Genomic DNA, 114082 nt, shown 5'->3' with positions numbered 1-114082 from the left:
TATATGTAAAGCAGTCATCCCAAACTCATGTCAATAAAATTTTTGTACCTGCATATTGTCCATCTTTCTGTCTTTTAGTTTGTATGTTTGTGTTATCTGTCTAGATTTAGCATATTAGAAGTTTATTTTTTTAATCATTTCCCTTATAGTATATTTAGAAAGTACCATGTCTTTCTATAGTCACTGTTCTATTAAAACTTCAATTTCTTATATGGTGACAGTGGTTGAATATAACTGAATTTGGATGATTACCTGTAGAGGTGGATTTTCTCTTTATCCCCTGATCTCCTGCTTAATATTGGTGCTGAAAAGGGGCATGTTTCTTTCTACAGTAGGTTCTTAGCAGCATGAAGTGCTGTAGGTCAGAGAAATGGGTCTCGGCAATTAGCAGCCCTTACATGCTGAAGCAGCGTGGTGGCAGCTTGTGTGAGAAGCTCACACGTGTATTTCCTGGTGAGGGATGTGAAATTGGAAGCTTCTTGTAGCGATCACGCAAGATGCAACATCAGGATTTGTGATCTGTTGTAAATCAAATTTTTTAAAGAGCTATAAGAAAAGAAAAATCCTGTTGAGGTTCTAAGCTAAATTTGTTCTGCATTGAAGATGTACCATAGGAATGTCAGACCTCATTTAGATCAAGAGTTAGCAGTGTGTTTCGCTGTGGGAAGATCTTAGGCACAGTGTCCTAAAGCTTGTTTTAGATATATTTTAAGACTCTGTATATTGTCTGTGAGAATCAAAAGTCTTCTGTGCTGTACTTTGAGTGAAAAATCTACAGAAGACAGATTAACTTTGATCATCTGTTCATTGTTCGAAAGAAAAGTCTCTATTGCTAAATTTAGCATTGCCTTTCAATCTTCCCATTATCCTTTTGTTTCTGCCTGCTGTCCTAATCTCTCTCCATTTGCATATTTTACCTGGTTGACTTCTCACTTCTATCTGCTGTCATTTGTTTTGTCGTTCTTTCAGTTCAACACAATCTGTGAACTTCGTACATCTTTAATCTCACAGTATTTGGCAGGTCTCCTAATTGAATCTATCTCCTGTTGTATCTGCCAAGCTCTCTCTCGTTAGGCCATAACATCTCTCCTCAAAGGGTGAAAATCACATAACCATAAAATAGTTTGGATGTGAACATACTGGCCTCTCCGTTGCTGTATTGTTTTGATAGTGACAGACTGTGCAGAAGCAGGGCAAGGCTCTGTTCATGAATTGAAAGCTTGGCTAAATCTACCATCTCCTCCTGTGACACTGTAAACAGCACTCCTCATACATCACTCGTTGCAATATTAACTACTCTCATTTTGGGGTAGTAAAGGGCAAAATCCATTTTCTTCATTCCTTCTTGTGTTTCAGGGATAGAGGTTTTAAGAAACGTGCTATCTGTGGTGAACCACAGTTCTCCACAAGACACTCCTCTCCCATCTGTTACCCCTTCCATATCTTAGAGGGGTAAGTTTAGATAAAGAGATACACCCTGTAGGTGGAGTATCTTGGAAATCATAGGGGAAGCTGCTGAGTTTGCACCCATTCCACGGCCCACTCTGCCACCAAAATTTTCATCCTTTCGTCCTTTCGTCCCTGTCCTTTAGTCCGACTGTGCCAGCAGACTCCTCACATATGGCTCAGCTGCTTCAACTAGGGGAACGTGAAAGAAGATCATTCTTAAATACCAGTACCTTGGTAAGTCATAAATTTTTCAGCTCTCCACTTGAAGTCAGCTCTGGAAATAAAAAAATTCAGCATGTCTTCAAGGTTATTTCCTGGTAAGGAATCCGGTATATGTTCCTTAAAAGAATATCCAAGACCATCAGATAATATTATCAGGTATTTGCATCAGTTATTTACTTGTTGAGCATGAGCTCCAAAACAAAAAAGCGTGAAAAGAAACCTGCTCCATCATTCAACAAAGACAGCAACATTCGTCATAAAGAGAAAAATCGAGGGACCAGAATTTCTCTCAGAAGCTTGTCTCTTTCCATAATACAGCTCAAGTGATTTACAAAATAAATCAAAGGCCTCCAGCTTTCCAGTAAAACTGGAGGAAGAGAATAGCTGCGTGCTCTCCCCTGCAGGTAGAAGATACTTGAGAATGGAGCCAATGTGGTGAAAGGGTGAATGGCCCCTCGCTTCGTGCTAACTCTGGCTGCAGTGATGTAGAAGGGGAAGATGTTCAGAGCATATTTAAGAGACATTAGAATTATAAAGTAGGCTGTTATTCAGAAACTTGAAGTCAAAGTGACTATCAAGACCGAACAGGGTGGGTTTGTGCTGGGCTATAGCAAAGGCAGACTCAGCAAAGGTGGCAGTTTGTTTTTGCATACAGTTAAGATACCAGAGAAAAGGACTTTTAAATGCCAAGTTTTTAGAGGGATGGAAGGAAATCCAGAATAGAGGAAATACTTTCCCAGTCTCAGTGTTAGTCTGACCACAGTTTGATGAATATTAGCTCAAAAATGAATTGGGATATGGTCCCATTTCTCAGATATCTAATTCTGCACAGGGTCAGTCCCTGCTTAGGAGAAAACAAAGCACCATAACTGACAGGTCTCGTTTCCGGCATGTTCCTTCCCAGCTGTGGAGGTAAGTGTTGCGCCAAGCTCGCAGGCTAATCGGAGACGGAAGTGGTGATTGTAGGCCCCTGAATACGTCAGAGACATATTGGCATTCATTTTTATACAAGATGTTAAAAAGCTTTTGGGAAAGGAAACTTAGCAAACCCATTCATTAATTAAAGCTTTGGTCACAAGGACAAAAAGGAACCTGTTGAGAAAGAAGAGGAAATAACGGGCAAGAATGTTAGACACATCTTAAATCTCAGGCTGAATTTACAAGGGTTACATTTTGAGATTAAAGTAAATCCTGGTAAATAAAATTAGTGGTAGTACTGTTTTTCCTAAGAATGGGAAATTGTTCTTGGAAAACATGAGGAAAAAAATATAGGAAATGTATTACTGTGTTGTCTTGCATGTTGCTTAATTTTCAAGAATTTTAGGCAGCATTTAATAGTCCTTCACTAGACCATTGTACACAGAGTTATAAATTGCTTTTTTGATGCTGAACAATTAGTATTAAATCATAGCCAAGTAATGGTAGAGCTAAAATACCAGATCCATACCAGGTAAGGGAAAGAAGTGCTACCAGAATGCTTTTTAGATACAGAAAGCAAAGAGTAAATAAAATGGTAATTAAAATGAAACAAATTATAGTTCTGAATTGACCTCTAAAAATAAATGCTAATTCAGAATTAATCCTAATGTGAGGAAATGTTTTAAAAGGTACCTTTTCCAAGAACTGTTACATTTAAACAGAATAACTAAACCCGTTCCTGTAGCAGGGCAGAAATGAAGATGAGGACCCAGGGAGGGAGGGTGGAAACGTGGCGTGCACGCTCCCGTTTGGCAGCTCTGACATGGGGTAACAGGCTGCACCTCGGGGAAACAGGAGAGGTGGAACTTACAGAAAGACTCTGGAAAAAGATCTTTCATGAATAAAATGCTAAAGCTGATTAAGACACCAGTTAAGCAACTGTGAAAGCAAAATTAGTTTTTGGAATAGCAGACTTGTTTGAGCCCAGTTAGATAATAATTCCTGCAGTGTTTGCATTAATTGCTTGCTAATGATGATTATCAAGCTTCATTGTCTAGTTATCTTATATATTAAGTTTTACAAAGATTGACAAACGTGTACAGCTCAACTTTGTTTAGGCTAATCCTGCTTGGCTGTTTCTGTCCCAAGAGGTTCTTAGTGCTGTATCAGCAGTTTGGGCCCCCTTTCCTTTCCCCTGTGCACTTAAGGAGAGCTGCAGATCCTGTGCAAGATAATTTCACTCTTCTAATCTTTTTTGGCTTCTTCCCAGTAGGCTGTAAAAGTAAATCTTCACATGTAGTACTAGACTTGGAGTGGACGTGCTCTTTTCTTCGGCTACATATCTCCCTCCCTCTCCCCTTAAAGCAGTACAGGTATATGTTTTTAATAAGAACGTTTGTGAGGGGCTTGTTCTTTTTTTCATCTGATTGCTTTATCAAATGTATGTCTAGCACATTTTAAAAAAAATCCTCTTTAAATAATGCTCAGCCTGTGTTTATGAAGGTCATTGCTGTTTGTTCTTTTCTTCCAATATACTTGGGCTTTGTGTTTTTTTTTTTTTTTGCTCCTGTGCTCCATTTTCCACCAGAACAGTGTGTGCAACTTCCCAACTTAGCTTCAAGCAAATAGCCCTGGGAGCTGTTGCCCGGCTGATAACAAGTACAAGAATGATTACTCGCGAACGTAGCGTGCTCTTCTTGACCTTTGCTGGGAAGCAGATGGTTTCCTCCTCCTCATTATGGAGGCTGGTACTGAGGTACCTACTGCTCCCGTCTGAGCTCAAAGTAGTTTAAGCAGTATTTTTGGATTGAAAAAAATAGGACATCCTCCTCCTGTCTTTTCAAAGAAAGAAGAAATTCAGCATCTTGCCTAGGGTCTTTGGGAAAAAACAATAGCCAGGAACTAGAAGCTTGTAGAAGAGCAGTGGTCTAAAGCTGCTCAGATGGGAGTGCTGGGCACTGAGTGCTAGTGGGGGGGAGGCAGTTGGTTGATTTTTTTTTTTTCCCTTCACTCAGTTTAAGGGTTGTCCCTGAGTGACTGGCTGTATCAGCAGCTCCCAACTCCTGCTATATCCCCCCTACTTCAGGCACCTGTTGTTCTTTATCTTTTCCTTTCTTAAAACGTCCCTTTGTTTTCTCAGTCCAACCTATCACCTCCCCTATCACTAACTATTTAAAAATGACAAACAAAAATTAATGCCACTATTCGGGCATGCTTTGAAGTGCACGCTGATTTTGATGACACTGTGGTTTTCTTCTGCTCATTCCCTATCCTTTTGTTTATTTAGCTAATAAACTCTCCAGCAGGGTATGTCTGCTCCTCTGCGCAGCATCCTGAAAAGTAAGCGTGCTACTTGGGAATTCCTCCCTGGGCTCCGCCACGCTATGGCTCGCCTGCGATTGCTCCAGCAGTGCCTGCCATTGCTCCAGCAGTGCCTGCCTCCCCGTTGTCCTCAGCTGTACAAACTCAGGGCTGTCTCTGTGAGGAAAGGGATACTTGATGTGAAGTGAAGAGCTCAGGGGTGGGGGAAGGCTGGGATATGACAGTGATGCTCCTCTAATATGCAGTTGGCTTCTGGTTGTTACAGTGTCAAGCAGAGCCCTGGGGCAGAGAGAGGAAGTGGCAGAATTGAGACGCGAGGGGACCCAGGCCTCCCTGTAAGCAGGAGGCATCTCTTAATGAAGATACCTAGCCTATTAGCAAAGGCTAGATGCTAGCAGGGGGCTAGGTGCATAATTAATTGCTATGTTATACCTAAAAGAGTTTATTTTCAAGATTTGCACGTGCAGTTTCAGGGCTGAGGGTGAGTGAGACAGCTGACTTACAACCTCTAAATGCAAAGCACTGGGGCAGCGGTGCTAACCAGCTGCTCGCAGGTCCCTGAAAAGGCTTTTTAGGGCTGCTGCTGAATTTGTACAGCCTGGGCATGAAAGAGCCGCTGAGTGAGCCACGGGCTTGCAGCCGCAGGGCGGGCAGCGCGGGGCGGCGGGGCGCAGCGCGGGGCGGCCGGGCCGGGCAGAGCCGGGCAGGGCCGGCGGCTCCCCCCCCCCCCGCAGCGCCCCCTGGCGCCCGCGCAGGGCCCGGCGCTGCCCGCCGCGGCCTTCCAGTGACCGCGTCCGTAAGAAACAGGATTAAAAAAAGATCAGGTACACGTTTTGCTAGGCAGTAATCACTTAAGTAGAAGTAGCAGAATAACTCTGCTGTGTCTCCAACCCGCACGTATTGTTATGTGTCACATAGGCGGTTTTATTTTTATTTTTTTATTTAAAGAAAAATCAAAGAGGTCTGCATCACTGGAATATTTAGTGCACAAAGACACCATTGGACAATACCTGGCCTAACTCTGGGGCTACCCTTGTTTATGCCAGCTGTATTTATAATGTGACATCAAAGACTAATAGCAAAAAAAATTACAATCCAAATATAAAACTTTTTGTACAAATATATTTTTCTTCATAGTACATAATCACTCTTAAAATACATAATTTTCTTCATGAATATTTGCAACAATATTAAAATAAATAAAATATCCTAGAGAAAGTTCAGTTTCATCATAAAACTGCAAAACAGAAGAGTATAAAATTGATTTCATTATTAAAGTCTACATCGGAGAGGTTTCTTCCTTTCTTTTTTTCAGGCCAGAGTAAAAAGCATGTAAAGGTGCCAGACCTAAATATGCAGAATATTACAGTTCCACTGCTAGGAGCCCTATCTTTTACTAAATGCTGATGTTCGCCTGCACTCCTCTTGCTGTGAACGTGTGCAGGGTCTCCCCAGCTCTAAGAGGAAATTCCATTTCTCCCTTAACTGTGGAGACATGACAGACACTGGCTGGCTTGCAAGCCAATATCCTTTCTCCTTCATCATCACCTGCACACATGGAGCAGCATGCTATTATGAAAGGGCATTTGGCCTTTTCTGCTAGAGTTGAAATTATAGTTGCTCCATCAAAAATAAATAGGAGGAAGTATTCTGTGCGTGTGGCTGATGTTTTCCCTTAATCTGTTTGCAGGAAGTGAAACTAAAGAAGCATTTTACATTTTGATTTTAGTATCTTCCACCCAGTTTGATTATTTTTCTAACATTTCTCCCACTGTCTGGACCTCTCACCCCAGCAAGCACCTTACCAAAAGTTACCTGAAATGATCATGTTGGGCTAAGCAGGTTACTACTTCTGCTTGCCATCTAGTTTGTACCAAATTAGAGCAGCTTTTAAAAGGAAGCCTGGTTTTACCATTAAAAGTGGTAAATCTTCAAAGATACATAATAACTTCCACATAAGTAACCATGGAAGGGAAGTAATTCCCAGACGCATGTGTTGTGAGCTGCAGTGAATACCTTCTGCAAGGTTAAATTTGTGCATGGCTCCAGCAAGTTCAGAAGTGCTGGTCACATCGTCAAGGGGCACTGCTGACAATTCACTCCGAAAAAGAAAGTCCATGTCTCACAGTCTTGTTTCCTGCACTTCTTCCTCCGTCTCCTCCTGCAAGGCAGTGATTTTGGGTCTAGGTTTGCGTTTGCTGGAGTTTCTGCGGTGTATCGGGAATAGCTTAAGGCGATCAGCATGGCTGATAGCTTGCCTGAAGGAACTCTTTTCATTCAACAGCTTCTGAATCGATTCATACTGCCTCACTTTATTGTCCTCGATTACCTAAACAAACATTCACTCCATTAGATGGGTAAAGGTAATGCTGACAGAATTCAACTAATAAACTCAGCTAACAGAGTAGGAAAGAGACAGCACAGAGATCTTCAAAGTCTTATAATGGGAAAAGCACATTTTACAGTTAGAAATTTCTAAATACACCCAGAGCAGCAGATGTCAAAATATCAACATGTGGAGAAGGTGCCTATTGCTCAAGTTACAAAATGCAGTTGGGTTTGTTGTTTTTTTTCTTTGTGACTTGTTTTTTAACTCTCAAATAGTTTGGTCGAAGTCTCCAGGTAGGTAGTATTTCCCTGGCATTGCTAAGACTGCCTTAATAATATAGCAACTATCTTAGGGCAGGATAAGAAAGTGTTAACTACAGGATTATTAAAGTAGGGATATATAACAGGAACAGACAGAAAGGCTGCCAGCAAGGTGCCAGGCCTTCTTTACTTCTTTCTTGCCAAACCGGGAAGAGCTGGCTCTCCTCTGTTTGAAGGAGATGACCCGTTTGCCCTATAGAGCTGTGCCAGACTCCCCCTGTCAGGAAGGAAATAGGTGAAAAATCATATTCCTTAGGTGGCATTGCAATGCCAGCTAATCTCAGGTGGGGGCTCAGGTCTGACAGGAGAGAGCTTTTAGCAGCTCTGCTTCTGCTGGCTGGAGGGTGGAAATCCTCCTGCTTGCATATGCTGTGTTCCTGCTCTGCCAACAGTCATAAATGGTGCAGGATCTGGCATGTAGGCAAAGGCTGGAATTCATTGCCCTTACAGGACTAAGACAGTCAAAAGGATGTATAACTTGCTTATTATCTAGCCCACTTCAGCTTCAGACTGTATTCCTCCTATTGCACAAACGCACACAAAAGATATACATGGAAGAAAACATTACGCTAATAAAATGAAACTCCTCTCTAACGAAAAGTGAAGAAAATACATAGGAAGAAACCTCATTTTTAAGAACAACTACATGACTTTGCAGTTTTCCTTTATTAATAATTCTTATATCACAAAAGAAATACCCCAAGCCCTCAGTGCCTTGTCACTTTGATTAAACTAGAAGAGAATATGCAAGCAGCATTATAAAATAGATCAAAGCTTCTGCCCATCAACTATTTCCTCAGGGATCTCCTCTTCCCCATGTATCCTCCTGTCAATCAAGAACAAGTACCAACGCTTCTGCCCGAGCAGTAGTAAATATTGTGATATGCTGGGATTTTCTGGAGTTCTTGAGTCAATCAGCAAAATAAGGCACCTGTGTCAGGAGTTAGCTAATCTAGTCATCTAAACTGTCCTTCTGGTTAAAAGAGCAACTCTGGCTCTTCCAGAATGTGATTCAGTGCATCTGAAGGTAGATGTCTATGACAGCTCGCATTGAAAGAGCACATCAGAGCCTGTTGCTCTTGTGCAGTCATGGGAGTACAGGTGACCGGGCTGCTCAGCTGAATGAATCACCCCCGTTGTGATCTAGGAGCAGTGGACTTCATTAACCCAGCCTTTGGGAGGGTACGTGCTGTGTTTGCGTGTTCATCAACTGTAGTGAAATACCATTACATTAGATTACAAGGAACACTCACCAAAAATCGCTGACACTCCAGCATTGCTTCTAGCCTGTGTTCTGAGAGTATTACTGTGCAGTCTGCAAATGCATGCTTCAGCGTTTTCCTAATCACCTGGGAAGTTCTGAAAGGCAAATAATTCTTGGCATTTCCACTGCAATGTACATGCTAGTAGAGCTCATAAAGTTAATTATGGTATTTAATACCCTAGCTGCATGTTGTGAAGCTCACATGCATGCATACCCACACATAATATGGTTCTGCAGTGTCTCATCACGCTGCAGTTTCTGCTGTGAAGGTACATATCACCTATAAAACTAAGGCTGTAACTAACCTTATCTGATCCTCCATGCAGAATTACTAAAATACATCTCTTTTAATAAATATGCTACACAACATGGTTGTTCTTTTGACATAATTTACATTCTTGCTTTTCAGCTAGAGATAAGACAGCTCAGATACTGCCAAATAGAAGAGTTAGACCTCAGATGTGAGTTGCTCTCTGTTGAGAATCTCATATAATTCCATTGCTCCAAGAGTTGGATCCTTGAGGAAACTAAATAAATAGTGCAGGTTTCACAGTAAAACGTTTAGATGAGTAACGCTGTGATTGATATCACTGATACAAGAACTATTTGTCTAAGTGTGGATCTGTGAATTAGTAGCATTTAGTAAACTCTATTTCATCATGATTTAAACTAATGAGAAGGGTCTGGTCGTCTTTGGAAATATGCTGCCATTTTCCCCACATCCAATAAATACAAGAGCTCAGGACATATTTGGCATAGTGGAAAATCAGAATTGGAATACAATAACCTAAACAAAATGCCCTAAAAGCCAACTAGAGGCAAACATACTGTCTTCTTAACTGGTCCTTCCTGTGCTTAATCCTTGCCACAGTATTTTTTTCTCAGCAAGAAAATTACATACCAGGCACTCACAGTAGCCCATCCACTTCAGGCTTTTGTTAGCAAAATGAACTGTAAAGACCTTTGGTAACAGGTTGTTCCCTTTCAATGTATTTGCCTTCAAGATTCTTTAAACTTTTTTTGTTCCCTTTATGATTGTGACCACAGGCTCAGTGGTAAAAACCCAGCAAATCTCTTTGTAATTTTCCATTTCCAGAATACATGTTCAGCAATGCTATCTACACAAATTGTGACTGTCTAGGTAATCCAAGTTATTAAACAGTTATGGTCACAGATACCCTTGAAGACTCTGTTTTACCACTGTAGTTCTAGCAGATAGATCATTATCTGACTTATCACTATCTGACAGTATCACTTCTGACTTATTTAGGGCTCTGATCATTTATTTAGCAAGCCATAAGAATCAAGAAATGTCTAGAAAGTAGTCTGCAGTTTTCATTTCATTTTTCTTCAAGCAAGGGAGAGATTAAAATACAAATCTTTCTGTGAGATTCCATCTCTCTAATCTTCAGTTTTTTCATCTCCACAGAAGTAAAATGGCTTGTCTCAGGTGTTTCTTCCACCTCTCAAATGCAGCTGCTATTGCCAGTTGGTTGAGACTATTTTTATTTCAACCTAGCAAGAGATCGTATCCATTTGCACTCTGTGTGTGTGCATATATATATGTGTATATATACACATGTATGTATATATAGGTGATATAAACTGAATGAATTCACAAAGGCTTTCTTTTTAAATCCCTTCTATCTGACTCAGCAAACAGTCAAGCACTGTAGTTACATTTTGGTTGTGCAAAAGTTTCAATCACATGAAGTGAGTCTATTTACAGCTCACTTATAAAGGCCCTTTTTGCTATTGCAATATCACTTCCTTGCACCCTTTTGCAATGACTGTTGAATTCACTTGCTATGATCATCTTGGTCTGAACATAAGCTTTGGGGGATAGAGTCTCTCTGCCCTCTCTGCTTCATGTTTATACAGTGCCCATCATCCTGGGGTAACAGCCATTATGTTACATTTTAATGGTAATGTAATAGTAAGGAATAATGTGTTATAACAGGCACTCAGCAGAGATCAAAGAATACCCCCCCGTGTGAAACCCTATAGACTTGTATGCAGCACTAAGGTTTGGTTCTCTGTTAGTATTTTGTTTATGACAAGCTGACTTGTGACACAGAGCATACACCCACACAGAGAAACAGGACCCAGCGGACTACCCAGGCCTTGAAGCTGGCTGTATATGAACACAAGAGGCTAACTACTACCTGTTCAATCTTTTCCCTGGAACAACTCCGCATGGCTAGACCGGGTAACAGCACCTGTCTGTGCATCTCTCTATGTCTCTCTGCATCTCTCTGTTTCTCTCCACGTCGCTCTGTTCCTCTCACATACTCCTGCCAGAGGAGCTGAGCCAGCGCAGATAGGTTATTGCTCATAGCTCAGTAAGGAATTGCTACTCTTCCGGAAACAGGCTCCAATACCCTACTTCTCGCTAAGCATGCCCTGAGGAGGTACGTTTTATGCATGCCCTTTTATCAAGGTCTGTTCCTGATGCTGAAATCAGGCTAAATGAAGGACCAGACAAATGACAAAAAGTCTCTTTAGGTGGTGCTGCCGTACTGATTTTCTTATTTCATATAGAAGGATAGAACAAATGAATGAAGGAAACATACACAGGGTCCAGGTGAGCACTTGGTTCATCAAGCAGCAAAATTTTAGCTTTACTGAGAACTGATCGGGCAAGGCACATCAGTTGTTTGTGCCCATGACTGAGGACACAACCTCCATCCACAAGAACGAAATCAAGCTGGCCTGGAAATTGCTCAATTACAGACTTCAGCCCAACCTGCAGGAAAGAAAAAGCAAAAGAAAATCTGTGAGATACAGTTACTTCTGACTGTAGGTATGACAACCATTGCCTTCAACTTCCTTGCCTTTTGTTTCTGACAACGAATAGAAAATATAAACTGACAAAAATGAGAATCTCTCCTATAAATTTAATACAAGCCAGTAGCTGGATGATGTGAAAAGCACTGAAATATTTGAATAATACAACAGACTGGCATTTATGTGGGGAAGTTAAGAGTTAATACTTCATTTGTTTGTCACTGACAATGAGTTTGGCATTTAGACCAAAACATTCTGAGTTAGCAGTCTAAAGAAAGCAATATATTTGAAACTTTTTATCCAGCAGTGATGTGCATCATTGGTAACATGAAGGAAGGAGGTTCTGAAAGGAAACCAGGCCTCTTTGGTTACGAGGAGGGTAAAAAGAACCAAAATTCACATGCTACATTACAGCAACAGAGAACCCACGTCACCGCAGCAGTTGTCTCTATGGCTCCAAGACCATTTTCATCTGCTCTTTTTGCTGCCTCAAATGTTCTGTGCACTTTGTTCACACTAATGGCATCACAGGCTTCTCTCTAGCACTGACGATGAAGCACTTCCAGAGGTGCCTGTGAGAGGAATCTGCTTCACTCAATTCCAGAAACTGGAATCCAGCACATGAGAGGTTTTCTGATTGTTTCTTGCAGTGCTCCTTTTGCTCTCATTGGGAAGTGAATGCAATTTGCATTGCTCCAAAATACATTATAAAAAGCAATACGATCCCAATGGTTTATGAAGAGCCCTCCTTGGATTTTTGAATTACTACATGTTATCTGCATTTCATTTTCATCCCAGGGCAAAAAATTTTGAATGCCTCCTTGTGTTTCCTTTTTACATGGAAACCACATTAAACTGTGGTGTCTAGGTACAGGTTTTGCATTTCTGAAGAGTTCAGGCTTTTATTTATAAGCAAATTAAGGTCACTGTTTTGTTCCTTACTCCTCTTTTAAACTTACCTTGTGCCCTTTAGTAAAATTTTGCAAATAATAGCTGGAAAAGGTGCTTTCTTCTTAAAACTATGCATGGTCTATCTGTGTACCTCTAGGGCCCACATGGCTGAGTGTAGGAGTAAAATTTATCTTCAAAAGCTGGCACAAATCTGACATTCAGGTGCTGAAATATTGGGGTACCACAAAAGTGGAATGTCTGACATTTGTTCACACCTTGCTCTCTGCAGCTGACTGCAAGGAAAGTTAAAAAGTGATGCTGCTCTCAGCAGTATCCTCTAAACCCTCAGCAGCTAATGTGGATCAGGGTAAGGTGAAAATCAACTTTCTTTCTGTGCGGGGCTCCCAAAGTTACACTGTCTCATTGTCTCTAATGAGCCAGATTTCAAGCGCATTAACTTTGTAAACAATCAAATCACTCCTACTATAAAGTATTACAGTTCTTTTTCTTTCCTATTTGTTTTGCACTCTCTTATTAAATGAACAACTATGCATTGCAGTTTTCTAAGAGATTTACCAAACTCCTTAATAATAAACACTTCAACATATTTTTCTCCACTGTTATAAATAAGGCTTAGATCTTTAACATCCCAGGCTTGATTCACACCCTGAGGGAAAACAGTCCAGCAAAATGAGAAATAAAACTTGTCTTTTTTCAAGAAAGAGAAGGCTAACCCACATTCAGTTTTTTCCCCAGTCTCTGCAAGTCAAAGCAGCATAGCACTGAGCACTCTGTTGTCTCTGCCAGAACCTGCTGAAAAGCTTCTATCATGTCATTTAACCAAAAATGCCATAGTGCTTTTATTTTACAGTAAATTACTCACAGAGAGTGTCTTTTCCAAGCACAGGGAAGAGATTGTACAAGACCCAGAGAGAGGGCAGAGACAGACTTAACCTCCTGGATGTGAAACAGTAAGTCCTGTACTTTATAAGCATTTTATGATACTTGAGACTTGCTATGAACAAGGAAAATGGCACAAATTCACTGTTGAGTCTGTATTAATTAGGTCATCCGTATTTTGGAAAGAGACATCTGCTTTCTAGGCTATAGCACTTTACTTCCCTTAAATCTCTTTGCCTTTTCTTTGGATTTTGTTTACACCTATTTAATCTTAAACACTACCAGAGCCAATAGGTGGCATCTTACAACCATAATGCATGGATTTTATCTCACATCAAAACAGACTGTAAAAATCTGACCCCAAATTTTGGGGAATTTGAAACAAAATGTTGCTAAAACCCCAACATAAAATTAGAACAAAAAGACCCCTTCAGGTTTATAAGATTTAATATGCCATGATGCTTATTACTCCATCAAAGAGGCATCTGCCTGTGACGCTAATTGTATGTAAGCCTGAATGCAGTGTCAGAGAGCTCCTTCTCAGCTGGCTCTAGCTTGGCCTGAAAATTACAATAGCTGTAAAATACTTTGATGAAAGATTTTTCTAAACTGAATATGAATATTTCCTATTGCAATAACATCAGTCTTCTTTCTAGGACAGGCCAGACACATTTTTCATTTTTTTCTGGCATCCAAAATGTTTACTAGTCGTCTTTTGAAAAATGCCTTACAATGATTTCATATATTTGACAAAGCATTAGAATGACAAAAGATTACAGGACTTTTTTTCTGTATCAACTTCCTCCACTTCTTTTTTTCAGAGTCATCCAGCAGAGCCAAATATAAAACCTCGCCTTTGCTAAATGACTGCATGAAAAACTCAAACTGTGCTGTATGAAAGTTTATCAATGTTCTTTTCTAACTTTGACAAAGGCAACTTTTTATTAGGTAATAAGGAAATGTGGTTTATAGCATAGCATTATCCTTTCTCAGCATTTTATTTCTAAGGCTCTGTATAAATTTAACATAAGACAACCGTTTGACCTACACTGTGCTCTGCTGTAAGTACTTGACTAGAGGAATACAAATAACATCATTGAACAATTTTACCTCCTCTGCAACTTTCCATATTTCTTCATCATTCCATTGCCCATAAGGATCCAAGTTCTTCCGAAAAGACCCAGAAAATATGAACACTTTCTATGAGAAAAAAAACAACAAACAGATATAGATAGATGGACTGATACACATTAAACATTTTGTAAGACACTGCAAATTGTAAAGCATACAGGAAAAAGAATACCCCTCTGCAATACCAGACAGAGCTTAATGCAGATTCAAAAAAACTTTGGAAAACATTGTTCCAAAAAAAGTGATTTAAAAAAAAAACATGTTCAGCTTTTGGCAATTTTCTCACTAAAAATTCAGTCAAACTTACCTGAAAAACATCAAAAATCCCATTTCAGCAGTTTGCAGAACAGAAAGATTTTCTGCATTTCAATTTTGCAGTGATCCTTTAAAAAAATTATTTTTGAATCTTTACTAAATGAAACACATTCAAATGAAAAATGATCACTAACCCAAAATTTGTGTTCCCACAATTGTGTTCTGTGGTAAAAAGAACTTCTGAATATTTGTCCGTATTCAGGGACACTATCGTAAATTTTTTTTAACTGATGAATTTTTTTTCTAATTATTTGCTGTAGTAAAATATACATGAGCATCATTTTGTTACTTTATGTTTCACCATTTTCCAACCCTACCTCAAAAGACGTTCTCTCTATTTCATGTCACTGAGATGTGACATAGCATGAACTGATTCATGAGTGTAGCAGCAGCAATTCATTCACATAAGAGGCTTCCCTGGCTGATGCCACAGTCTGGGCTCTTTCCCTGCTACATCATGTGCCTTCTTTCCGCCAAAGAAGATGAAAAGGATGCACATTTCTCAACATGGAGAGTGCACCCTTCTCCCACTAAAATTTGCCATTGATTTTTGCTTTTTCCACCCATTTAGGCAAGACAGATTTAAAGGAACATCTATTAGAAACACATTTTGTAGCCTGCAAAGCAGTGACTCAGACAAATTTAAATATTTGTTTAATCTCTTTTTACAGGGGGTGGGTGTGTCAGATTCTGGTGAAAATGAGGTTCTTGAAGTGACACTGAGATTGCACAACATTTTTTATGAGAAGAAACTAATATGTTGTCTTCCATGCTGCTAAGTACACCTGCTGATTATAGCAGGGAGAACTTGCTCTCAAAGAATGTAAGTACCTTATTGAGAAATATTACCATTTGCACGTTCTTTCCTTGTACATACAGAACAAATAAAGTTGCGAGGAAATATCTGAGACAATTATTTTATTCTCTTTTGTCTCTTTTGTCTTCCTAAAGAATGTATTTGTTTAGAGAAAAGACAGGTTGAAATCACGGTGATTTACAGCCACTCAATTTCTTGCAGAAATTAAACTGAAGTCTCAGTACTCAAATGTTATTGAAAACAGCAAGGGACTAGCTGTACTAGCAGAAAGAGTTGAGAGAATATACTTAATAATACTTTCCCATAGTTTGGCCAGTCTACACAACTTCCATCTGACATAACCTAGGAACTTGGCATTCTTTCATCAGATTTCAAAGCAATTTATATGCACATTTACATAATTATGATTAGTTATAAGTTTAAATGTGGCAGATTAAAATACATTATATTTAATTAATTCACCTAATTAAGAGATGTAAACCATTGCCAATACCTCCTTTGGTCTAAGAGAGAAGGAAATACCTCATTCAAGAGGTCAGAGGAGAAAAACAAATGCAATATTCTACTGCACAGTCTCTAGAGTCACTTAAATGAGATACCTTCACTGCACTACAAGCAACAGACCAAGTAAGCTGCAGTGGAGGCAGCAGCATACACAGGCAGGAGTGCTTTTAGTACTTTTAGTAGATACTAGCGAAAAAAGTGAGCAGATTCTTTCCTTTATAATCATTATTATTAACAATAACAAATGCTTCAGTGAAGTATAACACATTCCCATGCCTTACTTTGGTTAGTTTAAATGAGTGTGACAACGTATTTGCAACAGGATTAGATTCTTACAAGTAGTGGGTGTGGTAAAAATAATACTACTGTGGAAAGTGTCAGACCTGGTTTTGTTCACACTTTGTGCAACATACATTTAACTAATGGAATAGGTATTTTAATTTCTCAGTGGTAAAGAACAGTTAACTGAACAAACCAGTTTTAAAGAAGATAGGGTTGAATAACATTCCTGATGCAGTGCAGCAGGAAGAGAAATAAAGGGAACTACATTCTTCAGAAACTGCTGTTATTCCTAATAATTGTGCTTTCAAGAAGTAGAGCACTAAAAGCAGGGCATTCCCAAAAGTACACTTTTTTAATAAGGTAAATACTTCATTGTCCTGACTTCTGCTGCTTCTCTACCCATTTGAACACCTCCTCCAGCTCTTTAGAAAATGCATAGGCCTTACTAGAGTAAAAATCATTTTAGTCACACAGGCAGTTCAGAGCCCACTTACAAAGAAACAGGAAAAAGCAGAAATTTCTGTAAGTGCTATAAGTTTAGAATGAAAAAAAATTGAAGTGAAGTCCATGGATTTATGTGTTGCTTATAAATATGGAAGAAGTAGAAGTAAGGAACAAGGTGGAAGAGGAGCTGGACAGCTGCAGAGACTGGCAGTAAACATGGAACCATTTCCTTCTTGGTCACTTGCTCAAATTTGCCCAGGATGGGTATTGGAGGGGATCATATAAGCAAGTAGTTTCTCAGACCTGGCATCCAACTACAAATGTATATGAGCAAAACACTCAGAACTATAAATTCTGTCATGATTATGTTCTGCTCACCCCAAATATTGTAAATCAACCCCTCTCAAGGGCACTAATTCCCTTCAGTGGCTAGACCCTCTACATATCGGTTACAATGTTGAATGCGCCCAGCATGTCTGGAGATAAGCTCTGGAAGTGATTGAAGTGATATGAGGAGGCACCTAGACCCCGATGGACCTAAGCACATGCAGACAGAAGAGTGAAGGGCCAGTTTACAAGAGGCTGCTAAGGAGTGAGAAGATCCTGGCTGGGAGCAGTCGCTGTTGCATTTAAAGACAACCCCTGCAGTTCCTCAAACAGACCTATGAGGCAGGCTGGCTTGCTCTGCTCTTTCTGCAAACCCTTCCTTGTTCACATAGGCCCCAGGGCTGGAGAGAAAATGCAACATCAGCAGAACTATGACACCAGCTACACACAAAGTGAAGTCAGATTAACAGTATTATGACCTCTGTGTTGCCTTCTCCTCTTCATAGATGTTATAGCAACATATCAACAGGAAAGAAAATTGAATAACCATCTGAATGCTTTATTATTAGCTGCAGAGTTAAAGGTTCTGTTTTAATGAGTGTCCTTTAGTGACTACATTGATATTAAAATTACTTACTGTCAAGAATAAGAACATGGGAGCAATGAAGACTTTTTGCAAGTCTTTTGGGACCAGTTCTGTAAGGTTCAAGTTATCCTGAAGATGCAAAAAACACTATCTTTCAAGGATAGTGGGAAGTACAAGTGCTATGTTCCTGGCAACCATGAATCCATTATGCAGGAAACTAGATACTGCCCTAAATGAGCATGTGGAGTTTTTACTGATCTCCACAGGTGCTCTGCATATGTCTGGGGGCATGCAGATGGTCCCAGGTACGGTGATGCTGACTCGTCTTGATCTCCTGCAGGAATTCAGCCTCTGCAAGACCCTCTCTGTGCACTCTCTGAGGAGCTGAGCTTTCCAGCAGGCTGCATTTTACAGCAGCGCCTTGGAATGCTGCATAACAGACATTCCTGTGACCTCTGAAAGTAAACAGTCCTGAAGAAAATGAGAGACAGTGAAATCATGCTAGCTATAGATAGACAGACAGATAGATAGACATAATGAACAAAATGAGATGGCTACTGAAAAATTAAAACTACAAAGATAGAAGTTGAGAAATTTCACTTTTTAATTTTTTTTGTTAGCTGGCATTCCCACAAGCTATATTTATCTTATTCTCTATGCTAAGCTTGCTTTTTAAATCTATATGGAGCATTTACATGTAGAAAATGTTGTGAGATCTGTCAGGATGATTAAATGTCTACAGTAGAATAACACTACCATGCTTGATATACTCAAGAAAACATCTAAAGTCACCCCCTTCCTTTATCCTGACAGTGCAGTAATGCCACTGCAACACCTTACAGGTCTCAGTTTCCTCCTCATTTATTTTAATAGGAAATTGGCCCAACATCTGTTTTCCTCTCAAAGCCAAATTTATGAAGGTTTAATTCCATTAAATATTTCAGGACATCATCTGTATGACCAGTAAGCAAAAGAGTTTCAGTGTGGGTCCTCACTGAGCACCCTGGAAATGTAGTGCTGGCTGAAGAAGCATCAGAAAGGATTGCCCAGAAAAAAAAGGAGTGATGGGCTGTGATTATACTTCAAAAAGCCTGCTCTTGCTGAGTTACTGCTTTATGTTAGAATTACAAACACCCTGTGGAAGCAACGCTGTGGTCAGGGCCTGTGTTTAACCAGTGTTTGATGAGGTATAGGAAGGAACTTCCTTGTGGGTGCTACAGGAAACTTGTTTTATATAATTTACCAGTTCATGCCACTGTAATGCACTGACAGCTGGATTTGATATACTGAATGAAACAGAATTTTGCTATGGCTCTGGCTCAGTGTGATTCCTGAATGCCCCAGCACTGTCTGCATAAAGCAGATTACAATATGCGCTGCTGTTAGAATGCTATTTGTACACAGGCACATAGCACTGAGGTCCCCACCTAGAAAAAACACTTTTTTCTTTTAAATTGCAACATTTAAGGATAAGGGAGAGAAGAACAAGATTGGAAAGTTTTCATGAGGAAGCAGGTCTCAAAAAGAACTACCTCCATTTTCTTTTTGTTACCTAAAGCTCTCTCAAGATTGTGAATATCTATGTGTTGTTATAGGCCAGCCTCCCAGGAAAGTAAAAGCAACTTTTTTTCCCCCCCATTCTGAAGCTGTAGGTGAACAGCAAAGAACAAAAGGCTCTCTTTGTTCTGCCAGGAAAGGCTGGGTGGTATATGTAATTTCTCTTCCCTGAGGGGAAAGTGCTGGTGAAAACTTCATTTCATTCTGAATGTGGGAACTTTTGAGGCATAATGTGCAGTTCTTTGGCAAGGGTTTAGGACAGAAGCTGCAAATGCAAACTGAAGCATGCAAACAGCCTGGCAACTCTGGTGACTTTAAGAGAACAGAGGGCTGGGATTTTTTGGCATTGATCCACGTATCATGGACTTCCAAAATGAACTAAATGTGTAATTTTAACAACAGGTAGCCAACGCATCTCACCAACAGAGAGGCAAGCTACCCTGCTCGTGATAAATCTCTCTCACATTTTACTGTTGGCTGCAGAACCATGTTTTCTATACACCCTTAGTGATTCTATAGCAAGTACTCAGCTAATAGAATTGTTAATCATATTTTTTTCATTGTGACATCGAGGTTACTTCTTGTGAAGCATGTGTGCCTTCACTATCATCTTGTTTTATCCATGTGGCAGATCTTCGCATAACCCTAGAAGATACCTCCTTGGGGTACCCCCTATTTTTGCCTATACAGTACTCATTACAATAACATGCTGACACTTAACTGAAGCTTCTAAGAGCTACTGAAATTCATAAAGCAAATAAATAACAATAGTGATCACAGGGCAGAGGAATGATTGGAATAAACTACCATCTATTTTATCCCAGCACTCTGGGTCCTTGGCTTCTTCCTTCACCTCTTGCCAGTGTGGAAATACAACCTTTGAGCTGCCCATTTTCAGGCTATTGGACTAATAACTTGATCCTCTGGCAGCACAAAAGCAGATTTCTTTTGGTGAGAATTCAGTTCTCTCCTCAGCCCATGCATGCCCAAGGACAGCTGGAGGTAGAAAGCAGAAACACTGCTAGGCAACCACATCACAGAGGAAGAGAGGGCTGAGAGCAAAGGAGTTGGAGACAGAAGGGAGCAAGACCAGAAACAAACTGAAGAGAAAGAGACTTAAGGGGGACTATGGCAGAGACAAGGGAGCCTCTTCTCTATTAGAAAGGGCTTGGCTGTATAACTATACCAGGAAAATTCCCTAATGGAGACATAGCTTATATTGGCAAAAGCATCCTTCAACAAACGGTATAACATACCTGTTCTTCAAACGTCTTTGCCAATATAGATGCAGCTGTATTTGCAATTTGTTGCACAGCTACCTTGGTCTGAAGGGGTGACTTTTTTTCATGCTTGTAACCAACAGAATTATGTTGACAGAACTGATCCAGAAACAATAAACAAATAAAAGTTTACAGGAATAGAAAGACATGAGAGTTGGAGAGAGGAGAGAGAAGGTGATAGATCAGCTATCAAAGGGTAGCTTGCTGAGCAAGCCTTGGATCAGTAGGCAGAGTATGATCAAATCAACTAGACTGTCAGCAGAGCTCAGACAAGAAATGAATCCAGTGAACTCGCTACTGCATTCTTGGCTCCCTTTTCTTGGGGGTGTAACTTGGCTGTAAGGAAAGGGGCTGTTCTAGCAAGGCCACAGTGCTTAAAAATTCCTGCCTTTGAAGGAATTTCAGAGCACAACTGCAGAGCTGCAAAGAGAGGAGAGAGTTGTAGCCTCTGCATACTTACTTTAAATAAATGTTATTCAGGCTACTGAGGGATGTTATTTTGGAAATGAAAGCTATCACAACACAAAACTTTATCATCAGATCGTAAGAAGAAAAATCAAATTTTGAGTCCCACTTGTTTTTGCAAAATCAAAGCCATTGCGTTTCCAGCAAGAGCATTTCAGCATTGTTTTTAACAGCTACAAAACCCAAGAAAATACCATCAGGAACAGCTCAGTCACAGTTAAATCCCACCTCCATTACACTGAAATAGATCAGAATAGAATAGAGTCTTCATTTTAGTGGCTTCACTACAGTTACTCTGGTTTATTGTAAATTCTGCTGATACACAGCAGAATTTAGCCTACATACAGAGTGGAGGGTGAAAATGAAGAAACACCTATGTTCTACTATGACGGTTATGGAGAAGAAAACCACTATCTTGAAAATGAAAACCTGACAGCACTTTTTTCAGTTAAATTGGCTGGCTGTCCAAGAGTGTCTCTAACTATTTTAAAGTGGCTCACTTAGTGAAGAACAGTGCTATACCACATCTATGTTAACTGCAGCTTACCACCTTTCTAAGACAGTGGACTGTTTGGGACCAAACCTGTATGCACAGAAAGCAGCTAGCATCTCCTCTATGTTGGGGATGGGTTGTGAGGAATAACACAGTAAGAGTTTGACAGCTGACAGTGCTGGCCAAAAAGTTGGCCAGCCAGGATGACTGAGGATTAAACCACACTTATCAGCCTCTAGGGCTAGTGGCCACCTCTCAAAAAGGGATAAGGGTGGCACAGACTGCATGTCCTCCTGCCATGTGGCTGGCTGATCTGCAATTGGTGTCTGTCTGCCTCTGACACCGTAAGTATCTTGTCAGTAAAACTGCAGCCTACCATACTTTAATTATTCTGCCCCACTCACAGATTTCTAAGAGTGAATGTAGTTAGGAAAGTATGTATATGTATAGTAACTGCAAACTACACAGTGTATAGCTTTCAAAGAAGGATGTTGGACAATATAACATGTTATTCCTATGTCAGTGTTATTGGAAAGGAATGAAAGCTTTCAGCGACAAAGATACAAAACATGGCATTAAAAATTATGCAGTTCATTCCAAAAGTTTTCATTCCTACTGTTACAATTAGCAATCACTTTTTATTATTACTGCATGCAGCCAATAATGTTAATTTGGGGGACAAATAATCTACCACTGTAACTCATGTAGGAGACTGTTTCAGTGGTTGGGGCATTAGCAGGGGACTCAGAAGTCCCAGGTTCAATTGTTTGCTCCTCCTCAGATTGCATTTCTTGTTCTGGTCATTTAAGAGTATCAGGGTGCCTACACACATGTGAGTATCTGCTTCTTTTTTCTCTGTGTCTCAATTTCCATCTCTAAATGGTGTTACTCCCCAAATATCAGTGCTGCAAGCATAAATAACATGAACTGCTCCCTTAGACATGCACCATGACTGGATAATGAGAGGTGACAGATAAAAAAGTGAGACTTTCAGGTTGCTGATCAGCTAATGATGCAGTAAAATAAGAGAAAAGCAGCAGTTCAGCTACTGGCCTACCAAGGAGAATAGGCAATATATAGAATTTACCTGTTAACCATAAGATGTGATTTAAGGCTTTAGGAAACAGGTTAGAACACCACTGATTGCTTGTCTAGAGGCAGAAGGATAAGCAGGCTATGAATACTTTCATTTGAGCGTGCTGTACCTTCCTATTTCTAGAAGAGTTCTTTCGTATGAAAGTGGCAGAGAAAGTCTCAAAAGGCAGAGTTCAAGGCAAACCATTACATCCATCCATCCCACTCCTTTTTTCACAGAACCTCTACCTTTTGTTTCTGTTTCTCAGCTTTAAACAACTAACTTTAAGCTTATCAGTAACTGTGTGCATATGTATATTCAACGAACTAAAATAAAGGTACACAATCGCCCTTTTGCTGCCAATGCAATATTCTCATTACCTGAGGAATTACTCCAAATGCCTTTCTCCATTGCTGCACACTGACTGTGTTCCATGAGACTCCATCAATCTGGATATCCCCTTCTGTATTCAGCAGTCTTAAAAAGGCAAAGAGTAAAGTGCTTTTCCCTGAACCAGTTCTTCCTAAAAGGCCCACCTGCAATGCAAATTAATAAAAGCAAACACTTACTACTGCTCACATATTAACCACAGACCAAGGCAGCAACACTTAGATCTTAGCAGTGAAGAACTATCCAAATGGATCTCAACAGGATAGTATATGTCATTCATTTGGGAATGATAAGGGTCTACAGCAGGGGCTGAATGAAACATTCGGTCAGACTCTCCTTTGTTTTGTTAGTGTAAATTTTAAGAATTAACTAATAAAAAAATCTTTTACTCTATGTTTTGCTGAAGAACATAAATTTGCTTATATATTATTTTGTATTGATTAGCCTAGCTCTCTGGGCCTTCCCCCCGCTTTTATTTTGCTGTGAAGCCTCCCCCTTCAGCAAAAGCACATCCAGCTGATGATAGAAAAAAAGTAGAAAGAAAAGTAGTGTACTTTAATCACACTACTGAGCTACTCAGTTTCCATCTGATTCAAAACAGAGGGCCTAATTCTGATCAGACAATGAACTTATACTGGGGTAACCTGGGCCTGGGACAGTGATCTAAGAGCACACTGTGCCTTTGTCCACCCCTGGCCAGCAATGCAAATCCACAACCCACCCAGCAAGTGCTGCTGAATTGCAAGTTCTGCCATTCCTTACCTGAAAGGTGGAAACAAACATAATTTGCCATTTTTTAAATGTTGCGTTTCCCTTGTGGGATTGCACCTATCTATCATTCGAACAGGCAACACCTGCAGTAACCACTGGCAAATACTGAGATACACTAATGGTTTTTTCAGTAGCATAATTTTACACAGGTAATGCTGTTCCATTCCAGTTCCATGGGCTGTTTTTGTCAGGGTGACAGTATAAACACAAAAGCGAAGTGTGTGATTCTTCCTGTTGCCTGGAATCCCCCTCTGTAACACTGCCACAGGCCACCGAATGAGAAGAGCAAAAGCCTACATTGTGTTGCACAGACCCCCTCAGGAGATGAGAGCTCTCCTCTCCCATGCTTGTTTAACACTTGCCTTCTTATGGGGAAGAGACAAATCCTCTTCATTAAAACAGTTTGCTCTAATTCTGGAAACATTACCCATGAGTACAGGGTTCATTACTGAAATTGGATCAAATTTCTAAATCATAATCTTTGTAAAAAGAATCTTTGTTTTAATTGCTCTGCCACCCTCTCTGTACTGCACAAAAGTATCTTTCATTTTAATTACCCCATGGCTTCAACAGATTTCCAGGAAGTACATGAATCAGACTGCAGTGGCACCATACCTCCACACTTCAGGAATTACAAGTACCTCTCTTCCAAAGGCAAAGCAATTTCAGGATGGTGCCACAGGAAGTGAGACCCCTGCTTTCAAATTTTGGTGCCCTCAAACTTAGTAGATGAAACACTCAGTTCACGTAAACCAATATAGATCCATTAAATCTGACAGAAACTAGTGCTGTTCAAACTAAGAACTGCCTCTTGGCAAGGGAAGGGAATTGTCACTGAACCTGTATTCTCATCTATGAGAGAAAGTTAAAATTGCCTTCCTCTTCATCCGTAAGGCTTCAGCTCAAGAAATCATGCAAGTCTTTCATTCCACCCACTAAGCATGATACTTCAGCATGAACGTAAAGCCAAGTATTAAAGACGTGTCTAATTGCTATCCTGAAAATAAGCTTTTTCCTGAATGTGACCCCAAACATGCATAAAGATTAATTAAAGATTTGTAAATCTTTTAAAGGATAGAACTGTTTATTATTTATTATATAATAATTTGGTATAGTGTACAGCACTCATCAAACAGGTGAGACAGAACTTCTATTCCTCTGACCGCTGGAGCTACTGATGCATTACCCTTGGCACACTAGTCTGTATTCTTTTGTGCCCTGTTCCACCTGGGTCAGTCTGCCCCTAGGATCTGTGTTCACTAGCAAACTTCCCTCTCCACAGGAGAGGAAGGCAGCCAACTGCATGCACAGGAATAGGACTTGGAGAACTGCTGCATATATATATTTTATCAGTATATTCTGCTACTCACAACCAGGAAAAGTCCTCAGCATGCTTAGTTATCCTAGAAATCTTGAGACTAGCTACAACTAAGCTAGATTTTCATCATTTTTTGTTAGTAGCTGATAGTCCTACAGATGAGTTCTTATTAAAAAGAGACATAAAACATTTCCGTTCGTTGGGGGATTTAGGTAATTACTTTGTTTTATGGCAATTTCATATTTCCATTTACAAAAAACTTAATGAACTCAACCCACCCTTTAGTCAATGAATAGGTTTATAATGACACTTCTAGAGTTAAGCTTAATGGAAGTCAGATCAAACACAACAAAACAGTGTCTCACCCTCTGCCCTGAACTTATTGAAAAGGAAATATTTTCTAATATAGCAGCTCCTCCTTCAATGTATTTGGCTGTAAGGTCCGTCACAGTCATTTGTCCTCCGGATGGCCAGTTCTTCTCTTCTTTAGCATGCTTGTTTTCAATTATAAGGGCATCTGAAAGCTGGTCATCCTTCTGTGGCTTCATGTTTTTCATCTCTTCTGTTGGCATGTCAATGAATTTAAATATTCGGCTGACAGACCGCATCTAAGAATAAAACGAACAGTGTTCTAATTGCACCTAACACTTAGCTATCAAAACAAACAACATCAAATTATTCCTAACTCTTAGCCAGAACAGTAAGTCTCTTTTCTGTGTAAGTTATACTGTGATATAATTTTCAAAGCTAGGATACTTTTTGTATAAAGCTCTTGATTCATTCTGTTGTAGTACTAACATTGGCCAAATGTGTTTAACTGATTCCACTTGCTTCTTTTTTTAAATGGACACAATAGCTCTTTTTACCTTTTCTAATGTATTTTGAAAACTGTAAAAGAACTGCATATGTAAAAACAAAGTATCAACACAAAAAAAAAGTCTTGGAGTCTTCAACTCCCTACTCCTGTAAGGGGTTGCCCAACATGAAAATTGAATTTCCTCGAGTAATGATTAATTTTCAACGATCAGCAGAACGCGTGGAATTTGAAAGCTGAAAAACATTAGCATCAAGTATGGAGGAAAGATCATTAGACATTAACATCAGAGTATTTATGAAAAATTCTCTATTGTTTTGTACCAAAAAGTTAGTAGGAAACTTCATCACAATTAATTTTATATCTGTAATTATACATATTAGTTGAAGTAATCAAGTACTGTCATTCACGGACTTGAGATAGAAGTTGAAATGCACTAGTAGCAGTCTCAGTGAATTATCAAAGGAGCATGGGACTAGAAGAGACCTTCTGGGTCAGTCATATCATATAAACTTTTTTCATAAATGGATTAAGCACCAATTAATGAATAGCTCCTGAATTAATGAATTCATCTCCTTCACTAGAACTTTACTGCTCAGGTGGTTAGAAAACAATTTTTTGGTCTATGTACAAGTTTGTTCTTGGGCCTTTATTAATTTAAAATTTTAAATAGTTCTTTTTCCTAGCTACTTCCCCCATTCACTCATGGAGGGCCATTTTAGTTTTATTCAGCCTTTGTTCTCCAAGACTAGAGAAAACCCAAGTTTAAGCCTTAACATAAGGTCTCTCTTCTCCAAACATCCCTGTTTGAATTAATCATCTTTGTTGTCTGATAAGAATGCATACAGCATTCTGGATGAAGTTTTACAGGGACATTGTACAAAGGCACTGATATTTTCCTATCTCTTTTAGGATAGGAATATCTTGATTAACACTCCTAGGGTCATATATATTTTTCTTCACAGTCTCATCTTGTAGTAATCCTGTGATCAAGCAGTGATCAGCAAAGTTCCCTTCCACTGTGGCCCTTTCTAACTGAGGAGATCCTTACTTACACCAGAAGTTATTCTTAGTGGTTCCTAAGCTTGGTTATTGAATTCTATTTCATATTTATTACTTGAGGTCACCTAATACTTTTCATCTCTCAGTGTCCTTTAGGCTGACGTTGCCCTTCAGCTTTGTGTCTTTGGCAGATTTCTTCAACACAATTTTTTTCTTTGTTGAGAGCATTAAAAAAGACTTAAATGAGCTCAGTCACAAGCCTAATCTTTGTTGAGTAGCCCCCCTAGAGCTTAATACTTACGGTTTAATGCCATTTCTTTTTATCCAACTCATTAACTAGTTTACATTTCTTGTAATAATCCTGATGTCCTTCATTTATATAATTTCTAAAACAGAGCCATAGTCAGTGCTTTGATGAAGACAGATGAGAGCTACATTACTTTTGTCTAGAAAATAAGTTATCAAACAGTTATCAGGTTTGTCTGACACAACCCTAATTTCAGTAAACCTGAGTTTATTCATTCTGTAGGTACTGTCTTTGACTTTTTCTTCAAAATAGTTTCTAAAGACTGTTGCCATCAGACTAAAAAGCTGATAGTGGCATAGATGACTTTTGATTTCCCCTTCTTAACCCAAAGTAACATTTGCTTTTCTTATTTTGTGTGCCACCACTGCCAACTTGGTGGGTTTATTTAAAGTTGCTATTACCAGATTTCCAGTTTCTCTTTCAATTCATTCAGACCTCTGGGATGGGAATTTCTAGTTCCACCCAGTTTGAGTGCATTAGTCTGCATTATTCCAACCCAATTTTACACCTTTACCTGAAGTGCCCAACTGCAAAGCCAAATTACCTTTAAATGAAGACTCTGAATGTGTTAGATGAGCAGACAGTGAGGTGGATTGAAAACTGGCTGAATGGCAGAGCTCAGGGGGTTGTGATCAGTGGTTCTAAATCTAGTTGGAGGCTTGTAGCTAATGGTGTCCCACAAGGGTCAATACTGGCTCCAATCCTGCTCAACTTATTCATCAATGACCTGGATGAAGGGACAGAGTGCATCCTCAGCAAGTTTGCTGATGATACAAAACTGGGAGGAGTGGCCGATACACCAGAGGGCTGTGCTGCCATTCAGAGGGACCTCGACAGGCTGGAGAGGTGGGCAGAGAGAAACCTCAGGAAGTTCAACAAGGGCAAGTGCAGGGTCCTGCACCTAGGGAGGAATAACCCCATGCACCAGTACAGGCTGGGGGCTGAGCTGCTGGAAAGCAGCTCTGCAGAGAAGGACCTGGGAGTCCTGGGGGACGACACATTGACCACGAGCCAGCAATGTGTCCTTGTGGCAAATAAGGCCAATAGTATCCTGGGTTGCATTAGGAAGAGCATTGCCAGCAGGTCAAGGGAGGTGATTCTTCCCCTCTACTCAACCCTGGTGAGGCCACACCTGGAGTGGTGGGTCCAGTTCCAGGGTCCTCAGTATAAGAGAGATAGGGAGCTACTGGAGCGAGTCCAGTGAAGGTCTACTAAGATGATTAGGGGACTGCAGCATCTCTCATATGAGGAAAGGCTGAGAGACCTGGGCCTGTTTAGCCTGGAGAAGAGAAGACTGATGGGGGATTGATGATATCAATGCATATAAATCAAATGCGTATAAAAAGGGAGGATGTAAAGAGGATGGGGCCAGACTCTTTCCAGTGGTGCCCAGTGATAGAACAAGAGGCAACGGGCACAAACTGAAACAGAGGAAGTTCCATCAACATAAGGAAAAACATTTTTACTGTGAGGGTGACTGAGCGCTGGAACAGGTTGCCCAGAGAGGTTGTGGAGTCTCCATCCTTGGAGATATTTAAAAGTCATCTGGGCAGGGTCCTGGGCAACCTGCTCTAGGTGACCCTGCTTGAGCAGAGCAGTTGGACTTGATGATATTTAAAGGTCTCTTCCAACCTCAACTGTTCTCTGATTCTGTCATTCTGTGATTTTAGATGGATTGAGTCACTGGTGATACATGTATCTCTCCATTGACTATACAGGAAGTTTATGGAGACCAGAATCCTAACTAACGGAGGCATTTCAGGAACATGCCTACAGCTAGGCTGTTTTCTGCATTTAATTTCCACCTCAAATATTGTAAATCCTATTTCTGCCTTCCTTTCAACTCCCCAGGTTAAACGCTGTCTTTTTACTGAACACAGAGATCATGTATTTATCTAGAATTTGGGCCATTATTTACCGTCTTTCCATTCCATCCTCAGTGCAAAAGAGCTGTACCTCCTCTGTTTCTCATATTACTTTATAACTGAAGACCCTTGTATTCCCTTCTTTGCAAGTCTAACTGATTTTGGCGATTCTCACTTCTCTTTATGCTTCTTGACCTCCAAAACATAGCTTGTTTTGACTAACCTAATCCACTCTGCGAAGGCTGTCATTTCTAATATCTTTTTGGAGAACGTTATTGATCCTGGTAGACCTAGATTCTCCAAAATTTCCTACTATTTTTTCATAGCTATTCAGGAAACAAATTTCAACAACTCACTGAAAGAAGATGTGAGCTTCCTCTAAATTCAGGTTCCTGAGTGCCTTAGTTCATCTAACTCAATTAACTAGATTTTTTTTTTCCAAAATTTGCCTTTTGAAAACAAAAAGAGTAAATTATAAGATAATGTAAATTCTTATTGGTCAGTGATTATTTAGCAAAACAAACAAACAAACAAACAAACAAATGCCTAGTTATTTCATCCAGGAATATCTGGGCCTTATTGGCATTTGTTCTCCAGTTTATATTCCCAGTATTGTATCTCTCTTTAATGACATTACGGAAATTCCTTTGTACATCTTTGCCCTTGTTAAAATGCTTTTGTTTTCCCTCCGCAAACCAGTTCTACCTGATATATTATCATTCCTTCCAGCTCCTTAATCCAGATTGAAATATTGTTAGGTGGATTTTCCATGCGGAAGCAAATGCATATAATACAAGGGAATACTGGGATACTTGTTTACATCTCTGAGCATCTTGAAACAAAACTGTGGCAGAAGTTTTGAAGAGCATGCTATCACCCAAACCTATTGGTTGCAACTTCCATCTCAACACCGTGCATGGTGGAAAGGCATGGTCATCATTATGTTGATAAATGAATGTCATCTCGTTATGGTTACACAAATAGGAAGACCTGGGATGAGACTGACAACTTTCTTCCTGTCTGACTGCCTTTTATAAACCCCCACAATGAACACTATGCATTTATTTTAACTGGTGTTTGATGCTACATTTTGTTTTCAGAAATCTTGTCTTTTTGGAAGTACCACAGCTTCAGAAATGAAGGTCTTTCTATGCTTTGTCAAGAGCAGTGAGCATTTGTACAAGAAGGGAGCCCCTACAACTGCTCGGGAGATCCTACCTTTACATACTGGCTAAAATCTGCTAGAAAGCCATCTGGCCAAAGGGCCTTGCCTAGTAATAGGTAATTTCATCTCTATTTCCCAGGCACCCCCAACAGACTGATCAGTCACATCACATATGTAGACTTCTTAGACAGCTTAATACTTTAAATCAATTCAGAATGATGTTTTCCTGGCTCTGTAATTTGCATTATGATTTTGATCTGGGCAGAATGCCGCATAAATGTCAGTAACACTTTACAAAGATATCCAATCCTCCTTTTGCAGGAAGAAATCTTCTGTCATTCATAATGACAGGTATAGTGTAAGTGACAGCAAGTTTCTTATCTATTATTCCCATCAATTTACCTGCTATATTCACATTCTCTAACTAATGCTTTAGAATAAAGAAGTATATTTACTACTTCCAGCTAAAAATGTCTAGAGCATAATACACTATTTTTAGCCTTGCCTAACTGTATTTTACAAAGACTTTAATAACATTACCAATTCTTTATTTTACTTCCTCATTTAATATCCCTTAAACTCTTGTTAATGTTGGATGAGAATTTGTAATATAATTATGTAATGTATATTTCCAGAAGTGGAAGAAGTAATTCTTTTACAACTAATCTAATACAATTAATCTCATAAGGCCCCATGTTTTTCTGCTGCAAAGACAACAGTTACTCTCTCCAGACCAGCCTCACATAGTATTCAATGGCAATATTGCAAGACATCTCCTCAAAAACACACTGTAACTGAGAAATGCTATGAGAGATTGGTCCTATGGCTTATGTTGTAAAAAAGCCCTTTGCAGTTAGTCACTGTGAAAACAGGAAATGCAGGAAGACTATATATTTCTATTGAAATTTCACATCTTTTGCTGTTACATTTTGGAAGCACTTATGGGATATATACTCTTCTTCCAAATTGCAAAAATGTAATATTTAGTTCAGGTGAAACTTATACAGAAATTTCTGCTCTTTCCCATACTGCTTTGCAAGCAAAAAAGGGAGTGTTCTACCAGATTTTTATTGATTCTGCTCCCTTCCAGATGACCAACACCTCTTTACAAGAATTGTTATTCTGATACAGATTTTATTCTCAACTATTTAGGGTAGTTAAAATTTGGAAATTAAATGTTCTCAGGTTTTCTGCTGACAGTAGTAGAAGATATATTAAGATAATTTCCTAGTTAAAAAATATTAATTGAATAAGTTAAAGGAGAAATAGCAAGGAAAAATAAAAGCATGAAGACCAACTGTAACAGCACCATTATTTTTCACAACCTTAATATTTTTCTTTGGTCCTCTCTCCACATATATTACTTTAATCCTTCAGCATCATTGATGTACAGGGTGGGGCACTGTCAGGTTTTGCAAGTGTGTTTTTAATCTCTCTTATGGGGATTCTTTTTATATCTCCTTACATAAGTAATCTTGGCAACTGTGAAAGCGTGGCAATTTCTTGTTCCCTGATAAAAGGAATTGTCCTTCCCAATTTAAGCACTGCTACTGAAGGATACACATCAGTGAAGGAGGAGGTTATAAAGCATTAAAACAGTCCACTGGGACTAGTGCAATGCTTATCTGTGAAGGCAGCACTTACTGGAAAACTTATTTTCTATTTCCTTATGGAAGAAAAGAATTAAAAATATTACAAGACTGCCTGGGGGAATGAGAAAAAGACTGAAAACCAGCTAAAGGGGTAGTAGCATAAATGATCAAAGTGAGAAGATAAATCTAGCCTAACTGATAGCTTTAAATAAAACAATGGATAGCTGTCAGAGTGACCACATACATTAAAAAAAATAGCAAAGCAGATAAAGCATCAACACTGTAGAGAACGAAATGCCAGAACCATTATGGGGTATTTAAAAAGACAATGGGGATTTTTCAGTTAAAGCCAAATAAAGTTCAACAGAATTTGCTTCAGAGAGAAGAAAATCTGTGTATGTAGAAACTAAAATCCTACCTGGAAACCCTCAGATTGCTTCAGTGAGTATGCTAGCATCACAGAAGGCTCGAGAAGGAGACAGGAATAAATCAAGTTTGCCACCTGACTATTTGTTTGGCCAGTATTTTTTCTGGTACATGCTTTCCATCCTCACAAGATCCTGTTTCCTTATTCTCCTATCTTCCTGTCCTTTTGCTTGCACTTATTTCACTAATGTCCCTTATCTTGCATATCTTATAAAACAACTAAGTATGAGCTTAATGTTATATGCCAATTTCAACAGATGTGCCCCTAGCAGTGGGCTTCTTCCACTTGCAGAAGACCCCAGTTCATCTGGCAAGCCAAAAACTGCCACAACTACGTTTGTGAGCAGTTAAATAAAACTAAATAAATATATTTAATTAATTAAATAAATATAAAACAACTAAACTCAGGCACGCCTGTATGCATGGATGTCACACCTGCTCAAGGAAGGGCAAGGGTGATGCCATCTAGAGCAGTGTGTGCATATCTGCGACTCTTGTTGTACCAATTCTAGCCAGTCTGGTCTTATGGGGAGCTTCAAAGTATCCCTTGAGAGAAAACGTGAGTATAATCAAATAGAGTATTTTCAGAGCACTAAGTCAGGCACACATGCAGGCCTTTGCAGGATATCTTGAACCAAATGATTGCAAAAGTCTTTAAAGAGGGAAGTGCTAAATGTAGAGAATACAAAGAGTAGGAAATAATATATTTGCATCACCCAGTGAAGTAGTTTCATTATCCTGAAGCTATGACGCCATTATTATTTGCTTGCGCACAGAAAAAGCTTTTGAATGTCAGGAAAACAATCCTTCCAGGAACATCTATTAGCTTGGCATCTGGGATACCTAAAAATACAAAGGTGGACAGCAATCCACTGCCAAAAGAAGTCCAGAGTATCCATCTATAAACTGATGCACTTCAGAAGACTGTTATTAACAGAGCCAGTGCTCCATTACAGTATTTTGTTTTTAAATAGAGAAAAGTGGTCATAAACTCCTAAGCAATTTGAGACTTTTTTCCCCCAGGGGAAGGGGTGTTACTTCCTAATTGCAACTAATAGATGACATTTTAACACAAATGCATTTTAAGAAAGTGGAAGCTCTTTACTAAAACTCTAGTGCATCAAACACCCTCTGAATGCCGTATTAAGATTTTCAGTTGCCTTTGTGAAACACCTTCAGTTTGTATTAAGAAGTATAATATATGAATATGACTCTCATACAAATGTTTATGTTTAGAATGATCACATTATGACTTGTAAGGCTAAGATGAAGTTCACAAATGAGAGTTGATTGTTGCTGTCACTCTTATGCCTTATCAATGACATACTTTACATCATATCAGTCAAAGAACAGCAGTTCTGCATGTTTTGCAGTTACGACAAACAAGCCCTTTCACAAAGTGCTTGTCCTTCAAGACATGCTGTTCTAGTAAGCAAAGAAAGAATCATCATAAAACAATTGGTGGATAGGGAAAAAATGTGTCCCTGAATGGTAGTCAGTTTTCTGGACTATCACCAGTCATACATGCAAACAAGAGATTAGATATTGCAAGTGGTTAATTCCCAGTTTTGGGGCTCTTAAGGATTTCCTTCAGGATAAGGGTGGTTGAATCACTTATTTTAAAAAAGTATGTTTAGCTGGCAAATATTCCCTCACTGTCACCATCTTCCCCAATTTCTTTTTAAACAACAACTCATTTCAGTAAATCAGGATCTAATAGCCTCTAAGATCTGCTGTAAGAGCTATTTGTTTTCCAGTGTTCATGCTGAAATGGTTGGCTGGAGAAACTAACTTTAATATTCAAAGATGGTATGGCTGGATGTGGAAGATCTACTCATAAAAAATTTTTCTTAGATGTAATTACGGTTTATATGACTCCTGTATTTTGTGATAAGAATGGTGTCCAAAATGAATCCTACAATGCCTGAAGTGTAAGAAAGAAGTAGTTAATATATTTCAAAATAATACATCAAACTTTCTTTCATACACTTAAGCTGAAACATGACGAAAACTGCAAGAAGAAATCTATTCTTTGATAAGTTTCTTGTCTGCTTTTCAAATCCCAACAAACAGATAATGATGAATCAACCTTGTAGAATATTCTGTCTACAGTCAAACTAAATAACTAAATAAACGTATTAAAAAGTATGCTAGTAAAACTTCAGAGCCCTATTTCAGAGGTTATTTTACACAAAACCAGAAAGAGACCCCCATGGAAGTGTAGGAAAGATTTTTAAATCGCTATTGATTTTGCATGGAAGGAGCTCAGACACCTCCATTATGATTTGCTGTGCAAAGCCCCAAAACAGATCAAGAAAGGTCTAGATAAATATGTAACTATAACAAAACAAACCCAAGCCTTTCATAAGTTTTTCCATTGCTGGTACACATGCAATCTGAAATCTCACATGCAGTTAATTGCCTTCCCCTGTTCTAATCCAAGAGAATTTTTGATCACAGAAAAACTCAGTTTGTGCAGCAGCAAAGCCAGCAGGTTGCTGTGAAATGTGTAAGGGGAACTTTTCTGACATGTCTACTTCATATCCAAGTCTGAAAATAACTCATAGAGCACCCATTATCAACAAAATAAGGCAATTCTTCAAAACAAACAGAGCATAGTACAGCACATTTTATGCTTACCAAACTGTCCACATCTATGCTTGAGTTTACTGTCCATTGCAAGGTTCCCATGATGTTCATGGCTAAAGTAAGAATAATGCCAGCCTTGCTTGGTCCATCACCTGCAGAGAGAAAAACACATTCTATTTATACCCAAACAGACATCAGAAAATTAGAATGTATATCTTAAAATATATATTCAAATAAAAGCTTCTCTCCTCTTGCATTTCGTAAGAGAAACATGGACTGTGTGATTATATAAATGATTGAGTTTAATCATCAGTTAAACTCCTGGCTTTGGGACTGGCTTTACTAAAAACCCGATCTTGCTTTGGTGGAGGGACAAATTAAATCTTGGTAACTAAGTTGTGAACAGAATCAAGCCTTTATAATTGTGATTTCAATTTCCTCTGTCCACCACATGTGAATCTATAAAATGACTCCTATATGCCTACCTCATATTGAAAGAATGAAAGGATATCTTCAAATGAAGCACCACGCCTAACAACTTTAAAATTCAAACTAATTGATTCAGTTTACATTTTCACCTCTAGGCCAAATAGAGGACACATTCTTCTTACTGTTCCACAAAGATGCAGATATAAATTCCTTTGCTTTACCTGTTTTCTTTAGCATGCATGGGATTCTCCTGCATCTTTATGAATTCATACAAAACAATATAAGCATTATAAACTACAGCACAGTTGATTTTTTAATATGAATAGTGTTAAATGGAATAGAGAATTTAAACCAAATGCTCTTCTATGATTTCTTTGTTTCTTCTATGGTTTCCTTCAACAAACTTCCACTTATTTTGCTAATTGACACCTCATTATCAGACTAATTATAGAACTAAATAATAAAAGCAAATCTTTCCTCCTGAAAGCTGACTAAGAAAATTGATTTAGTGTTACTCCAAGTACTAATTACCTGTGATAACAAAATTAAAAATGGTGACACCTTTTCACAAATAAAACACCCAGAAAAAAAATATGAGAAACAGCCAATTTTACTTAAAAAACAACAAAAAATGAAACAACCAAAAAAAACCCTTCTAAGCGCACAAAGTAAAAAATGAAAAAGGGCGGAAATATTGTTTTCCTATGAGTTTTATGTTAAAAGCCTCTTGGATAACAAAAGTACTGTAGGTAAATATTTTCAGATAGAGGTATTTGTATGTTTTCTTTCTTTTTTTAAGAGCAGGGAGAGCCCCTTATTAGGAAAATAGAGGATAAAATTTCATACACAATACAATATTTGATGAAATGTACACTTTTATATTAATTATTTTTCAACACTGAAGTATGATCAAATGAGATCTGAATAATGTTAGAACCAAAAACATCATTCAAAAAACCAGCAAATTTTTGTTCATCAATTATCATGGTATTTAAACTCCATCCAGATCCTGCATACAAAATTCTGTGTAAAACTTGGGAGAGGGAGAATAATGCTTAAGAATCAAAATAAAAAAATATACATAACAAAAGCCTACTGAATGTATTAAAACTTATTTATAGCTGAATCTGTTGAATTTTTTCACAGAACTTAATTATTTCAACACCTACAAAGAAAAAGAAGCAGAGAGCTTTTGGAGCGTTCACCTCCTATTCTCTGCTTGTCAAAGGCTGGCTATGCCTGGCCAGCCAGGGGCAGCATAAGGTATACAGCATTTCTCACTTGTGTACTGGGTTTACTAGGACTGGCGAGCCATTTTTTAAGGCTATTTTGAGTTGCAAAACTTCACGTTAGAAAATAGATCAGTGGATTGGGAATTAGAAAACTGGATGACTATTTCTGCTACTGATGTGACTTTAAAAGATAAAACTTTCCATGTCTTACTCAGCCATTTGAAAAATGAGAACAACATCTACTTACTAAAAGCTTTGAGCTACAAAGATGATAATCACCTATTCAAACTTTTCAGTACACTAACACAGTTACATTAATATGGTTTACATACCATAAGCTTACTTTTGCAGCAGTTGCAGTCAAGAGAAGGTAAGTTCTGGCCCCTCAGATATGTTGATATTATTTTCAAATCAATCCCTTCAATTAGTCTTCTACAACATCAGGTATAACAGTGGTATAATTTCTATTTTAATTAATTGGTATTTACTATTATAAGACATACTTAAATTACTGACTCCAATGTATGCTAAATTGTGCAACACTTTATTCTCCTTAGAGGTTTCTGAACCTGAGCTGTTAAACAGAAACAAAACTTCCATTTTAGTATTCCAGTAAAGATAAAGTTAATGTACCTGTAGTTATGATAGAGATGAATGTCACAGCAATAAAAAAAACAACAAAAATAATTTCTATCCTCATCTGGAACCAACGCAGCGTTGACAGGTAGAGGAACCAGTTTGCTGTATGTAGGTTCAGGGCTTTGTGAAATAAGGTTTCAAAATATGGCTGTCGCCCAAAAGCTCGCAGCGTCCACAGTCCTTTTAAGCTTGTAACAAGATGTGTGAATATTGGACTCCGAGCTGTAAAGTATTTAAATCAAAAATATTATAAACATTCATAAACAAATACCTGTGGTATAACACAAAAACACAGCCCTAACCTCCAACTCACAGCAGTATAATTATTGTCACTGGTTTAATTTATGCACGCTGTTGGAGTACATTACTGAAATAATCCTAGCACAGGATATACAATAACAGTGTTTGCTTGAATGGGCTGAAATTCCACTCAGCATAATGACAGTAGCTGATCACTTTAATTCTTCATAGTTAGCATGTTACTTGTGGAAACTCCTTGTCTGCTTAAGATGTGACAAGAAGAAGAACGTTCCTCCCCAACCAGAATGAATTCCTAAAATTCTGAGAACTCCACTGAGCAAAGTTTTTTATCACAAACAGAGTACTTTAGTGCTCTGGACTCCAGTGTACTGACAGAGTAATTTTAAGCAGATCTTGCACTACATTAAAAGTGGTAAGCCAATGCTGGATCCCCGTGAACATCAAAGAAATTCAGATTTAGATCTGAAGAACTTCAGAATTATGCTCTAAGTAAAAGAGAAGATGATCATCAGTGTTTAAGATTCATGACTGATTGGCTGAGGATCTGCCAGTTTATTGAAAAGCCAGACCACAGCGGCTGATCTGCAAAACCATACTTCAAATTCAATTGGATTTTCCATTTTATTTGGAATATGTTAGTTTTTCAAAAGGTGTAGAGGAAGGAAATTTACTCAAATAACTTATTCTGAAATGAGAATTCATTGTAATCAAAGCAGAAACTGATAGCTATTCTAAATTTTTCACATAAAGAAACAAATTTGTGGGGCACATACCAAGTCTGACCACAATTTTTCAAGTTTATTCTCAAGAAAACTGTATGTCAGGACTTTATTTGTTTTCAGCTGCAGTGGTGATAATGCCCAACTTTAAATAGGTCTTTTCCATTGCACTTTGGCAGCAGACCACTCAGTATTGGCTGGATCAGTAATAGCATTGATTTTTAAGAGATATGTGTGTTCTGCTCTCAGAGACAATGGGCATTTTGCAAGAGAAAAGGCAAAGAAGAGGTGAAAGGGTGAATCACTTCTCGATTGATTTGTTCTGTATTTAGAAGTCTACCAATTTTGCTGCTCATACCTTCAGATTCCAGTTGTTTCAGTTGCTGAGAAGTGTGGAGGAAGTATGCCCTTAACACAATAAAGGCTCCTATCACAGGCACTGATGCCAGGAAGATGTAGGGTTGTAATATTGAGACTACTGTTATAGCGCCAATCACAATGAGTATTAACTGTAGAATGAAAGAAAAATACTATTGATATAGTAAACTTGTCATTTTATAGATTAGAGATTGGTGATGAATCTCTTTCCCGTGGCAACTATGTATTGTTTAAAAGAACATAAAGTCCTAACCTAACTAGGATTTGCAGCTGAGAACAAACCTCCATGGGAAGATCACAAATAACTGAGACCAGATCCATAACTTACAGGAATGGCTGCCATCTTTTCTAATAGGAGGAAGAAAAGTTTTCTATAGTACAACGAGTATTACAAGCTTCTAAATTATGAAAAAAATGGCAGCTATGCACTCACTTTCCAGTTAAAATTGTATGAAAGATGCTTGCCATCTCTGTAGCCACCTCCCAAACCTAGTGGTGCTGTCCTTGTCTTGTTTGGGATGAGGTGCACTAGCTAGCCTGAAACTAGGTGCCAGTCTCCTGCAGATTCTGGGCCAATCAGTAGATCATTCTGAGGGTCAGAAAAAATGGGAAATTGTACATCATCAGTTGTTCAAGGGACTATAACCTACAAATGAGGCTAGCACTCCTAGTAGGTGTTCACTGCTCAGATGACAGGAGATAAGTCCTGAGAGGACTTGTGGTAGGAGAAATTTTTAGGAGAAAAAAGATGTTTTATAGTCACAGAAGATGATACAAAACCATTCAAGGTTTAATCTATTTACACCTGCCGGAGACTACAGCCATTGCCATAAGACTTCATCCTCAGTAGCTACAGACAGATTTAGACAAATCAGGCCTTGCTCTTCTCCAGAAGTGCTTTAAGCACTTAGGCTGTTTCTGTCTCATACTTAAATCTGACGAACATCAAATAGATCAGTGTATGCAGAATAGGAAAACTCTGCTTTGTACCAGAGTGTTACCTTTCACACTAAACAACCACTTCAAAATGAAAATTTATCAGCTGAAAGCAACTGCAAATGGACAATTGGGGAGAACCTTGCAATTGGTGCTTTTACTATTACTTTTACATGATTTCAGGGAAAGATTTATATCCAATATTCCAAGTCCAATGTCTTTCACAAACACATAACTATGTTCCAGGTTCCTATCTTTTGTTTTCATTAGAAGTCTAATCAACTCAATGGCAGCACAAAGTTTATGAAAAAATCTGCTGTAACAGCTGAGCCAGTTAAAGATTTCTTTCATTGTTTTTTCCATTTTTTTAAAAGAAGGCTGACACACTTGGGTTATAATTGTGCAGGCTGTATAGCACTGGTCTGTAGCAACATAGGTGTGGATTTGTGTTTGCTCATTATTTCAAACTGCAGAATTTAGTACCTCTTGTATCTGTAACTGTTAAGAAGAGAATGAACTATTCAAAAGATATTTAGCCAAATTATACAGCTCTCAGGTTACTTGAGCTCATACAGCCACACAGTGACTGGTTTAATTCCTGTTTCCATCATTTACTCAAATTTTGCAAAGGCCACCGTGATGCCATATTGTTCTCACTACTGCTCCAACACAGTTATTTCAATAAAAAGTTGAATGTGAGATTTGTGTTCTCTGGCAAACTCTGAACACAAAATAAGTGTAAAGTCAAATGGAAGATGACATTTACTTTAAAAAGGCAGAAACAAAAATCAACACACAAGCAGGCTACATTGGTATACATTCAGGGAATGCCAGCAGAGACATAATGCAGCCCAATTAAGAACCACAGTGATGCACTGTGGTGACCCTGGGTCAGACCAGGAATGAAAGTAGTATCAAAGAAAAACGGGGAGACAAATTCTAGAGCTTCCTGTGTGCCTCCCTTTTGGAAAAGGCAGCCCATGGTAGCTCCAGCAATTCAGCAAGGATTCAGGGTGGTGATGACTACAGCAGCTGCTCTGGTTAACCAGTGGTGGTTTATCAGTCATGGAAAACTCAGTCACAACCACAGGTATAAATGTCCAGTGACTTCACAAAGACCTTTTAGGTGGGACTGCATTTAACGCTAGGGGCTAGCAATACATGCTAGCAGTATCTCACATGATGGATTTCCAAAAAATGTTGATCCCACTGTCAGCACTGGTAGAAGACGGAGGGATTTAAAAACTAGTTGCAATGCTAAGTAATCATTAGCAGGCTGCAATTCATATCCAAGATGTATAGAAGCAGGTCAGATGGTTGTCATAAAACACTGCAGATGCTATCTATTGCCACTGATGTGAGGGTTAAGACCTTTTCTTCTTTTATGGGCAACTGGGTATATCTCCAGTGACTGGAAAATAACCCTGGCTTCTTTCATCGTGGGACCTCATTAATGCTGGATGAAAAGCCCTGCTCTGTAAAAGAGAAGGCCCTATGGTATGTCTACTACCCATGAAAGCCCTAAGGAAAAATGTTTCATGATATCCACAGCTGAAATAGTGAAGGAGGCAGTGTCCCTATACATAAGGTAGTCAGCTGAGTCATCTATCAGCTGATCCGCATAGAAGAGTGAAAGAGAACTAACTCAAATTTTGTGTCAAATTCTTGGGGAAATGTCAGAAGTCATTTGCATATCACAAAGACAAACCTGCTATTTCTTCTCCAGCAAGGCTTGGCAGTTAGCAACCATAAACTGAAGGCTAGCAGAGACCAAGTCTCCCTCCCCAGTAGATTTGGATTTGGGCATCCCAGTACTTTTAGAAGTTAGCATTTTTTGTAGATTTCTGCACCTGGGGATGAATAACCTCATGCACCAGTACAGGCTGGGGGCCAACCCACTGAAAAGCAGCTTTGCAGAGAAGGACCTGGTGGTCCTGGTGGACGACAAGTTGAACATGAGCCAGCAACGCACCCTTGTGATGAAGGTGGCCAACAGCCTCCTGGGCCGTATCAGGGGTAGTGTCATCAACAGGGAGGTGATCCTTCCCCTCTCCTCAGCACCGGTGAGAACACATCTGGAGTGCTGTGCCCAGGCCTGGGCTCATCAGGACAAGGGAGACAGGGACATACCGGAGCAAGTCCAGTGAAGGGCCATGAAGGTGACTAAGGGCTTGGAGCATCTGACCTATGCGGAGAGGCTGTGAGAGCTGGGACGGTTTAGCCTGGAAGAGAGAAGGCTGAGGAGGATCTTATCAATGTTTAGAAATTCCTGAGGGGGGGGAGGCTAAAGAAGATGGAGTCAGACTCTTCCCAGTGATGCCAAGTGAAAGTACAAGAGGCAACGGGCCCAAACTGAAATACAAGAAATTCTATTTTAACGTAAGAAAAACATTTTTACTGTGAGGGTAGTGAAACACTGGAACAGGCTGCCCAGAGAGGTTGTGGAGTCTTCATCCTTGGAGATATTCAAAACCCAAGTGGACATGGTGCTGAGCAACCTCCTTTAGTTGACCCTGCTTTGAGCAAGGGGGTTGGAAAAGTCCCAGGTCCTGAGTACAGAGGTCCCTTCCAATCTCAACCATTCTGTGATTCTGTGATAATCAGCACAGGAGGAGAAAGCTGTATGTTTAACTTCTCTGTATCTTTCAGATGAAGATACACTTGTTTATTGGCAGTGTCCGTGGAAGTCTGAAGCTGCCAAACAAGTCTGAATATATAGTGAATTGGGAGAAATGACTTATGGGGGCATGACTGGTGAAAAGTGTTCAAGACAATGGGAAGGTTCAGTGCTCTTCTCCAGAAGAACTTGGAAAGATTGTGCAGCTTATCATGTATTTTGAATATATTCAACAAAAGATAAGAAGGAAATGAAGGGCGATGCTAGCAGATGAGGAATGGAAGAGGTTAAGGAGGTAAATTCATGAAAGTGATGAAAGCAATCAATGGATAGCATGAAAAAATACTCATCTTGAGCCAAGATAACTGAAAGAAACTAAGAAATGCTCTTTATATCTTTGAAGTTGAGTGTGGGTAGCAGCAGGGTGTATTTGTGCTGTATAGGTTTTCAGGCCAAAAATGTTTCCGAGCCTGAGTATTTAAAGGGTTTTGCACAAACAGTGGAGGTAGACATATGGGCAAGTACTCACAAAAGAATCAATGAAGTTGACTAACAAGATAGACAGCCATGTAAACAGATACATAGATTTCTAAAAGAAAGAGAATGTTGGGATGTAATTCCAGTTGTTAATTCTTTTAATTAATACAATTTCTTTCCCATGATGTATGACTAAAACTTTATAGTGCTATAAGACAGCAAAATCTAAAACTTTTATTTTACAAACCTGAACAAAGTCAAATATTGTAAGCGGAAGTAAGTCATCCATTATTGCTGTATCTTTTGAGAATCTGTTAAGTATACCACCTACAGATTAAGAAACAAACAAAAAAATGTAAAGCAAATATTTTAGCACAAGTAACTCCTACATTTGTTAGCTTTAGCAAAAAATACAGCTTTTTCTGAACACAAGATATTAAGGATAAATACAGCATTTGTTCTAGTACAAGCAATTCAGTTACAGTTTAATGGAGCTACAGTTTCATTCATCATGAAGAAATTTGGCTCTATAACTTCTGCTTCAGCTTTGAAATCTCACAAAAACTCCAGGAAAATATAATAAAAACAAAGAAACATAATTAAACAGGAGAGAAACAGAGGCATGAGGCATAAGGTCTGTATCCTTTATGCAGCAGGCTCTGTTGATACCCCAATAATTTGCACATCTGCATATGTATGTTTGTACACCAGTTTCTTAACTTCTATGCAAAGTTATTGTATTAATCATCAAATAACAACAGAATTAAGGATATAATGGGGAAATCAAGGAAAACACCCTATGGTGTATTTTCATTACCAGTGTCTCCTGCAATCTAGTATGCACTGGTAAATGGGGTATGGGATAGAAATTTCATACACAGTGGGAAATGGAACTTGTATCACTAGTTATACAAGGAACTCTGTATCAACTTCAAAGTCAAATATGAATACGAGTACCATTATTCACACTGACATTTTATGCCACTTCAGTAGGACTTCCCATGAAATAAGGCACTGTTTATCATTCATATCTCTGTCACTCACCATGTAGCTGACTATATCTTTTCTATTACAGTTTTAGATAAATTCTATTCACTAAAACCTTCTCTGGTTTTATTGCCTGAAACAATTAATAATTTTCTCTTTCTACTCCAAAGTAGAAAGTGGTATTTCAAAAATCAAGGCTGACAACTGAAATATGTCATACTTAAAGTGCAATCAAAGCTCATTAAAAGATTCACAAATTACTTTATGTAGCAAACTTTTAACATTCAAATTGACTGAAAAGTGAAATGGAAAACAATGGTATCCTTTAACAGAATGAAAATTGTTTAATTAAAATAAAACCCATACATGAGTCAATCAGTTCCCTTCTCAGTTACCTGCTTTCAAAGAGTTGAACGTTGACATAGGTGCATGAAGAACTGCGTGCAACATCTTCTGATGAAGAGTTTTAGACACTGTTATAAGTGTATGCACAAGGGGCAAACCTCTGAAGATTCCCATGGCAAGCAGGGTATCTGCCACTCCCACATAAATATAAAAGATATAGTAGGTGCTAGTGTCAGTGACGATCACAGGAGGTTTGTCAGAAGTAGAGTTTTCTGATTGTGTTGTATTTGCTTCTGAAGTTGAACTGTGTGATGGAAGTTAAAAATAAATATATTACCTGAAACTGTGAGTTTGTTTCTGTCATTTTCTCTCTAAACAAATAGTACTGCAATATTTATTTGTCATAAAACTACATTAATAATGAGTTATATATTTTTCCAATCATTTATTAAATATTGCCCTGCATTTATGAAGTGTAAATTATGAATTATCCCATGTGCCAATAAGGCAAAGTTACTCTCTGTGTGTTCAGGTGCCAAGGCAATATATAGCCAAAAACCCTCTTAGATAGTTTTCCCCAAACTACTGTGTTGAAAAAAAGTGAATTATTAAGCAAGTAAAATGCTTCAGATGCAATATAAAAAACAAAGTAAGATCTATTCTAAGGGACAGTAACATAAATCCCCCCAAATTTGCATCACTGTGCTTCCTATGCTCATATCTACAGACTTAGTGTTGTGGGACTAGAACAAGGATCACAAGCATTACCCAAGAAGGCCACACTGCTTCTCAGTATGGTTTAATCTTCATCTGCTTGATCCTGTGACTTCTGGGAATTTTTCATAGGTGAACAGAGGAAACTATACAATGGGGTCTTACAGAAACTGTTCACCTAAAATGTTCCTAAGCAAATGTCTCACCTTTCATCTATGAAAGCCAGTGGTGAACTGCAATGTATTCAGAAATATCAGGTCCACACACCTCTAGAGCGAGCTGACTCAGGATGTGTCTCGTGTGCATTGGTATGTACTCAACAATATGGCACAAATCGTTTGACTGTTAGCACTTAAACAAGTATCAGTTTAAGATGATCACCTACATCAGGTATTCAGATCATTCTCTATGAACCATTTCACTGAATATAAGCTAGTGCCTATCCATATAGACTTCTGGCAGAACTTATTTAAATATTTATAGCAAAAATCAACAAAAAGGAATCCCCAATCCCACAATAAAATAACACCAATACTTACTTTTTAACAAAGAATAACCCAACAAGAGAAGCAGCTACCTATGAACAGAGAACACAGAGTTAATTTTTTTTCTTGTCACATTATGTTCTTTTACTCACTTTTCTTCTTTCTCTGACTTAGTAACTGTTTGTGGAGAAAGCATTATAAATGGATGGAAGCCAAACTTCCCTGAAGCAAAATCCTTCCACGCAAACCATTTAGTGCATCCCACCAGGAAAGCTACATTTAGACTTTTATTACAATTAGGCTCTGAAGTGCCTAAATATTCTTTTGTTTTTTTCTGTACTATTAACAAAGACTTGCTAATGCATTTTCAATTACAAGGCATATTCACTGTATATTTTAACATACTTTAAGTTTTAAATATCAATAGTTCTTGGTAACTCTAAAACAGCAAGTCTATTTCTCAGTATCTTCAAAGGCAGCTATTCAGATATGAATATCAAACATTTAACATTATTATTCTTGCATTGCTGTTCTTGCTAACTGATAACTACATTTGAGACATCTACTTATCTGATCTTACTTGGCTCCTTGTTTTGTGTAATTCTCCACATAATCGATTTTCATATTTTTTAATGTGGATATTTTTAATGCTTTTTACTGGGAGATGTTTCAATGCCCAGCAGATGCTTCTACACCACCTCTTCTTGTCTGTCCAGTGAGTCTTACAGTAAATAATTCAAGATTGATTGTTGTGCCCTTTCAGCATTTGCAAGGATCAAGTTTCCCTCACAATAATCTTTCTGTGTCTCCCAACAGAATTCTGTTCTGACCTTGACTTCTCACAGCAGAGGACCATTTTTTTCAGCTGGGAAGATGAAGGTAGACTATTCTGAGATAGGATAAATTCATAAAGCCTTTCTACATGTTTTCATTCATAACTGTTCTTCCAGTTCAGCAACCCTAGGCTTTGCATACTGCATCTAAGGAACATAGTTTTGAGCTGCTTAAGCCAGGTACATGCATACACCACTAGTAGAGGTGTGCCCTACTTATGGTGATCTGTGCAGACTCAGCTTGGGACCTAGGATATAAGGCAATTCATTCTAAATCTAAAATAGCATCTTTAGTATCTTCCGTAATAGTCCCATTCACCTCTGAAGAGTATCAAAACTCTACTTGCAGCTTTACTTGTCCCTGCTCTCTCAGGTTAATACATTAACATCCATCATTAGCCTCTCTTCATTATCTAAGGTCAGAAGGGCACAGAGTGTTAGCATAGGCCACATACTCACTTTGTCTGGGATTTCATCTCCTGCACAGAGGTTTACTAGAGGCTACATGGTCTATGCTATAACTGAATAACTTCCAGCCCATGAATAACTTCCAGCCCATTCATTTATTAACGGGCTTTTGCTTAAGCAGTAGGTACTGTGGAGAGTTTAATTTAAATGGATATATTCTTTGTTCTAAGTTTTGTTCTTCAGTTACAAGATGAGGCTTTTTAATTATTTAAACGAGTTTCAATCTAATTTAAAGTCAAAAATCTTTAATACATTTTAGAAATGTGCATTGAATATGAGGGGAAAAACCTGATGTATCTCTAAGGTAAAATTCCTTTTCACCTATGGCTCACCTTTAGCTTTGCTGTTGTAGGTTTTCTACAGCCATTTTCCATTACCATGAAAATAAAACTTACGTGATAACAACAGCTATACATTTAAATGCCCTGGAAGTGGTTTAAAATTCTGGGGTCTCAAATTAGATCCAAGCTCTATTCCTGGGCCAGAAGAACTAATTTAAGTCTGCCTCAACATAATCTTAGTGTAAATTTGGAATGTCATCAGTCATAGCTTTCTGCAGGTTTGGAGATACTAGAAGTTGAATGCCACCAGAAGGCTGTTAAAAATCCTTAACTCTCACTGACACGATCATCCAGAAACTATCCCTAATCCATTTCTAATGAATTCTCTATTCCTTCAATTCATGTTGAAAAATGTCAAGAGAAATCGGTACTAAATTTTATAAGTTGACATCTGACTATAGTCCCATTCACCTCCCAGTCTGCTGTCTGAAACATGTTCCATCTCTCAGAAAAAAATCTGATTTAGGATATTAATTATAAAAGAGGCCACTATAAGATTATATAGATATGTTAAAACTCTTTCCTAAATTGAGAGAGTAGATGAAAAAGCAGGCGACTTCTGTTACAAGAACAGTCAGGCTTGCATGATCAGGCAGATGTTCTTCAGCACATTTCTGACAGCCCTTTCCACTGTACTTAAAAAAAGTCTTCTCTACATGTTGCAATAACATCCCATACTTCTTTAAATGCTACCACAGGCAGCTCTCTGCCTAATTCCCCTCTATTCTATCACTAGGAGCAAAGTTAATAATGCAGTCAATTGAAATCAATTCTCCAGGATTTATATCTGTGCTTTTCAACAATTTTCTAGTAGTTATTAATCTCCCAAGCCTTTGCAAAGATATCTTTTAATGGAAAATGGAAGATAATTTACCTGTAAGCTAGAGACCTGTGTAGGGACATCGTTCTTATTTATGGTACCATACAGCAGAAAATACTTGAGGTAATCTGAGACAGTGGGTCTTCTGTTGCCATGCACTAATCACTCACTATCTTTGGTAAGCAATGTTCAGTTAGACAATATTAGACAATAGAAAATTAATATCCCAATATCATTTAAGAGCAGTTACCAGCCAGCAATACATACATGAGCAAATGTCTTGATGCTATATGCATTTATACTTTTATCACAAACAACATAATAAAATGACATTAGGAGCAGATTTTCTTACCTCAATTAAGAAGATAGCTAAACACAAAATTAGTACAAAAATCAAGTTTTTGTGGATAGTAATGTATCGGAAATAGGTATTCCATGTAGTAACAGTACCCATGCTTTCAGTATCATCTGTAAAACATTCCTGCCAAAGAATTGATACCAACATAGTTAGAATTGCAGTAATGTCTATATATGAGAATTTTTGACACTTGAACACTGTCATTCCTTCTGCTAACTCATTCCAAACAGTAGAACCACAGCATTCAGATTGGTTGATAATGGCTGGAGAGGAAGATAATGATTAGTTGAGTCGTCTTTGTTGTAAGGACACTGTTTAGGGATGATTTGAGATTTTCAGACAGCTCTGGATGTAACAATCAAAATTTGTCCAACATTACTAGTGTTCAATACTGTTTAATTATGAGCTATTTTCTTTCAATGAGGATTAATAATGTGTTGTTAGAGTTAATTCATAAATACTTAGAGGGATTTTTATTCTACTGAGATCAATAAAGGAAAAGAAAATATGGGGAGTGCTTTAGCAAATTTTGGATTTAAATATTTGTTCTACACATCTCCTTTTCATGTAGAAAACTATATTAGAAAGTATTACCATTCTGTGAAAATCAACTGTCAATTTTGAAAATGAAAGTAGTTCATCGTGTCCAGTTCACAATTGTAAGAAAGAGGAAGTTTGGTCCAGTTCTTGGTATAAAATTCAACCTCAGTTGTGTAATTTCCAGCATATCCATAAAGAAGAGTAAAATCCACAAAACAGAGTAAAATACAGCTTACTTCTCTGCTCATTGTCTGTATCAGGACATAAAAGTTATGTAGTGCTTTCCTTTTTAAGTAAGATCTGATAAATTTGTCAAATCTGATTAAATTCCAGTCAACTGCAATATTGAGTTTTAAGAACTGTGCCAGATTTTAAAATGTATTTTAATTTATTCTGTGAGTTTTAACATTTCAAATGTCTATTTTATATAATTATTTTAAAATAGCATACTTTCATGTTATAGCTTCATATTTCATTTTACCATAAGTAATCTTAAAAGGAGATTAAAGTGTGGGAGATCAAATTACTCTGTATTGAAGCCTCTACAGATAGCATTCAAAAATTATAAAAGATCAGACAAAATAAAATTTTGAGGATTTGATACAATGATTTCAAGATGGTATCTGAGTTAAAAAAGAATATTCCACAGATATTCCAAAACGATATTCCACAGAGAAATACTGCACTAGGAATGACAGAAACAGGTAGAAAAATACATAAGGAGTATATTGCACAAAACTATCCCCATATCAAAAAACAAGATCAATGTAAATCAGCACACACCTTCAAATCCTCTTCATTAATTTCATCAGTAATGTCCAAGACACTGTCTTGAGACAAGCGCCTGGAGTAGATATCTATCTCGCAAGACAGGTTTGTCTGAGGCACCACAGACATTTTCCGAACTGCCGTACTTCCCTTTTTGTAAAAGTTTTGTCCCTGGTTCACAGAGGTGCCTGTCATCAGGTTTAACACAGATTGCCTCCTCCGACCTTGCAGCATATGGTCAGCATTTAGCACATTACTCCGAGGTAGAACCATATCTCCTTGTTCTGAATCAGGTACCAGTGACAGCCTCCTTTCCGGCAGGTCGATGTGACCCTCCTCTACTCCATTGACCTGTGTTCCATTCTTTTGCACTATTGAGAATTTTCTGCCTGCATTAAGTGGGTTAATAATTATGGAGTTCTTTCTTTTGTCATTAAAATCTGATGTCTGTTTAAAAGACTGCTGCTTTGCTTCATTTCGTGATCCCACTCCTTCTCCTTCAATGGAAAATCGTCGGAGAGTTTCAGTTAGAATTGAATTTCTTCTCTCTGCACTGAACTGATCAAAAGCATCAAATCCCATCAGCTTTGAGCTAAAGTCTGGCCGTTGACCCTGAAGTTCAGCAAATGTTCCATAGAAATAGCAGCTCCCCTCATGTAAGATTAATATTTTGTCAGCAATCTTTAAATGTTCCAGCTTTGAAGTAACCAAGATTCTAGTTTTATTTGCCATCAACTTGCAAACACAGCTATAAAAAAAGAAAGTTATTTACATGTTAAAAAATAATTTTTTCTCTTCATAATTAGATATTGCTTTTATCACTTCCACTTTCAAACCATTTGCTTATACACATCCCCATGTGAGCACTCTTAGCTGGTCCCCCAAAATACAAAGAAGTGGCAAAGCTGAGATGTGTGAAGGGTGAGTACTTTAGCGCATGAGCCAATAAAACAGGAGGAAAATAAGGAATAATTTTCGGGTCAAACTAAAAAGCACAGTTCAACATGAAAGTGAAGTATTTCTTTTCTTCTTAGGCTTATTTAGATCTTTTATTACCAAATCCAAAAGTATGAGCCCAATTTCAAAACTTCAGGTATGTTGTGGCCGAGAAGTTCATGGATAGCAGTGTGTGTCCTTACTGTTTTGAGCTACACCAACAGGAAGTCTATCTGTTTGGCCAATCTGCTGTCAATCTCCTGGTCAGTGGGCACTTTTAGATGACCAGTCTCTTAGCGAATATAAAAACAAGACAAAATATAGCTTTTTGTAAACATTTATACTTACAAAGCAGATAAACACTTTAAAATGAAAGTTCTGGTACACAGACACACCAGATATGAAGCCATGCACTCTGGGATTAACAGATCATAGCAAGTTCAACACATTGTGACTGAGAAGGGAGCAGTAATGTTCACACCTGGCCCAGGTCTGTTTCTTACAATAGGCTATACTGTCCTACTGCTAACATAAGATGCTCACTCATAAGAATTTCCAAAAATAAGCATCCCAGAAAGGTACCATTTTGATCACTTCAGTATTTTTGCACTATTATTAAATTCTGCACTAATTAGAGTCGGATTTTCATTTTGCACCCATGTTTTACATTGTGCCACTTGATGGAATTCTTAAATATAGTCTCTCAAAACATACAGTACCTTTCAAATATTTCTTTTTCTGTAAAAATGTCTAAATATCCAAAAGGAGAATCCAGGAGATACAAATCAGCATCTTTGTACACTGCTCTGAAAAGAGAAAATGGATATGAAATTAACTCTCAGCACTCTTGTAATTTTACATAAATATAATTGAAAATGCATGCCTTTACCATTTTGTATAAAAAATTTGTAATTCATAGACTTTTCTACAGTGTTAATATGGAGGTGGAGTTCAACATTAAATGTGATTGTAAGATACCTTTCAAGAATGCCTTTCCTTGCTGTAGACTCTGTTACATACTGACTCAGTTTTTCATTACTTTCTATGTAATCAAAGGAAGCTATACAGCTGCCTTTCATATAGGTTACTTTAATGATCTGTTTGAGGCCTGAATCTGACAGTCCCTTTGGATGTACAATGACCACTTATTACCTAAATGGGAATTTGTTACCTACTGTAATGTCTACTGATGTCTGTGGGAATATTTCAGATTCATAAATGAATGCCTGAAAGGACTTAGGTCTCAGGTTCAGGACTTAGTTTTAAAAGTACTTTGAAATAACTTGTAAGCAAAGACAGGTGTGTTAGCAAGCCACAACCTTGCAAACATTAACTTGAATGGCACTATACCATATTTCAAGTTCAGGACATGAAAAACTATTTGTAGCATGAGGAGCTTAAGCTATATGTGCCTGGACAAGGCTCAGTGAGACCTAAATCTGTGATTAAGAGGTTTTTTTTTAAATCTATTTCAACAGAAGCTCAAAAAGGTCCCTTGCCTTCCTCTGTGAATATGAAAATCATGATGTGATATGAATCAGGGTATAATTAGTAAAGAAAATCTGGACAGATATATTTTGGTACTTTTTAAGGTATTTTTTAAATGAGTTTTAAAACCATTATGCTGAACAATGTGAAAATATTTAACCACTGGAAGAAAAACTCTCAATAATAGTATATTATGTTAATAAACTAAGTAACCTTACTGAAAAATCCTCTGTCATGATTGATTTCACTGACCATACATTATGATGTAGTGGCTGCACAATAACAAAAAGTTCATACTGTTCTTGGCATTTTCAGCAGTTAAAAAGTTTGCAGTTTGTTTCCTGGAATAATGGTAGCACTCAGCTTATTGCTGTAATTGGGATGTTGGACTTCAGCTATTTGTGACTGACCTTAGGGTACTGGGCCAGTGAGCTAACTCAAACCCAGGGCATGCACTGTTTTTTTTCACATGCCCTTATTTCTACCTGTTGCAGCTGCAGGCATTGATAGTGTTCTGTAAGAAGGCTGAACTCAGGCAATCAACATCTGTTTTTTCAAGAGGGAGGGTTGGAGGCACTTCTAGAAGGGATTCTGATTTCATATGACTTTGCCACAAAGTAGACCAGACACATGTCAGATCAGGCAAATAACATTCAGCTTGTCACCAGTGCAGGAAAGTACAACCCAGGGCTGTAATCCCAGGTTTTCTTCTCTAGCTTTCTTGGAGCCTCATCTGCAACCCACATCTGAGTACATGCACACCTTGATGTAAGGTGAGCTTAGACTGGAGCCCAAACAAAATGCAAAGATGCAGCTACAGCCTTTCGGACATTCAGTTCTTTTGAACATAATAATTAAATAGCTAACAATAAATAAATAGTATCAATTCTATGACACACTTAAATGAGTAGTGACTATCTCAAAGGTGACAGACAAGATTATTCGTAGAATCTGGGAAATAGTTCATTAAAATATAGGATTTTAAATGAAAATCTAAGTGGGTTTTGTTGGTTTTTTTTTCTCTGAAAGCTGAATCTTCTTCTCCCCTCCTCTCCTGCCTTATCCCATAAAAGAGAACCAGCCATACCCCTTCTCCTTCTCACAAATCCACTAAAGGGATCCACATTGAAGGCCTCTCTATTTTAATGAATCCATCTTTTATCTTACCCTCACACAGGCATGCACATCTTTCATGAGATGCATCGTAACATAATTCTACCTTGCATTTCTGACCATGGGAATCAACACAATTTACACTTTGCAGAGAAAAAAAAAGGGGCCATTTACACATCAGAGTTATCATTACTGGATTACTGATGACAGCTAAGTGATCCAGCCAAAACACACGGCTAATTTCTAGCAAAACACCTTCTACTTCTATAGATCTTCAAAATTAGACACTAACTTTGGAAGGCCAAATAGAGACGGCTATCCCTCCATTATTCATAAGTACTGACTAACCATTGCTTTCCAATTATTCTTTGTACATCAAAAAATGTCCAAAATTAGTAGCAACATGAATCCCCAATTGTCATCTTGCACTAAGAAGGGAAAGATTCATCTAAGCTAAGCAGAAGATGATGCTTCTGACATCAAACTTTTAAAATTCAGTGAATAAATATACAGATGTATCACAAACAAAATTGCAGAGCAAAATTCATATTTCTGATAGCAAAATGAAGTTCCTCATAAACCTAGGAGATATTCATTTAGTGCAATTTGGTCCACATGCATTTATGGGCTTAGTCATGGTACTTCCCTTATATATGAAATGCTAAAATAGTTAGATGGTAAAATACCTTGCTAGTGAGATTCGTGCTCGTTGGCCTCCACTCAGGGTGATTCCACCTTCCCCCAGCACTGTATAATCCTTGTCTGGGAACTTTGAAATGTCCTGTTAACAGATTTTTTAAGAATCAGATATGCATTTTTCATATTCAAGGAACACAAGCTACACACTAAATGGAAGCAAGAGTATACAGGCAGGTTAGATGGCAGTTGTAAAAAAAGAAATGAAACACCCACACAGGATTGTTTCTTTCACCTGTTTACATAATCAGAAATGGTGATTAAAGAAAACATATCATTCTTCTACCTCATAGAGCAACCAAGAGCTGCAAGACTTCAAGAACAAATATTTGTCTTAATTACTAGACCTCTAAAAGCAAAGAACGTACCTTCATATAATACCAATTCAAGGTGTATTTTATGTCAAGTAACAATGACAAATGTGCTTGCCACTAAAGTTAGGTAAAGCAGGAAGCAAACTCTGGATCTGAACACCTCAAATCCCAGAGAAATTTATAGTTCAGCAGCTGCATTAAAAAAGGCTGGCACAAATTTCCTAGTTGGGAATGCCAGGAATACTAAAGCTTAGGATGCAACTGGTTTAGGATCCAAGTCCTACAGCTTGGGCTATAAGTTAGTTATAACTTGAGAATATGCTGGCAATGAAACTTTAGCCAGTGATAAAAACAGCAACTACCGTTTTACTCCTGTGTGAGGGTTCTGCTTGGCACAGAGCAAGAGAAGCTAGCACAGATCTCACTGGCAGAGGAGGTGAGGAGTTTTCTTGACTAGGAGTATTTAGGACAGAAACTGAGGATTCACAAAAACCAAAATATTTCATGGAAGCAGAGACATGAAGAAGGGCTTGTGTGTCTGTAACCTGTCTAATTTTTCCACTTACATGGTTGATCTAATAAGAACATTAACTCTGCCTACCAGCCTTATCTTGCATATGTCCGTAAGTCATTACAGTAGCAACCACGACCACTGTGGCAGTGTTAGTTTCAGGGGACTTCTCCCAGAAACACAGGCTGGACCATCTCAGGTTCCTGGCAGTTTGCTCCCTGGGTTCCAGGGAGCCTAAGCTTCCAGGAGCTACAACTCCAAGGCAGTTATGCCATGTGTGGAGTGGGAAGCCCCAAGTCTCTCAGAAGCCCCCAGCATCTGTGTTCCCAGCTCTGCAGAAAAGGACTGTCATTCTCACTACCTATGCATCCACTCCAAGCCACTGCCAAAAAACGGATTCCCCAGAAGTCAAGGAAGCTGACTGAGGAATCTGATATCAGACAAAGTGGCTCCAGTGTTCTCATGCTTTACAAAATGTTTCCCTACAGTACAATTCCTGGAGAAAAAAAAGTGGTATGACATAGGAAAATCTTTCAGGAAGTGAGCTTCTGGGGCCAGGTTTTATGAAGGTAGCCTATTTCTGGGGTCTCTCTTCCCCCAGGCATCCAAGGGGCATTAGGAGGGAACTTAGCTGTTTACATGCACTGTGCTGCAAGTTCGGTAATGCTGCTTCTGGGAAGTTATTAGTCCATCACTCTGCACATGCATAGTAAACACACTTCATACAGTTCATCTACCTACACATGGCTGATCGGTTTGTATGATAGGCATAGACACGCCACAAATGACCTACCACTTCCACTGGAAGAAGCTGTGTGACTTGCCCAGCTGGAAAGTTTTTCATCTCTAGGAATTTCTGCAGTTTAGAGTCAGAATCATGACTGAGGCAGTAAAGTAAAGTAAAGAAAGCCCACTAGGTTCATGGTTTGTTATCTTTCCTTGAGTAAAAGCCTGAAAGATATGTGAAGCATTTTTCAAGCATTTACTATGTCTGAAATCAGAAAGCTGGTGCCTGTCACTTTCCAAGAAAGACAAGTTTAAATTCTTCTGGAGGTTAACCAAATCTTTATCTAGTCAGAAAACTAACTTGACTTTTCCTATCAAGACAAAGGTAGAGAGGAAGTGGAGTAAAAGACAAAAAGAAAAATATGAAGGGGAAAGATTAAGTCTCACTACAGCACTGTTCTGGAAATCTATCATCTTGTCTGATGTAATCAGCTAATACAGGACTCCTGTTTTCAGCAGTGGTATCGACATGAGAATAATCGATTCCAGCTCATGCATATGTAGTCCACGTCATTCCCAGAGAAGTGCTCAGACTCAAAACTCAGACTTGGATGTCAAGCTCCCCAGATTTCCAGGGATTCTAAGTTGAGCTGTTCTCTAGAAGTTAACATTTCATATGAAAGTCATCTATAATATGATTTTCATCACCTCAGCTGTGATTTTGACTGCTAGTCATTCCCTGTTGGGCAGTCTTTGGCAATCCAAGCCTCTGAGGTATTGCAGAGTAAAAAAATAAATAAAAAACTTGCCAGAAAAATATTTCCTTCTTACTCCCTTGTAAATTGCCCTGACCTCAGGAACAGAATGAACAATACTGCTCAGCCCTGGATCAGTGACAGATTAAAGGTCCAGCAACTCAGGGACTAGAAATTGACTGCTTGATTCATCAGGAAATGGGAGATTCTCCCAACTCTTTAATTTGATAATAGCATTCCCTTCCTGACTTAGAAGATTCTGACCTTAAAATCAAGATGCTTTTATGTATTGAAAAGCTATTGCAGGTGACTTAAATTCTTCTCATGTTAACTAGTTATTTTCCTCTTGTAGAAGTAGACCTACACAGACAAACTCTGGTTACTAACAAAACAGCTCAGTTGTTTGCAGAAAGAGGGATGTGAAAAACAGTGGCAATAACATTTTTAGAGCAAGATTTTCCTAACATGACAAAATTGTTTTCTATAGGCCATGAAATATTTAGAGAGAACAAAGCACATTTGAGATGACCTGCTCAGATCACTTGTGGTTTCACTATGCATAGAGGAGTAATGTTACTCATCTGTAACTTTGACATTTACCTGGTATCTTCACCTGGACACTAGGATTTGTGCTGTTACGTACCTAGATATCTGAGTTGATTTCAACTGTTTCACATTTCTACTAGTACTGCTGTCTGTAGTGCTGCTGTAATGGTGCCATTCCTGGTTCCTGATTCTACTACTTCTTCCAAAAAATCCAGGTGAAGAACGACTGCGCCTACCGTATCTTCTCTTGTAAACAAGGTGAAATCCGAGCCCTACTGAAATTAATTCCAGAACTCCCATTGTTCTAAATGGTGGTGGGATATCATCAGATATATTTCTTTGCAGGTGTGTCAACATGGAATTTTAATCATACTTTTAATGAGTTCCCCTTCTGGTCTCCTCTACCCTTCACCTCAGGATAATATATGGCATGCAACAGACAAAGAACTTCAGGCTGTAATTATAATAAGTAAAAAATGTTTAGAAATTTCTTTCAAAGGCGTAAACAGAGTGAAGAAGTCCAATAGACACACAATGCTATTTGCTGGAACATGCATTACCTATTGTAAAAAGTACATGTGGCTGGTCCAAATACATCCTTGCTGTCATTTTATGAAGGAAGTGAAATCAAGCCAGGGACAAACTTAACGTAATGATGCTGAACAGCATAAAACCAGCATATTAATGAAGTATCCACTAGATTTTCTTTAACATATCTATTTCTAAATGCTTAAATTGAGAAACCTATGGTTAAGTAATCAATGAAGAAAACCTCCACAGTTCCCATCAACATTATTTACATTTGTGGGTGCTTCTAATATCAGGAGCTGACAAATCTCATGTTGCACACCTAAGGAGAAGGCACTGCTCTTAATATGTGTTTGCATTTTTAACCTTGTAAATGTTATCTTCAACTACCCCAGCCGCAAAGGGACAGCCCTTATAGTATCTTTGGGCTTGGTATAAAAATATAGAAGAATATGGCTGAGATGGTTTCAGGTGCTATCTCTTTTCAGAGTAAATGAGAAATATGTTCTCACAAAAACAGATGGAAACCTAAGAATGGACTTCACACTCCAGGTCTTTTCTATAGAGTTTCTTTGTCATCAAGATCATTTGATAGATTTACATGCCTTCATGCTAAGAAAAAGCTTTAGCAACAATTAAAAGAACAAAACTTGGCAGAAAATAGTTTCTAAGAAATACGCCTTTCAACAGAATAATTGCTACTGATCTACAAGTTTTGTGTATCTTGCTTCTGCTAGAGGCTGTCAGGAGTTCTAATGACAGAACATAGATATTTTACTTATAGGACTCCTCTTTCTTCCCTAAAGACGTCCTTAATGTCTTGGATTTCCATCTCCCTTCTTCTGCCTTCCTTCCAAAAAAAGACAGAACAGTCCTGAAGCTAATGGAACACAGCAGCAGTCTTGGAACTCTCCATTTAATCTTCACTAACCCTTTTCTCTGGCCTATTTCACTTCCTTTTTTCATACAATCCCAATTTTTTACTATCTGTATCCCCCTCCTTTTCTTTTTTGTCATTAATATTCCCCATGTTAATTTCCACAACTCCCAGAAAATCCTCCACTCACATTGCTTCTTCCATCTCACTTACAAAAATACTCCCTTTCTTCCCCTCTTCTGCTTTCCCTCTGTGTTCACAAGAACTCTGAACACAGTCTTTGCAACTCCCTTTCTGTAGTGTAGACCATTTGTAATAAATTAGAAGAAAAATACTAAAGGGTTTTTGTATAAAATGTCAGGTAAAGCTGAATGTAAGTTAAGCAGAAAGAGTAGCAAAGGTTTCAAGCAGGAGCTGGAATGCTATTTCACCCAATTTACTATTTTTTTCTCTTTAGTTATAAGAGGAACATTTACTCTTTTATCTGTTTTCTCATTCACATGATTATTTCGGTACTTCTCAGGAACCATATTCAACTCTAATATCTCAAAGAAATAGAAATGGAACTTAAACACACTTCCAGCTTTCAATTCAGTGATTAAAAATGGTAGAAGTCTTCAGAAAATGGGTTTGAAATGACAGTGCCTCTTTTGGGCAGAAAGTCCACATAATACACCAAGTCTCTCACTACACCCATTGCATCACAGAGATGTGGGTCCAAAAGCTGGCTGCCTTTATATATTTTTCATCTTGCAGTGGTATGATCTAATGGCACAAGCAGACTCCTCTAACTGAAATTCCTGTCAATGGTCCAAAAGTACTGGCAGATCAACTGTGAAACTGCTTACACAGCGGGTTCTCTGGGGAAGAACCTGCTGGGTTGAAGGTAAACAGGCTAGCACAGTTTCCTTAAAGCAGGGGATCATCTCACTTTGAGAAAAAAACACTGACTCAAAGGACCAAATACACTGACTTCAAAAAGTTTATCTGCAATCAAATAAATAGGTTTAATGGTGCCACTCTGCAATATTCTACGCTGCTATCTTTTAGTTAAAAACTTGTTGCACTCGATAGAGTTTTCCTCACCCCCTTCCCTGTGTTAGATACAGGGTTCTGAACAGATTATCTTGGATGTTGTCCTATCTTCTCTGTTACTTCTGGAATCATATTTAATTTCCTTACCCTGTGTTTAACCTGCCCACGTTCAGCATACCAACTACTTCATGTTTCAAAAATTTGTTCCACGGGAATAGTTTGCCATAGAGAAAGCGAATTTTGCCAGCATCTGTGTGAGTTTTAGGTGAGTCTGAAATTCTGTTCAAGGTCACAAACCCTTGTGAAAACAAAGCTTATAATTTTGGATAATGAATCCTTTATAAATGGTTCATCTGGAATCTAACAAAAGCCTCAGCTTCAGAGGAGAGTTACCTAAATAAGAAGATAAAATTTCAAAAAGTAATTTCTGATTTTGAAATACTTTAAAGAAATCTGGTTTTTTGGCTTCTGGCCCAGGAAAATGAGGTCTCTAGTATGTTCAAGCTGATTATCCAAAAGCCAAGATATGCAAAATTACTGAAAATTCTTCATTTTTTAAATTTTAACAGAAAATTTCACTAGTAGGTATGAAACTGAAAAAGACTTAATTTTAAAGCTTTATAACCTCAAAATTTGCAGTGTATTTCAGATTTGTTTCATTTTAAAGATAATTTCTATTCTGCCAATTAGGACAAATTGAAATTTATGCTTTCAGCAAAACCAGCAAGGAATAATTTCTAGTGCACTTAATGGGGTGGAAATAAACAATATTTCTCACTTAAAAGAATATAAAATGAACAGGTTTTTTTAGATTTTGAACATACCAGAATAGCTCCTCCAAAATATTTTGTATCAAGTCCACAACTTCTGTCTGAACTAGAACAGGTATGTTACAACATTTCATAGTCTTAATTTAAAAATATCAAGTGTTTTAAAATTAGAAGAAATTCTTGGAATTCTTTCAAATATCACTTTTCTTGGAAGTTTGTACCAATAGTTAATTAACTATTCTCAGTGTTTAAAAATGAATGCCTTATTTCTACTCTGGCATTTTTTTGTTTTTTGTTTTTGTTTTTTTTTGGCTACCTACCTACCAATTACTGTTTTATCCTACTAGTTAAAGGCTTGACCACTTTCAGAAATCTGTCTCGTGCAGAGACTAAAGAATGGAACTCATCTCACCTAACATCTGCAGTGAAGACATCTAGGTTAGAACAACTTACCTGTCTCTCTAAAAAGTCAGTGGAAAGGACTAGGAAATTTATTTAAACTATTTTAGATGCTCGCATTAGGATGAGATGAACTCCATCTTGACATGCCTACTGCTCTCGCTGACTATAAAGGGAGTCTAGGCAACTTGCTCCTGTATCTACACTGTGGACATCTACATGATTAGGTAGCCAAGGTACCTCTTAATATCTTGTAGAGGATTACTTACTATAAAGCACTCTGTTTCAGACTTTAATTCTTCTAGTTCCTCTCTTCCAAACACTTTCCAATGTGTCAATATCCCTTGTAAACAATAGACACAAAACCAACACAGAGTGTTCAACTCACAGTCCGACTAAAGCTGCCATACCGCCTCTCAACTCTAATTGATTTAGTTTAATATTTGTACACTTGTAATCAGCTCCAGATGTGATATTCTGTGCAAACTAAGAAGACATCTGCTGAAAAAAATGTATCAGCACAGATAAAAGGGGCTGGAGAAGTACAGTGGGACGCATTCCACTGTTAAGTAAGGATATGTGCTTCAGTCTCAGGACATCCTTGACACTGCAGGTTACTAGTCATCTGGGGATGAATGCCAACCGTTGTGAGGAGATGCCAAACACGCAGTAAAATGAACCAGAGCTTGACATGTTTGGTTGTCTCTCTAGTTATTCTCTTATACTGTTAGCTGAAAACTGAATCTCCTGCATTTGCTATGAAACTGGCTCAAAAAAGACAGGCTCTGGCCACAGATTTCTTCTGTACTACTATAAGATTCAACTTTGCATGGAAACACTTCCTCTGTTAAACATGATCTTCATTGGCAGCTGACAGCTCTCAAATCAGAATATGTTTAAGAGGGGTAGCCTCTTATGTTCTAAAAAGGTAGTTTGTCATTCTGTGTTTATGGCATCCTAGGTAACCATTGAAGGATTGACTGAACTGACTAGGTGGAAAAATATCTACCTTATCTTTCAAAAAGGTAAAAACAGAAGTCATAGCAGTATGGTTTCAAAACTAAAGAATTATTACACCCCTTTGAAAGGCATACAGTGCTTGTTTCTTTATTAACAAGAATATTATGGGCCTATCCCTGCAGTCTTGACTGGAGGAACACATTCTCTTAGGCTGATTTTGTTCAACACTAACAACATTTAAACTTGAAGATTCCTATTTCAACTGTTAAAAGGCTTTACCTTTTTAACTTAGCATATGCTGAAAACAAACAAAACCCACACCCTGTGTATAGTAGGCTATTAATACTACAATCTAAAACTCTGAAAAGCCATGTTCCTTCCACATTTTTCATTATGTCAGTAAAAAGGATTTTGCCATCCTAATGAGATACTCCTATAAATTCCCATTATATTCCAGTTATCCCACAGTCATGACATTTATGCAACCTGTTAATCTCTGGGAAAGTTGCACTTGTGGAATTTGAATTTAGTAACAAGTTTTTGTAAACATATAAACTCATTCAGTGCACATCTCCGGTCACTTTGGCTATTCAGCAATGAGAGTAAAGAGCAGTGAAGTATGCAGGACAGTTTTTCAGTGTTAGATTTGTTCTTGCTTAATTGGGCCTTAATTTGAAGTGCTAGGGAAAAGTTCACCTTCTCTTGTGAAGTGTTTTTTATTGCTGATGAAAAGCGCCCAACAAAAAGGATGGAACACCTTGTCAAAAAGAAGGTAGCACAAGCTGAGGCAGCACTGATTCACCTTATCTTACTTTTTGAGTGCTTTTAAGCTTGCCTGTAGCCACTGCCTTTAAGGAGAAAAGAGATATTTCAGAATCTACCAATTACATTTTGGCTTCTCCCTATGTTAGCATTGCAATCTGCAATGTCAAAGTTGACAGATTTGTGATTTGTGGTAGCAGGTGCCCACTAAGAATTAAACCCATCCAAACAATTTATTTCAAAAAGGCTACTGAATAAATGACAAATTGTAATGACTACTGATCTGTGCTGGACCAGTTTGATACAGAAGTTGAAAGTCAGTACTTCCACATTGGTAAACTGGGATTTTTATTTTAAAAGAGCTGTTAAATTAGGTACTCACACTACTTGCTTGCTAAAAAAATCACTATTTCTTGAGGAAAGGAAGAAGAGCGGCAGTGGAGAAGGAAGAAGCAGCCCTTCTCCTGTGCCCCTCTGTAGAATTTTTTTTCCTGTGATGTCTCACAGAAAGTATCATGCAATTAAAATATATTGGCATTCCCTTGAGTTCAGCATCTCACAAGGATAAGGACAAGGTTTACACACCACTTGCCTCTCACTTCAGCCATACTCTGTATGGACTGGGCTTTCAGAAATATTTTTTCAGCAAGGCTGACAAGAACATTTTGGTAGCTCTTACCTTTAGTCCCCTCATCTCAACTCCAAAGCAGTCCTTCTGCTGTTCTATCACCTTCCACTGCTCTTTACTTAATCTCCATCCATTTCCAGACTCCAGAAAGGAGAAACACATCGTAAAACATGATTTTACCTCCCCTAATGCGCTACTTACCCTCAAAGGAAAAATATAATCATTATAATCAAGTTCTGAATCATTTTACACATATGAAGCTGGCTACCATAAAGATAAGCTGTATAAGGCAGAAGGCACAAAAGAAAAAAATAGCTTAGGCATGCTCTTACTGATGCATACAGAGATGCATATGAGATTCTTTCTTATGCTTCTTCAGTATTACATATATGCATAATGTCATCCCTAAATTATGACAAGCAGTGTCATAATGCCATAGTGCTTAGACCTGCCGAGTTTCCTTCACTGAACCTACAACACACAACTGTCTTTCTTTGTTCATCCTTTCAACAGCTTGGACCTCATACATTTGTACAGCATTGTACTGTGGTGTCCCTTGCCCTCCATATCCTCACATGCCAGAAAAGGCTACAGAGCAGAGCTGTGAGGGCCAAGGACCAGAAAAGAAACCTATGGCAATGTATTGCTGCAACGTGTGCGCTCTCAGGTGGGACTACACTCAAAGGAGCACCACTAAAACACACGCTTTCCACATGCAGACTGACACTACAGGATCTACTGTATGACATGATTCTCTGCATCAGGAACATTATCAGTCACACAGTCATGTGATGGCTCATGTGTGCATGAGAAGGAAGGATACTTGAAAGACCTAAATACACTAACAGAGCCTGGAAGAACCCAGCACAGACTGAGATCCTCATGTGTTCTGCGCTACACAAACACAGTTCATCAAACCACCCTGGCAGTGTATTCATGAGGCATGTGGTTCTCCAGTATATAATCATTTTCTTTAATCTTTGTCTTCTGGTTTCCAGTATGACATCATGAGCAGGTGTATTGGCACAACAGAAGGATAAGTGAATTGCTGCAAGATGGCAAGAATAAAAAACTGAGGGCAGAAATTTCTTAAGCTGAATATACATGTCAAGAAACCAGGTCATATAACTACCTAAATTCTTCAAACTAAATAACATCTAGACTAAATGTCTAGACTAAATATTTTAATGTTCTAGATTGCTATAACCTTATGTGAGCTCATTAAATAAATAAATAAAGGCAAATCCTTTTGTTCCCCATACTTGTATTACTGTCCAGTAAAGTTAATTGGGAATATTCAAAATTAATCACAGCAGAAAACATCTTTTCAATCTTCCTTTTGATGGTTCCATACATAGATAGAATAAAATGTAAAACAGCAAGAATATTTTTTAGAAAAATAACAAAATTTCCTCCATCCAAGAAACCCCACCCCAAACAAAATATTTTAGGTAACGGGTTCCACAACTAGATTGCCCTTCTTTGGGAGTACAGAATCAAAATCTAATGAATAAAACATTCCAATCTCTGAATAAAGATTTCCTGATTTCCTACACAATGAACATTTTATTCTTGGAAAGCTAGAAATATGAAAAACTACATTAAATATTTCCTTGCACTTTCCATCTTTCATAATCACTTTGAGATAAATTTACCTGAAGCATTTAATGACTTTAAAGAGGTTGTAAATGATAACTGCTTGGGAAGTAGACTATGCACCTATCAAAAAAGTTAGGGAAAAAAATGTAGCACTGGCCTTTCTTAACATTCTCATGCATTGAATGATTGAAGTTAAGCTTACTTAACATTATTTTCACATCTGCATAGACCTAAAACAAAGTACAGAGCACCTAGTATGATGTCCCCCAGCCTCAGTTTCCCATTCTGCTCTTGGATAAGAACAGGCTATTCACTGTGTTCCAGGAAGCCCCAAATCTATGTATACAGTATGATGTGACCATCACAGGGGAAAAAGACACTGAATTTAGCAGTTGCTCTTAATACCTTCTCTGGGCTAGATCCTCAGTATGTTTCTGCTATAGAGTGATGATAGAGATGGAAAAGCAACAAGACCATTTCAGAAGGATGTTGCATTTTGGAGTAGGAACACGTCCAATTGCTCACTGGGTCAAACAAAGGAGATGGCTTCATCTTCCCAAGACAGCGTTTGAGACCACAGAGCTTGAAAGAAAATCTCATTTAGCCATATATATACCCAGATGTCTATTTTAACTGACTTTCAGCATATGTGCAGTAAAGAAATAAATTTTCTTTCATCACCAATTCTTTGTCCACCTTGAAGAGCCCATGTACAAACTAGACAATGACTGCTCCTACATTCAGGTGGACTATGTAACTAGTTAAGAAAAGAAGAGAAAGAAGAGAAGAGGGCAGAGTGAACACTCTCAAGCAAAAATTCTCTGGCATCTTTCCTTTATGAAGGACAAGAACACACACAACCCCAGCAAAGCACTAACCCTTCTTCTCACAATAAACCCCTAAAAAATACACACTAGGGAATAAGCAGGGAATCAATATCTGATAACCATCATTAAACCTGCTATACTAAGTCTTATTTGGTAACCAAGATATGAAAACTAGGAGACTAGAAAGCAGAATAATAAAGTAATGCATTTGGCTTCATTCCAGATCATTCTGCCTTCTCTTCAGGCCAGCCTGATTTATTCAGCTTCAGTCCAGAAGCAAAATATCCTTATAAACATCATACTCAGTCTGAAATAAGGAGCCCTGCTAGGAGGTGAAGCATATTATTCAGCGCAGAGCTGCATTAACACAGATCAAAGCTGGTGTGATGGAGCCTACATGGAGAACAAAGGAGCTCCAGCCTACTGACATAGAGACGTCCCCATCACTAATCACTTTCTGCTCTAGGGGTTCCATGCTTGGGGCCTGGGATGAGAAGCCTCTTTAGGCAAAGAGAGTTTCAAACTGATGCAATGAGTTAGTTGTTGGAGCTTAGGCATTAGCTACAGCTTTTAAGACAGGGGTTAGGGACTACTCTTCAGAGAACACAGAATAAGTTCATTCTCTCATCTTCAGAAGCTTTCAAAGAAAATTCCCTGCAAACCACAATCCAAACACAATCTGAAAAGGCCATAAACATATAAAAAACTATTACTTTATCGCTTAACTATATCCTGCTCTGAGATAAAATACAGTAACCTCAACTTATTTTTAAACAGACTGGCTATTGTTTTCTTGCTTGACTGGAACTAAAAGAAAATATGTGTCACTGTGTGGCCTAAAGAAAGATCCTATTCAGCAAAGTTAAATATTTATTGTTTTGATCTGCACCTTACAGATAAAATGCCTGATCTTACAGCACAGCAATAGGGGTGAAAAGATCTGAAATGCTGGATCCTTTTGTATCTTGCAATGTGAAAAGATATCTTTTCCTACACCACCCTCTGGTAACATCAAGCAAACACACAGACATTTCCACTTCATTATACTAATCATGGACTAGACATTACACGAACATTGATCCTGCAATAATTTTGCAAAAATTTTCATTGTGCACACAAAAAATTACTTCAATCAAGATTTTCCTTTAAATAATTCAGGCCTCTGGCACAAAGAGTTTTATTTTTCACTGGAGCAATTTTGAATTTGAGGGGTAAAAGAAAGTACAGAAACAGGAAAAGTAGCATTATTCATGGAGAAAAAACGTTGAAAAAAAAAAGATGTGAAAAATTTTGCAGAAAAAAAATTTTTACATTTTTTTTTTAACATTAATATGTTTACCCAGGTTATTAACCAGCAACAAAGACTGAGAAGGCAGATGACGTATAATATTTGAGCCAGCTTATTTAGCTCTGGTTGTGTAAATTACCAGAACTGGAACGAACCATCAGTATATTTTTAAAGGGGCTGGCAATGAACTGACTTGGAATTTTACAAAATCTTGATGCCAGGTTGGGTTCGTTAAATCTGAAAAATGTCTTGCTTACTTAAACCCTGCTCCCTGACTTTCTTTGGGGTTTTTCACTTGGGTTGAGTCACAAGTCTTAAGAGTCCTAGCAGACTGACCTCTTCCAGTTGACAGGCTTTGATGACACTCTTGTATCGGTATTCATCATAGGACACACCAAAAATTATGTTTTCTTTTATTGTTCCAGGCATGATCCAGGAGACTTGAGGTGAAAAGGAAATCCTTCCACTGTGTTTAATTTTACCCTGTGAAGGCTCCAATTCTCCCATTATCAACATCAGAAGAGAAGTCTGAAAATCATTAACAGTTAGTTAATATATCAGAGAATTGTACAACTATAACAAATGCTAAACAAAATGTGAGTCACTCTGCTAAGTCACTTGAAATATAACAGGATGGTACAACTGTGTTGTAAGGATGGTCCCTACAACCCCTGATCTACTGCAAGCAGCAATTAGTAGATATTTTCATGATATATGTGGTTCTGAAAAGGCCTCTGAAGTGAGAAAAACTTCATTCAGTGAATGAGAAAAACTGTGTAAAACGTCTTGTAAACAAGGCATACTGCTCTAAAAGTATATAGTTTTAATTAAGCTTGTAGTAGTTCCACATGGTAAAATGCGAGTATCTGTAAGAGGCAGAGTGAGACACACTGACATAAAGCATTAGTATTTATGGAGAATGTTATTCAGTTTTTAACATTATCGGTGACTATTTTGTTTGTTCTTTGTACAACACAATTCACATTTACAATTTTGCTAGTGTTTATAAGTCCTTTATCTGTATTGCCTTGAAAAGTGCAATTTCTTTTGTGTGTATATAATTACTCACATAATCTACTCAGTGTGATCTGAATTTTCCTCTATAACTGTTAACTTATTTACGTGAATACATGACCTAAGCATATATACGGTTTCCCTTCATAAAAGAATTGATTGCAATTTCAGTACTGACATGTTATAATTTCAAAGTTAATCAGTAGCTTGTAGTAACCTTGTCACACATCACTGGCTACTAGATCAAAGAATACAGTTGAGAAATACAAGGAAAAATATGTTACAGAGGCATTCCAATGGTGTTCTTATCACTAATAAACAGTCAACAAAGCTGGGACGTAGCAGTCAAAGATCTAAAATTCTGTCTAAATCTTTGTTTCATGATGTCAAGCTCAAACTATCTTTGACAAGTTATAGAATATGCAGGGGAATTTCATAAGACTTCTTTACATTAGACCAGAATCTGCATTTTTCAAAATGCTGAGTAAGAACTTTCTGATCTTGCAAAGCACAACCATTTAGTACGTTTTGCACATTGAATGTTAAACTACTGTATCTGTGCCATATAATTTAAATGAAAAAACATCTAGTAGTGAAGCAGTATTAAAGAGCTCATGTCAGGCTCCATACCAGTTACAGACAAAATATGTATGCATGCTTTTTCACGGGTCTGATAATTCCTGAAATATACAGTAACAACCTTAAGTAACAAGAAGAAAACCTTAAATTAAGGGAGTGAAAGGAAAGGAGGAAGACTCGGGGGGAGAGGAGTAAGCGTAAAATCTTATTTTTCATAAATCTTTCAGATAATATTATTAACATAGCTGAATGAAGGAGATGCACATACATCCTTTTGCACTTTCTAATTGTCATTTTTATATTACAAGAATCAGTGTTTTAGCCCTAGCAATAGCCATCTGAAATTAATAGGGACAACAGAAGACAACTGTTCTGTTAACAGAGAATCATCACTCCAACATGCACCCCAACATATCAACAGCTCTACATGCTTGCAAACTCATGTCCTCAGTCTTATTGTTCTTTCCTATTGGTGCCATGAATGAAAAATAAGATTAAAGCCTTAACCGATTGAAATTGATGGGTCCTTTGCCATTGACTTCAGCACACCAAGGATTTTACCCACAAAAATAAAGGAAGTCAGAATACGTTCACCAATAATTTGTTAAACAAGAAAAGTTGCCAAATGCAAAATGAATGTTTGTTTTGACTTTCACATCTTCCCAGAGGACTCACAAAAGGCAAAAGTCTCATCTAATTAGTTGCTATTCAATGTGAATGAGAGTATCACAATTCAACTCATTTTACTTATGTTAATGAGGTTAATCAGATGTGTTATCTACAAACTAAATGCACTGATAACATTTTTTGGGTTATAAAAGGACCACAAATCTTCTCAGAAAACCAGCAGTTTTAACAGCACATCCCTGGACTTGTTCTCCAGCCTTTCACATGCAATTCAGGAGAGCCTGCCTGGGCTGAGCAATTTAGGAACTGGAAAACAAATGACCAGCGTATCCAGGCTATGTGTTTTAGTTACCAGACTAACCAGTGTCAGGTTGCTGTCAGATTACTGACAGCCTTGTCTTCAAAATTTTCCTTAAAATGTTTGCAAGGCAGGAAAAAAATTTCTACTTTCAAGTACACTTAGCAATCTAGACATCTATGCTAGGTTCTCCAGTTTATTGTTTTAAAGGCAGGGAGATTCCCACCATGAGCATTAACTTTACATTTCCACAAGAAAACCAGAAGAGTTTGTATTATTCCTGCCAATCTCCTTTTACTTTGCATGGAAAAATAGCTTTGTCATTGAAATTGCTATTTCCTTATTAAGTCTGTGTCTCTGTAGACACAAAAAATCCATCAAACCATTTTCATACTGGCCACAGCCTAATACTTAAATAACTTTTAGCCATTTTATTTAAACTTCTATTTTATTGATACATTCTCCTACAGCCACCATTTTCACAGAGAGTATAGGAAAGGAAGAATACAGAAGCAATACAGATAACAATACAGACAACAACACAATATTTTCCTTAAAATAATTATGACTTTTACTGAAACAACAGAAATGGGAATACCTTGCCTGCTCCAGTAGATCCAGAAACAGCTAATAACTGTCCCTTCTCAATCTTGAAATTTATATCCTGAAGAACAGGAGAGCCATGAAGGGGAAAATTACTGAAGAAGAGATTATTTTCAATGCTAGGGGCTTTGCTGTTGTTGTTTTCCTGTTTTGCTTTTACAAATAGTTCTCCAATTCCCTGCAATATACATATATGCGTCTTTGTAGATACATAAACAATAAACAAGACATGCATATGCAGATATGTATATCATACTGTGGACTTAAAAAAAATATGAACTTACTATTCTGACATTAGTTTTTCTATCTATAGCCTATTTATTACATTCTTAAAATAATATATATTTTAATATATGTACTGGTCTTGCTCTTAAATTTGTTGGCATAAATGAAATGCACCTATTATTGAACTTTTTTTCCAGTGTTTATACAATGCTGGAGTTTGATTCTGATTTCAGGCTGGTTTAAATGAGGAATAACTCCTTATTATAGACCTTAGCACTTATTATAGGGCCTCTTCCAAAGTTTCACAATTCTGGATAATTTGATATTTTATGTTAATTACTTACCACACATTCCTTGCCTCCTGATGGCTGAAGCCAGTTAAAATGAGAAAGTGTAGTCTTACCATTTTAGAGAACACCAATGCAAAAAACAGTGAAAATGATAATCTCTGTATTTGAATTTAGTTTGGGTAAAAGTACTAACCTCATCCCAGAAGGCTGTTACTCTGTCCAGCTCAATCCCGGTTGTTGTTAGATTATACTCCAGTGCCTTATATTCTTCTTTTAGCAAAAAATCCTATAAACGGAACACATTACAGGAATAGTAAGGGATGATGGACATACCACACAAAGCTGTACATATTTACCTACACTGAGCACAGTTAATATTTCTGGCAGTGCTATTCCATTGTAGTGTCTTAGAGTGAGGCATACATATAGCTTACACAACATCTTTTGGAAGCAGCAGAAACCGTCTTTTGAAGCTATCGATACTTTCATTGCTAGTGGAAACATAACCATGAATGCATTTGTTTCTGGTTTAGAGGTATACCAAAACTTGGCACTTCCTTTATTTTTAGGACTTGTATTGGGCAGAGTTACTCTTCCAAACTTAACCCTTTCTAAACAAAGCTTTATTTTGGGAGTAGAATGTGGAAAGTTATACTCTCGTAAACAATGAAAAAAAAGGAGCTACGCACTCCTATCTCGTTTATTCCAAAACTACAAAAGTTTAAATTAATTAGGATGGTGTTTCCACCAACCAAAAAGGCACATAATAGTCCTGGTTACTGCAGCACTGAAGTAGTATAATTTCAAATGACAGAAGTCAGCAATCATATGCTTGTGTTCTTTTCTGGGATAATCTTTAGGTTGTGCAATCTGTAGATACTATTTCCCCTAAATTGTCTTTTTAAATTATATGGGATCAAGGAGGTCTACCTGAACAATACAGTGGATGAACTAAGGAGATGGTAAGGGGAAAAATCAGTTCTTCACAGCAAACTTGCAAGTTTCCCAAAGAAAACAAACAGAAGTGAAAAAGCAGATGATTGAAAGGGCAGGTACTGAAAAATGGAAAGACAAAACACACACAAGAGACAAAAATGGATAGACAGGCTTTCACAACAGAGGCTGTGGAGTCTGCCCAGGGAGCTGCTGGAGCACTGGCAGTCAGCAAAAGCATACTGATCCCTAAAGACTTCAAGGTCTAGAAAACATTGTCTAGATACATAGCAAATAAAATACCCTAGAGGACATATCTGGCCCAGTGAACTCTCTAAACTGGTGAGGAAACTAAAACAGAGAAATACATGTATGGTTTATTATTTTTGTTTATGTCTGCATATTTCTTGGGACAAGAAAACCATTGGTGTTCTAGGATTCTGTGCAGTCTGTATATGGAGTCTATATTAAACCTATCACAAAGCAATTGCTAGAGCACTTGCACAACTAACATCCCCAGAGACAAGTGTTAGACACAGTGGGAACAGTGGTATGACAACTGGGCCTGCCAATTCTGTGAAAGGGTATCGGATCCACTATTCCAAGATATATTTCAGACAGGCCACTGTCCACTGACACCTTGGGAATCTTGAGCGGATAAGGACTCAGTGAATTGGGATCCAGTAAGGCAGCCTTCTGAATGTCCAAGAGAAAGGTTCATGGCTAGATTGCTGGAATTTCCCACTCAATTAAAAAATCATAAAAATTCAAAAAATCCAATATATGACTCTAATTCAGTATTAAGGTTCAGATTTCTAATTCAGATCTGTAAGTACCATACTGGGTATTTTTATCACACTAAAATAATAAAATATATATTTTATTGAACAACATCTTAACAGTTTAAGATTTAAAAATGTTAATTGCATTAGGTATTTAAAAACATTTTAAAGATTCAAAAAATCCTGAGATTTAGATCCAAAATAGAATAAAAATTCTTTCTTTGTGGAGTGATTTCAAAACAGCAGTTAAAACAGACAGAGCTCATGAGAATTCATCCTTAATTCACTTTGTGCATATAAGCCTTTGATGCTGGTATATGAGCAACGGATCTTGGTAGGTAAGGTAGGTAATAATTAGCAGATTGGTACTGTAGTTATGCTTACTGCTCATGATGAATGAGGTGCACATTTGCATAAGATGCACCATCTCCTGCTGTTTTTGCCACTAATAGCAAGGGAGGCAGATTCATGATTGCAACAACTGGTAGCAGTGGCATATAAAGCATATACTAATTTTCTACTTCCTTTACTGAAGGAAAAACATCTCTTAAGCAGCATAAATTATGATATTCTTTTATTAAGTTCCCTATTCTGCATTAAGAGTATTTAACTAAATGCCCCCATTTCAAAAACAGCAGTGTACAGGTAACATAAAACTGTTATGGTTATGCTGCCTGGGGAGCTATATACAAACATCAAGACTTATAATGACATTTCATGGTGTGTAGTCAAAGCAATATATAGTATATTCAGAAAGTCTGCATAAATCCTCTGATCTTTTGTTGATCAACTGACAAGATAACATGCTATAAAGAATTAGCTTACGTACTTGGGAAGATTTTCGGGTATGTACCCTACCTGTATTTTATTTATTGCTCCGATAGAGTCATACCAGGTCTGTACAGCCCAGGGAAACTGCCTGGTCACTGTCATTCGAAGAACAATGCAGAAGGAAATGGTGGTAAATATTTTTCGGAGGATAATTCCTTTAGTCACAGCATATGGAAGCACAGCTAAAAACACCACAAAAAAACCCGAAAAGAAGAAAGCTGAGCTGTTGAAATATCTCACATAAGCAGCTTTTCGGGTTAGCTTCAGTTCAGTTCTGTTAAAAAAAACAAATAAAAATAATTAGTGTACAATACCACAGTTTATATCTTACAAACTTTTTGCATGGAACTGTTGGCAAAATAATTAAGTTAGAGGCTCATTTATTTTCTAAGACTACAGTTAGAAGGCAAGATTCAAAACAATTTTTTGGTCCTAAAACGTAATTGCAGCCCAGTTTACACACCAACGTTCAGAGATGTCATACAAAATAACCATGATCTTTGCCATGACTTGGGTACCTCATAAACCCCAAGCCTCTATGTTTTCTGGCAAAACCATCCTTATGCATCTAATGTTGTGTTGTATGCTACTCTCCCAGAAGCATGATCCCCTACTGAACTGATAATCTAGACACATAAGTCCCATGGAAGACACTTCTGTGGAAGTAAGATACTCTGAAGGGCCAAATTTGCTATACATGATCATACAAATGCTAAGAACAAACCCACAGCACGGTAACTATTATAGTGTCATCTTCTTTTGCAGAACAGCCTCACCCAAGAAGTTATCAGTCTACCTTAGCCTGAATAGGTAGAAGGCAGTGGATCTTTCTCCACCTTTCCAGCTGAAGCTTAGATACTGTGCAGTCAGGAAAGCAACTAGTGATTACTCTCAAGCTACTTCTGCAATGTTTATGCATCTTACAGCAAGCTATTAAATAAAAAGAGAAATAATCCAGGGAGCATAAGTCTGTTTCTGAGTTGATGGCCTTAACTCACTGTGCTAAAGAATAAGTTTTCAATTGACTGCTCTTCTTTTGGCCCCATTCACTTCACATTCCTAGAGCCCAGCAGCTCAGCTTTGCCCGAACACAGGCACTTCTGCTGCAGTGTAAGAGAAGGGTTTTCAACTGAACTGAAGCTACAGATGGAGCTAGAACCCAAGGTGCACGTTTGCTGGGTGAGTGCTCCAGCCACCAGGAGATTGTACAACAGTTAGCAGTCACACTGGTGAAGGCAATTCCTGGCACTGTAAAGGCTGAGCACCATAATTTTTAAGTGTCTCTTAGTACTGAGCCAGTTTCTGCATGCAAAGTAAATCCAGGATTTCAGGGCTTTTTCAGTCCCCCTCTTCAGTTCTATGCTGCATGTTTATGAGACTTTCACATGCATCAGTCTTACCACTTTTGCCAACAAAGCATTTCTAAAAGCCTCTGAGAGAAACCCCAAGCTCAGTCAGTTTTGGAGAGGGATGCCTGGCACTTCTTGTTAGGGCTGCATTTCACAGAACAGGCATGAAGAAAGTAGCCAGGCATGCAGGTAACCACAACAGCTGCAGCCACTGCCCTGGAGAAAGGGCCTTATAAGTCCCTCCAGAGCTTATATGAGACTGTGGGTGGCAGCACTGAATAGGGATAACAAAGACTTTTGGTTTTCCTGCTTGGCCAGTTCCATGCAAAAGCCTGGGTAGAAGCTACCAAAAATCCTTCCACTGCTGAAGCACACAGAAATTACTCCAAAGAGGGAGAACCAATATACTAACCATTTTCATTGTGCTCCCAAGAACGAGTCACAAGCAAAAGTTTTCCAGAGGTGGATCTGCCTGTGATCTGGGCTTGAGTGCTCTGCAAACTGCGCACTCATTTGGGGCACACCCAATATGCTGAGGCCATATGGGCTCTTGGAGTGTAAAGGAGACTATAGGTGTCACACATGTATAGAGATGAACCAGCTTTTTGGAGACATCCTGGCTTTCAATTCAGTAAGTCAACTATGAAAAAAAAAAAAAAGCCAAACCAGAAGGAAAGAGTTGAGTGCCAAAATGCCGCAAACAATCTGGAGTAGTTGTATCAGGACTTGGAAAAGAAGTGTGAAGAGAAATGAAAAGAGAAACTTAGCATTGAGAGAAACTGAGGACATACATCACTGTCAGTATGAGAAAGCGGGGGAAGGAGGAAAAAGATCACACTGTTCCTGAAGGAAATTTATAGAGCAAGGATCATGTTTTTCTCCTGAAGAAGTAAAAGAATTTGTCCTAGTAGTGACATAAAATTCTCAGTGACTGGAATTTGGCTCACTATGTTCATGTGGACTTAACAACAACAGGGATAAGAATGCTAGTCTTTTTTGCTCATTTGCTTTTAATAAGCATATTCTATTAAAATAACCTTAGCCACAGCATCTTGGAAAAATGGTAGCTTGGGACAACTGATGTTCATCTTTAAGAAGTGCCTCCAGAAGAATTTTTTTTTAAAAAACGAATTTAATTTCTAAAAAGATTGTCAAGTATAGAAACAAGGAAGGAGTAGAGAAAGAGTAGGAAAAAGTCAGTAACAAAGCAATAGGAATTAAAGTGAAAAATACAAAGTAAAATCCTGAGGGAAAGCAAAAAAACTAATTTTGGAGGAAAAGTCAGGTGTGATTTTTGTAGCAAGACACCACGGAAAAGAATGAATTACTTAGTTTCTCATTGTGCTAATCTGAAAAAAGCTTTCTAACAACACTAACGTGTTGATATTAGTGAGACCAATTTTGAAACACTATGGTCCAAATCACCTTTGAGGAAGTGTACCTTGATTATCCAGTGAATGTCAAAGATGCCAAAATATGTCAAACACCATGATAGATTTAGTATCAGTATATAGATACAGCCTCTCAGAACTCACAGGCTCTTAGAAAGTACATGCAGGTTGTAGACCAGTGTATGTCTGTTTTTGCATGGATGCCACTGCAGTCAGTACAAATACATGAGCTTGCGCTTCTTTGCTTTGAATAAGGATGGGTCTCCTGCTGGCAAAGTAAGGACACTTCCAGCCTTGGATTTCCCCTCCTCTAGTGCTTTGCTAGGGAACAGAGGAACAGTCTGCTGTTGTGGCTTTTTAATTCTCTGAATATATTGCATAGCCCATAGAAGTGCAGATATGTTTACTGAGACACCTGTTACGAACAGCATTATCAGTATAGACTTAAGACGGCACACAGCAGACAGCCCGAAGTGCTGCACCTATCCGGGGGAGTTTATCTGTGGTAGTGTAACACCCTCAGAATAGCCAGCCCTGCCAGCTCAAATCTAGCAGTGTAAGGGCACAGGTAAGTCTAGTTCATTAAACTAGAGCTGATTAAATTGGGTTGCACCAGAAAATGCCAGCTCACAGAAATACTTTGGTAACAACTGAGTTATAATGCACTGTTGCTAAAATACGGGTATGACTTTACTCATGCTGTCTCGTTTCCTACCAGCTTAACAAACCAACTGATTGGGAGCCTGCTGGGAGTCGCAGGGCTGGCTCAGCAAGCAAAATTCAATTGAAACTCTGACATTCCCTGTTTGACCTGCTCTGGTGATGTCTTCACCAAATGACCTTTTGGATCACCCCAAAGAATATGGGATTTTGGTGCAAGAGAAGCAAAAAAGAGAAATCTTGTAATATTTCTATCACTCTTCCTTGTATTTTAAATATCCATGCATAATAAATTATAGCATTACAGAATTCACTATAAATAATTAAAAAAAAACCCAGAATATAAAATGATAGTCCTTTTTCCAGGTTTATCTAGCCATTTTGTGGAACATATATATGAATCTTAATTCATTTCTACAGGAGCTACTCACAATATTTGGTCTAAAATCTCCTAAAAGCAATCCAAATGACTATTGCCACCAGATGAATTCTAACTTGGATCTATCCTAGAACTGGAATTTCAGACCTGGATTCACACTGAGTTTTCTCAGAGCTTTTATAGTAAATCATTATAAAATTTAAGAATTTTCTTATTCTGATGGTAAAGAACAGCTAACTTTTCCTGGACTGTCTTTCAGAAAGCATAATAGAAGCAGCTGAACAAGAAGGTGTTTGTGTAATAATAACATTTCTTTTATTTACATGATAATAAGATACTTATATTTCTTTTCTTCTCTGCTGTTTTCCCAATCACACACCTGGTACAGAATTCTAATTCTTTCTAAAAGACTAAACAAGCACATTGGACAGCTTCAGTGCAGCGTCACATATCAATCAATATGTCACTTCTCCTCCCTTCCCCCAGGACTTCCTATGAATGCCTGGTTCTCACAGCTCTCAGCTAGACAGGTTAGCTCTTTTACCTCCTTTATGATTCTGGTAGCTCTGGTAGTTCTGGTAGCTTCCACATCAATCTCAATGTTAATTGAAATGATAAGCATTATACAAGGCTATCCACAGACAATAAATGTTAATGTAATTGTACAGAATGAATACATGAAGCTGTGTTACTTTAATCCTTACACAGACTGTGCGTAACATTTAAAGACAGCTTTATTGCATTTCTCAGAAAATGGCTGCAGAGGACTCATACTGTTTCCTCCACTGCAGAATAGGAAAGTCTGTAAAGCCTTAAGTAATCAACACAAAAGGGCTTTTTATTGTATGATGAGGATGGGGTTGGCCAGAAACAAACACAGATGCCACAGTTGTTTTACCTGTGCAGGCTAAACACTGAAATATCATTATAACAAATGAGGAAGCAAATAATAAAAAAAAGCTCTCCATAGTGAACTTGACAAATTGGGGAAAAAAACAAGCTACAGCGTGGGAATGCATAGTTAGTTTATGGAGAATTAATATTTGTGTGCTTTACTTCTTAACTAACATGACCACAGATGCTGTTCATAATCACCTAATTTTTTTTTTGATGTAGAAAAATTTGGCTGACAAATGAGAACACTTACTCACGGAGGCTTTCAATCATTTTTTCCATTGCATCTTCCCAACAATAGACTTTAACTGACTGTATATTTTCAATTATTTCTGAGGTGATGACAAGTCTTTCGTTGATCTTTCCTGCTCTCTTATCCCTACAAAGTAAAAAGACAGTAGATCAATTTTCATCTATTTCATTCTGTAGTTTGTATCATACCACATCTTAAGAAAACACCTGTCCTATATTCCTATACGTAATATATTTATTCTAACAATATTATTGTGAAACACATTAAAGGAAATATCAGAAATGTAGTAAGTTTAACTAGGGAGAAGATATAAGCTCTAATAAGAATAAATCAAGTCACTAATGAGGAGTTTTCATTCTTCTATGAAGTTTTATCACTATTTACTGCACATTAGACCTTTCATTTTTTCATATTTAGACAGCTGCTGCTAAGTAAGTAAAGGTTTGTCTCTACTTTCCTGGCACATTTAGAATTCTTTGGACTCCTCTTTTGTAACAATATAATAACTACAAATCCTTAATCAAGTGGTATAGCCTTCTTAAACTAATATGTTTCAGGCAAAAACATTGAAATATTCTAAAACAGTATCTTCACCTGTATTTCATCATCCTTTGTCCCAGCCAGGCTTGAAAAAGGACCATGATTATTAGAAAAGCAAGCCCAGAAAATGCAGAAGCTTGTAACATTTCCCAGAGCAGTCCCATCAGCAGTACCACTTGTAAAGGTGCAATCCATACAAAATGAGCCAGTGCGAGACCCTGCAGAAGCCCACAGGAGAAAATAATAATAAAATAAATTAAAGATGTGCTCTGAAAACTACATGAAAAGGAAGAAGTCATTTAAAGTGACACTTTGAAAAATGTAATGAAGAATTGTACAAATTTTTTCCAGTAGTAAAACAAGTTTATAAAGGAGGATTTGTGATTCTAAGCACATAGCATCCTGGGTGTTAATTATGATGACAGCACAGCAATACATACACATTCCACACCTAAGCTTTGATTTTTTGCAAGGCAAAGTTCAATCTACAATTGTCTCTTCACTATGTATGTACACGAGGAAAAACCCAGCTCTGTAAAAGTAAACAGAATATGCCATTGACTCTGGCATTTTCAAACACTGCAAGATGAGAAAAAGTCACAAAAGAATCTTCTAAGAATGATTTAATTTGATATAGGAGGCAAATATTATTTTGGTGAAGAGACGACTGTTGTATGAATGCAACTAATTCAAAAAAGATTGCTGCCTATTTCAGTCATATTCCTTCACTTTAGTCTATCATTAGATAGATTTTGGACCGACTCCTGTGCTGAGAAACAGCACCTGCATAGAACTCTGTATTACTGCAGCTACACTGCTGCCAGCACCTGACCTGGCTTGCTCAGCACTAGCTCACATCACTGTATACAGCAATACAGTATTTAAAATAAATATACACTACAACTCCAACCATGTATTTTCAGTCTCTCTGACATCAAGTTTCTTGCTTCTTCCACAGGAAGCAAATCTAATTCTATCAATGGGACAATCAAACATACATTCTGAATAGAAGTTAATGGAGTTTCTAGCCCCCAAAACCATTAGCAGGGATTTACCCCCATCTTTAATGAAAGAGAAGTTTTGTACGAGACTTTGAAAGTTTCATCTGAGATGTGTTGGAAATGGTTCCTAATCAGGTCCTATATCAACACATATTCAGGCATTTATGAGAGTGGGTAATATTAACAATAAAATGCTGAACATCATCAAGTTCACCAGTGGGCTGGTTCACCTTAATGAAAGGACATGGCAGTCAGGAAAAGAGACTGAAGGACTGAATTAGTTGAGTTCTGACCACTGGGAAACTGACTGTGTAACCCAGAGAAGTTTCCCTGCTGATTTAGAACAAGCATGTTTTTAATGGTATACCTAGTTTTTATGTTTGTTTTACTAATCAGCATAGGAGATAAACTATGATGTGAGTATCAGAATGAGCATTTCCATGACCACAGGCCGACACCTGCTCTTAAGATAGGAATGTACTTTCATTTTATATTTACAGTGAGCACAGTCACTGCAGTCCACCATTTATTCTCCTTCCTTAATATTTGCCATGAATGGCTTGAAGTTTTGCTTTTGTATTTGATAGCTTACCAAATGGATTAAACAACCAAAAACATACCTCATCAAATTTGTTCAGATTGTTGGAAAGAAGACTGACCAATTGCCCAGTACTTATTTTATCTAAAACTCTGCTTGACAGTTTTAAGGTCTGTAAAAGAAAACAAAACCATAGGAAAACAGCCTTGTAACTCAACCCTATAAAACTGAATAAATACAAATAAAAATACTAGGCAACGCTACAGTACTATAAATAACAATTCACTTATCAGCTTTATGTTATAAAGAAAGTCTCATTAAACTCGTTATTTATGTCACTTGAGTTTAATATAGCCATTAAATTGCTTTACAAATATTGATTTATTGACACAGTCCTTGCTTTCTGTTGCATATTTTATGTACATATGTATGCAAATGCAAGTTTTAATTAAGTATGCATGCTGTGTGTTGCTGTGGATTCTCAAAAATCCCCTACTGTGCCTCTCTTGACACAGATTTTATGAAAGATGTTTTCATAGCGAGCTTTATATTAGAATAACTAACACATCTGCTTAAATTAGCTGCTTTTGGTAAAACCAAACACCTTTTGAAATCTTTGGATTTGTGAATGTGCAAAGCATGAATATCTGTTGATACTTCATGTTATCAGGTTCTCACACTTTATCATTCAAACTTGATCCCTTCTATATTATATTTATTGTCTAGATCTTCACCTCTAATCCTCTTTGAAAACATTCTTTGGCCACCAGCATACATTACTTTTCCTTTTCAATATATGTACATAACAGGAGCACAGCAGTAGCACAATTAAGGCATCTCACTACATATCCAGAAAGTCTGAACTCACACAGAGGCTGACTTCAGTCAACTCTGCTGTACATGAGTATTTAATTCTTTAGACTTAGGAAATGGAGAGCCATCAGAAACTAATGTTAGCCATATTATTCATTTGTGTACCTTGACTAACAAACAAAACTACTGATCTTTAAACAAACTGGACCGAAAAACTATGTAGGCTATGGACAGAGGTTTGGCTTTAAGTGTAAATGAAACAGTTACCTTCTTATAAATCAAGCTAAACATAGCTATTCTCATTTGCATCCCTATATGATGAAGACCAAATATAGCAGGGTGTATGAGTAGTGTTCTCACAAGGAAGAGAAGGCACAAGCCAATGCCCAAGTAGTAGGCTATGGATCTTTCATGGGAGTTGTCCGGATCATAGGAAGCTATTATTCTTCCTAGTAAAAGGGGCTGCACAGATTTGGTGACTTCCTGCAGATGGAAACAAAAGAGAATAATTTTGGTCAGTGGTTTATTTTTTAAAAATGGTTAACATTTTCATTTCAAGTCCTACCAACTGATACTTCCACTTTCATATCTCAAATGAGGAGGCTGGGTCTGTTCACTGTACAAACCAGAGAAAGATGCAATAATCACATGGTAGAAGACAGCTCACCACTTTCTTAATCTGTGATGCTCTTGCAACTCCACCAAAGCAAATCTAGTTCATAAGTTTTGTTTGGTTGTTTTTTATAAAAATGGCAACTGAGATAAGTTTCCAAACTTACTTTTTGGAATTGTAATGGATTAGCCACATAACATGATTGAATCCAGCTTAATAGGCTGGACCTTTTTTCCACTAGAGAAACTGTACTCACAGGACTTTAGTGGACCAAATAGGACATAGGAAGATTCACAGGCCCTGAAATGAATACTAACAGAACAACACAGAGAGAATCTATGTAAAACATAAGGTAAATAGAAATAATAACAGAATAAAAATATAAACAATTTAGATTATCCTACCCAACAGTTCTAGATCATTGTATCCAGAGCTGTAACAAAAGCAGGATAAGAGAGGCATAAATGGTAGGGGAGGCAAGCATAAAAAAAGACCCAGAGAGAAACCAGTCCCTCCTGCCCTGCCAGCCCCAGCGCTTCCCATACCAGAATGGGCAATATGGTACAAAATCAGAGTAGGAGAGGAAAAAGAGGGAGCATCACATTGATAAATTGCAAGGCACCAAAATGACCTGCTTGTAGCTCTGACTTTATCTTAGCCTGCTATTACATTTGTCTTCAGTTTCCTTTTCTGTTGTAATTAAACCCCACAAGTGTTACCTCATCATTGCTTTCCATTTACCTTTCTTCATGTCCTGATTGTTCTTATTTTCATTCCTATAACCTTATCCTATTCCCTCTCTGCCTTTTGCCCTCTCTTTCCCTCTCCAATCCTTCCCCAAGAACTGCAAAAATCATCAGTGTACTGTGGTCTAGCAATTTACTTTTTTATCTTCTGTATGATTTTCTGAAGGGTATGAAGTATGCATGTGCTCCTTTCCTTGTTTCATTGTTATAGTCAGTGTAAAAATATTTAGTGCTAAGAATTTGTATGTGTCTCCTCATCCTTCTTTCTGTTGAGTCTGTTCACTCTCAGCAGAATATGTCAGATACTTCAAAAATAGCAAGCAACCATTAAATTTGCTTGCATATAGATGTGTTAAGTTCTGTCAAATATTTATTAGTACTGCCTTCAAGCTTAAAACCACACAGACCACAATACAGAGAGAAGTGAATTAATGGAGCTCAGCTATAATTAATGTTTTTCAGTGAAAAATTCATTGGGTGAATCACCTTTAGTTTTTTTTCTCCTTCAGGTTCCTTTTGGTCTCTCATATAGCAGCAGTCCCAACTATCTCTGCAACTTGTGCTGCGTTCTCTTTTGACTATCACTGTTTGAGTTGGTATTCATCCACTTTTTCCACAGAAGGGATGAAAATTTACATCTTGAATAGAATACCTGTTATATGCACTACTTTTCCCAGATTAAAAACAATTGTGTCCCAACACAAATTCTGTAAACCTGGAGTCTACTCTGACAAAGACTTCAGTGTTATTAGTAGGCAAAGGGAGGAGTGTTTATTAAAACACACATGACCTAAGGCAGCTGTGCTTAGACCATATGCATCCAGAAGCAGCAAATCAAAACTCCACAAAACTCACAAAATACAAAACAGTCACCTTTCAAGGACAATGCAGTGCTTTCATACTCTCAGAGATCCCAAAGATAAGCTTTTATATATGTGTTTAAAATAGCAAGTTTTTTCTGTATTTACACTTATTCCACCAAAAATGCTGTGCTCTGCAACTGTGTTTGTTGTGAATATAAAGGTATTGCATACATGTCTAGCTTGCTGGAAAAAAAGTGATTTACAGACTGGCTATGAGTAGAATAATGATTGGCAATATGCCAGATTGCTTGCTATCTCAGTTGGTGTAAAAATCCACTGTTTTACAGTGGAGTTTTATTAGCTCATCTATTAAAGAAATTATTATCCAGGCAATATACAAATTAAAGCAAAATTAGACTACATATAGTCTATATAAATGGATATAGAACATCCAGTTATTATAAACGGATATAATATAAACTGATACAGCACATAAAGTGATATAGAACTACCTGCTTAAAAAGGATTGGGATTTATGTGTTTACCAGGATATCCAGTTTTTGGTGGTCTGTTTCTTGCTTCTCCTGTTCTTACTCTTCCCTCAGCACTCACCGCAGACCAATGAGAAACTCATAAATGTTCCCCTCCACAGATATCCTTATTGAAAGGTGAAAGATCATATGATCTGAAGAGAAATGAGGATACCATGCTAGATGGATCTTTGAGCTGACCTGGTATGACTATTCTTATGCAATGAGAACTTACAAATTGTATATATTCCGCACATGCTCAATCAATCTGAATTTTGAAAACAATAATGTGCATTTCTGGTTTGGCATGTGCCCAAAGAGTGCTTCAGGACTTTCATATCCCTCCCCCTCCAACACACACATGTGACCTATATGTGAGAACTTCAGGAAATCCTCATTAGATTCTCTTGGAATATTATACTGAAATCATTTCCAAGTTAATGTTACCAGCCACTTTGCCTGAGTGGAAATGTACATTTCACAAGGATAATATAAGAGAAAAATGTATATGGAATCAAACCAATCCTCATAGCAAAGTCCTCAATTTGTTAGCCAGTAACTCATCAAAAAGTAAGATTTTTATTTCACCACCGTACCATTTTCCTTTAAATTGCAAAACAGATGTCTGCTGGTAAGGTGAAACATGGAAGCTGTTTAGAGCAGCAGGGAAGCAGATACATTAAGTGAACTACTTCAATGTGCCTAACACAGTTTATGAGGGAGAATCGTAGTACTCTAGGGGGCCAGAGTGCAAATGTCCACCCTTCAATAACATCTTTACCTACAGTGCATGAGGTGAAAGAGAGAAACAGAAAAACTACTAGGCCTAATGAGAGCAAAGCTGTGATGCTCGTTGCAACAACAACTACACAAACAGCGGGGATGTAAGCAGAGTTTTAAACACACTCAGAGAAAGGTGCTAGAAAATGTCTTAGGGATTAAACAAGAGAAGAGTTGATAGGCAAGAAAAAGTTCAAAAGAGCACACGACTTGGTTTCATCTCTGCCAATACGGCACAACATCCTGTCCCAATTAAAATTAATGGCAAGGCTCCCATTAATTTCCGCGTGAGCAGGGCCTGAAAAGAACAACAGCAGCTTTAGCAGCGAGATTTTCCTCTTGCAGCTTTCAATAAAATGAAGTGTTTTATCATCTCACAATGAAATCACAAATTTACACCAAGATTTAATCATTTCATGTTGATTGTGAAAGATACAGATTTTGCTACCTGCGTGTGAATTTCACACATCGGTCATTTTTTACAGAAATGAAAACAAAAAATATGACTCATAAATTCTGCAGTACTGTTACTGTTCTAGTCCAAATGTGTACTCAGGTTAAAAAGTCTGCATAGAGAAATCAGCTTTGCACACCTACACACATTTATTTGTCTATACTGTGGGAAAGGAAGTTATCCCAAAACTGTCTGCAAAAGTCCTCAGACACTACTTAACTTTTAAAAAGAATACATTATTATGATAATAGTTTCAGCGGCCAGAATTTGCGGGAATACCTAATTAAAGTGTACAATAGGCTAAATTTGTGGATCTGCTGTTTTTTTAAATATAATCCTGAAATGAGTCGCTGACTCTATATCTGTTACCCACCTGAGGAAAGAGGCTAAAAAAACAATGATTCAAACATTTGTAAACTGATCATTTTAGCTGTGGGGGGCAATTATGATCATCTGTCCTGACAGCCTGCTTAACACAGGCTATTGAATCACGAAAGGACTCCTGGAAAACTCAGTAACTCCCAGCTGAGTTAGGGCATATATCTGAAAAAGACAACGAATCCTTTATTTAAAGATTTCATCCTACTTACAGATTTATCTCTACATCTGCCCCACGTTCCACCAGTCCTGAAATCCTACTTCTAACCAAACAGCCAAGCATATGCTCTTAACAGGAATGCACAGAAAATGCAAAAAAGGCACAGTAAATTCAACATAATTTTAAGTAATTAATTCAGGAGGCATAAACTACCTTACTTTACCACAGTGTGGCGGAAGGTAAGAGTTGATGTCAGCTAATTCATGCTCTTAAAGTTACCTGTTCATGTGTCACGCCCTTTGGAAAATAATAGCTATGTGTTACCAAATGTGATACTCTATACATCTTATTGAACTACCAGTTTTTCTGTTTCCTCTTTCTATCACTTGTACTCACACACTATTTTGCATAAACAGAGCTTTCTCTTCCCTGAGGGGTATCTAGAGGACACATCTAGAACTCAATGATATCAAAATCGAATTTATTTTTCCCCTGATGACTTGCAGGAATCCTCACAAGTAGGACAGAGGACAGTCCTATAAACACCAACATCTTTCATGCCTGAGAGATCCTGGGCTTACAAGTTTTAATTCCCAGGCACATCCTCATTACCATACCACACTCATCCAGCCACATGACTCTGCACAGCAATTTAAGTTAAGTGGAAGCTAACACAGACAAAAGGAAAGACATCACGTATGCTTTGAGTAAATGTGCAGTCAGAATTTGCATTAGATGAATCCACTCGGTAGATTCACCATGAAACAATCCAATCAAGAGATCAAAGGACATACAGTTCTGGTAAGACTGAATGTTTATAACATATGTATCTTGAAATACACCTGAACAACACTTCAAAAATATATCTTGATACATGATAACTGAACTGAATCTGGCTCTACTATTTCAGAGAAAGTGTGTGTCTGCACGTGAACATATGAAGGGTTAGTTTTGAGCACAAGCTTGCCAAGCAATGACTTGTTACTACACACTTGACACTGGCTTGGTCAGCACTGTCTAGGCAATGTATCAACTGCTCCATGGTACCTGCCCACAGGAGCAGGCACCCAACAATGTGCTACTGTGCAAAGCAGCAGCCTGCAGTTCCCAAACCTTCTCAGCAGCGTGAGTTCATACACAAGTAGGCATAAGCAGGGACACAGAGCACGGACCTTGAGAGGTGGTACTTCGATGTTGCAGAGGTAACAGTATATAGTAAGAGGGTATAGATAGTGGGGACATGGTGTTGCCAACAGAAACAGGAAGGTGGACAGATCTGGGGCTTTGGATTGAAGGAACAGACTGATTTGCCTTTTCAGAAATGAAGGCCCTTCAGAATTTTTAAAAGGAGCCCAAAACTGTCCAAAGTTTGTCCTTTGCGTGCCTGTATGTATGAAGAGAGCATGTATTGTCATGGCAATACGGAGATGTTAAACAGTACATTTAAAAAATAATAAAAAATAATCTTACAGCATGGCATCTCTTGTGTTCCCCCTCCTATTTTCCCCCATACTTATCTTTCATCAGAATAAGTCTTGACATTCTTCTTCTTCCATATCAGATCATTGCCTTTCAGTGCACACTTCCTTTACGCTAACTTCTCTTTATGCCTGCTTCCTGTCACTGCTCAATTCCTTCCCTTATTTTCCACCTTCATTATCATTATTCTTTTGTATTACAGTAGGGCCCAGAGTGCCCACTAAAAATTCTTGTTCCACAGTTTTACGTAAGATATCAAGAGTCCCTGTCCTAGATGGTTAACTGTCAATCCTAGACAAAGACAGAAAGAGAATTCATTGAATCATCAACTTCAATTCTAGCTACTTTGCCTTCCACCAGCACTGTACAATAGCGAAAAAGCCACAGGACAGCCCAGGATTTGAAACAGAAAAAACATCCAGAGTGAGCACAGACAGCACTGTAACTGCCTCTCCTCTCCTTTCTCTTTATACAATGCCTGCGTAGGGAAAAGGTAAGCACAACACATCTCTTTGAACTAGATCTTTAGCAGTGCCAATTTCAGACTGAGGCCAGTGCAGGAAGCCTGAGGCTTTTCATTAGTGACAAGGGCCAAACAAGTTAGAGAGACTTAAACTGGGGAAGAACAAAGTTGGCTTGGGAGCTAATTTTTTCCATGAATGTCCTCAGCCAAGCAACAACCTTGATTCCCTTACTTCTAATCAGAAATTGTGTGCAAATGTGTGTGAGTATATCTATCCATGGGAAAGAAAAAAAAAAAGATAAAAATGTAAAGAACTTAATCATACTAGGTTTTATTCTTAAAATAAAAGCCTTGGTGCTGAGAAGTCATTTTTGTACAATTTCAGTTTAAGAAAATAGGAAAGAGGATAGCTTGGTTTCTTTTTAAAACATTTTTGTTTCTTTTTAACAAGAACACATACAAAAAAAGTTTGAAAGGTTAATACATATTTTTCATATGTTATATGCATCACTCAGTGAAGTAAATGCTCTATACTTCCTGTCATTTTTTAAATGTAGAATCCATTTTACTTTTAATCTGAGAGTTGTCGTTTGTGAGCTACCTCTGAGGGACAGTCTTAATGTGATTGCAAAAAATTAAGGCTTATTTATTTTCTAAGCAGTGAAGCAGCATGACAAACTGAGTACATCCTACACTTTTTACAGACTAGAAAGAATATCAATGCTGCATTTTAAGGGAAACAACTTCCCTTTTCTTTAGAATATTTTACTTTTTGACTTTCTGATTGTTACTGATATTCAGTGCCACAGAAACCTTAGCGCTACAGAAACTTATTCAAAATGCTATTTTTCCCTCAGAAAAGGTATAACAAGAGAAAGAAGCAGTTGGTTTTTCATAATTTTTAGGGGAAAAATTCCAATCTAAACTGAAATTATAATCCATTATAATTAATTATCTAAACTAAGTTACCAGTGATCTAAAACAGAATACCCACATCACTAGCAGTGTAAATTAATACTATTAGTAGGAATATTTTACAGGAACTTCATCCCAGAAGACCCTAAATAAATTTACCTTCTTTGTAAATGACAAGATCAGCCTGTCTTTCATGCAACAGTGTAAACAAGAGGAACTCCATGGCAGTTTATTGCAATGGAGCTGTTCCAGCATAAGACTAGCAAAAGTCAGGCTCAGAATCTGGTGCTAAATCTGAAAAATAGGCTTTGACTTGAAACACTGCCCAAAGCCTTAAAAGTTTTCAGTGTTAAATAGTTCTCTTTTAATGCTGGAAAGTTTGCATGTAGCTAAGGACTTGTGCTTTAGTTTTCGGGATCTTCTTATTTATTTATTTTTAAACTGTTTTATACAAAGTTAATAAAACTTGAGAATCTATAATGTCAGAGTGTGATTTTACTTACCTTAGCATAAATCTGGAATGACTCCCATAGAAAAGATTCTGGAGCTTTCTACATCTAACTACTAGAAGATCTACCTAGCTTGAAATTTCCCTTCTACAGAGAAATCTTTAGCAAATTCATAGGCATAATGACAACTCTCCATACTACTTTTCCCTGCCTCCCTGGAAGAGGAATCCTTACATTAGGAATGAAGGTTTGCATTTTTATAACTTTGTTATTCTTGTAGAAGAGTTCCTTGGGATACCTGACAGAAAGTTAGAAGAAAAGGGAAGTTTTGTTTTACAGGAAGCAAGATGAATTTCAGCAAAAATTATGGGCTATTTAACTCCCCTTCCCTCTTCTTTCGCCCAGTGCGTGGCCTTACTTGAAAGTACAGCTAAACTGGATCACATTCAACACTAAAGCCAGAGGAATTAATCCTTTTCTGTAGCAACCTATCCAAGATAAAAATCTGGCCTAGAAATCTGTCTAACATCTGAAAATGCTGAATATCTGAGCATATCTGACCACTCTGGGCCACTTGGGCTATTATGTCAGCTGTTTCTGATACCACAACACTTTGAGCAGTGAAATATGTAGTTTAATATCTCACTTTTCCTATTAAATTATAGAAACCTGAAAATGACATGAATATTTAATGTATATATTGGTTAACAGTAATCTTCAGTTTTATAGACTGGATATCCACACCACCTGGTGAGAGACCATTAATAATAAACTATTTTCACAGCTCATAACCCCAGTGATAGGATTTTCAAACAGGTGGCATTTGGTAAGTCAGGGTAATCGTAACATGTTGAAAAGCTGATAAACATAATCAGTTCAGATTCTAACATCAGGATCCTGATCATACACTTTGGAGCACTAAAGATTCAAGCACATTCCACATGGTTATTTATGCAGAAATGTTAAAACTAATGTAGACAGCCATGTAATAGTTCAGTATACCAAACCTGTTTATTGCATACATAAGCCTGAATAAAACATTCCACTATGAAGCTGACTGATTTTCACTTTGGCAAAATCAACCAAATTATGTGAAATTTCAGTATCATTTATTTTAACATAAGGGTAGAAAATTCTGGAGAAATGTCTTAAAAATGTAATATAAGAAAATGACTACATTAATTCAGCTGTAATACAAAAATTACGGTGCTCTATCTGTACTTGGGGGGAACACATGCTAGCACCTAAGCAATGTGTACTGCTTAAAGATATTAATACATAATCAGAAATACTTTATTTAAGATTGTCCCTGAGTATCTCTCTGTATTTATCATCTTTATAAGCCATACACAGAGTAAACACTGTAGTTACCCACAGGATTCCATATTACTTTAGCAACCCCTAAGACCATTTATGCAGACCATCCATAAATGGTCTGCATAAACCCCTAAGACCATCCATTCATGCAACATTAAAAGTTTACTGAAAACAGGAACAAATCTTACCCCTAAGTATAATATTATTCCATAGAACATAAATTTCCAGAAGAAGCATCGTCTAAGAGCATTAATAAGTTTGGGTTTTTTCTTTGAAGTTGCCAGCTCTCTATCCCACTCTCTGAAAAGGAACCGAAAAACAAGACCATTAAGTTGTGTGAGCAAACACATGGGTCTATCGCTCTGACATAGTTCAATTCGCTCAAGTATATCCAAGGAGATTTAGCTAAGGTGACTAATGAAACAAAGCTTTGCAGAGACCCCAAAGACCTGGCCTTCACTGACTTGATAGATCAATAAAAGTTCAAACCTAGTTCAGCCACATATTTGGCAGATTTAAATACTCAGCCATACATCACCCTGCAGGGAGTTAATTCATGAAAAGGTCACACTGTATGTTTTAAAGAAACCTGCTGTACTTAAGACCAATGCACAAATAATAGGCAAATAAATGTTTTGGAGCTCTTCCAGTCTGCAGCAGAAAGAAAACACCAACAAAGCATCAAAAATGTGACTTTTCTACTGGAGACCATTATTTTTATTTTTGTAGTTAGGACAATAATTTTCTATTCTACAATAGATTTCTAGCCAAAAGCATACTATATATATGTATACATATGTTACACATACACATATACATATGTTTAGTCAACACTGAACTCACAACTTAAAGTACTCCTAAGAATTTAGTCAGTTACCACTTTTCTTCATTCCTCAATAAAATATTAAATAACCAGAATATTTCATCTATAAATTCTTCTCTGTGTCAAAAAGCATTAAGTTGTACCAGTGTTCCATCACTTTTGCAAATGTATGTCACACTGCACTTCAGTTTAATTGGATTGGCACAGCAATGCAGATCTAGCTGTCCCCAAATGCAAGGGAAAAGCTACACTAGAGGCTACAGGAGAGGGATGGGATTTAAGCACTTGTATCTGTCATAGTGAAGCACAGTGTCTGAATTAGGACCCACCAAAAGAAGGGCAGAGAAAAGATGAGAGGAAGCATAAATGAGGAAAGTCAGGGCACAGTTCCTGGAGAAGAAATTAAATAAAGTTGTCCAGCCATAGTCCAAAAAACAAAACAAAACAAAACCCCAACCCCCCCCCAAACCCCAAACCCCATGTTATTTAGATGGTGAAGAAAAAAAAAAAAAAAAACAGGAGAGGATTTTACAAGGATATTTTGTGAAGAAAGAACAGCTGGATAGGGACCTAGTACTGAAACTGAGTCTAGCTTCACTAGTCAATGGAGAGATGTCACAGGTACCTCAAAATAGTAATTTCGAGCATCTAGGTGACACATCTCCATCATGGATCCCAATCAGCCCCAAAGGACAACTGAATGTCTTTGCATGCTGAATCAGGAGACACTTGAACCAGTCAGCAGACAACAGCTTGCAAGCAATGCTATTTAGATATTTTACCCAACAGCTTTCTAATGAAAGTTGCAATGTGTTTCCTGGAACAGACAAAGTTGTTATTTCATTAATCTGAAAGGTAATGCCAAGAAAGCATACTTCTTTCATACCTTTCTAATTTTTCAGAAAGATTATCAGCAGAGTCAGCAGAAGGGATTTGGTAAATATCCGACAGCTCCAATCGTTGTCTGTAACCCTTTTTCAAAATTGGTTTTGTCCATCTAAGCAGAAAAAACCATAAATAAAGATCACTAATTTCTGGGGTTATTTCTGACTTGCATTGTCTAGCCCTGAATATTTACTCCACAGCAGCCATATGTATGTGTATATATATATGTATATATATATAAAACACACACTAAATAATATCACATGATATTGTGCAGGCATGAAACTGCATTATATTTACTAAACTATAATGGTAAATATAACATTAAAAGAATATTTGCAAAACTCTTACATTTAATCAGTTTTGGGGTGTGATCATGAGCCAAACTTCCTATTTAAGCAGTCGGAGACAAATAAGCAGTGGATTGAGACATTTGTATTACATTTCCAAACATGTGCCATGGCCATACTAATGAACAGAAAATGGTAAGTGTAGTAAATTGCATGTATAAATTTCATTCATATAAGCTGGAAAGTCTTAAATACAACCTGATTGTTCCTTTGACAGCTTACATTGCAGTATACAGGAAATAATACATAAGATCTTTGCAAGACTCACCATAAGATCTTCCATCTGTCCACCATATCTAAAAATTTTGAATTTCTTTCTTCAAATGACATGTTTTCAAATTTAGTATCAATTTAAAGGGTATGCTGAATTAAAACAAAGCAGGAGATAACTCTACAATGGCCACCTCATTCTCTTTATAAGCCATTACTAACGTTATTGAACAATTCAATCCTTCAAATGCCTACTAATACCCAGGTGCTAAGATGTACATAAATTTTTTTTGCAGCAGGTTCTGTTTGGAAGGTTTTTTGAAAACAAAAAAGAAAACATAAACAAGCAACCATAAGAACTAGTCATGTATTTTGAAGCTATTCGAGCTTCTGCTTTACTGCCATTGTTAAAAAATATGTTTCCTTAAAAATAATGAAATAGCTGTGAAAGAAACAGCTTGCAGTTGATTGCTGTCATGTTTCCATATGTAAACATGGATTATAAAAACACATGATTTACAATTTTGATAAAAGTTATGATCTGCAAAAGCTCAATCATTTCAGTTTTTTTTTTATTTTAGATTGTTTCTACAGACAACAGTAACAAAATTGCAAAAGAAATGCAAAAATGTTTCCCGTGGTTACTTAGAAAATACACACCGCTTATTTGAGCTGATTTTTAACATAGCTTAACTGTATGCCTGATAAAACATATATCATATACACAAAGTAAGCCACATTCTCAATTGCAACCTCTGATGGTGCAAAGAGGTTGGATATTAAAGGTAAAGGAAAGCAATTAGACATCACATCAGTGCAAAGAGACCTTGGCTCAACAATCAAATCCTATTTGTGTGTAACTATTTGTGTGCATACACATGCACATTCTAACATTCATTTTAACAAAGCTATAAATCATATAAAAACACAAGAATATAATCACAGTAATTCAGTAAATAAAGAAACAAAGATATTTCCCAAGTGGACAGTTATATCATGCACACTGCAAAGACAGAGTTTTTTAAGAAATTAGAAGATTATCCTTCATTCTGCAATCACAGTACAGTTTCAAATAAATAGCGCTTAGCTCAGTCTTTGTCAGCAGTTTACCTGAGAAAGAACACACCATTCACAATATGTTACAGCAAGGTCAGCTATTAGAACTATTGAGAGTTATTGCTATTAGTTACAGCTATTAAAGTTATTGAGCTATTATCTCACTTTGGAGAGTCATTGGCAAAATGTCCATAAACTTTGCTAGTTCTGGAGATAGGGGCCAATGTTTTCAGAGACGTAATAAAATAGATAGGAAAAAACTGTTGGATTTAAAATAATCCTGTTCAGTGAAAATCTTGGGTGGTGACTGCAAACGATAAGTCACATACAGGACGGTGAAAGGACCTGTCACTGTTGACTTTGTGCATGTCTTGTGCAAACATGGCTAATCCTTGTATTTCAGGAACAGAAACTCTCATTGATTGGCTTCTAGAAACTCAGTATATTCAGACATTTTGGCAATGATAAAATGAATATAAGTTACGGGACAGTAAACCACTATTGCAGCTAATGGAAGTAAGCAACAGTACTTTGTCAGTGACCTCTTTAATTCCCAATACCATAATTAAGTAGGATAACTGACTTTGATGAATAACCTATGGCTGAGTCCCTTAACAATGCTTAGAGAGAGACTGCAATAAGTAATTCCCAACTTGTCTCGCAAAAAAGAAATGCTTCAGACAAATATTTCAGACCTTGTACATTTTGGGAAAGATTTTGCACTGCACTGTTTCTCTCTACACCTTTGATATTATTTATACTTTTGATTAGTATCTAGCTTGGCACTTTGCCACTGCCTGAAGTAACAAAATTTAGAAAGAAGGAAATTATATTTAGAAAGAGAGTGGCTGTTTTATCATTTGAGGAAGGTAGTAAGCTGAGCAGATCTACTGAGCTTGTAAGAATGCCTCTTGTTCTACTTGGTGTTGAACTGGGTTTATTTATCAGTGCCACCTAAATCACCCTCCTCTCCCAAGTCGACAAATTTGATTTAGACTTAGCACAGTCTTTGTCCTCATATCTCTACTCATCACAGTAGCTTAGTAGCTACAAGTAAGGTAGATGAATTCCTCTAGACAGCTAAAGGAATGGTACTGTCACCTTCCTCCAGGGATTTCCTAGTCTGCAACCAGGCTTCTACTGGAGTCTGCTGACAGAGGTTGCCCAAAAGATGTTCATGTCTGAGGTGCCTGACTTTACTGGAAAGTCCCACCCTAACTATATCTGGGCAATTTGTGAACTGTGCCAACTGGCTTCAGGTTCAAGGGAGAACAGTGGGAGGAAATGGCCTATAACATGACACTTGTTTCAACACAGGTTTTCAATAACTTGGGGTGTACTGTCAAAATCTGTGTTTCAGAAAATGCAGAGTCTCACAAAATATAGTAGACCTAGAATGCATAAATATCTCCTAAAAAACACTTTATGCCAGATTCTAAGAGCAGCCAGATTTACCAACATACTCTGGATTTTTTGCACAGTTTTGAAATGCAAAATGGCTATAAATCTACTTTAACTGGCAATATAATCTTTAGGTATCAATGTTTCTTTATCACAAGATAACATAGCTGAATCAGAGTTTGTCAATGAATATGCCTCTCGTATTTTTTTTTGGCTTACTAGGAGTGAGTTTTCCAGCATTAATTCCTAGCTTTTTCTTTTCATGTCTACTGAAAATGCAAAATTTCTTTTGAAAGGAAGAAAGTAAGAAGAAAGGGAAACAGATTGGCTTTACAGCGTTACTCTAGCAAATGTCACCGGATTACTGGCTGGCATTTAATGAACTCTTTCACAGAGAAACCTGTAGTGCTGTCAGAGTTTTGCCGCTAACTAGGAATGTTATTATGGGTACATACACATGAAACCCAGCAGGGAACAAGTTTCAAGGGTGTACAGTAGGAAAGAAGAAAAGAAGGAAAACAAGTTCCACCTCTATATTAATTGCCTAGTAGGAAAATACACCTTACTAGCTTGATATGTAAATATAACGTACATAACATTGTTTTAACTGCTCTTTTGGTAGCTTTCTTTCTTAATCATCCACTTTAGAAATATATCATAGATTTCTTATTATAGCTATTTGTTTCTCCAGCAAGTTCAGCCTCAATCCACTCCAGTGAATTGTACCGATGGGACAGATGTCGTTGGCTTCCCAGAGAGTATTAACATACGCTGTTAACTTGTCAGTAGGATTTGACTCTCCCTTAAGGCTACTTTGCATACCACCGAAGACAGAAAAGAGCCTCAGTGTTGCTAAGCCAACTGCACAGATTTTCCTCCTGTGTACAGGAATTTCCCAAACATATCAGACCCTCTCCCAGTCACAAAGTACACAACATTAGTAAAGTAACAGGAGCAGTGGTGCTACTTTGCTGTAAGAGAACTGAACTATGTTGACCAAGGCCCGCAAAGCAAATTATGCATATATAGAAGCTCTCCTGAAAGGGTACACCTGACCAGTCTGGTGCCACTTCAACAGATGTCATGTGCACAACTCTTGTTACCAGTAAGATCTACTGAGCAGCGCAAAGGCAACCATGGCTTCACTTCTTCCTCTTTCAAGGCATTATTCTCTGTGGGTAATAGTGCCTGCACTTGCTAAGAGCTTGAGCCTGAACCCTGGTGGAGATAGAGCAAGGAAAGTATTTCCAGCTTTCTCTTATCCCTAACAGGACACTGTTTGCACCACCAACGCTTGTCTCTGAGCATTCTGTACCATGGCCATAAAGGCTGACTGTAGTTCTACGCGATCCTTGCTAACAGATGTGACGATTCAGTGCACCCATGGTACAACAATCAGCAGACACCACTGCCTAATTCCTGGGCCTTGGTAGGGTTGGACCACCTTCTTTTGTTTCAAATAGTAACATGCTGAAGTAGCATGTTATATATTCCAACAACTATACTAAACCTTCAGCATTTTTACCCTTTCAAGGCACACAAACAAAAGAATTTTCTGAGCTTAATATTATACATAATGCAACTGTAGGGTTTCAACAACTGTAGGTAAATGAAGATCCTGTTCATTTCTTCTTTCTTACAGATAATTAAAAGGAATAGTTAAATTTCATTACTAATCAACATTTGTTTGCTGTAAGGAATTATTTGACATGGAAAATATTTACCTGCAACTCCACTGACTCTGCCACTATTGGTGAACAGCACCATTTTACGAATAATCAATGTTCTGAAACCCCTAGATTTCAATAACTAAACATAATGAGAATTCCTCCACAGCAACTCTTGGAAAAGAGTTTTTTCTGTCCATTTCTGTCCATTTTTTGCAAAGTTACGTTTATTCAGATTATTATCTAAGCAGCACAATCTCTAAGTGTTTTTTTGAGATTCTGACTTCTCTGCAGAATTTCTTTTTTCTTCTCCTTACAGTTAGTAAGATGGTCAAAGTATTTCAGTTTTTCAGAACAACTGTGAGAACTATTTCTGAGAAAAAAAAATGAGGCACATTGGGGGCACAAAGATATTTAAGTAGTGAAGCATGTAATGGTAGAATACCTTTAGTGTATTAAAGCCTGACAATTATTTAGATACCAAAATCAAGTGTAATATACACTTTAAATATTTCTTTTACAAAGCTATCAAAATGATGACCATCAGCTGTAAACAGAGTTTGTGACACTGTTTCAGCATATACCTACAGTGAGACTTGCTACAAGAGAATGTTTCATCATCTTCATTCTCTTTCTCAGTTACTATATTGCATAGTGAGAAATCATGAGAAAGATTTTTTTTTTCCTCTTCCCTTGAAAAACATTTAAAATGAGCAAGGAACACTGAAGAAACTTTGCATCAGCAAAATTATTGCAAAGCTGTGCTAATCATGACTGAACTGAATTTGAAAAGCTCCCAGATGTGTCGCTAATGTGACACTAATGAATTTCACTCAATTTAGCACTCCACTGTCTTATCCATGCATTTATAGATACATTTTATAAGAAATTAGCATACTGACGCACATCACATGCAATAACCCTTTCCAAATCTGTCATTTGTTCCAACCTCTGGGACCGCTATATGATCAGAAATAAAAATCTTCATGAATTGGTGAACACATTTGTGGCAATTTGAACAGGGGAGGGAAGGGGGGGGGGGAAATTGTTTATTTAATTTAAATACTAAGTATCAAAAGGTAAATTACCACCAAGACAATGTGGATTTAGTCCAGAATTATAAACTGTTTCTCCTACAACTTGCTTTTTGCCATCTTCTCTGTATGCTAGTATTTGAAGCTGCCACTCCTCAGCCTGACCCTTGCAAATTATTGGGAAAACACCTCATGTCTCCCCATTCCCAAACTGATCTTAGGCTGTGAGCAAAGGCACACTGTTTTGTTGTATTTGTTATCTCCAGAGAAATAAAAGCATCCTGGATTTCACAGATTAAACTTAAATTGAGTTAACTTGGAAAAACAAGTTAAAACAAAAGACCAGGTTAACCCCAACACAATAAGGGCTCACATTATTTTAAAAGTGGGAAAAAGTTTAAAAAAGAAAAATAATAACAATAAAACACTCCATTAGAATATACCTGAACCAAATACCTTTCCCAGCTGTCACTTAGGATTTTCTCCTAAGGCACAACCTTGCCTATGGAGTCAAAGCATCGATTCTGCAGCAGACCACCCCAAGTACTGCCCTTCAGGATCAATCCCCTCTCCTGAAGGAAGCATTCTTACCCATACCTGAGAGCCAAAAGGTTTCTCATTTCAAAAGAAAGACAATGTAGTTTCCAAATACGTCTTAAAAGCCTAAATGTTCTCTCCTAATTTGGGGAACTCATTATATGCAGCCTTGGTTTAACTGCTTGGTGACTGTGAGAATGCTCATGGATATCCTTTTGCATAGCTGAGTGCTAAGTAAACACCACCTGTGAGACCTTGTTCTCCTGCCTACGCTTACCATTCCCCACATGGAATGGTGGTTCAATTGCATCTACAAACTTACATTGTAACATTTTGTAAAATATGTATCATTAAAGTCTCCCTGTATGCTAGAGTTTGATTTGACCTTCCATTTACTTACATATTTCAGAGGACATAACGTGACTCCAGATGTCAGATTTGGCATGATCCTGTGCCCACAGCCACCACACCCGCAAACACATAAGTGGGGGTGGGGGAGTTGGGGTGGAATCAAGAGCAAACTGTAGAACTCTCCTGCTACAGATGGTTGCTCATAGCTGCCTGCATACAGAGGCTCTCTACTCAGAGAGAAAAAAAAAATAGGCAAGATGCTATAGTTAGCATCATAGAGATACTCCAAATATATGCTGGGTATGACAATTCCCAGACACCTGCCCTCCAGACTGGAATTCATAGCCATGAATTAAGTATTTAAGCTTCTTATACAATACCTAGGATTTTTAGCAACTCAAGACTGTTTCAGGGAAAGTTTTGAGGACAAATACACACATTAAATCCCACACTTCCCTAAGAAAATAGGCATGAAAATTAATCTCTATTCAGGAATCACAATCCTAACTCCCCTCTTGGAGTTAAATCCTAAGATACATAGTTCAAGGACAGAGCAGGAATCACCTTTCCACCACAATGTCTCAGTGGCTAGAATACTTTGCCAAGGTATAGCAGCTCTAGCTTTAGTTCCTTTCTCTGTTTGAAGGGATTCAAACCAATTCTTAGGAGAATGCCTTTTCAAACCAGAAACTGTCTCGGTAAGGGCATTCTCAAACTTCCCTGTTGAAAGTGTGCCATTGCAGAAAATAATTAAGAAAGAATTAGTCTAGAGAAAGTAAAAGCATAACCATGATTGTAGCTCATGGGTTAGGCGCTTCCAAAGCTTAAGTCTTGGATTCTGTTATCCACCATAAAGGCTACTAATACACTTTATATAAAATGCCCAAGGAACAGGAATCAAGACTCACCTGCAAATGAGTTGCTCAACCAGTGGAGTACAGAGTCACTCTCACTCGTATGCTTTAAGATTAATTGAGGCAGAGAAGTAGAACTGAAACAACTTCAAAAGGAGGAACAGATATTGTCCATATACTTGTAACTAGGCCTACTTCCTAGAAGAGGTAAAGGGGAAGGATATGTAGACTTGAATTCTCTCCCCTACCTCTCCCGACACACACATGGCAGAAGAAGGAAGTCAATATAGATCCCCTATATGCTAAATTATTGTTGGAACCAATGGACAGTTGTATAAAAGGGGGCAGGTTACTTTTTATCTGGTTTGGAAAGAAAGAGGCAGCTAGAGCACGCCTGCTAGGACTGGGCACCTGAGAAGACAGAGCATGAAGAATGTTTAGCTTGAATGTCTCATTTGGATTTAATAATGAAACAGGCACTGAATGACTCAGTCGTGCCAAGACAATTATCAAATTTTGTATGTACCAAAGCAGAACTATGTGCTTAGACAGTTGGACAAGAGCATTAAGATTGCCTTTTGTTAACTTGGGTTTAAATACCTAAATCTGGTTATCAAAAAATCAGAATTGTCCAAAACTTCCAGCCATTTCCAGAACTACAGTGATAAGTCTATGTTTCAGCTATAAATTAATTATACTTGCATTAATAAAACTATAACAATACTTCTTAACATCAGTTAACCTACAATAAAAACCAAATGATTGCAAAGTACTGAGGTTGTTTGCTATCAGAGGTATGGCCTTGATCCTGTAAAATTCTAAGAACATACTTTGTTATAAAGACAACAACGAAGCTTCACGATGAATATAAAGTTAAGCATATGACCATGTAACCATTTCTACATAAAAGTCTATTTTCTTTAAACAAGATAAGAGGTTGCCAGTGCACAGAAGCACATGTAAGTGTCTTACATGTGGTTTGCAAAGGAAGAGATTAATTCTGAAAATATAATAAGAAAAAAAAAAAAAAAAACCACACACTGAAAGCCCAAACACTTAATACCTAGTGTTTTATAAATGCCATCCTAATGGAAGATATCAAACCACTTACCTCATATCTCATTTCTTAACTATCAAAACTCAGTTTCTTAAACAAAAACTGTCTAAGTTCCAGGATGAAAGCTGATTTTTAAAGCCCAAATCATCATGACCACCTCTAGCGAGTCTCACTTTTTCCACCATCAGTCTGGCTAATGTTAAAAATCCAACACAAAGGTGATATTCTCCCTAAGATAATACTCCTTGTATACACATGGTAGCTTCTCACTTTTTAGCATAAAGTTTAGCAAAAAAAATGTACAAACAATAATGAAACATGTCTGAACTATTCATTCACGAGCTAGTAGCCCCATTCTGCATTTTAATATGTTCAAACTTATCCCTAGCCTGAACAGGTCATATGATGAAGCAAAAGATCCTTGACAATGGGCTTATAGACACTATTATCAGGTAGCTGGCAACAGCTTGTGCAATATTAAATAATAATGTTACATTTATCAGCAAGACTTTCCTGAAAAATAATTCTTATTTGTTAGTGACACTTCTACTACAGTGACTTTCAACTTATTGCACTATATTCAGGTTTGTACTTTACAAAGAGTTCCATAGCAACTACTAGAAAAGTTATTTCACTGAAGTATTCTTCAATGTTATACTTGAAAGCAACTATTTAATCATGATTGGAAAAAGCAATATCTTTTTCCAGACACTTTTTCTTTTTTTTTTTTAAGAATTGACTACTTGTTTCTGACATAATGCTCATGAGTTCTGTATCTCACACATTTTAACAGAATTAAAGCTCACGCTTAAATGTAGGCATGTCCTGAAGCGCTTTACTAAATATGATCAGTTTCATAAACTAGGGATGTGTAGATTCAGCTAGAACACTAATAAAATACTCTGACATTTTACAAAACCTTGATCCAATCTAATTCCACAGCTTTGCGGATGCTTCTAGCTGACAGGACAGGTCTCTTGTTAGTGATATGTAAGTAAATTTTTCTGACTTTATAAAGCTCATCACAAATAATATACTTTTAAGTTTTGTAAGATCCTCATACTTGACAAATTTTTGCTCTGTGATAACTTACCTTCTAACAATCTTTAACATTGATCCTGATACTAATTTGATGAGGCAGAAACTCTGAGTCAGTGAGAAATGAAAGCATACATTTTAAAACAAGCTAATATGTTTCATAGCTATAGATAATTCTTTTTTTAAAAAAGGGTTTTTTAAGAGAAAGACATTCTTGCTGCCAATTGGGATGTAACATTTTTTATCTTGTGGTTTTCATTTTTGTGATCTTTTCAAATATTTCATATAATAATTTTGAACAGAGACGAAGAAATTCACAATATACGTGATAAAATGCAAGTAAACTTTGTAATTCACAGAAGCATATTATTGTGTTGGATTCTTTATAAAAGTATATACATAATTTTGGCTATTCTTACCCAATGAACCGAATGCTTGCTTTAATAGCTTGATTCTTCTTTGAAACAATATTATTATCAAGTTTTGTACAGAAACTCTTCTGCTCTAGTCAGTATTTGCCATAAATATCTTTTCTTTATATATTTATTATCATAACATTATCACATCATAAGACAGTACAATATCATGCATCACGCATGATATGCATGATTCAGACCTCATTTAATTGACATAAAGATTCAGACCCAAGGATGGTTAATGAGCATGAGTTGCGTCTGATTTCAGACATGGGAACTTTAATTAAGGCAAGAATCAGAAATACATTTATTTTATTGGGATTTTTGTTTGACATCTACAGCATCACAGGTCCTAGGATAGCATGCTAATTGAAGCTTTAGAAATAAATAAAATGAAATACAATAAGTGATTCCATGAGCAAAGTTAATATGTTGCCTTATTTCCTACAGATTTGTATCTTACACTTGACTGGAGCACTAACTGAAGCTTTTTCTATGGAGAATTTATAAGGGCTCACTCCCACTTATCCACATTCTCTGGATCTAAGAGCATTTGAGCACAGGTACAGCTTCTTTCACATTGCAGCATCTGTAGAGGACACTGATAGGAGTCTCCTTAGCTGGTCGTTTCACAAAACTTGAGAAACCGGTTATGTTTGGGATCCTTCACGGCTATCACATCTGGCTGAAATGAATGGCCAAAGGAATCAAAGGAATCAAAGGGGGGAGGCAAGCAAACAGACAGAATAATTCATAAAGAGCCACTTCTTAAGAAACTAAGAAGAAAAAAAAAGTCCAAGTCTAAGCCAATCTGCTGAAAAGGGAAGTTATCCCAAAAGCTTTAGAAAGTGAGTTAAAAGCCCTCAGTTAGTATCTCAGCCAGGAACTTCATGCCAATGTTATGGTTTCATATCACATGCCCTCACTTCAGTCACCATGTCCATGTTTCACACGAGACTTCCTCCCTCCCTTCGGTGCTGCATGAAAGACCCTCAAGTAACAAAAGGGGAAATTAGCTCCCTGGGGAAACAGCAAAACTGATATGTGGGCCAGAAAGATTATTTGCTCTTTCCAGCTAGTAGTATTATTTCCAACAATATCATGTAAAATATTTTCAGGATTCTAAATTGTCTTATGAACTGTGTTGTGCACAGGCGTTGGTACTGGCTCCTTCTCCTCTTTTTATTTGAAGTTGTGAGAAAGAAAAGGCGCCAGGGACTTTACTCGTAAGGGAACACTTTCAAGGCTTACAAGGAACTATTTCCAGTAGGATCTTATATTACATTCACGCACTGAACTAAAAAAATGAAAAGCCAAGGAGAAGGAATCCTTGCTTTCAGACCATTCCCCCCCCCGCGTGATCTCACAACTTGCAGTGAAATAACAGATTAAGTAGTTAAGCAATTTACCAAAGGTTGCTCAAATTATGTCATAAATCAATTTGTCTAGGACTACTGACGGTTTATGACACCTCATAGATAGAGACCATCCCTGGTGCTAAAAACTGGGGGGGGGGGGGGGGGGGAGCGAGATAAGATCACATCACTTTTCAACAAACTAGGCTCCCACCGCTCTCTTTGCGAGCCCTTTTGGGGCTCACTGGCGCCCAGCGCTCTGACCTGCCGCCGCCGAGCCCTCCGCCGGGCCAGGACGCCCCGCGCCGGCTCCGCTCTCCCGGCCCGCACGTGCCCCGCCACGCCTGGCTCCTACCTGAAGAAAAGTTTGGAGAAGATGTTCGCCTTCTCCAGGGGGGACCTCTGCATGGTGCCCGGGGCTGCCTCGGGGCGGCGCGGCGCAGGGCAGGGCAGGGCAGGGCACGGCAGGGCAGGGCAGGGCACGGCACGGCGGACCACCGCCGCCGCCGCCGCTAATTGCTCACGCCTCGCTCGCCCGCTCCGCTCCGCTCCCGCGGCTCTCCCACCTTATCCGCTCGGGCCGCTCTGATGTCACTGCCTGCCTCCTTCCCCTGCCCCTCTCCCCGCCTCTGCTTTGCCCAGGTTCAAAAGCGGGAGGGCTCGGGCGCCGGCCCGCGCACCGCCGCCTCCTCCTCCGCCTCCTTCTCCCCAACCCCCCCGCCGCGTCCGGCACCGCGCACCCGGCCGCGTCCCGCGGCTCCCGGAGCTCCCCCCTGTGCGCGCGCACACACACACACACACACACACACACACACACACACACTCCTCCCCCGGCTCCTCGCTGTGCTTCGCGCTAGCCCATTAACTCTTCTTACCAGCGCGCCGCGGCTGGGCTTCGCACACCCGGCGCCTAGCCAGCAGTCACCTAACGAAGGGTCCCGCAGGACGGGCGGGGAGCCGGGTTGCGATCCCCCTCGCCCTTCAAGAGGGCGAATCGCCCTTCTAAACTGTGCCTTTCTCCTCTGCATTGGGGGCAGCGGGGACCGGGCAGCGAGGAGAGCCCCCGAGTCCCCCAGAGGAACACGCAGCCCCCCAGCGCATTGTTCCCGGCCACAGACCCAACCCGGAGCTCCCGGGCCACCTGCTCGCAAATCCGCCGCGAAACCTGCCGGTCCGCGAGAGACGCGGGGGCACCCTCTAAAACAGAAGGGGGCCTAAGCCTCGTTTAACGGGGTTTAACTTCTGTGCATGCCCAAAGCCCGAGTTATCCTACCGTTAGCGCCAGTATGGGGGCGAAACCCAACATAATCCCTCCTGAGGCTCTCCAGGACCCCTGTACGAGGTCCTGCAAGACAGCTGTTAAAGGAGCGCCCTGGGGCATCGCGACGGCAGAGAGGGCGCTGGGGACCCACTCGTGTGTGCCGCGCCGCTGGCCAACGCCGTCGCCGTGAAATGACCGAAACAAGCAATAGATAGTGGACAGGGAGCTCAGATAAGAATAACGCGAACAGTAAGCACAATCACATTCACTATGAAATACACTTGCTGCAATTTTTCAAGTTTTCTCATAGGCACGACAACTTGAACCTAGAAGAATGAGAACTAAAGGTATATCCTTATAAAATTTAGCCCAAACATCCACATTTAATAACAAAGCTGTTTCTGGAATTATGCATGTATTGTACAAACATAATCCCTGCTTTCAAAGAGTATGCAGAAGAAAGAATGCTTAAAAGAAAACAAAGGTGACAATAAGCAGGAATAAGGTCTTGTGATTGTTTTAGTTCTGTATATAACTTATTCCTGTTTCATTTAATACTTTAATGTGATATCTACACACTCCTATTTCCTTTTACCTCTGTAATTAAAAAAAAATGATGGAAAAGATCATGCTTTCCTAAGCATACAACTGTTCCTGTCCACACTGGTTCTTTAAACAGGCAAACATGACTCTCTATGGTCTTACAGATTATGCTAATTTAACTAGCTGTCACTCTTTGCAATCTTCGCAGCTATCTCTTATTTTATTTCACGTCACTGCTTCTCACTAGACCCCTCAGAGCTTCATACAGAATTTCTCTCTGCCTTACAGTTTTTCCTCGCAGACCGTGGGGAGCTCGTAGGTGTCCCCTCGCACCGCTCCGGCGGTGCTCAGCGCCGGGAGCCGACCCGCGCCGCAGCGGGAGCTCTCCGGCATCCTGCCACCTAGCGGAGCCCGCAGCGCGGCACGGGGCCCCGGCGGCACGGGCGCGGGGCTCCCGCACCGCACCGCACCGCACCGCACCGCACCGCAGCGCCCCGCCGCAGTGAGCAGGGGAGCAGGCGACGTGGCATCTCGAGGAGTTTGGCACCGGGCTCTAAGCTACTCGAAGGTACCTCCTCCCTATCATATTTAAAGGCATGAATTTTCTCCTTGATTTAGTGGTGACACAGTAACTCCTCTATATCCACTGGGCTCAGTGACTAGCATACTCAACTAGAAAATAAAGAGATTAGGATTCAAATCCCCCCTTTGCCTGACTTAAGGCAAGGCTGTGAACCCACATTTTCCACCTCTCAAAGAAATTCCCCACTGGGTCCTAACATGCAGATGATCCAAGTGGATCTTTCTCTGAAATTCTTTCACTTTGTTACAAAATGGTTAAATGCCAATTTAAAGACAGGCTGGAAACCCAAGTCTTTTGATCAACATGTAAATAGTCTGCTACAGACTCTTTCCCTTTCTAGCCTTTGGGTTTCTGGTGTGTTCAGATAAGGCAGAAACTGAGCAGGGCATTAGAAGGTTTTTCCTATTTTACATTAGAAAGTGAGGTATGTTAGTCATTTAAAACCTTTTGTGGATCAAGTCCAAACTGCTTAAAGTGTCAATGGCTAATGGAGTATTTTCCATAAAAGTCCTTGTTGCTATTATGACCAGACCTGACTTAGGAGCATTTCCAGTAAAATTGGGACTGACAAAGATATCCCATTAGCTATTGTTGATTATTTTTTTAGCTCCAAATTCCACTGCCCTTTATATGTCAAATTCTCTAAATCCCTAATTTTGAACATTTCTTCTCTAAACTTAGACTATTTATTTGACTAGTTTCTTAAGTACCAGTTATTGCTATGCTCAGCACCACCAAAACCCAGGAGTGATTAGTTCCCTGCTCAGTGATCTGACAGATTTGTATAGAACTCATCTACTTCCATCTCCCCCCCATACTGTTGCAAACTCTCTACTAGTTGTGTTTTTCAAATTTTCTACAGATATATTTCCTTGCCCCTTTATTTTATTTTTTTTTGAACAGAACATTTTGTTGTTTCAGAACAGCCATTATTCCTAATCTTCTCAGGGAGCTTGAACATATTCCAGTGAACATGAATGTGAACATTGTCATTAGCATTTCTATGAGCAGGAATAAACCACAATATTTCTATTTTCTCTAGGGGCTGAAATACATCCAAATTTAGTACTATCTGTGAATTCCATTAATGTGATTTTCCTTCACTTCCACAGAAATGCTATCTGATATGACAACAGCTACTTTATCCTTTAATTGTATCCATATCCACCATCTATCTGATTTTACTCTGAGTTTTTGAAGAAAATGTGGTGAGCCTGATTTACAGAGTGAGGTGGCATGCGAACAGGAGAACAGGTAAAGCCTGTGCCATCACTGCAGTAACTCTGGCTGCCATACTGCATCATTGCAGAAGTGCAATGATACCAAGGCAAATGAGAAACAATCTGTGGTAGTCAGTCTGAAGCTGCACACATAGGAAATGGATCGGCTGGTCAGTTGCTTTCACGTTCACAGAAATTTTGAAGTGAGTTACACCCTAGAGGCTGCAGTTCCTGGCTTCTGTCCTGCCTTTGGTTACGTGTTCCTATTCCCCTCCAAGACCACTGGACTACATGTAAAGCTGTCAGGGTTCTGGTTTAACTGAAAACCCTACCACAGAGTGATTCATTTTCAGCAGGATCAGCACCCTGAACTGACTAGGAAGATAACTTGGCACTACTGCCAAGATAAGTAAGAGTACAAACATACGGCAAGGGGCAAGAGAGGAGGAAGACAGGGCAGGGGGAAGATTGGCTTTATCTGCTATGGAGTCACAAACTGAGCTTTTTAAGTAAAGCAATATACTAGGGGGTTGGGGGGGGGGTTGATTTTTCCCAGCCGCTGATTTGCCAGAAGTGTGGAGGAAAGTAATTATATTTGAATCCTTGACCTATTAGCTAGCATCAATGGACAAAGGGGTAGAAAAGTTATTAGTGGAAAGAGAAAGCATGACCACATAAGCATCACCTCCTTAAAAAACAAAGCTAAGGGGCTGCCAAAAGTAACACTTACAGTCATTGATTTTTTGTTGTTGCTTAAAATGAAAATAGGTTTTCTGCTCATTAGTCTCATAATTCTGATCTTCTGAAAACTTAATCCTTTAAAATATCCTTTGTCAAAAAATGGTCCTCTGGATAAGATAGGGAGAGAGAAAACAGGTATCAAGGAGAAGTTTATGTTCTCTGATGGCTGAAGCAATCATATATATAAATCAATTTCACTCTAACTCAACCCTCAAATTTTTCAGAACCTTTAGTTAACTGGAAACTATTTTTGGTTGCAAAACTTCATTCAACCCAAAAGCAGTTCAATCTTTTCTCCAGATTTTTTTTTTTTTTTTTATAAAAGTAGAGGACTTGATCCACAAACCTAGCGATCTTTCCCTCAACCTTTTCTATGTCCATCTGGAATCTAATACACTTGGTTCACTTCCTCATTCCCTGTGATTTAGATAATGGTTGGAGACCTTGGTTCAACTCCTCTGAGAAGAATGCCCTAAGGTATGGCTCAGGTACACCTTCTCAATACCTCTTGTGAAATGGTTTAATTTTACACAACACCCAACTGTTCTTGGGGAGCAGAGAAAGGAATCTGGTCACCTTTCCTCTCAGGCAGTTTCCTTAACCACTAGACTACAGACAGACAAACTAAAGCCAGGGGCTAAATCTTCTACAGTAAAATTAGATTTATATTCTGTTTCAGCTAGACTAAAACAGTTTTTCTGCTAAGAGATTAATCACCAACAATGTCTGTTGCAATTTAGTGGAGAAACTTTCATTCTTATTCAGCATGCAACCGGAAGAGCAGAACATTTCTATATAGCACTCAAGAGAATATTGAGAGGTGTCCCAAAGTCACACATCGTGTCTGAACTTCCTAGAAATCAATAGGGAATTTCAACCAAAAGCCCTGTGTTTCCCAGGAAGTAAGGTTTATGACATGGCATTTAGGGGATTCTTCACTTGCCCAGCATATACGCTACTGTTGGTAAGAAACACCAGCTAGAAGCTCTCACTGCTCAGATTGCAGTGCTTGCTGTTGTCTTCCAGAAAACAAAATCTTACTTCCATCCCTGCTTTCACAAGATAGGGCTTTACACTATAATTTTGTTTACAAAAAAAGTAATGACTCTGTCTCAGAGCTGCTCACATGTCAAGATAGAGAAAACCTATCTGCTGTTTCTCTGGAAAAAGCATGTTCATTAATAATATTCTTGCACATAAAAAGGTTCAAAATAGTAACAATGAAGGAACTTTGTCACAATACTCAGAACTGTGAGTATATATATAATTTAGTATTCAACAAAAACATTCTAACTGATGGCTTACAAATATCTTTTTTGTTTTAGCTGTCAAAGTTCCCAAAGTACTCTCTGTGTGGATAAACTAGCCACATTTTGCATTTCACACTGCTTGTTAGCTGTGGCTTATGGCATCATGATTTCCCAAAAGCTCCTCCTTTCCCAGAAAATGTGATGAAAAATGAATCATAACTGAAATAAAAGCTACAGCAATACTCATTTTACAAAGTAAAGCATTCACAGGTATTTACCAGGCAAACACACTTTTGAAGTCAGTAATATATTTAGAATACATATGGACAGTGCATTTTATTGTTAGGTGCAGAAGATGCCAGATTGATAGTTGCTGGATCCATTTACACCCACAAAAAATGTATCCTAATGCATTGTCTTACTACTGCTAGAATTGCTTCAACCAGTGTCTTTTGTACTTGCAGATTAACATTCTTAATCTATGTGCATTGGATATGTTTGGCAAGCACAGTCATGTATGCATTCTCGCACTGAATCATCAGTATCTGACTACATCAATGCAATACATTGTCTTAATCAGTCCTGAAAACAGTCTAATATTCCAGGGGAAATAAGCAGATCTTAGGCAGATATTAGCAGATCAGGCATGTATTTCTTTGATACAAGGTTATGGAGCTGGGAAGTGAAGTACTGCCAAAGTTCCAGCCATTTCATTCTGGAGAGGCAAAATAGGCAGAAGACCACATTTTGATAAGCTCTTACATGGAAGACACAAAAGGAAAAATACTGATGAATACATCACAGGCCTGTCATAACATAAGAACACAAGAACAGCTATGTCTAGTTTTTTCAGGTCTCGTAGGATACTGTACCTTCCTGGTTTATCAGTGAAAGGGGAACAGCCTGCATTATCACATGGAAAAGGAAAATGGATCCCTGTCTTCTCTAAGTACAGAAAATCATTGCATCTGCATGAAAACACACAAGAATTAAATCAATGTCTGCCCATCTTCAAGGTAACTGAAGCAAGAAATGCTTCTTACTAGAATACCAAGTTGCTGACAATGGCAACACAATAAATTCTTATAGGAAATGATAACTCCATGGGAATTAATATGCTGTCTCTTAGCACCTTTTGCAAAAAATTTCCAAGATAATGTTTCCAGGGTAGTAGACACATCACAGTCACTTCTTCATGAGTTCAACAGGCAGGCTGACCAAAGTTTAGTGCAACTCATAATGAATTTGCAGGTTGATTCTACAGACTTTCTGGACCAACTTTTTCAAAGTATTTCAAATTGCATACAATTCTTGACATATATTATAACACCATAGTAGAAAGAACCAGCAGACGGAAGTCAGACACATTCAGATGCTGCCATTTGGTCTTTGAAGTTTTTAACAACTGCAAGCATACCTTTAACGCTGGAAGGTATTTTTAAGCCTTTTAAAATTGCATATGCAGAGGAAGTGAAAATGTTTTTTTCCATCCACTAACAAACAGTATTCTAAGACAAATCATTTCCATTTGTATTGACAGATGAACTTCAGCATACCAAAAACAGTAAATACTTTTACATGTGCTAAAGTTTTATCTTGATCTGCCTTGCTACAACATGAGCTACCAAAGTACATACTGAAGGTTTTGCTGATTAGGATTACACTGAATAAAGTCCTGAAAGAACTATACTCTGAGAAGAGGAAGTTTGGACTGTGGCTTGATTACACAAGAAAGTCACACTACTGATTTTTAAGCAAGATTTTTAAATGATTTTTTTTAATGGTGAAAGTCCTGGGGGCAGTAACCCTGAGTAATACTGTGATTTGTGGAGGGTTCTGTCAATTAGGACACAGCTTAATCAGATATAAGACCTGGGATCTGGCAGACAAGGCACATGCATAAGAAAGGATGCAACTGCCGAAAAAAATTAAAGTTGGTGAAAACAAAGACGATTTTGCATCAAAATGACGCAATATAATAGAACAGCTATCAGATGTGGGAGTACACTCTTACACTTTACACTCCTGATAAATGTATTTGGTTCTTTGGAAGCTGCAGTAGAAAATGAGTTGGTGAAGTTTTTCTATAGAATTCAGAGTTTGTTTTCAGTCTAGAATAAATGTGAGAGGAGTTAAGAGCCTGAGAATCCAAGTCTGACTAGCTTGCAAGTTTTTTGTTTCCAAAGATAGTTTTAACTTCTTCCTCTTCATATTGTCATGTCATAATCCTAGAACAATGATATCATTGAGGTTAAAAGGGCAAAAATCCAAGACTGATATCTTCTATGACTCAATAAAAGGCACATGCATGCTGTCTTAAACAGTTGAGCAACAGAGTATTGAATCACCTAGAGCATAACAAAAAGCACTTAATTATTTACAAGGGTTTAAAGGAATGAGAGCTTGAGTTCCTGACAGAGTACTGAGATTGGCATCTTCTTATAGTAAAAAGTAATACAACATAAACTCTGCTGTATGAATCCACAGAGCACAATGAATTCTTAGTCCATTGCTTTTTGAAAGGGGATTTATTTTGGTGTATGCTATTCAGTGCCTAAAATAATCCCATTACTCAAGACAGAAATTACAGAAGAACTCTAAGACTTAGTCTTTTTCTCTAGGCTTGAAATAGCCTAAAATTATTCATGCAAATGAACACAGAAGGTGCTTTTGAGTAAGAAAGTTGTTTCAATCTTCTGAAGAAAATTAAAAAAAAGAGGAGGGGTAACTGCTCCTCTAAAGATATCAAAGGACTTTGAGCTCACTGGGGAGAGAGAGAGGTGCAGAGAGTGCTCCAGGGAAAGACAAAGGGCCAGAAATCATATGATTCCCCATTCTCCATGCAGTTCTCTTAGCATTCTCAGCTCATATTCATCACATTTCCAAAGGACATGTTGAGATTCAGGTTAGTTGGTTAAAGCCCGATGTTTAGTCAGGTTTCAGAAAACCATAATGTTTTCCTGTGTAAAAGAACAAGGATTAGGCTCACTGACTGACTTGCTGACTGACACTTTCACAAAGGAAATTCTCTCCTAGCCAACATGAGAAGTGATTTCTTTTTTTTTTCTTTTAACATGGCAACTAACAGCAGAATATTATGAATTACTGAGTTTAATTAAAAACCTTTCACAATGGACACAATGGAAAATTTATGAGGTGAAAAGTGTTTCTCATCATGGGATCTTACAGCCACTTGTGCTAAGCCAAACAGGTGCAGCTCTATTTTAAACAGACAGTTAAGATATTTGAGGCTAAGGGAAAGACTTTTGAACTTGTGTAAAGTAATGTAAAGCTGTGACACTTCTAGGAACAAAGTGACAGTAAGAAGATGTTTAGTAAGAGAAACCCACCATTACATAGCTATGGAAAAAAACAGCCATTTTATTTTCATTAGAAAACACTTTGTGACTTTCCTACAACAGAAAAGCTTCCAATACTGGAAGATAAGAACCACGTTAGACAATTACAGCAGGGTAGTATCAGTGGCAACAAAGTATCAGCCTTCTAGAAGCTGTCCACAGAATTGATTGAAGTAAATATTCCTCTACCTAGAAATTCTTAAGATTTGAGAATTCCTATGACACTTTTCAGTAAAATTGCTAAGCCACTAGAACATAAGACTCAATCATCAAGTCCAGCCTTCCACTGTTGCAAGCAAACCTGCAGGGCAATTCGGTACTGCACACCTTCAGGTTCTGCAGGCCAAAAAATACTTCCCAGTGCTCTAGCAAAATTAAGGCTTATTATAAAATACTGGCTACCTCAATTATATTGCAGAAATAGGGAGAACAAGACACATTTAAGGCCCATCAAGTGACCCTGTTTTGTTTTGTTTTTTTAAGAAAACAAACTTTATATACTGGGGATATTATGCCTGATGCATAAAGGAATAAAGACCTGGTAGCCCAAAGATTAAGGAACTTTCCAGATATGTAAAAACTTGTGATGAAGTTCATGCTCCAGTAAGCTCAGACCATGAACTTGAACCACCATCTCCCTCATGCTGAGTAAGAGACCTACCTATTCTGGGATGAGTATACTGAGTTTGCTCTGCTGAAGCTGTTCCACTTAATGAAGGCAGTTGAACACCCTTCATTATGAGGTGCTTAGGGGAATATTAGGTATTTAGGTTCCAATTCTTTATTCGAACTGCACCTTTCAAATCTGAAACAACATGTTGTTCTGAAAGGAGAGATACTCTTTTACAGAAAAAAAAAACAAAAAACAAAAACCACAACCCTGTGAGATGTCTCAGTTTCTCCTCACAGCAGAATGGGGGAATACATGATCTCAGCTTTCTTTGGTATGGAAATGGAGAGAGCAGGTGAGAAAGTGTTTTGACATAAAATAAGTAACAGCATTTAGCATTGAAATGACAGATTCAGGCAGTTCTTAAGAGTTTATTGGAGAAAGCATTTTCAGATTAGACTTTGGTATCTAGAAAAACTCTTCAAAAGTTCGTTTTTATTTTCCTACCCAAGTGTTTCTATAATTAGCTAGCTATAATGAAGGACTATTATATTGCTTAATATTGGCTTTAAGTGGCCAAATGTTATCAAATTTGCTCATAATTACCAAAAAACCCCAATATTTTCAATATTTTTTAAATTATAGTTTGAAAAAGCCAGATATATAGGAATACAATAACTCACACATTGGCTTTCTTCTTTAAGAAATGGAAAATATTTCCAAACACAATGGTTTTATCTCTGCAGAAATGCAGAATATTATCTAATGCAAAAATTAAAAATAGGAATTTAATACTCTGCCCTTGGATAGCATTTTCCCTTGCTGGCATACAAAAACTTAATTTACGCTTCCCTGTGCCAGTATGAAAGGAACAACCTGATCTATGCATGCACTCAAATGGATTATAAATTAGTATAACCATTCACAGAATAACCAGCTGTGGGTCTAACTGTAGACAGCACAATGAAACTGGAGTAGACAAGACACAAGATGTAAGTCTACGTTGTAATTCAGAAAACTAATTAAAATTTTAATGACATTATAGAGAAGTGTAATGAATTCTCAAATAGTTGTTTCAGTCTCAGTCATCTTTCTCTCAGAAACAATGCAAAAACAGAGTAGAATCTAGAGAACAATAAAAAATGATGTATTTGAAATACTATATGGGAAAGACAAAGAGTATCAAGCACTTCTGTTTACACTTTTGCATAATACATAAGTAAGAGGAAATACTTTTGTTATTCAACACATAATTAGACTGAGAAAGTCAATGACCCAAAACTCTGTTGAGCTTAGGAGGACTCAGGATAGAAACAGGTATCTGCATAGAAAGTGAAATATTAAATGCCTTTACGCCAGCTATTTATCAAAATCTGCAATCCCTTTGTCTTCAGACAATCTCTATTTGTATGAACTTAGGAGGCAACATCTTTTATATGCAGCCTATCACAAAACATTCTATTACTGTAGTTTTACCTTTTTCTCTATAATATCCTGTACACACTCCTGGCTAGGACTGGCAACCACAGTCGATTTGTCTATCAATCACATGCATTTGGATGCATGTAACTAAAGAAGTTTATACTGACACAATTAAGACAATCTCATTCTAATAGCAATATGGTAGCCCTTCACATTCTCCTTTTAGAGCTAGAAAATAAGGAGCATCATCTGAGTGTCAAAAAGAAAACTAAATAAAGCATAGGAAAACTTATGCATTCACCGGTCATACAGTAAGTACATTCTTGAAATCAGAAATACAAGATATTTTTCAGGTTATTCATCACCTCATAGGCTGTTTTCACTATTCTTGTGATACTTTCTACAGACAGCTAAATTGAGATTCTTCTGAACTACATGAGCATATATAAAATCGCAGCTTCATTCCTTAAACTACTTCTAAAGGCAAGATATGAAAAATAGGTGAGACAAGCTTTCAGACTGCAAGAAAACCTGTAACAAGAAAATACAGTAGTGTGCAAATTAGGAGCAGCTCTTTCAGCTCACCCTCCTCCCAACCTCAACCAGCTGAGGTATTCTGCTTTAGAGTACTGGCTCCTCTGAGTGAAGTGGACAAAAAAAAGCTTTTGAGAGAACAGGTCTGCCCAGTGGGAGGGTAGAAGGATGCCTGGGATGCATAAGAAGAAAGAGAAGTAGACATTTGTGATTTTTAGAAAGAAGTTAAAGGGAGGTGTGATGTCATATATCTTTTCTAGATAATTAAGAAAATCACTAAGTAAGTCTAAAAAGACCAAAGACAGAGAAAATAGTCGAAGGCTGTGTTCCCTGAACTCTAGATGTTGAGATGGAGAGCAGGAACACTCAAGGCTAGAAGAAAGGGAGTAACAGAAATAATTAATTTAATTGATGCT

The 114082-nt window shown here is 38.0% G+C and overlaps 1 protein-coding gene across 2 annotated transcripts; it reads right to left on the bottom strand.

Moving 5' to 3' along the window:
- Positions 1–6015: 6015 nt before the first annotated feature.
- Positions 6016–102687, bottom strand: CFTR (CF transmembrane conductance regulator). Of its 2 annotated transcripts, XM_067315135.1 has the most exons (27): positions 102499–102687; positions 90819–90929; positions 89298–89409; positions 80290–80505; positions 79292–79381; positions 77725–77888; positions 77131–77256; positions 72232–72478; positions 69852–69944; positions 69139–69321; positions 66359–66550; positions 53488–53582; positions 50920–51006; positions 49280–50012; positions 47951–48079; positions 45191–45228; positions 43988–44241; positions 42853–42932; positions 38556–38706; positions 37212–37439; positions 34969–35069; positions 25523–25765; positions 23059–23214; positions 14513–14602; positions 11398–11570; positions 8814–8919; positions 6016–7240 (listed from the first exon to the last, which is right to left on the bottom strand). In XM_067315135.1, the coding sequence occupies exons 1-27, from the start codon at positions 102549–102551 to the stop codon at positions 7034–7036; spliced, it is 4458 nt and encodes a 1485-aa protein (XP_067171236.1). In that variant the 5' UTR covers positions 102552–102687; the 3' UTR covers positions 6016–7033. The 2 variants fall into 2 exon arrangements, with proteins under 2 accessions (XP_067171236.1, XP_067171228.1); XM_067315127.1 differs by lacking the exon at positions 8814–8919 and having other exon boundaries at positions 7158–7240; positions 102499–102591.
- Positions 102688–114082: the final 11395 nt, after the last annotated feature.

The sequence above is a fragment of the Apteryx mantelli genome, chromosome 1 (genome assembly GCF_036417845.1).
Source record: "Apteryx mantelli isolate bAptMan1 chromosome 1, bAptMan1.hap1, whole genome shotgun sequence".
NCBI classification, from domain to species: domain Eukaryota; kingdom Metazoa; phylum Chordata; class Aves; order Apterygiformes; family Apterygidae; genus Apteryx; species Apteryx mantelli.
Note: the sequence above shows the minus strand (reverse complement) of the source record. Positions and strands in the feature narration are given on the sequence as shown.

Coding starts and splice junctions, on each gene's coding strand:
- CFTR (XM_067315135.1), bottom strand. CDS start 102,551: ATGCAGAGGTCCCCCCTGGAGAAGGCGAACATCTTCTCCAAACTTTTC. Junction 89,410..90,818: donor CTTTCTGAAAAATTAGAAAG/GTATGAAAGAAG, acceptor GTTCCTTTTCAG/AGAGTGGGATAGAGAGCTGG. Junction 77,257..77,724: donor CAAAGGATGATGAAATACAG/GTGAAGATACTG, acceptor TTTACTTTGTAG/GGATAAGAGAGCAGGAAAGA.